This window comes from Rana temporaria, chromosome 2 (genome assembly GCF_905171775.1).
Source record: "Rana temporaria chromosome 2, aRanTem1.1, whole genome shotgun sequence".
NCBI lineage: Eukaryota > Metazoa > Chordata > Amphibia > Anura > Ranidae > Rana > Rana temporaria.
This window is the reverse complement of record NC_053490.1, coordinates 182,524,029-182,648,030: the sequence shown is the minus strand read 5'-3', so window position 1 is coordinate 182,648,030 and position 124,002 is coordinate 182,524,029. Positions and strand designations below refer to the sequence as shown.

At 44.5% G+C, this 124,002-nt stretch overlaps 1 protein-coding gene and 1 non-coding gene across 3 annotated transcripts; one reads left to right on the top strand and one right to left on the bottom strand.

The window, feature by feature from the left end:
- Nucleotides 1-35,148: 35,148 nt before the first annotated feature.
- Nucleotides 35,149-121,010, top strand: DZIP1 (DAZ interacting zinc finger protein 1). Of its 2 annotated transcripts, none has more exons than XM_040336102.1 (17): nt 35,149-35,316; nt 40,678-41,238; nt 46,618-46,702; nt 56,096-56,229; nt 61,605-61,772; nt 74,147-74,290; nt 77,917-78,123; nt 79,530-79,578; nt 90,521-90,589; nt 101,843-101,982; nt 102,326-102,521; nt 107,138-107,279; nt 110,789-110,842; nt 113,668-113,882; nt 115,285-115,394; nt 116,183-116,348; nt 120,306-121,010. In XM_040336102.1, exons 1-17 carry the CDS (start codon nt 35,314-35,316, stop codon nt 120,383-120,385), a joined length of 2,523 nt encoding a protein of 840 aa, XP_040192036.1. In that variant the 5' UTR covers nt 35,149-35,313; the 3' UTR covers nt 120,386-121,010. The 2 variants fall into 2 exon arrangements, with proteins under 2 accessions (XP_040192036.1, XP_040192035.1); XM_040336101.1 differs by having other exon boundaries at nt 107,135-107,279.
- TRNAG-UCC lies at nt 71,742-71,814 on the bottom strand. Its single transcript has one exon. It is a non-coding gene; the product is annotated as a tRNA-Gly (tRNA).
- Nucleotides 121,011-124,002: the final 2,992 nt, after the last annotated feature.

The following is a 124,002-nucleotide window of genomic DNA, read 5'->3' as shown; positions in this document are numbered from 1 at the left end:
CTCCCAATAGTCCCAAATCCCTAACCCTAACACCGCTCCCAATAGTCCCGATTCACTAACCCTAATCCAGCTCCCAATAGTCCCAACTTCCTAACTCTAACCCTAGCCCTGGGAGCAGGATTGGGGTTAGAGTTAGGGATTTTAGACTATTAGGAGCGAGGTTAGGGTTAGGGATTTGGGACTATTGAGAGTGAGGTTAGGGTTAGGGATTTGGGACAAGTGGAAGTGGGATTAGGGAATTGGGACAATTGGAAGCAGGGTTAGGGATTTGGGACTATTTGGAGCAAGGTTAGGGTTTTGGGACTATTGGGAGCGGGATTAGGGTTAGGGATTTGTGACTATTGGGAGCAAGGTTAGGGTTAGGGATTTGGGACAATTGGAAGCGGGGTTAGGGAATTGGGACAATTGGAAGCAGGGTTAGGGATTTGGGACTATTTGGAGTGGGATTAGGGTTAGGGATTTGTGACTATTAGGAGCAAGGTTAGGGTTAGGGATTTGAGACAATTAGGAGCAAGGTTAGGGTTAGGGATTTGGGACTATTGGGAGGGGGATTAGGGTTAGGGATTTGGGACTATTGGGAGCGAGGTTAGGGATTTGGGACTATTGGGAGCGAGGTTAGGGATTTGGGACTAGTGGAAGCAGCATTAGGGTTAGGGTTAGAAATTTGGGACTATTGGGAACGAGGTTAGGCATTTGGAACTAGTGGAAGCAGGATTAGGGTTAGGGTTAGGGATTTGGGACTATTGGGAGTGGTATTAGGGTTAGGGTTAAGGATTTGAGACTATTAGGAGCAAGGTTAGGGTTAGGAATTTGGGACTATTGGGAGCGGGATTAGGATATAGATACTTAGGTTGCAATGCTCATCCGAGTGTAATTTCTGAACTTGTCTGGGTGCACTCTCAAGTCCTCATATAGCACTGCAAATTGTCCAATTGAGGTGTGTGCTTGGAGGATGAGATGAACCCAATAGCGACGTTTCTGCCTCTGTTGGTGGATATTCTCCCAATAGAGGAGCTCCATAAACTCCATCTTCTTTCTGTACCTTCTTCTCACCTCCACGAGATACCAGGAAGTAAACAGGAATTGATGTAGAGAGGTGGGGTTGTCCTTTGACGCCCATGCTTCAATAACGCTTGTAAAACGATATTAAAACGCCCGCAGCGTCGCGGTAATTTTACCGCGAATGCTGTAAAAATGTGGTAAAAACGCGGTAAAATAGCAGTGTTTTACCGCTATTTTAACGCTCCGCTATAGGTGTTTCCAGTGTGAAAGGGCTCTAAAGCATGGAGGTGGTAATATCCTGTTATGGGGGTGTTTCTCTACAGCAGGGACTGGATCACTTGTCAGGATAGAAGGGAAAAAAACAGGTACCCGCTATCACTTCTGGGTCCCAGAAGACTGTGGAACCATTCACAGAGTGAACTGGTGCATTGGTCAGCCAGCTGTGAGGCTGCAAGCTGTCACAGCCAGGTGCCCCCAGTTGAGATGCCAGCAACTGCACCCGCAGGCGATTAAAGAATTGGCTCAGGTAAGGACATGGCTGGATCCCTGGACAGGTAAGTGTCCTTATTTTAAAAGTCAGCAGATACAGTGTTTTGGAGGAGCCTGGAGCTTCTCTTTGCGACTCTCAGCTGGTAGGGTCAGCCGCCAGGCCCGTTGACTATAATGACAGGTAATAAAAGTGCGTCCAACTATGATCACCCGTGAATAGGTGATGTAACGGCGAAACTGACGTTGCCGTGAACAGCAGCTGTACCTACTCACTGAGAGCCACAGGAAGAACTTCCACTACGTTTCGCACTGGCCCTAATCTCCGGGGTGAATGTAGCCTATTTATGTGCTGCGTGGGCAGGTGGGGGGGGTGCTCCCATAATTCCAGCCATGAAGCATGTATTTACCTGGTGCCCCTGCATTCCCTGCTGCCAGTGCTATAGCAAACATGGAAGCCCCAGCATCCCTCCAAACGTGCATTTGTCTGGCTTGTCAATATAGGCTGCTGTGTTTGCACAACATCCCCGGCATCTCTACATACATGCATGGGCCGGTGTTTTATCGAATAGCGCCTTCCGTCAAAAAAGGTCTCAGCCTTCTCCCTCGGCACTTAGCAGGTCGTTGAATACTGCCTCAGATGATCTCCGAGTTGATGTCATGCCTGCTGATCAACATATCAGCTTGAGTGATGTTGGTTACTGTGTATGCGCAGACCCATCTGAGGCATTTTCCGACGGGGGCATTTCTCGATAAAACACCGACCTTGTGTTTTTTACTCAGGATCTTTCTGACAGCAAGATCCTGCATATAAACATCAGAAAAGTATTACACATGAATGTAACTGTGCCATGTACTGTGTGTGCTGTGTGTGTGTAACTGTGTTATGTACTTATGTACTGCGTGTGTGTGTGCTATGTTATACACTGTGTGCAACCCAACATTCGGATATAATAGGGTTTCACCTGCAATGTTTGTAACACTTGCATCAGTGCTAACAATGTGGAAACATGATAGTGTGTTTATCTGGACTGTGCTGGACTATGGAATCTTGATAGAAGCCCTTAAATCAGCAGAGGTCAACTTAGTAACTATAGGGTGACTATAGGGTGACCTCAAGTGCCACACATGGCTAGAGATGTAAAAATTCTGGAAATTCATAAGCCATGAGGAAATTTTTTTTTAAAAAAATTCGGAAAATTTAAATGTTTGGTAACTCCTCTCCCTTTCCCTCGTAATAATTAGAAGTGGAACTTCAGTCATTTTTCATCTATTAAAAGCCCTTTCACACTGATAGCGTGGCTACGTTAACGGTAAAGCACCGCTAGTTTTAGCAGCAATTTACCGTTGTTTTAGAGGCGATTTTCAGACGAATAAAGGGTTAAAAGCGCCTGCAAAGCACCTCTGTATTAATTTAAGTGGGCAGGGGTGCTTTAGGAGCGGTGTATACACCGCTCCTAAAGCGCCCTAAAAATGCTCCTTGCAGAACTTTTTTAGCGTCCTACCAGTGTGAAAACACTCGGGCTTTCCTACTGGGACTGCAGTTGAGGCATTTTTCAGGCACTTTACAGGTGCTATTTTTAGTGCTAGAGCGCATGAAAAATGCCTCCAGTGTGAAAGGGGTCTTAATCTTCTGCCCTTGTGGTTTTAATTTTGAATAGTAAAACATTTTTTTTCTGCCTGTAAATACCTGATACAGCCCAGTTCCTGTTTCTTGTCTGGTAAAAAGCCTAGGCTTATGACATCATGCACAACCCTCTCTCTCTCCATCTCATGAGAGTTTGCCAGGAAGGGAGGGGGGGTGAGTCATAAGAGGGCCAATGAGAGCTGGAGGTGTGTCTGTGTAAATCCAGGAAGTGAACAGGCAGCAGCTTCAGCTGCCCAAAGTAAAAATGTTTGCAGACAGACTTTGTGGAGGGAGATTTCTGCAGCATATTTGACAAGTACAGAATCACAGTATATATAAAGATTATGCAAAGTGGTTGGAGGGAAGCTTCCGAATGGCAAAGATGTTTTATTACAAATTATGTGAGCAGACTGCAGTTCCTCTTTAACAGCTTCCTGCCAATATGCATTTTTAGTTATTGAAAATGCTTATCCAGAAGCATACAGTTGCAATGAAATTGATGACTGTTCTCCAGATTTTCAGATGTTGTTTTATCTATAAATGAAGGTATAGTAAGGCTCCATGCACACTGGAAGCTAAAAAAAAGCTATAAAAAACGCCAGTAGCTTTGCAGGGAGCCTTTTAATGTTTTTTATTGTTTTTGCAATAGCGTTTATTAGCGTTTTCAGTGTAGCTATTTTTTTTCCACCACTTTTGAGCGCTTATTTGCGTTTTTTGGCGTTTTGCGCTTTTTATCGTTTTTCCCCGCCAAAAAAAGGCACTTTGAACGCAAATTTCTGGCGTTCAGAAAAAAGCCCATAAACTCCACTGCTCATTAACACTAAAAAACATCCATGTGTGCATGGACACATAGGCTAACATAAAGTGCAGTTTATGGGCTTTAAAAAAAAAAGCCAAAACGCCAATAAACTACAGTTTATCAGCTTCAGTGTGCATGGAGCCTAAAACCTTGGTTTGAGAGTAACTTGGTTTAAGAGTGTTTTGCAAGACAAGCAAAATGTTTTAATAAATTTTGCCTTGATATGCAAGCGATATCTTGATATAAGAGTAGTGTCATGTCACAACTGAGTATAAAAAAGAAGTGTAGCAATATGGTTACACTTAATGAAGGTACAACATTTAGCAACTTATAGCTACACTTAGACCCCTTTCACACTGAAGCGTTTTTACAGCGTATTAGCGTTAAAAATAGCGCTATTAAAACTATCATAAAACCGCCCTCCATGCATCTCAATGGACCCTTTCACACTGAGTCCTGCAAGCAGCATCTTTGGAGCAGCTTTTGGGCGCTGAGAAAAAAACGCTCCAAAAACGCCCCTCTCCGTTGAAATTAATTAAAAGCGCTGTAAAAACGCCTTGCCCTTTCACACTGAGGTGTTGCACTGGCGGGGTGTTGAGAAAAGTCCTGAAAGCAGCATCTTTGGAGCAGCTTTTGGGTGCTGAAAAAAAGCTCCAGAAACGCCCCTCTCCATTGAAATGAATTGAAAGCGCTGTAAAAACGCCTTGCCCTTTCACACTGAGGCACTGCAAAAACGCCCTAAAACGTTAGGATCTTAGCGGTGCTTTACCAGCGTTTTTCGGGCGCTGGCAGTGTGAAAGGGCTCTGAAACCACTCAGGCTTTCACATTGGGATTGCAGATGAGGCTTCTTTCAGGCGCTTTACAGGCTTTTTTTTAACGCCAAAGCGCCTGAAAAACGCTCAAATAACGCCCGAAAAACACCCCAATGTGAAAGGGGCCTTAGAGGTGCCCCTCTATACAAGTGCTTTGGATTACAAGCATGTTTCTTGAACGAATTTACTGTATTGTGTATTTTTGGGAGAGCTTAGTCTGTAACACTTCCTCACTTAACCACTTAAGGACCGCCTCTTGCACATTTACATCGGCAGAATGGCACGGCTGGGCACATGCACGTATAGGTACGTCCTGTGCTAGTACCCAGCCGTGGGTCGCGGGTGCGCGCCTGCGACCCGGTCCGAAGCTACGGGACCCACGGACCTGATCGCCGCTGGAGTCCCGCGATCGGTCCCCGGAGCTGAAGAACAGGGAGAGCTGTGTGTAAACCCAGCTTCCCCGTTCTTCACTGTGGCGGCGTCATCGATCGTGTGATCCCTTTTATAGGGATACACAATCAATGACGTCACAACTACAGCCACACCCCCCTACGGTTGTAAACACACATGAGGTCACACATAACCCCATCAGCGCCCCCTTGTGGTTAACTCCCAAACTGCAATTGTCATTTTCACAGTAAACAATGCATTTTAAATGGTCCCATAAATGTGTCAAAATTGTCTGAAGTGTCTGCCATAATGTCGCAGTCACGAAAAAAATCGCTGATCGCCACCATTAGTAGTAAAAAAAAAAAAATTATAAAAATGCAATAAAACTATCCCCTATTTTGTAAATGCTATAAATTTTGCACAAACCAACCGATAAACGCTTATTGAGATTTTTTTTTACCAAAAATAGGTAGAAGAATACGTATCGGCCTAAACTGAGGAAAAAAAATGTTTTTTTATATATTTTTGAGGGATATTTATTATAGCAAAAATTAAAAAATATTGCATTTTTTTCAAAATTGTCGCTCTATTTTCGTTTATAGCGCAAAAAAAAAAAAGCAGAGGTGATCAAATACCACCAAAAGAAAGCTCTATTTGTGGGGAAAAAAAGGACGCCAATTTTGTTTGGGAGCCACGTCGCACGACCGCGCAATTGTCTATTAAAGCGACACAGTGCCGAATAGCAAAACCTGGCCGGGTCCTTTAGCTGCCTAAAGGTCCGGGTCTTAAAGCGGGGGTTCACCCTAAAAACAATTTTCTAACATTACATTGAGCTCAGTCTCGACATTGACAGTATGTCGATTTTTTTTTTTTTTGTTTTGCCGTACATACCTCGTAAAGCTATTTTAATGTCTTTAGGGCACCTCTGACATGCCAGGATATGTTTTGTCATCCTTGTAGCATTTAGAAAATATTATTTCTTCTCACAATATTTGCAAATTTGCTTCCAGCTAAAATTGTGTTGTTAAAGTGTTTCCAAACTCTAGATGTTCATCTCACCATTTTAGTGAGAGGAGGAAAAAAAAAAAAAACTATTTTCTGACCAGCACCGGCCCTACCCAATCATTAATCACCCCTTGTCACAGCAGCCCTCCCACCATCAAGCACAGCAGCCCTATTTGCCAATTGGTAATGCTACTTGAGTTGCAGTCCTCTGTTAGCAATGATCATTGTAGTGTCTCCTGGTGAGGTACAAATCCCTTTAAAGATGGAGGGCCAAATTCTCAAAAGAGATACGCTGGCGGAACTGCTGTTCAGCCTGCGTATCTCTGTGCCTAACTTTGGAAACGATCCTCAAAAGGCTTTTTCCAAAGTTAGGCAGAAGATCTGACATGTGTAAGACACTTACACTGTCAGATCTTAGGATGCAGTACCGCATCCGCCGCTGGGGGCATTTCTCATTGAAATGCCGCTTTGAGTATGCAAATGAGGACTTAAGCAGATCCACAAAGCTTTTAAGCATTGTGATTTCTGCGTAAGTTCCGATTTGCTTGCGCAAAACTAGGGCTGGTTTTACAATGTGTAAAGTTAGTAACACCATGTAAAAGCCCATTCAAGCGACGGCATTTGGTATGCATTCCTGAGGGAGAACTCCACGGCAATTTGTAAAATCAAAACCGGCATGGGTTCCCCCCCAGGAGCATACCAGGCCCTTAGGTCTGGTATGGGTTGTAAGGAGACCCCCCCTACGCCGAAAAATCGACGTAGGGGGTCCCACTACAATCCATACCAGACCCGTATCCAAAGCACGCTACCCGGCCGGCCAGGAATGGGAGTGGGGACGAGCGAGCGCCCCCCCCCTCCTGAGCCGTACCAGGCCGCATGCCCTCAACATGGGGGGGTTGGGTGCTCTGGGGCAGGGGGGCGCACTGCGGGCCCCCCCACCCCAGAGCACCCTGTCCCCATGTTGATGAGGACAGGACCTCTTCCCGACAACCCTGGCCGTTGGTTGTCGGGGTCTGCGGGCGGGGGCTTATCGGAATCTGGGAGTCCCCTCAAATAAGGGGGCCCCCAGATACCGGCCCCCCACCCTAAGTGAATGGATATGGGGTACATCGTACCCCTACCCATTCACCTGGAGGCAAAGTGATAGTTATTAAACACACAACACAAGGGTTTTTAAAATCATTTATTAGTCTGCTCCGGAGGCCCCCCCTGTCTTCTTTAGCTCTAATACCAGGGGGGCTTCTTCTTCCACTCTCCGGGGGTCTTCTCCGCTCTCCGGGGGGGTCTTCTCCGCTCTCCGGGGGGTCTTCTCCGATCTCCGGGGGTCTTCTTCTATCTTCGCCGCTCTCCGCTGTTGACTCGGCACACCCCGGTTCTTCTCCAGCTGTCCGGTGCCTTCTCCTTCAGCGCTGGCTGCCTGCTATCTTCGTGTGTTAGCTCAATTACTAGCAGGCAGCCAGCGCGGTCTTCTGTGACGTCATCTTCTTCTCTTCTCTTCGTCTCCCTTCTTCCGATGTTGACACGACGCCTCTTGTCACTGCAATGATGGAAGCGCGCCTTGCATCCCATTTATATAGGCCTCACCGTCCCATCATGCTCCGGTAGGTACCCACGTAGTGGGTGCCTACATACGTGGGTACCTACCGGAGCATGATGGGACGGTGAGGCCTATATAAATGGGATGCAAGGCGCGCTTCCATCATTGCAGTGACAAGAGGCGTCGTGTCAACATCGGAAGAAGGGAGACGAAGAGAAGAGAAGAAGATGACGTCACAGAAGACCGCGCTGGCTGCCTGCTAGTAATTGAGCTAACACACGAAGATAGCAGGCAGCCAGCGCTGAAGGAGAAGGCACCGGACAGCTGGAGAAGAACCGGGGTGCGCCGAGTCAACAGTGGAGAGCAGCGAAGATAGAAGAAGACCCCCGGAGAGCGGAGAAGACCCCCCCGGAGAGCGGAGAAGACCCCCGGAGAGCGGAGAAGACCCCCGGAGAGTGGAAGAAGAAGCCCCCCCTGGTATTAGAGCTAAAGAAGACAGGGGGGGCCTCCGGAGCAGACTAATAAATGATTTTAAAAACCCTTGTGTTGTGTGTTTAATAACTATCACTTTGCCTCCAGGTGAATGGGTAGGGGTACGATGTACCCCATATCCATTCACTTAGGGTGGGGGGCCGGTATTTGGGGGCCCCCTTATTTGAGGGGACTCCCAGATTCCGATAAGCCCCTGCCCGCAGACCCCGACAACCAACGGCCAGGGTTGTCGGGAAGAGGTCCTGTCCTCATCAACATGGGGACAGGGTGCTCTGGGGTGGGGGGGCCCGCAGTGCGCCCCCCTGCCCCAGAGCACCCAACCCCCCCCATGTTGAGGGCATGCGGCCTGGCACGGCTCAGGAGGGGGGGGGGTGCTCGCTCGTCCCCACTCCCATTCCTGGCCGGGTAGCGTGCTTTGGATACGGGTCTGGTATGGATTGTAGGGGGACCCCCTACGTCGATTTTTTGGCGTAGGGGGGTCTCCTTACAACCCATACCAGACCTAAGGGCCTGGTATGCTCCTGGGGGGGGAACCCATGCCGGTTTTTTATTTGAAAATTGGCATGGAGTTCTCCCTCAGGAATGCATGCCGAGCGACGCTGTCAATTTTTATTTTTTTTATTTGTTTTCCCGGCGCGTATTTTTTTTTTCATCCGTCGCAACTTTATTGTCCCGTCGCAATCCACAAAGCCCGGCGTAAATTACGTTCGCACGCTGCACGTCGGGAAAATTACGTCACACGCATGCGCAGTACGGCCGGCGCGGGAGCGCGCCTCATTTAAATTGGCAACAATATGGCACAGCCAGAAATCACAGGATGGAAATGTGGTGCAAGAATGAGGGGTAAGTCCAGTGGTAAAAATTGTAGTGCTTACCCCTGAAGGAGACACTGTTTTCTCTGGTCCCTTGTTCACAGAGCCCATGATTTTGTAAGCAGTGCCATGCTCTCTGACACCACGGGCTGAAGAGGTGATATTTATTGCAACAATATATATATAACACTACAATAAAAAAAGAAATGGAAAATGACAATAAACATGTCAAGTATGTGAAACAAAAAGTTACAATGAACAGCGCTATGGAAGAAAATTGATGTCCCCCTGTGAAAGGGTTGAATAATCAGTTGCCACCGAACGTAAATATGCAGGCTCTCGACAGCTGGGCCTTGGCGCAAAGCGGCCACATATTTGTGTGCCATAGCACCAACAGTGTTGTGCTGAGAGCATGAGCCTTGCGTGCTCCCACCATAGTGACTGACGGCTCATGGAAAGTTTTCCGATCATGTGATCGTGATTGGCCATAAGCCCTGCCCTGCCTCTCGGCATAGTCAACCCCCTAAAGGGCCAGCTGGAGCCAGCGCCAAGGGGTAAATTAAACACATGGATACAAATTGCAGTAAAACATATAGCAGTTCATAACAAGTGCAGAACATATTCATGTCACCCTTAGACTCACATGGTGGGTGGCCAACGCAATCTTTCCCAGCAGGGTGGAGAAAAAATTACCCCACATTGGCAGAGGACAGACCTGATGGCTTCCTGTTGTTCCATGTTGTTTAGTTGTGGCACCAGTAGGACTTTCTTCTTGCTGGTTCAGCTGTGGCATGCTCTTTTTTAGAAAGTCAGCTATGGCATCCTCTTCTTTCTTCCACTTTTTTGTCACCTCCCTTGGTCATCCAATGCTAGAATTTAGGAATGGTGGATACAGGTAAATGACGCATTGCTAAAGGAATGGCAGGTGTATAAGAAAAGAGGTTTAGCAATAAATTCAGGCAAATGTGGAAACCATGGCTGACGCTACCAGGTTTGACACCACTTATTTTGGTGATGAGATGGAAGCATAAGGGTTAACATACTATTTAGTAGTTACAGAGTAGCTGATAGCTCAAGAAGGAAAAATTGGTGTGGGGGGCTCATGGAGGGGAGGGGTGGAGGAAAGTTGCTGTCTTTTGTTGTATAGAATGTAATATGTTTTTGTATGTATTCAGGGAATCTTTCTTTTTATGTATGTTTCACAATGTGATTGTAATAGAGGAAAACATTAATAAACAGATATAAAAAAAAAAAAAAAGAATATTGTCGATGTCAGTTTCTTAGGGATTCCAAATAGCCCATCTGAGGCAGAATGCAGTTTGTTATATAGGTTTGGCACAATTGTTAGTACATGTTAGTATTTATGAGCTCTTAATCTCAGGCCTTGCGGTCCTACCAAATCTTTTGAAATGTTTGAGTGGTTTTGAGGTGATAGTCAAGTCAGCCAGTCTGTTTATCTCTTCACTAAGTTCCAATATGTGGGGCACCACAGGGACCCCAGTTTCCAACATTTGACCCTCACGCTAAGCAAAGAGTACATGGTGTAAATATCATCCCCAGTCTCGCTCTGTGTCCTCGAAGGCACTCATAGCTTTCAAAGTACTGTTGAAGCATTCACAAGTCCACTTGTTTTGGGGATAGTAGGAAGTAGTTTTGCTCGCCTACAGGAGTTGACTGGGATGCTTACTTTTGTAAAGAACAGTGACCATGGCTTCAGCAACTTTGAGTGCTGTATGAGGTCGCCCAACATTACGGAGCAGCAGTAGGGTGGGACTTCCAGGCTCATCAGCTGAAGTCAGAAGGGAGGTCAGTTCCTCTGTCATGTGTTCCCACACCTTTTAACTGGATAAGGCAATTTTATTTAAGTGGCCCGGGATGGTGAACTTGTGGGCCTCCCACAAGGAGACTCCAGAGGAAACAGAAATGACATTATCAGTGAAAAAAGATTAGATGCACGATTACATTTCAAGGCAAGTCTCTTGAGTTGTAAGGAGGGACTCCATTAGAACATTAGAACATCGGGAGGTTCAGGCCCAAGATCATAGCAAGAAGGATAATGGTGTCACTATTTGAATAAGGGGAAGCAAGGATAGATTTTCTGTCTACCAACGGTAAAAAATGTAAAGGCATGAAGAGATGGTCAATCCTACAAAAACTGTTATGAATCGTTATTGGAACAATAGTCATATGAATGGCAGTTATTGGTCTCTATCCTAAATATTCATCAAATCACTCACATTTGCCCAAAGAATAAACTACACTGTGTATGTATTGTGATATTGGGGGTCGTTAGCTCTCGTGGTAGTTGCCTTTTCGTGTAGTGAGTCGACACCAAACAGGCATGTATCGTTAAGGGCTTGGTAGCCCACGTTTATTAAATGAGAAAAACAAAAGTCCACTCAGGAATCCCACGCAGCGGTTTAAACGATGATCAGAAATAACTGAAAATACTAGCTCACCTGGCTACTCTTCGACAGCTCTGCTGCCATAGGTACTGGTCCCTTAAACCAGCAGCTCCTCCAGACCCCCAGTCTTGGGTGCACACGACTTTGAAGCCCTTCAACGCCCACAGCGTCTGTCCCAACACAGAGACACCAGCAGCCACTGCTCCAACTTCACCTTCCTCTCCCTTCTGCTCTCCCCAACCCTTCATTATATGAGCTGTGTGCACCTAGGCATACAGCATGCAGGCTGTCTTTAAACCCATATCTCTGAAGGATCTCCAAGCCACAGAGCCCCATGTAGAGATAGAAAAATCTGAGAAAACTGCCAGAGCAGTTTTCTCTGTTTTTAAATTTAAGCTCTGCAGCTCTGCACTCAGCCGATATGCAGACTCTGTGTCCACTTCAACACCATTTTCATTGGGACAGAGCCTCGCTCTGCCATATACCCCCCCTCTTGTTTTGATCCAGAGGGAGAAACACCTGCACCCACCATAGCAGTTGGGACACCGCTGTGCTGGCCATCAGCCACGTAGGCCCAACCCTTTTTTCAGGTGCGTTTCCAGGTACGTGCCTGCTTGGATCTTAACAGGGTCCTATAATTCCGTATACTCTGCCTTCCCACTCTTCTCTTGGGGTCCCTGAGCATACTCTCCTCTCTTGGGGGAACTCTGCCTTCCCTGATCCTACCTTTAAGCTTAAGTGAGCTTTTATCTTTCACCACAGGTCTTTCAGGTTCAAAAACCTCTCTCTAGTTACCCACGGCAACCACATCACTTTTGACAGCACTAATCATTAGCAGATCATACATTTCAACGTCACCCAGTCCAACACAATCAGGGCCATCCATCTCAGTGCTTGTTAGAATGAGACCCGAGGAGGGACCACACACAGGTAAGTGACTACTCCCCACGGGACCATAGCACAGCTCCACCTCACCTGTTGTCCGACACTCCATAGGTAACTGATCTAACAAATGACACTGATCCACGCAACTACTTCTTTTTGATGTACACACTACATTGTTGCAGAAACCAACATTAGTACTTTCTCTCACAGCGTCTCTGGGTACTTTAAGTTGTACCTCTTTCTGAGTGATAGAAAGCATCTCTGCTAGTGCTGTGTCTATTCTGGGCCCTTCCTTCTCATGAGGTTTAGCTGGTGAGACAGTATCTGCGCCCTCTACTGACCACTGCTCAGCTGCACCTCAGACCACACCAGCAGGGATGTTTCTAGTCACTACATGAGCCGGAGAGACCTTTAATGTCTCCAACAGTTCTGAGCGCCTTCCATACCAATCAGTAACTGGGAGCACCCTCTTAGAGAACCTCAGGACTATTTTCCACATTGTTTAGGGACCATCTCAGACAACTCCAAAGTAGTACTTGGAAAGAGAAGCTTAATGGCAGAAATATCCTTCTTCATTTCACAAAGCAGTTCCCAAGTTCTAACTTTGCCGATGTCGTTAGCTCCCAAATGAATAACTAAAACCATAGGTGAGGGCCAAATGGAAGATAAATGAATTAAATGGTCTCTAAGATTACGCCATCTTAGGCCCCGAATACCCGACCATAAAACTTTAAAGTCATTAAAGTCCAGACCAAAATTGCTGTAGTAAATCCTGAACGCAGCCAGCTTTTCAGCCCAGAAAACATAGGAGTGGCCTACTATCCAGATTATGTATTTAGATGGATCTGTAAATAGAAAATCAGATGATTAACAATTCAGGGCGAACATAAAGCTTATACCTACTACTAGCCCACCTGCCAACCCTTTTTTGACCTTCTGGGGGGATCCCAACAGAATAGCAGTGGTGGCAGCCCCAATTCTAAAGGAATGTGATGAACATTTAAGACCAGAGAGGTTAAGGCGCTTAAGGCAGGAAGATAGCACAGCAGACAACTGGTATCTGGTCAAAGGAGACAAGTCCTGATGGATAAAAAAGAAACCTTCAAAAGGAGGATCTGACCGATTTGAAATTGGTAACATGGAAAACTGGGCAAACCAACGGGTTGGGAGATTTAGCCAGAGATATCCACTGACCTTTACCTAAATCAAAAGTTTTGGACCTACAAAGAAATAGATGTAAACCGTCAGGCTCAAGGGACACATGGGAGAACAAAAGAAAGGAAGAAAATTATTTGTTTTGAGCTGTAAACTCTCCAACTCTCAGAGCACAAAAAGGGTAACTGAAAAGGCCGCCCTGAAGAGCAATAGAATAACAAACCTCTTCCAATATCAGCATCAGTCTAATCATTAAAGTAACTGAAATAGGGCGTCTGGCATCCTTCCTATGGGAGGACATCCGAAAACCTTTGATGCTTTGTACACACGAGCGGAATTTCCGACAGAATAAGTCAGACGGAAGCTTTTCATCGGATATTCCGTCTATGTGTATGCCCCATCGGACCTTTTCCGTCAGAAATTCAGATGGAATTAGATAGAGAACATGTTCTCAATTTTTCCAATGAAAAAAATTGCATCCAGACGAATGGAAATCTGAATTTACGTTCATCTGGATGCCATTCCAACGGACTAAAAACCATGCATGCTCAGAATCAAGTCGACGCATGCTTGGAAGCATTGAACTACGCGTTCTTGACGGTCGGTGTAAGAGAACTGTCAGAGCTGTCCCCGCTAGTGCGCGGCGACGCGCGCGCGCGAACTCGCGGCAGTGTGCGTGCACGCGCACGTGCACGGGAGCGCGCCCTTGGCGCCAAACGGCCTATTTAAAGGGTGCACTGACCCCAGCCTAGTGCTGACGGATCTCAGCTATTCTGGTCCCTGTTTCCTGTGCCTGTTCCTGCGTTCCTGACTTCCTGTTACTGAACCTCGGCTTCCTTGACCTCGCTTTGGATTTGCTTCTTCTCTGATTCCTGGTTTCTGATCTCGGCTTCCCACGTGACCCTGCTTCCTGCCCGATGACTTTGTGCCTTGCTGCCCGCTCGTTGCTGAACCCGGCTTCCCATGTGACTACGCACCTGTCTCCTGTTTTGTTCCGCTGCACTTCCCGGGTACCTGCGACTTGGTCTCTGCAACCTGCTGCGACTGTCTACTTCCCAAGATTCGCATCACCTGCTGTAGGCTTCTGGAATTACATCTGCGGGCACTCGTGTCTCCCCTGGCCCTTGGTTTCCCCTGTCTCCACTCTCAGTGGGACCAGGGCCGGAGATTCAAGAGAGGCTGACCTCGTCACTTCAGACTTCACCCAGGTACGTGAAAGTATCTGTCAGCCATCAATGGAGTCTGAAAGGGAGGCCTTCTTTCAAAGACATTTGCCAATCCCTCTCGGCACTTGCCCACACAGTACAGAATCTTCAGACACGTCACAGAAGACCGCGCTGGCTGCCTGCTAGTAATTGAGCTAACACACGAAGATAGCAGGCAGCCAGCGCTGAAGGAGAAGGCACCGGACAGCTGGAGAAGAACCGGGGTGCGCCGAGTCAACAGTGGAGAGCAGCGAAGATAGAAGAAGACCCCCGGAGAGCGGAGAAGACCCCCCCGGAGAGCGGAGAAGACCCCCGGAGAGCGGAGAAGACCCCCGGAGAGTGGAAGAAGAAGCCCCCCCTGGTATTAGAGCTAAAGAAGACAGGGGGGGCCTCCGGAGCAGACTAATAAATGATTTTAAAAACCCTTGTGTTGTGTGTTTAATAACTATCACTTTGCCTCCAGGTGAATGGGTAGGGGTACGATGTACCCCATATCCATTCACTTAGGGTGGGGGGCCGGTATTTGGGGGCCCCCTTATTTGAGGGGACTCCCAGATTCCGATAAGCCCCTGCCCGCAGACCCCGACAACCAACGGCCAGGGTTGTCGGGAAGAGGTCCTGTCCTCATCAACATGGGGACAGGGTGCTCTGGGGTGGGGGGGCCCGCAGTGCGCCCCCCTGCCCCAGAGCACCCAACCCCCCCCATGTTGAGGGCATGCGGCCTGGCACGGCTCAGGAGGGGGGGGGTGCTCGCTCGTCCCCACTCCCATTCCTGGCCGGGTAGCGTGCTTTGGATACGGGTCTGGTATGGATTGTAGGGGGACCCCCTACGTCGATTTTTCGGCGTAGGGGGGTCTCCTTACAACCCATACCAGACCTAAGGGCCTGGTATGCTCCTGGGGGGGGAACCCATGCCGGTTTTTTATTTGAAAATTGGCATGGAGTTCTCCCTCAGGAATGCATGCCGAGCGACGCTGTCAATTTTTATTTTTTTTATTTGTTTTCCCGGCGCGTATTTTTTTTTTCATCCGTCGCAACTTTATTGTCCCGTCGCAATCCACAAAGCCCGGCGTAAATTACGTTCGCACGCTGCACGTCGGGAAAATTACGTCACACGCATGCGCAGTACGGCCGGCGCGGGAGCGCGCCTCATTTAAATTGTAATCGCCCCCCGGAGAGGAGGACCGCCTTTGCGACGGAGGCACTTAAGTTACACGGCCTGAAATTTCTAGGTAAGTGCTTTGTGGATCGGGCACTTAGGTAGAAATTTTAAGGCCGTGTAACTTAACTGCTGAAAGTTAAGTTAGGCTACGTTTTTGGGAATTTGGCCCCCAGTGTCCTATTCCAACCACCACACAGTGCATCCACATTTCATACTTACTTCAGGGAACTAGGAGCACAGACAACAAGCACACAGGTGAATCATATGGAACCTGACCTGCAGGAGTTTATTAGAGTATTTTGGAACATAGAAGTGGGGCAGGACAACAATATGGCACAGCCAGAAATCACAGGATGGAAATGTGGTGCAAGAATGAGGGGTAAGTCCAGTGGTAAAAATTGTAGTGCTTACCCCTGAAGGAGACACTGTTTTCTCTGGTCCCTTGTTCACAGAGCCCATGATTTTGTAAGCAGTGCCATGCTCTCTGACACCCCGGGCTGAAGAGGTGATATTTATTGCAACAATATATATATAACACTACAATAAAAAAAGAAATGGAAAATGACAATAAACATGTCAAGTATGTGAAACAAAAAGTTACAATGAACAGCGCTATGGAAGAAAATTGATGTCCCCCTGTGAAAGGGTTGAATAATCAGTTGCCACCGAACGTAAATATGCAGGCTCTCGACAGCTGGGCCTTGGCGCAAAGCGGCCACATATTTGTGTGCCATAGCACCAACAGTGTTGTGCTGAGAGCATGAGCCTTGCGTGCTCCCACCATAGTGACTGGCGGCTCATGGAAAGTTTTCCGATCATGTGATCGTGATTGGCCATAAGCCCTGCCCTGCCTCTCGGCATAGTCAACCCCCTAAAGGGCCAGCTGGAGCCAGCGCCAAGGGGTAAATTAAACACATGGATACAAATTGCAGTAAAACATATAGCAGTTCATAACAAGTGCAGAACATATTCATGTCACCCTTAGACTCACATGGTGGGTGGCCAACGCAATCTTTCCCAGCAGGGTGGAGAAAAAATTACCCCACATTGGCAGAGGACAGACCTGATGGCTTCCTGTTGTTCCATGTTGTTTAGTTGTGGCACCAGTAGGACTTTCTTCTTGCTGGTTCAGCTGTGGCATGCTCTTTTTTAGAAAGTCAGCTATGGCATCCTCTTCTTTCTTCCACTTTTTTGTCACCTCCCTTGGTCATCCAATGCTAGAATTTAGGAATGGTGGATACAGGTAAATGACGCATTGCTAAAGGAATGGCAGGTGTATAAGAAAAGAGGTTTAGCAATAAATTCAGGCAAATGTGGAAACCATGGCTGACGCTACCAGGTTTGACACCACTTATTTTGGTGATGAGATGGAAGCATAAGGGTTAACATACTATTTAGTAGTTACAGAGTAGCTGATAGCTCAAGAAGGAAAAATTGGTGTGGGGGGCTCATGGAGGGGAGGGGTGGAGGAAAGTTGCTGTCTTTTGTTGTATAGAATGTAATATGTTTTTGTATGTATTCAGGGAATCTTTCTTTTTATGTATGTTTCACAATGTGATTGTAATAGAGGAAAACATTAATAAACAGATATAAAAAAAAAAAAAAAAGAATATTGTCGATGTCAGTTTCTTAGGGATTCCAAATAGCCCATCTGAGGCAGAATGCAGTTTGTTATATAGGTTTGGCACAATTGTTAGTACATGTTAGTATTTATGAGCTCTTAATCTCAGGCCTTGCGGTCCTACCAAATCTTTTGAAATGTTTGAGTGGTTTTGAGGTGATAGTCAAGTCAGCCAGTCTGTTTATCTCTTCACTAAGTTCCAATATGTGGGGCACCACAGGGACCCCAGTTTCCAACATTTGACCCTCACGCTAAGCAAAGAGTACATGGTGTAAATATCATCCCCAGTCTCGCTCTGTGTCCTCGAAGGCACTCATAGCTTTCAAAGTACTGTTGAAGCATTCACAAGTCCACTTGTTTTGGGGATAGTAGGAAGTAGTTTTGCTCGCCTACAGGAGTTGACTGGGATGCTTACTTTTGTAAAGAACAGTGACCATGGCTTCAGCAACTTTGAGTGCTGTATGAGGTCGCCCAACATTACGGAGCAGCAGTAGGGTGGGACTTCCAGGCTCATCAGCTGAAGTCAGAAGGGAGGTCAGTTCCTCTGTCATGTGTTCCCACACCTTTTAACTGGATAAGGCAATTTTATTTAAGTGGCCCGGGATGGTGAACTTGTGGGCCTCCCACAAGGAGACTCCAGAGGAAACAGAAATGACATTATCAGTGAAAAAAGATTAGATGCATGATTACATTTCAAGGCAAGTCTCTTGAGTTGTAAGGAGGGACTCCATTAGAACATTAGAACATCGGGAGGTTCAGGCCCAAGATCATAGCAAGAAGGATAATGGTGTCACTATTTAAATAAGGGGAAGCAAGGATAGATTTTCTGTCTACCAACGGTAAAAAATGTAAAGGCATGAAGAGATGGTCAATCCTACAAAAACTGTTATGAATCGTTATTGGAACAATAGTCATATGAATGGCAGTTATTGGTCTCTATCCTAAATATTCATCAAATCACTCACATTTGCCCAAAGAATAAACTACACTGTGTATGTATTGTGATATTGGGGGTCGTTAGCTCTCGTGGTAGTTGCCTTTTCGTGTAGTGAGTCGACACCAAACAGGCATGTATCGTTAAGGGCTTGGTAGCCCACGTTTATTAAATGAGAAAAACAAAAGTCCACTCAGGAATCCCACGCAGCGGTTTAAACGATGATCAGAAATAACTGAAAATACTAGCTTACCTGGCTACTCTTCGACAGCTCTGCTGCCATAGGTACTGGTCCCTTAAACCAGCAGCTCCTCCAGACCCCCAGTCTTGGGTGCACACGACTTTGAAGCCCTTCAACGCCCACAGCGTCTGTCCCAACACAGAGACACCAGCAGCCACTGCTCCAACTTCACCTTCCTCTCCCTTCTGCTCTCCCCAACCCTTCATTATATGAGCTGTGTGCACCTAGGCATACAGCATGCAGGCTGTCTTTAAACCCATATCTCTGAAGGATCTCCAAGCCACAGAGCCCCATGTAGAGATAGAAAAATCTGAGAAAACTGCCAGAGCAGTTTTCTCTGTTTTTAAATTTAAGCTCTGCAGCTCTGCACTCAGCCGATATGCAGACTCTGTGTCCACTTCAACACCATTTTCATTGGGACAGAGCCTCGCTCTGCCATATACCCCCCCTCTTGTTTTGATCCAGAGGGAGAAACACCTGCACCCACCATAGCAGTTGGGACACCGCTGTGCTGGCCATCAGCCACGTAGGCCCAACCCTTTTTTCAGGTGCGTTTCCAGGTACGTGCCTGCTTGGATCTTAACAGGGTCCTATAATTCCGTATACTCTGCCTTCCCACTCTTCTCTTGGGGTCCCTGAGCATACTCTCCTCTCTTGGGGGAACTCTGCCTTCCCTGATCCTACCTTTAAGCTTAAGTAAGCTTTTATCTTTCACCACAGGTCTTTCAGGTTCAAAAACCTCTCTCTAGTTACCCACGGCAACCACATCACTTTTGACAGCACTAATCATTAGCAGATCATACATTTCAACGTCACCCAGTCCAACACAATCAGGGCCATCCATCTCAGTGCTTGTTAGAATGAGACCCGAGGAGGGACCACACACAGGTAAGTGACTACTCCCCACGGGACCATAGCACAGCTCCACCTCACCTGTTGTCCGACACTCCATAGGTAACTGATCTAACAAATGACACTGATCCACGCAACTACTTCTTTTTGATGTACACACTACATTGTTGCAGAAACCAACATTAGTACTTTCTCTCACAGCGTCTCTGGGTACTTTAAGTTGTACCTCTTTCTGAGTGATAGAAAGCATCTCTGCTAGTGCTGTGTCTATTCTGGGCCCTTCCTTCTCATGAGGTTTAGCTGGTGAGACAGTATCTGCGCCCTCTACTGACCACTGCTCAGCTGCACCTCAGACCACACCAGCAGGGATGTTTCTAGTCACTACATGAGCCGGAGAGACCTTTAATGTCTCCAACAGTTCTGAGCGCCTTCCATACCAATCAGTAACTGGGAGCACCCTCTTAGAGAACCTCAGGACTATTTTCCACATTGTTTAGGGACCATCTCAGACAACTCCAAAGTAGTACTTGGAAAGAGAAGCTTAATGGCAGAAATATCCTTCTTCATTTCACAAAGCAGTTCCCAAGTTCTAACTTTGCCGATGTCGTTAGCTCCCAAATGAATAACTAAAACCATAGGTGAGGGCCAAATGGAAGATAAATGAATTAAATGGTCTCTAAGATTACGCCATCTTAGGCCCCGAATACCCGACCATAAAACTTTAAAGTCATTAAAGTCCAGACCAAAATTGCTGTAGTAAATCCTGAACGCAGCCAGCTTTTCAGCCCAGAAAACATAGGAGTGGCCTACTATCCAGATTATGTATTTAGATGGATCTGTAAATAGAAAATCAGATGATTAACAATTCAGGGCGAACATAAAGCTTATACCTACTACTAGCCCACCTGCCAACCCTTTTTTGACCTTCTGGGGGGATCCCAACAGAATAGCAGTGGTGGCAGCCCCAATTCTAAAGGAATGTGATGAACATTTAAGACCAGAGAGGTTAAGGCGCTTAAGGCAGGAAGATAGCACAGCAGACAACTGGTATCTGGTCAAAGGAGACAAGTCCTGATGGATAAAAAAGAAACCTTCAAAAGGAGGATCTGACCGATTTGAAATTGGTAACATGGAAAACTGGGCAAACCAACGGGTTGGGAGATTTAGCCAGAGATATCCACTGACCTTTACCTAAATCAAAAGTTTTGGACCTACAAAGAAATAGATGTAAACCGTCAGGCTCAAGGGACACATGGGAGAACAAAAGAAAGGAAGAAAATTATTTGTTTTGAGCTGTAAACTCTCCAACTCTCAGAGCACAAAAAGGGTAACTGAAAAGGCCGCCCTGAAGAGCAATAGAATAACAAACCTCTTCCAATATCAGCATCAGTCTAATCATTAAAGTAACTGAAATAGGGCGTCTGGCATCCTTCCTATGGGAGGACATCCGAAAACCTTTGATGCTTTGTACACACGAGCGGAATTTCCGACAGAATAAGTCAGACGGAAGCTTTTCATCGGATATTCCGTCTATGTGTATGCCCCATCGGACCTTTTCCGTCAGAAATTCAGATGGAATTAGATAGAGAACATGTTCTCAATTTTTCCAATGAAAAAAATTGCATCCAGACGAATGGAAATCTGAATTTACGTTCATCTGGATGCCATTCCAACGGACTAAAAACCATGCATGCTCAGAATCAAGTCGACGCATGCTTGGAAGCATTGAACTACGCGTTCTTGACGGTCGGTGTAAGAGAACTGTCAGAGCTGTCCCCGCTAGTGCGCGGCGACGCGCGCGCGAACTCGCGGCAGTGTGCGTGCACGCGCACGTGCACGGGAGCGCGCCCTTGGCGCCAAACGGCCTATTTAAAGGGTGCACTGACCCCAGCCTAGTGCTGACGGATCTCAGCTATTCTGGTCCCTGTTTCCTGTGCCTGTTCCTGCGTTCCTGACTTCCTGTTACTGAACCTCGGCTTCCTTGACCTCGCTTTGGATTTGCTTCTTCTCTGATTCCTGGTTTCTGATCTCGGCTTCCCACGTGACCCTGCTTCCTGCCCGATGACTTTGTGCCTTGCTGCCCGCTCGTTGCTGAACCCGGCTTCCCATGTGACTACGCACCTGTCTCCTGTTTTGTTCCGCTGCACTTCCCGGGTACCTGCGACTTGGTCTCTGCAACCTGCTGCGACTGTCTACTTCCCAAGATTCGCATCACCTGCTGTAGGCTTCTGGAATTACATCTGCGGGCACTCGTGTCTCCCCTGGCCCTTGGTTTCCCCTGTCTCCACTCTCAGTGGGACCAGGGCCGGAGATTCAAGAGAGGCTGACCTCGTCACTTCAGACTTCACCCAGGTACGTGAAAGTATCTGTCAGCCATCAATGGAGTCTGAAAGGGAGGCCTTCTTTCAAAGACATTTGCCAATCCCTCTCGGCACTTGCCCACACAGTACAGAATCTTCAGACAGATCTGAATCGGATGGAAGGTCAGCTTTGGGATCAGCCTGTTTTCTCTCCTGCTGTTGCGAACTCTTCAGTTCAAACGGACTTCAGTCTGTGCTGTGTGACCGCCACGCCTCCTGAGCCCAGAGTGCCATTGCCTGAGCGTTTTTCTGGAAATCGCAAACAGTTTCGTACCTTCCGAAATGCCTGTGAACTGTATTTTTCCGTGCTACCCCAAACCTTCTCTTCCGAAGACACCAAGGTGGGGTTCATCATCACCTTGCTACTTGGAGAGCCTCTTTCCTGGGCCCATCACCTTCGGGAGCAACAAGACCCGGCCCTGGCAACCACGGACTCTTTCTTCTCCGCCATGTCCCAGCTGTATGAATGAATGAATGAATGAAAAACTTATAAAGCGCGGAGCATGCGAACTGAATCGCTTCTGGGCGCTAGTTGTTCGTGTCTCATGACATCAAAAGAGCAGAGTTTTGATCCGTCTTCTGAAAGTCAGGTGGTTTTCCTCCAACCGAATGCTGGTTGGTAAAGCGTTCCATAGTCTAGGACCCTGAAAAGCAAACCTTCTTTCTCCTTTGGACTTGTATTTGGTTTTTGGTACCCTGACCAGATTTTGGTCGGTGGATCGCAGAACGCGATTCCAATTGTGAGGTTCTATCTTGTCGCAAAGATATTGTGGAGCCTTCCCATGGATGCACTTATGTGTCAGGCAGAGTGCTTTAAATGCAATTCTGTCTTTTACTGGCAGCCAGTGAAGGGTTCTCAACGAAGGTGAGATTGATTCCCATTTTTTTTTCCCAGTCACCAGTCTGGCGGCCGCATTCTGAACGACTTGCAGACGGGAGATTTGGTACTTTGGGAGTCCGAGGTACAGGGCGTTAGCATAGTCCAGTCTGGAATTCACGATTGTTCCCACCACGACTGCTACGTCTTCTTTGGGGATAAATGGAATAAGTCTGCGTAGTAGGCGCAACAGATGGTGCGCTCCGCTGACTACTGACCCTATTTGTGCGTCCATTGTCATGAAGGTGTCGAAGATGACCCCGAGACTTTTGACTTTGGAGCTAGGGGTGATGATTTGGCCCAGAATGGGCGGGGGTGTCCAGGTTGTTGCCAGTTGACTCTTTCGGCTGGCGTGAAACATAAGGAGTTCTGTTTTTGAACTGTTGAGTTTAAGATAACTCTTAGTCATCCAGTTTTCTATCAAAGAGAGACATTTCTCTAAACTGAGATGATGATCCTTTTTGTTGCAGATGCGAAAATACAGTTGCGTATCGTCTGCATAAGAGTGATAGAGTAGTTCTTGGCTACTGATAATATCAAAGAGAGGGCGAAGATAGATGTTGAAAAGCACCGGTGACAGGGGGGATCCTTGGGGGACTCCACATGACACCGTGCGCTTTTCCGACGTGAAACAACCCAATTTAACTGTTTGTGATCGGTTTTCAAGAAAGGAAGAAAACCATGGTAAATCACCTTCTGCGACTTCTGCTACCTTGGCTAGTCGCATCAGTAACAGTTTGTGGTCTACCGTGTCAAAGGCTGCGCTCAGGTCCAGCAGAACCAGGAGACAAGATTCTCCTTCGTCTGCGGCCTCGAGGGCATCGTCCCATATTTTGAGTAAGGCCGTTTCTGTCCCGTGTCCGGGACGGAAGCCTGATTGTAATGGATCCAGTAGATTGTGGGTATCTAGATGCTGTTGCAGCTGTTGTACCACTACTTTCTCCATTATCTTGGAGAGAACATTTAGGCCTGTTATGGGACGGCGGTGAGTTGGGTCCTTGGGATCCAGGTTAGGTTTTTTCAAGATGGGCTGGATTGTGCCCTCTTTCAACAGAGATGGTACTGTGCCTTCCTTAAATGACTGGTTTATAAGCTGTGTGATGGGTGGTGCCAGGATGTCGGCACATTCCTTCAGCAGTTTGGTGGGGATGATATCATTGGGCGATGTGCTGTTCCGCAAAGCACCAATGATATTTTTTGTGGTATCGATGGAGATCGGTTCCAGAGTGAACTTTGTTGATTGTAGAGCGTTTCTGTGGGTGTTTTGTGGTTGATTGACGGTGGGGTTGAGGGGGGTATTGTTTTGCATGATGCTTTCCCGGATTCTTTCAATTTTGTTGATGAAGAAATCCGATAGTTCATTGCAGAACTCTTGGGTGTCTGAGTTGGGGACTTCAAGACATCCTGGATTCATGGTCTGGGTGACCATCTTGAAGAGTTCGCGGGGGCGGTTTAGGGCGCTGTTAATCGCCATAGAAAAATGATGTTTCTTGGCTTTGAAGATTTCTTTATGATATCGTGTTGTTATTGCCTTGTAGATGATGAGGTTATCCTCTGCAGGACTTCTTTTCCAGGCGGCTTCCGCCCTTCTGCGCTCTTGCTTCAGAAGCGACAGCTGGTTGTTGAACCAGCCGGACTTTCTTTTTCGGATGCAGGCTTTGCGTTTCGGTACTACTAAATCGGCTGACTGTAGCAGGGCTGCGTTTATGGCATCCAGTGTATCTGCGGCTGTTTGATGTGGATGGATTGTTTTGATTCTGTTTCCCAAGGTAGATTTGAAGAGTTCCGAATGGAGCTTCTTCTGAGATCTAGCCCAGTGTATTGTCACTGGCTTGGGTGCTTTTATCACTGGGGGAATTTTGGAGATTATGAAATTAATTGCATGGTGGTCTGTCCATGGCAATGGTTCATTTTCTAAAATGCTTATTTTCAGATTTTGTCTGAAAATTAGGTCGAGTGTGTGACCTGAAGCATGTGTTGGCCCGCATATAAGTTGCTGTATGTGTCAGACTTTGTTTTCTGAGTATGGATACTCGGTGGAATAGACCTGCTCTCCACCATCAATTTCGTCGTGGACTTTCTGATCCATTAAAAGATGAATTAGCACGCGTGGGAATACCCACCTCCCTGGAAGATTTGATTAATCTTGTCATTCAGATTGACCGTCGGTTACGAAAAAGGGAATCAGAGAGGACCAAGACCAAGCCTTCTGCATTTCTCAGCCCCGATTCTTCAATGTCCATCAAGAATAAGGAGCTCCATGAACCCTCACGTGAAAGTTACCCGAGACCAGCTCTGTCTTCTTCAGAACGCCTCCGGCGACTACGAAACAGACTATGCTTGTACTGTGGGGGGACTGGTCACCTTATTCAGACTTGTCCCGTGAAACCTCCCAAGTCTGCCTCCCTGTCGCCCCACATGATGCATCTCCCTGAGGGGCCCGAGCCACCTCTCCTTACCACTTCAGCTACAGTTACCAGAAAAGACTGTTCTTGTATCTGCTATTATAGACTCAGGGGCTTGCAGTTGCTTTGTGGATGTTGCGTTCGCTACCTTACACCAATTACCCCTATGCTCCAAGAGGCAGGGGTTTATCGTCCATTTAGCAGATGGTTCTGGGCTAAAGTCTGGACCAGTAACTCAAGAGACTATACCTATTCCCTGCCGTGCTGCCTCTGGTCATCTGGAACTCCTTCGTTTAGATGTGATTGCTTCTCCAATGTTCCCTATAATCCTGGGGCTACCCTGGCTAAAAGCCCACAACCCCCATATAGACTGGGCCTCTGGACATGTCTCCTTCACATCCGATTATTGTCAGGTACAATGTTTTCCAGAAAGGATCTGTAACTCTACTCCCCTTCTCAGTATCTGTCCGGACCCTGAAACTGTAAAATTAGTACCTGTTGCCTACCATGAATTCTTGGATGTGTTCAATAAGAAAAGTGCAGATACCTTGCCCCCACACAGGACTTATGACTGCCCTATCAAACTTTTACCCGGATCCGAGATTCCTTTCGGTCGAATCTACCCGCTTTCAGAATCTGAACTAGAAGCCCTGCGCAAATATATAGACGAAAGTCTGGAAAAGGGGTTCATTCGACATTCTTCCTCACCTGCAGGAGCTGGTATTTTCTTTGTCGAAAAGAAGGACCACTCTCTAAGACCCTGTATTGATTATCGGGACCTTAATAAAATCACTGTCAAGAACCGGTACCCACTTCCGCTGATTCCTGAATTGTTTCAGAGGCTGCGGGGAGCACAGATATTTTCCAAACTCGATCTTAGGGGTGCTTACAATTTAGTCCGGATCAAAGAAGGACATGAATGCAAAACAGCTTCGGGCATTTTGAGTATCTGGTTATGCCCTTCGGGCTCTGCAATGCCCCGGCCACCTTCCAACACTTGGTAAATGATGTATTTCGGGACTTTCTTGATCTGTTTATCATAGTCTATCTCGATGACATTCTCATATTCTCTGAAACGATTGAACTACACCGTTCCCATGTGAAGAAGGTCTTGAGTAGACTCCGTGAACATCACCTCTATGCCAAGGCTGAGAAGTGCGACTTCGAAAAACGGACCATACAGTTTCTTGGACTCGTCATCTCTGCTGACGGCATTTCCATGGATCCCCAGAAGGTTGCTGCAGTTCTAGAATGGCCAGCTCCTACTGACAGGAAGGCAGTGCAGAGGTTTGTGGGTTTTGCTAATTTTTATAGAAAATTTATTAAGAATTTTTCTGGCATAATCTCGCCTATTACCCAACTAACGAAACAGCATGTTTCTTTCCGATGGACTCCTGAAGCACAAGTATCATTTGAACAATTAAAGACTCTGTTCACTTCGGCTCCCATCCTGAAGCATCCTGATCCGTCCCTGGCCTATGTTTTGGAGGTGGACGCTTCCGAAAGTGCCGTTGGGGCCATTCTGTCGCAGCGACAAGGTCCTAAATCCTTATTACATCCTGTAGCGTTTTTCTCAAAAAAGTTGAATCCTTCTGAGAGGAACTACGATGTTGGGGATCGGGAACTATTAGCCATTAAAGCTGCACTTGAGGAGTGGCGTTATTTGTTGGAAGGAGCCGCCCACCCTATTCTCATATTCACTGACCATAAGAACTTGGAATATTTGAGGACAGCCAAGAGACTAAGACCCCGGCAGGCAAGATGGGCATTATTCTTCTCCCGTTTCATATTACACATTACCTTCCGTCCTGGTTCTAAAAATGGCAAACCAGATGCGCTTTCGCGCATGTTCCATGAGTCAATTCAACTTTCAGAGCCAGACACCATTCTGCCAGCCAAGAACTTTCTTCTTCTTCAGTCAGACCTGATGTCCCAAATAAAGACGGATGTGGCAGAGCATTCCCCATCTCCAGATTTATCTCTCCAGTTTAAAGATGGGCTCTACTATCACAAGGAACAAATCTTTGTCCCGGAACAGCTCAGAGTCTCTGTTCTCAAACGGTGTCACGATCATCTCCTGGCAGGCCATTTTGGTATCCACAAGACTATAGACTTAATTTCCTGTTCTTTTTGGTGGCCCGACCTGATACAGGACTGTAACAAATATGTAAGATCCTGTGCGACATGTCTGCGCTGCAAGACCAGCCGTGCCAAAACTTGGGGTCTACTGGAAAGCCTTCCAGTGCCTAAGAAACCCTGGAGCATGATCTCTATGGATTTTATTGTAGAACTTCCCCCGTCTGAGAACTTCACCTCTATTTTTGTTGTGGTAGACCGTCTGACCAAGATGGCGCACTTTGTCCCTTTACAGGGCACCCCTTCTGCCGCCGAGACGGCTTCCACATTCATCAAAGAAATAGTGAGATTGCATGGGATCCCTGACAACATTGTCTCTGACCGTGGGGTGCAGTTCACCTCCAGATTTTGGAGGTCCCTGTGTAAAGCATTAAACATTGAGCTCCGTATGTCCAGTGCTTACCACCCCCAGACTAATGGACAGACGGAGAGAACTAATCAAACCCTGGAGCAGTACCTGCGGTGCTTTTCCTCCTTCTCTCAGGATGACTGGTCTTCCCTTCTCCCACTGGCGGAGTTCGCATATAACAACTCTATCCACTCTGCCACCAAGCAATCACCCTTTTTCGCCAATTATGGCTATCATCCCTCCTTTTTGCCTGAACTGCCTGTTGAGTCCTCCGTACCTGCTGTACAAGACAGACTGGACTTTTTTAACACTAACAATAAATTACTCCAGGATACTATCTCTAAAGCTCAAGCGAGTAACAAAAAGTTCTTTGACAAGAAGAAGAGAGGTAACTTAAATCTGGAACCAGGAGACAAGGTCTGGTTGTCTACTGCAAATTTAAAGCTGAGATGTCCCTCCAGGAAACTTGGACCAAAGTTTTTAGGGCCTTTCCCAGTTAAAAGGAGAATTAACCCTGTGGCTTTTGAGCTAACTCTACCTAGGAACCTGAAAATTCATCCGGTATTTCACATCTCCCTACTAAAACCAACAGTGCCTAACCCATTTTCCAATCGGGATCCGGAAAGCCCTCCTCCCTTGTCGAAGGCAACGAGGAGTATGAAGTCGAAGCTGTTCTGGATTGCAAGACCAAGAGGGGTCAAACTCAATTCTTAATTAAATGGAAGGGTTATGGTCCGGAAGAGAACTCTTGGGAACCAGCTTCCAATGTGCATGCCCCACAAAAGATTTGTGCCTTTTTCCAGCGCCATCCAGAAAAGAAACCCCTGAGGGGCATGCGGAGGCTGCCCGTAGGGAGGGGGCAATGTAAGAGAACTGTCAGAGCTGTCCCCGCGATTGCGCGGCGACGCGCGCGAACTCGCGGCAGTGTGCGCAAGCGTGCACGCGCACAGGAGCGCGCCCTTGGCGCCAAAAGGCCTATTTAAAGGGTGCACTGACCCCAGCCTAGTGCTGACGGATCTCAGCTATTCTGGTCCCTGTTTCCTGTGCCTGCGTTCCTGACTTCCTGTTACTGAACCTCGGCTTCCTTGACCTCGCTTTGGATTTGCTTCTTCTCTGATTCCTGGTTTCTGATCTCGGCTTCCCACGTGACCCTGCTTCCTGCCCGATGACTTTGTGCCTTGCTGCCCGCTCGTTGCTGAACCCGGCTTCCCATGTGACTACGCACCTGTCTCCTGTTTTGTTCCGCTGCACTTCCCGGGTACCTGCGACTTGGTCTCTGCAACCTGCTGCGACTGTCTACTTCCCAAGATTCGCATCACCTGCTGTGGGCTTCTGGAATTACATCTGCGGGCACTTGTGTCTCCCCTGGCCCTTGGTTTCCCATGTCTCCACTCTCAGTGGGACCAGGGCCGGAGATTCAAGAGAGGCTGACCTCGTCACTTCAGACTTCACCCAGGTACGTGACAGTCGGAATTTGGTGTGACCGTGTGTATGCAAGACAGCTTGAGCGAAATTCTGTCGGAATTCCGACGGGAAAACCAGTCGTGTGTACAGGGCATTAGGATCTGACTGACCTAAAGGAATAAGGTCAAAACAGGCTTGCCTCAGAATTTGAGAAAAAATGAAACCCCGGCCAAAATGTTACTAACTGAGGCAGGACTTAGTTGAGCCTGAATCAGGGAGGACACAAAAGCTAATGATACATATGCATTCACATCCATGACATCTACAAGCATGCTAGAACAAAAGGAACACCTTTTGCACCAGGCTAGGCTATAATCTTGCCATGTCTTCTGTGCTATCGAATTCTGAAGATGAGCAGATATCAGTCCCAAATCAAGCCTCAGGCCCCGTACACACGAGAGGATCTATCCGCTGGAATTGATCTGCGGATCAGTTTCAGCGGATAGATTCTATGGTGTGTACAACCCAGCGGATCTGTTTCCGCTGATTTTTTTCCCCTGGGATGGATTTCAAGCGGATAAAAATTTGAAGACATGCTTTCAAATCTATCCGCTTGAATCCATCCCAACGGATTGATCCGCTGGTCTGTACAGACTCACCGGATCAATCCGTCCGAATGGATCCCCCGTATGCGTCGTAATGATTCGACGCATGCGTGTAATTCCTTATATGACCGCGTCGCGCACGTCACCGCGTCATCATCGCGGCGACGGCGCGACACGTCATCGCGATGGGATTTCGGCGCGGATTTCGATCCTATGGTGAGTACACTCCATCGGATCCAAATCCGCGGAAATCCTCGAGAGGATTTATCCGCGGAAACGGTCCGTTGGACCGTATCCGCGGATAAATCCTCTCGTGTGTACTAGGCCTCAGAGGAAATCTGGGCAAGGGGTGTCGTGTCGATTCGCTGATGGAACTAACTAACAGAATCTCTAAAAAAAATGCAAATGAGATAAAGGGTCAGCTATGGTATTATCAATCACAGATATGTGACGTGCTTTCAACCATATATTGAAACGAATACAGTGCAATACTAAGAAACGTAAAACTTTATTAACTAGTTCCGATTTGGATGACAGCATGTTGATAGCAAAAAGTATGCCTTTATAATATGATTCATAAATTGCTCTTTCCATATTACAATGGAAACTATCACCGGAAACAATTTAAGTAGGACTATGTTAAGCAGAATATCTTGATGCCGCCAACTGGAGTGCCATTCAGAAGCACACCAATGGCCATCCAAAAAGGCTCCAAAGCCTGATGAACCCGCGGCATGCGTAAAGAAATTCAGCTGAAAATCATTCGCAAAAGGATGCTGCCAGACAGTGGATCCATTAAAATTACAAAGAAAAGAATCTTAGATCTTAAATCTTCCTTGACGCTTGCAGAGATGCAAACATGAGAGTAAAGCCCTGTATACATGATCGGAAATTCCGACAGCAAAAGTCCGATGTGAGCTTTTCAACGGAAATTCCGACCGTGTGTATGCTACATCAGACTTTTGCTGTCGGAATTTCTGCCAGCAAAAGTTTGAGAGCTGGTTCTCAAATTTTCAGACAGAAAAAATTCCTATCAGAAATTCCGATCGTCTGTAGCAATTCCGATTCTCGGAAACAAGTCGACGCATGCTCGGAAGCATTGAACTTAATTTTCTCGGCTTATCGTAGTGTTGTACGTCACCGTGTTCTTGACGGTCAAAAGTCCAGAGAACTTTTGTGTGACCGTGTGTATGCAAGCCAAGCTTGAGCGGAATTCAGTCGGAAAAAACATCCAAGGTTTACACACACAGATCCACGTCCTTGTCTCTGTAACCGCTGATCGCGGGTGCCTGGCGAACATTGCGGCCGCCAGGCACGCGCATCGGCATCTCAGTGATGCGGCGGGCACGCAGAGTGAATACACTAAGGTTAAGGGGGGGGGGGGGTTACTGATATAAGGGTTAACCTTTATTTCAGTGCCCCCTTACATTATTGTGTTCATGCCCCCCTTACATCAGTGACCCCCCTCAGACTGACCTCCTCTCAGGTGCACCATGCAGGGCTTAGTCAGGCAACTCCAGCCTGGCGGATCTGGTTTTATTCTATAGTCTACGCTACACAGTCCACACACATCTGACTTCTCTTGTGATCCCCAATTTGGCGGCGCTCCCACTCTTGACTCCTTTCCAGGCTCCCCCTCAGAGACTGCAGAAATGATAAAAGATGAGATATTCAGAGATTGCAGACATGGTACAGGAGATGGTCAGATATTGCAGACATGGTACAAGAGATGGTCAGAGATTGCAGACATGGTACAAGAGATGCTCAGAGATTGCAGACATGGTACAAGAGATGCTCAGAGATTGCAGACATGGTACAGGAGATGGTCAGAGATTGCAGACATGGTACAGTAGATGGTCAGAGATTGCAGACATGGTACAGGAGATGGTCAGAAATTGCAGACATGGTACATTAGGTGGTCAGAGATTGCAGAAATGGTACAAGAGATGGTCAGAGATTGCAGACATGGTACAGGAGATGGTCATAGATTGCAGACAGGGTACAGGAGATGGTCAGAGATTGCAGACATGGTACAAGAGATGGTCAGAGATTGCAGATATGGTACAAGAGATGGCCAGAGATTACAGACATGGTACAGGAGATGGTCAGAGTTTGCAGACATGGTACAAGAGATGGTCAGAGATTGCAGACATGGTACAAGAGATGGTCAGAGATTGCAGACATGGCACAGGTGGTCAGAGATTGCAGACATGGCACAGGTGGTCAGAAATTGCAGACATGGCACAGGTGGTCAGAGGATATGGACAGGGCACAGGTGGTCAGAGGATATGGATGGGGCACAGGTGGTCAGAGGATATGGACAGGGCACAGGTGGTCAGAGGATATGGACAGGGCACAGGTTGTCAGAGGATATGGACATGGCACAGGTGGTCAGAGGATATGGACAGGGCACAGGTGGTCAGAGGATATGGACATGGCACAGGTGGTCAGAGGATATGGACAGGGCACAGGTGGTCAGAGGATATGGACAGGGCACAGGTGGTGGTTAGAGGCTGCGGACAGGATACAGGAGATGCTCATTTGGACAGGATACAGGAGATTGCATAGTGTATACAATGATTTTATGAAATCTCACTACTGCCATTTTTGTCTGGAAACTGCTGCCTGTGCCAGTCTGTGGCAGCCAGTCAAGCGAAGCAATGGATGGATGTTCTAGCCAGGCCAGGGGACAGGGTCCAGTGGTGGGAGTTCAAAAGAAGTAACTAATAGCTATGCATGCACAGCTGCACTCCACTCACTAACCAGGGGGTTGCAGCCAGGGCAAGGTCAGGTGTAGCGCTCAGTGCTGGCCAGGGGCCTTACGTGTCCATCCAGGGGGTCAGCCCGGCCGGGTCCACAGCACCCTGCGCTGACCATCTCTCCCGGTGCTGCTGGTGCCCTTGCCTCAATTGCACGCCTGTGTCCACTCTATCTGCCTGCGTGGCTTGCGGTATGACATCATCAGCAGGCGCAGGGGGCAGAGCGAGCCAGGCGGCGTGGGGCAGGCTCATGCTCGGATTATCTCTGGGATTTCTGGACTACGAGTTGGCGCTGTGCATGCACAGTTCTCACCTGAGCCCGTCGTGGCCATTTTTACTGGCACCATTCGGCTCCCACAGACAATTACTGACACCGGAAAACTGCCCTGTTTTTACGAACTGTCCGTTAATCTACGGATGGTTGGCAACACTGTGCGATATCCAATGACATGTATACAGTGGCAAGAAATTAGAACCCCTGTCAGTTTTTATTGCTAATAAAGAGGTAAAATGGTTTAAACTGTAGAATTATGCCAACTCCCATAGTTTGTGCACTCTCCCTGCAGCATATGTATATTACAAAAGAAAAAAGGTGACTAGAATACCAGTCACAGGAAAGCTGCTTTCACAGGACACATGTATCAAAAACAACTAAGTTCAATTTAAGTAAATACAAAATATCTTTATAAATGTCAAATATTAAGTGAAAATAGTAACAAATATCACTCACATATATAAATATTGTTCTTCTACACAACATTGTCTTTTTTATTGGTGAAAGAAAGGTATTTATATACAGTGGGATATACAGTGATCTTGCGGCGAATCCGCCGCAGAGACCACCATAATCGTAAACCGTACCGCCGCCTGAAGACGAGAATATCTGGGTTTTGGCAGCTAGCTGCTGCCATAACAGAGATATCCTGCTTCAAAGTACCGACATATATAGTCGTGCGACGGTCCGGAAGTGATTAACAGACACTCCCAGCAGTTCGCAAAGGGCAGTGTGAACTGCCGCCGGGAGACATGCGATGCAGTTGATTCACAGGGTTCCCCTATCGCAGCATTGAACTGGCCCTTAAAGCCTATGAATATAAAATCCACACTGCACCATAGAAATTCACATCGCACCAAATTTGCAATGCATAGATGTGAACCAAAGCCATGGAATGCTATGCTTTTTAAAGGACCTGCAAATCTGTGTGTTCCTAAAAGCATCAAACCCACTGTAAATTTGTATCAATATGAACCCAGGCTCATGCGTTTTGCTTCAGGCGACAGAACGCTCATATGTGAAGAGGGGATATTGATATGAATGGGATTTTGAGCATTTTAGAGCTACAAGCTTCAAGCAGAAAATCGCTCAGGTGTGAACGGGGCCTTAGATTTAGCAGGGATATAGTAAGCTTTGTTGTGTTTATATCTGCTAATAATGATGTCATTGTAAATACAGATTTTAAATCATTTTTTTGGCCACTTGGAGTATCTTTGCATGCGGTGGAAGTGGCAAGTTGCAGTGGGGGGTCCCAGATCAGTTTTTACATTGGGGCCCATAAGCTTCAAGCTATGCCTGATGCGCTTGGGGCTCATAAGAAGTTTAGGGAACGCTGCGCTCAGGTGTGAACAAGCACAACTGAAAATTCTGGGATTGAGGGATGTTTAGTGATAGAATGGAACTATAACACGACACATGTTAGCGCACTTTAGCGTGTTTTGTGTTTATGAACCACAAAGGTGTGATGAACGTTGTATGACTTCATTTATTGCATTGTACATAGGGCTCAACACACGCTGAGAGCTCTTCTTATTTGCGGGTTAAGCCCTGTACACACGATCAGAATATCGGAAGTAAAATGTTGTCCGATTGAACGATCTGACGATTTTCGGATTGCTAGTATGATGTTTTCGACAGCTGACTACAAATTTTCAGATGATGAAAGCTGGATGTGCAGGCTCTAAAATTTTCATAAAATTAGTACAGCTTTCGGCCGAACATAAATCGTAAGAGCAAGACTACACATGCTCAGAAACAAAAGAACACAAAAAAACAATTCAACACATGACATCACTTCTGAAGTTGAATTAGGTCGTACGAGAATTTTCGTATGGTGAGTAACCGCTTCACTTTCGATATGAGACTAGCAGCATAAAAATAAAAAAATATATAAAATAAATGGACGACAATTCGTCCTATAATGTGATGGTGTGTACCTGGCTTTACAATTTCAATAAACATTTGCTCATAAGAAGAAAGGAATGTGCAGACGACGAGGTGTTTGGGATTTTCTCATAGAGAATGAAGGAGGATTCCAGGGAGCGCTCTGTACAAAAGCTCCAGCCTTGTGTGGCCCCTGTGTGAGGAAGAAGCTCCAGCCTTGTGGGGCCCCTGTGTGAGGAAGAAGCCCCAGCCCTCTATGGCCCCTATGTGAGGAAGAAGCTCCAGCCTTGTGGGGCCCCTGTGTGAGGAAGAAGCCCCAGCCCTCTATGGCCCCTATGTGAGAAAGAAGCTCCAGCCTTGTGTGGCCCCTGTGTGAGGAAGAAGCTCCAGCCTTGTGTGGCCCCTGTGTGAGGAAGAAGCCCCAGCCCTCTATGGCTCCTATGTGAGGAAGAAGCTCCAGCCTTGTGTGGCCCCTGTGTGAGGAAGAAGCCCCAGCCCTCTATGGCTCCTATGTGAGGAAGAAGCTCCAGCCTTGTGTGGCCCCTGTGCTCTATGTAGGGAGAATATCACAGAGCTCCTCAGCTCCCCGCGTCTCCTCAGCTCTGCCACGTGACCTCCTTGTATTCAATCTCTCCAGCTCCGTCTGCCGCTACTCATCCCACCACACAGCAGGGGGCGGGGCCGCCATCTACATCTCAATCCGTGCAGAGTGTTGAGCGGAGATTAGGGGCGGAGATTCTCCGGTTGTCTTGGTAACAGTGCAGCCCACCCATGTCTCCCCCCAGCCTGATGCCTAGCGATGTGCGAGTCCCCGGATGAAGAATTGGAGGAGGGGACATGGTGAGTATATGGGGGCTGGCGGAGGAGTTGAGGGGCGCATTATTCTGGTACGGGGGGTCCAAAGTTATGTATGTCCCGGGGGACGGCGGCCGGGTGTCTGTGTTGCTCCCCGGATGTTCTCGGTAGTGGGAGAATTTCTGTGTATTGTGTATGACCCGGGGGTATGGATTTCTCCTAGACTAAGGAGGAGACACGCAGGATTGTCACTCTTATTCCTCACACAGGGGCCACACAAGGCTGGAGCTTTTTACATCGGGGCCACACAGGACCGGGACTTTTACTTCTCACATAGGGCCACACAAGGCTGGAGTTTTTACTCGCATAGGGGCCACACAGAGCTGGGACTTATTTCACACATAGGGGCCACACAAGGCTGGAGCTTTTTACATGGGGGCCACACAGGGCTGGGACTTATTCTTCACTTAGGGGCCACACAGGACTGGTACTATTACTCCTCACATAGGGGCCACACAGGACTGGTACTATTACTCTTTACATAGGGGCCACACAGGACTGGTACTATTACTCCTCACATAGGGGCCACACAGGACTGGTACTATTACTCCTCACATAGGGGCCACACAGGACTGGTACTATTACTGTTCACATAGGGGCCACACAGAGCTGGGACTTATTTCACACATAGGGGCCACACAGAGCTGGGACTTATTTCACACATAGGGGCCACACACGGCTGGAGCTTTTTACATGGGGGCCACACAGGGCTGGGACTTATTCTTCACATAGGGGCCACACAGGGCTGGGACTTATTCTTCACATAGGGGCCACACAGGACTGGTACTATTACTCCTCACATAAGGGCCCACACAGGACTGGTACTATTACTCCTCACATAGGGGCCACACAGGACTGGTACTATTACTCCTCACATAGGGGCCACACAGGACTGGTACTATTACTCCTCACATAGGGGCCACACAGGACTGGTACTATTACTCCTCAGATAGGGGCCACACAGGACTGGTACTATTACTCCTCAGATAGGGGCCACACAGGACTGGTACTATTACTCCTCACATAGGGGCCCACACAGGACTGGTACTTTTACTCCTCACATAGGGGCCACACAGGACTGGTACTATTACTCCTCACATAGGGCCCACACAGGACTGGTACTATTACTCCTCACATAGGGGCCACACAGGACTGGTACTATTACTCCTCACATAGGGGCCACACAGGACTGGTACTATTACTCCTCACATAGGGGCCACACAGGACTGGTACTATTACTGTTCACATAGGCCACACAAGACTGGTACTATTACTCTTCACATAGGGGCCACACAGGACTGGTACTATTACTCTTTACATAGGGGCCACACAGGACTGGTACTATTACTCCTCACATAGGGGCCACACAGGACTGGTACTATTACTCCTCACATAGGGCCACACAGGACTGGTACTATTACTCCTCACATAGGGCCACACAAGACTGGTACTATTACTCCTCACATAGGGCCCACACAGGACTGGTACTATTACTACTCACATAGGGGCCACACAGGACTGGTACTATTACTCCTCACATAGGGGCCACACAGGACTGGTACTATTACTGTTCACATAGGCCACACAAGACTGGTACTATTACTCTTCACATAGGGGCCACACAGGACTGGTACTATTACTCTTTACATAGGGGCCACACAGGACTGGTACTATTACTCCTCACATAGGGGCCACACAGGACTGGTACTTTTACTCCTCACATAGGGCCACACAGGACTGGTACTATTACTCCTCACATAGGGGCCACACAGGACTGGTACTATTACTCCTCACATAGGGGCCACACGGGACTGGTACTATTACTCCTCACATAGGGGCCACACAGGACTGGTACTATTACTCCTCACATAGGGGCCACACAGGACTGGTACTATTACTCCTCACATAGGGGCCACACAAGACTGGTACTATTACTCCTCACATAGGGGCCACACAGGACTGGTACTATTACTCCTCACACAGGGGCCACACAGGATTGGCACTATTACTCCTCACATAGGGGCCACACAAGACTGGTACTATTACTCCTCACATAGGGGCCACACGGGACTGGTACTATTACTCCTCACATAGGGGCCACACAGAGATGGGACTTATTTCACACATAGGGGCCACACAAGGCTGGAGCTTTATACTCAGACAGGGGCCACACGCAGGGCTGGGACTTTTTCCTCACACAGGGGCCACACACAGGACTGGTACTAGTACTCCTCACATAGGGGCCACACAAGAGCTTCTTCCTCACATTCCAGTCACACCAGGCTTTTTCCTCACATAGGGGCCACACAGAGATGGGACTTATTTCACACATAGGGGCCACACAAGGCTGGAGCTTTATACTCAGACAGGGGCCACACGCAGGGCTGGGACTTTTTCCTCACACAGGGGCCACACACAGGGCTGGGACTGTTACTCCTCACATATACAAGCCTGGCTAGTAGGCGAGGAGTGTGCAGCTTGTGGGAACTTGTCTGGGGATCACACGCATCTTCTCAGGCTGCAGCTTGTCCCTGGCTGTCAGTGTGTGTGAGGCACTAGAAGTAAAGAATGGTGTGTCAGATGTGTGCTCTTCTTCCCTGGCTGTACAGGATCACACATAGGTAATCAGCAGCTCACTCTTCCACTTTGGGAGCTGTGTTTTGGGGGATTTACTCATTGTGCCTCACATCTCCAACAGAGCCTACTTCAGAGCGCACAGGGATGGGCTGTTTGTCTTTATGTTGGGGGCCCAGGTTATACGGAAGGCTGGTAGTACCAGAAGAGGCCTTTTATTCTTTCTACAGCCTGTTACTCCAAGGTCTCATGCACACAGAAGATGAGAGGCATGTGCTGGTAAATGCCATTGCACAAAAGCATTGGTATTTACTTGAGTACAGCTGTGTACAACCATTCACTGGTTTGGCAGGCTGGACACTGCGAATGCGGCTCCCCAGGCACAGGAAAATGCCTTGTGTTTTACACTGGATTTATTTTCAGCCACTTGCTGTCTATGTGCACGAGGCCTTAGGTTAACCCTTACACTGTTAGATTTCTCTAGTGATTCCCCCATCCATGCTAACAGCTTTGTATTCTGACACACTGGCTGCTTTTGATTGAATGCAGACTCTGTGCGGCCAACAAATTTTCTGGGCATTGGAAGGACCACCCATGGCTTATATTTTATCCAGCTATTCAGGTAGCTGCTTAAAGTGGAGGTTCAACCGAAAAGTTAATTTTTAACATTAGATTGATGCTCATTTTGTCAAAGGGAATCGGGTAGTTTTTTTAAAATCGAAGCAGTACTTACCGTTTTAGAGAGCGATCTTCTCCGCCGCTTCCGGGTATGGGCTGCGGGACTGGGCGTTCCTATTTGATTGACAGGCTTCCGATGGTCGCATACATCGCGTCACGATTTTCCGAAAGTAGCCGAATGTCGGTGCGCAGGCGCCGTATAGAGCCGCACCGACGTTCGGTTTCCTTTGGCTACTCGTGACGCGATGTATGCTACCGTCGGAAGCCTGTCAATCAAATAGGAACGCCCAGTCCCGAAGACCATACCCGGGAAGCGGCGGAGAAGATCGCTCTCTAAAACGGTAAGTACTGCTTCGATTTAAAAAAAACCACCCGATTCCCCTTGACAAAATGAGCCTCAATCTAATGTTAAAATTTTTTTTTCGGGTGAACTCCTGCTTTAAATTCACTCTGTGCATGGCCAAATTAAAGCATTTGTCACCCCATCACTTCATATTCCTGATATGTGGCTGCTGTACCATGTACTTGTATGAGAAAGTATCCTGTTCTCTTTGTATTTCTACCTTTGTGTGAAATCCCTGGTGAGTCCCTCTGTTTTCCTAAGTAAAAACTGACCACACCAAGCAGGAAAACACATTGTGGTCAGTTCTCTAGCTATGCTGGGAACTCATTGTACTCTCCTCCAGTGATCAGACTTGCCCTGACATGCCCTGCTGCACAGCCATTCACTGGGAAGCCCGGTGTACTGCTGCTTCTCCTCCCCCCAGCTTTTATGCAGCCAAGAACAGAGGGAATGTGATCGCTTATAATTAAAAAAAGGGAAAAAAGGTGTATATATATATATATATATATATATATATATATATATATATATATATATATATATATATATATATATATATATATAATATATATATATGCCCTAATATATATATATATATATATATATATATATATATATATATATATATGCGCGGGTGATGTCATTGAAGACTGCATTGGGCAATTTTTCCTAAAGGGTGGTTCCACCCCTGTTTCTTCTCTTGCCCTCCAACCCCCCCCCCCTTTTTTTTCCCTTATATTTTTATTTTTTTCTTCTTATTTATTTTTTTCTCTTTTTTTGTATCCATTCTGTTGTTTCTAAACTTTGTCTTATACATGATGGATCTCTCACAGCTTATACAGAGCAAATGTTCCCTTTTCTCTCTCATGCTCCGTCCTTCACTATACTGTATAGGCCTGTATTAACAGTGGCTAAATGGCTGATGGACACTTTCACGCGACTACTAGAAACAAGGTTGCATGCCTTATTTCTTTTGTTCATTCACTTGTACCTTCAAACTAATTTGTGATGGATTTTTTGGTACATGTATACCAGCACTTGTATTTACAAGTGCCAATATTTGTTCTTTATAATAGGGAGCTCCTGTACAAGCAACAGATGTATTGTACTGTAAATCCACACACTGTGTTGACTTTGAATGTAACACTTTCTTTATTTGATTAATAAAATACATTTTGGTACTATAAAAACAAATGCCACTACAACATGTTGACACATACAACATGTGCTGTGGTAATATATGTGTTACTAAGTCGTCCTGAGGACGACTTCAGAGGCGATTTGCAAAACGACTTCTGTATAGAAGTCAATGCTGGTCGCCCCAAAGTCGTACAGGAACCTTTTTCGAAGTCGGAGCGACCTGCGTCGCACCTATTAGAACGGTTCCATTGCATTGAATGGGAGGCGACACGTCAGGCGGCTGAGCCGCCTGTCGTGTCGCCCCAGTGTGAACCGGGTTGTTGTTTGACCTGGAAGATTGCAGATAGCTGCGACTCGCAGTGAGAGCTGCCTTTTCCTATTATAGGCACAGGGCATGTAATTAAAAAAATATTCTGGTGATGGAATTAATCTGTGTTTTAGCAACTTGTGGGAAACCAATCTTCAACAATTTTTCAGAAGGGCATTATCTAATAAAAACTAAACTCAAAATTTGCACAAATCACAATGGTTGAATAAGTTTAATGTATATGTAATTTGTTTAAAAATTATTGGTTTAATTTCGCACAATTTCCTTTTTGTTTTTGTTTTAGCCTTTTCATGACAATGTTTACTACCCATTTGGGAAGGATGTGGCTCAAGTCCCTACTATGTTAAATGCACCTTGGATGCCCAATCCTTTCCTTTCTTCTGGCAGGATGCCTTCCTCTACTCACGGTACACTTTTTAAGTTTCGGTCACGCCATGAAAGTCTGGACTGGAGAAGAATTGGAAGTATTGATGTGGACAAAGTAGCAAATGAGTTGGATTTTCGAACCCTTCAAGATAATATTATGGGCGTTACTTTTTGCAATGTAGAAAATGAGAAGTGTCCGCACTGTCACAGCAGTCTGGATCCTGTATTGATCAAACTGATTAGACTTGCTCAGTACACCGTTGAATATTTGCTGCATTCCCAGGAGTACCTAACTTCTAACCTACAGACATTGGAGGAAAAGGCTCGTGCAGGCATTAATGAGTCTGAACAGCTACAGGTAAAGATAACCAAGCAGACTGCAGAAATAAAGTCACTCAAAGATGAGTGCAAATTGAGGAGGAAGATGATTGCTGCACAGCAAATGATGATCAATGCTGCCACAGGACCTTGCCACAAGGTAAACTGAGAAGAAACTTACGGGGAATATTTTTATGAAAGATAATCCAGTGCATTATCTTCAATTTAATGTACACCTGCTTGCACATAGGGGTAAACCTATATGTGTGTCTATGGGAATGTTTTATCCATTCTCCCAAAAGCGCATTTGTGAGGTCAGGCACTATTGTTGGATGGGAATGCCTGGCTCGCAGTCTCCACTCTTATTTATCCCAAAGGTGTTCTATCGGGTTGAGGCCAGTCAAGTTCCTCCACCTCAAATTCGCTCATCCATCTCTTTATGGACCTTGTTTGTGCACTGGTCCAAATCATTGGTGGAGGGGGATTATGGTGTGGGGTTGTTTTTCAGGTTTTTTTTCAGGGGTTGGAGGTAGGACACAAGTCGGTTTATATCTGCCACTCCTTAGGCCTCGTACACACGGCCGAGGAACTCGACGTGCCAAACACATCGAGTTCCTCGGCCAGTTCAGCACTGAAGCCGCCGAGGAGCTCGGCGGGACGAGAGCTCCCATAGAACAACGAGGAAATAGAGAACATGTTCTCTATTTCCTCGTCGAGCTCCTCGTCGGCTTCCTCGGCCGAAAGTGTACACACGACCAGTTTCCTCGGCAGAATTCAGCCAGAAACTCGGTCGGAAGCTGAATTCTGCCGAGGAAACTGGTCGTGTGTACGGGGCCTCAGAGGTAAATGGAGGGTTCAATTGGGTCGGACTGACCGTGTGAAAGGGGCCCATGGCTGCTTTCACACTGATGTGCTGGCCCCTTAGTTCCAGCGAAGGGAACTCTTAAAGCAGAGTTCCAGGCTATTCTCAGTTTTTTAAGTCAGCAGCTACAAAAAGTAGCCACTTACTTGTTCCATGGTCCAGCGATGTGGGCGGAGGCCCGCTCCTCTCCCCCTCCTCTCTGCGATGCTGTCATTGGAACTGTGGGCACCCGGCTGTGACAGCTTGTGGCTTCACGGGTGGATGCACACTGTGCATGCATCAATCACGCTGCGCTCTCGCAGTTGACAGGTGATCTCCTGGGACCTGTAACGTGTCCCAGAGAATCGCCTAGAGGGAGGGGGATAGGAGGAGTCGCCTAGGCGGCCCGTAGGCGGAGGGAGGAAGTGGGACAGGAAGTCCCCTTCAAAACGAAGAACCCACTCCCCCCCCCCAAAAAAAAATGACATGCTAAATGTGGCATGTAAGGGGACGAGGAGTACTTAAAGCAGGAGTTCCTCTTTTGGGTGGAACTCTGCTTTAAGGTGTCAGCATACCAAGACATTTTGGACCATTTCATGCTCCCAACTTTGTGGGAACAGTTTTGGGATGGTCCCTTCCTGTTCCAACATGACTGCGCACCATGGATGATCAATTTTGGAGTGGAGGGACTTGACTGGCCTGCACAGAGTCCTGAACTCAACCCAATAGAACACCTTTGGGATGAATAGGTTACCTGCTTTGAGCCATAGACTTCTGTTATTACGTGCAAGTTTGGTAAGCTTTCTGAAAGTGCACCAAACCTGCAGAATATAATAGCAAAGTACAGAAAAGCCAAGGGTACACTGCGTTGCACCTGCAGTGCGGGTAAACCACAGCACATCAGTGTGAAAGCAGCCATGGGCCCCTTTCACACGGTCAGTCTGACCCAATTGAACCCTTCATTTACCTTTAAGGAGTGGCAGATATAAACCGACTTGTCTCCTACCTCCAAGCCAATCTGGAAAAAAACAAAAAAAGAGTATAGTGGGCTGTGTTGAATGGGACTGTTGGTGATTTTTTGTTTGATCATCGCTGTAGCCAATGAGCTTCAGCATTGATAATGGAGGAGTCCCAGCTATCGGAATACAATGGTGCCACGGGAAGGATTCCCACATCCACCTCTGTTGTGTGGATGGAGGAGTCTGTTCAGTTTTTTCAATCAGCAAAAAAAGTAATCTGTGCCCAGATTAAGTGTATTTGGGTGATTCATGAAGTGGAGCATAAAAGCCATAGCACCTAATCAGTTTTCAATTTATAGACACATTAAGCAAATTCTGATTTCTTAGATTTTGTGCTGATTTTCTTTGATCCAGTTCTCACAGATCACCTGTATTTATACAGTATAAACTGAAAGTGCATACATACATGTCATGTTTTTCAGGCCTGCAGTCACTTAATGAACAGCAGATTTAATATTTTCATTGAATTAATCATATTGTATGAGCTAATGTTGCCATGGCACACTTTCTTTATCAGTTTCTTTGTTTTTTCTTATTAATGAGGTACCATTTAACCACTTCAGCCCCGTCCATTTTGCTGGTCAATGACCAGGCCACTTTTTGCAATTCGGCACTGCGTCACTTTAACTGACAATTGCGCGGTCGTGCGACGTGGCTCCCAAACAAAATTGACGTCCTTTTTTTCCCCACAAATAGAGCTTTCTTTTGGTGGTATTTGATCACCTTTGCGCTATAAACAAAAACAGAGCGACAATTTGGAAAAAAAGGAATATGTTTTACTTTTTGCTATAATAAATATCCCCCAAAAATATATAAAAAAACTTTTATTTTCCTCAGTTTAGGCCAATTCTACATATTTTTTGTTAAAAAAAAAATCGCAATAAGCGTTTATTGATCGGTTTGCGCAAAAGTTATAGCTTCTACAAAATAGGGCATCGTTTTATGGCATTTTTATTAATAATTATTTTTTACTAGTAATGGCGGCGATCTGCAATTTTTATCAGTACTGCGACCTTATATCGGACACTTTTGACAGATTTTAGGGGCCATTGGCATTTTTACAGCGATCAGTGCTATAAAAATGCATTGATTATTGTAAAAATGTCACTGGCAGGTAAGGGGTTAACACTAGGGGGGACGATCAAGGGGTTAATTATGTTCCCTAGGTGTGTTCTAACTGAAGGGGGTTGTTGGACTGACTAGGGGAAATGACAGATCGCTGTTCATACATTGTATGAACATACGATCAGTCATTTCTCCCCCTGAAAGAACCCGGGAGCTGTGTGTTTACACACACAGCTCCCGATTCTCGTTCTGTCAAAGAATTGTTTTTCCTTCAATACAATGTTAGTGTAACATGTACAATCATGGGCAAAAGTTTTGAAAATGACACAATTATTAATTTTCACAAGATCTGCTGCGCCAGTTTTTATGATGGCAATTTTCATATACACCAGAATGTTATGAAGAGTGATCAGATGAATTGCAGTTACTTGCAAAGTCCTTCTTTGCCATGAAAATGAACTTAAAGGGTCACTAAAGGAAAAAATGTTTTTTGCTGAAATGACTGTTTACAGGGTATAGAGACATAAAAGTTAACTGATTCCTTTTAAAAATGATGACAAATAGATTAAATTCTATCATATAATGTGCATTTAGTTTCACTTTCGCTTTTAAACTGATTTCATGTTTATGTGAAGTAAAGAGACACACAGAACAAAAACAAACAAATCCAGGGCAGTGTTTTGTTTTTAAAATGAGTCTGATTGGTTCTGAGGAGTTTTAGACACACAGCTTAGACCACAGTGAGAAGCTCCCATGAGAAATTTACTATGGAGCCAGAGAACCAGGAAGTGTGGATTTGAGCAAAGGATTACAGCTGCTTCAAAGCAAAAACGGACAATGAGGACATGAAATCAAGACTGCTATAAGGTAAAGCAAGCTATTTAGCCCAAAAAATGTTTTTGTTTAGTGATCCTTTAAAGGAGAAGTATAGCCAAAGCTTGTTTGGCTGTACTTCTATAGATTACAGGAGTTTACTTCTGTGACCTGTTTTCAGCAGCGAGCCTGAGACGGCCACCACCACCCACTCCACAGCCAAGCGCTCCAATGAGCGGACAGAGCAGAGAGCTGCTGATTGACACTCAGCAGCTCTTTGCTCGGGGAGCTGTCAGACATGAGTGATCAGATGTTTTTGATCACTTGGTTTTCAGTGTAGAGACGCCAGGGGACAGATGCAGCATCAGACCGATGCTGCATCCACCTAGGTAAGTATTATTCTGGAAAAAAATGCAAACCCATACTTCTCTTTTAATTCCAAAAAAAACATGTCCACTGAATTTGTGAAGAAGGCTTCAGGGAGCACAAAAAAGTCCAGTAAGTGCCAGGACTGTCTCCTACAGTTGATTCAGCTGTGTGATCGGGGCACCACCAGTGCAGAGCTTTCTCAGGAATGGCAGAAGGCAGGTGGGAGTGCATCTGCACACACATTGAGAAAAAGACTTTTGGAGGATGGTCTGGTGTCAAGAAGGGCAGCGAAGAAGCCACGTCTCTCCAGGAAAAACTGATTGATTTTCTGCAAAAGGTAAAGGGATTGGACTGCTGAGGACTGGGGTAAAGTAATTTTCTCTGAGGAATCCCCTTTCTGACTGTTTGGGGCATCGGAAAAAAACCTTGTCTGGAGAAGAAAAGGTGAGCGCTACCATCAGTCCTGTTTAATGCTAACGGTAACAGTCGTTTTTCGGCATTAAAAAAAATAAATTTTTTAAAATGTCATTTAAAATGATCGTGTGTGGGCCTCACATCGTTTTTCGGCTTCTGATTCTGCATTTTTTTATGTCGTTTTTCAAAATGTCGTTTTTCGTGATGTAAAAAATGATCGTGTGTGGGCAAAAACTATGTTTTAAACCCGCGCATGCCCAGAAGCAAGTTTGACGGGAGTGCTCGTTCAGGTAAAACTACCATTCAAAATGGAGTAAGCACATTTATCACGCTGTAACAGACAAAAAAGCGAGAATCGTCTTTTACTAACAAGGAATCAGCTAAAAGCAGGCCAAAGGCGAATAGAACTTTCCCTTTAGAGTTCCGTCGTACGTGTTGTACGTCACCGTGCTTTGTTCATCATTTTTCCAAAACGATGGTGTGTGGGCAACGTCGTTTCTAATGATGAAGTTGGAAAAACTTTGTTTTTTTCATGATGAAAAAATTACATTTTTTTTTCATGCCAAAAAACGACCGTGTGTACGTGGCATTAAGCATCCTCAGACCATTCATGTGTGGGGTTTCTTCTCAGCCAAGGGAGTAGGATCACTCACAATTTTGCCTAAGAACACAGCCATGAATAAAGAATGGTACAAAAACATCCTCCGAGAGAAACTTCTCCCAACCATCCAAGAACAGTTTGGTGGGGAACAGTCAACACTGCAAATATTGATTCTGCATAAAATTGTCAATAAAAGCGTTTTGACACTTATAAAATGCTTGTAATTATACTTCAGTACCATAGTAACATCTCACAAAAAGATCCAGAAATATTAAAGCAGCAAACTTTGTGAAAATTAATATTTGTGTCATTCTCAAAACTTTTGGCCATGACTGTAAAAAGTAATTGTGATACTTGATATTAGACTTGCTATAAACACAAATATATAAGTGTGTATACATGTTTTTTTCTTTTCAGTGCCAACATTGTGAGAAGTCTTTTGTAAACACTTCGTATTTAGAAAGTCACCTAAAGAGGAGGCATGCTGAAGACCCTTCTTTTGGTAATTAATATCTTTGTAAGAACAGTATACTGTAGGCTAATATATTTGTACACAAGTGTGGCCTGACTTTCATTCTGGTCATGTCCCATATGTTAGGGCCCATTTGCACTTATGCACTTAAGCCCTGGTTCACATTGGTGCGATTTGGCATGTGATTTGACATGTCAAATCGCATGCCAAATCAACGGCAATTGTCGGCAATGGTACCATCCTAATCGATGTGACTCTGCATTTGAAGTGACGCACCTATTTCCAAAAATAGTTTATGTACTACTTTTGGCAATTTCGGGGTGCGATTCCATTGACATCTGTGCAGAAACCCACACAGATGTCTGAAATTGTTCCAGAAATCGTGCAGTTTCACTTAACTCGCACAATTTCATTATCACACTCAGTGTGAACCTAGGCTTAGACATGCAATTTCGAAGCACTTTTTTTCAAGTGTTTGCACAAGAGTGAAAAGTATGCTGTTGGGTCATGTTTTTAGCACTGCCCGACTACCTATCAATGGCACTTAAAATTATTAAAATAGAGAGTACATGGAGGTGTACACACGATAGCATTAGTGTTGCCTCATGTTGCTGCGAGCCAAAAATAACAATGCCTGCTGATTTCGGCAGGCTTTGATATTTAGCAATGGCCTCCATTGACTTATGGTGTATAAAAGCATATTACCGCGCTATCTGGTATGTGAAGCAGCCGGCACAAACAAATAGAAAATTGTGTGAAGAAAAAAGTGTAAAAATGTGCAGCGCTAATAGTAAACAATATGTTTGAAAATATCAAAAAATGTCAAACAACATACACATGAATAAATAGTGTGAATCAATTACACTGAAACAGTTGTGTCTCAGTCACAGGTGAAGGAACATCAGAGAAGTCTAAAGACTTCAGAACCATGAACCCCCCCCCCCCCTCCCCAGATTAAGAGTGATGAATAAAGTGCAAATGTATAAATAATACTGATCACACATAAAATAAAAGTCCCATAAAATGAAAGTGTCTCTAAATCGCTAATATGCGATCTCCAAAGTGAAAAGGTGCAGACGAAGAGGGAGGACATCCATCATGGTATCACACGGGTGAAAGCATCAGATACAAAGGTAGTGATCCCGCCACCATAAAGTAAGGGTCGGTACTCTTACCGTAATTGGTGGACTCACACACTGGTCAGTGGCAAGTCAGAATCGCAAAACGGCAAGAGTATCGGGATCTTCTTTTCTTCAGATGCTAATCAGAGTAGATGACCGGTGAGGTTCCTGATGGCTGTCAGATCAGACACGCACCCTGCGTGAGAGATTGGAAAGGATCCCGCTTTCAACAACCATCCCCTTCATGGGGAGATGGAGATGGTAAATGGATACCTCAGATGAACAAAAATGAAATGGAAGCCTCCACATGGCATAGATCAAAAATGACCAAAGAATTTAATGATAAAAAAAGGATAAAATACAGACATCTGGTAAATGAATGTAGCATAAGTGATCACAAAAATGGTTGTAGGCGCAGTAAATAGCAACAGATGTAAAGCACCCTATGCATTTCGTCCCATAGGACCCCACTAAAAATAGCAGCGCTATACCGCCGGGCTTGCTTGTGGGCGGTAATGACGCGGTTTCCCATTGTTTTCAATGGGAAGGAGCGGTAAGGGAGCATTATACATGCCGCTCCTCTCACCGCTCCAAAGATGCCGCTGACAGGAGATTTTTTTCTCTCCCGCCAGCACATCGCCTCAGTGGGAAAGCCCTTGGGCTTTCACATTGAGTAGGCAGTGAAGGAGTTTTTAAGGCGGTATAGCAGCGTTATTTTTTTTAGCGCTGTACCGCCTGAAAAACTCCTCAGTGTGAAAGGGGTCTTAACGTAGGACTTATTCTTGATGGTAGTTATAATATTTAATATTTGCAAACAAAATGAAGGTTTCCTATATAGAATAATAAGCTGTCAGGTTAGTAAAAATCAGAACCGATGGGAAAGATCTTTTGTTTATTGGCTCTGCCACAAGATAATTGCTTACTCAGTTCTCTTTCACTGTGCCAGCAGGGAGATCAATGTGTCGGGCCATAAATATGTAGAAACACACACATGCATGTGTGTTTGAGCTTTGGGGTGCACACCCTAATGCAAGACACTGCACACACCTATGGATTCATTGAATGAATTTACCAAAAATGTAAATATTGCAGAATAAACTGCCTGTTGCTACATAACTAAGCTCCAATTCATGCTGAATAAACTAAATTATTAATGTATCTTGCTCCAGAAGCATTTTATTAAAATAAATTTGATAAAAATCAAAACAAATCAGATTTTTTTTTTTTAATAATAATCATTGATTTATATCCACCCTGGGCTCAGGTAAGTATTAGGGGGTGTTGGGATGGCTGCTGCAAACAGAAGGCTTTTTATCTTAATGCATAGAATGCATTAAGATAAAAAACCTGACTTTACAACTCCTTTAAGACAGCTCTCATAGGGAATCATTAATTTTGACATGTCATGCGACTTGTACTATGGCAGTCGAAGTGCATTATGAACCAGCCCTTACAGTGCTTTTGTTCTTTTGCATTTTTATACCGGTATGTGTTTTCAAGGGGGAAGGTGCTGCAGCTGTGTCTATTCAAGTGCTTGTTTATATGTTGTTGTATGTTATGCTAATCAATTGTGTGAAGCTGAAGATTCCATCTGACCTACATCAAGTAGTATTTTGTTAACAAAAGCACTGCAGTTTTAAGGATAGGTGCAATCTAAATAACTGGAAGCAGTTTTTCAGAATTTGACATGTGATTTAACTCTTTAATTGCCTTAGGCCTGGTTTATACTGTTGCGATTTCAGACGTCGGGAAACTTGCGAACGGAGCATGCGCAGTACGTCCGGCGCGGGAGCGCGCCTAATTTAAATGGTACCCGCCCCATTTGAATTGGGCCGCCTTGCGCCGGACGTGTTTACGATACACCGCTGCAAGTTTCCAGGTAAGTGCTTTGTGGATCGGGCACTTAGACTGAAAACTTGCGGCGGTGTAACGTAAACGGGTTACGTTACGCTGCGCCGCAGGTACGAGAATCTGGCCCCTTGTATCTAATTTTGACAAAGCTGACACATATGGGTCTTATAAAGTACTATCTTTACAAACAACATCACAAATCACGTCAACCTAGCGGTGTATAAGGTATGGGCCACATTTAAAGTATTTTGCCTACCCTATACCACAGTAATATCATTAGTTCCAGATAAACTAATATTCCACTATCTAGGAACATTTGCTCAGGTCACACAAGGTGTCATGGTATAAGTATTTGGGTAAGAACAGTCTGGGTTTCTCTGCTGGCAACCAAACAATATCATTCTTGCATATTTTAAAATGCCCTAGCAGTTTCCAGGTGTGAAATAAGGAAAGCTCTACAGTCAGACACTTTATACATCAGACCCAGTATGGCATGTTATGTATGTGATTGTGATAACAGGTTAGGGGAAAGGGAGTTTGCAGGAAATATTTTACATCTATACAGAGAGATTTGCATTACATATCACAAGTACGATATATTTTAATAATAACAAATTTGTTAGTAAATAACGATACACAGAATGTCTACGGTGATGAATTTTCTCTAAGGGCAAGCTCACACCACAATTTCTGCGTTTCTGCGTGTGCGTTTTTTATGCATTTTTGATGTGTTCAAGTGCTTCCACCCCCCCCCCCCCACTTTTGTTTTCTTCATCTCAATTGAGAACATGCTTTCTGGTGCATTTGCTGTCTTCCAGATGCATTTCATACAGAAAACAAAAAAAGCAACATGTACTTTTGTTCACTGCACTGGTGTAAAGTAGGGACATTGGAATACGTGTTAAACACTATCCATGCATTTTTGATGCAGAATAAAAATGCACTGGACAGGATCGGGTGTAGACCAGCCCTTAAAGGGTCACTAAAGGAATTTTTTTTTCCGCTAAATAGCTTCCTTTACCTTACTGCAGTCCTGGTTTCATGTCCTCATTGTTCGTTTTTGCTTTGATGTTGCTGTAATTCCTCTCTGTTCTGGACACTTCCTGGTTGTCTGTTTCCTGATCACCACAGTACTGGGGGATTTCTCTCTGCGGTGACTAATCAAGGAGGTGTGATTACTGTGTGTAAAACGAAACTGGATTGGTGCTGAGGAGTTTTAGACAAAGTATCACTGCCATCTATTGGCTGACTGCCCTCTATTGGCTCTCTGTACATCAGAGAACCAGCAAACAACAGCAAAAACGAAACTAAACTGCAGGCACATTATATGATTGTTTTTTTATCTATTTTTAATCATTTTTAAAAGGAATCAATTAACTATTATGTCTCTATACCCTGTAAACAGTCATTTCAGCTAAAAAATGTTTTTCCTTTAGTGACCCTTTAAGCTTTGATATTTTAAATGTGTTGTCCTTTGTTGCAAACAAGGTAGTGTGTCAGTCAAATGAAGTGAAGAATGTTTCATTAAAAAGGAAGTATGGCAAAATCTCAGTATAGTGGTGTAGTAATTTCATAGTGTAGTAATGCTCTGCTGGCCCTCTGCCTCATGTCAGACCTGAATACCCTTGTTGATAAAGCAGAATATTTTTAGCTGAAAGGTCATTATACAATTTGGTAGCACAAAAGACATGAAAAATGTGCTGCGAGAAGGTAGATTTGGTTGTACAGGTAGCAGAGAGGATAGAAAATGCATCCTTCACCAGGTATCCTTCATTGTGACACTGACAGTGTGTTTTCTTTGAAACTTCTTTTATATTGAGTTGTCAAAAGCTTGTACAAAAACCGCATGCCCAAGCCCTCCCAGCAGCAAACACTGTTAACAAAATCATCAAATGTTAGAACAAAGTAAACCAAGTTAAATTGCAGAGCTGGTGCGTGGCTCACGTAAGCTAGGTAGGAGATATGAAAGCAATAGACTTATGCCGCATACAGACGGTCGTTTTTTGTGATGAAAAAAAAACGACGTTTTGAATCATGAAATAAAACGACGTTTTTGAAACTTCATTTTCAAAAACGACGTTGCCTACACACCATCGTTTTTTCAAAATGCTCTAGTAAAGCGCGGTTACGTTCAGCACTCTTTTACATCGAAGCTAGCTTCATAACTTGCTTCTGAGCATGCGCGGGTTTAAAAACGTCATTTTGAAACGTTGTTTTGCCCACACACTATCATTTTCATTGACACAAAAAACGACGTTTTGAAAAACGACACAAAAAATTCGAGCATGTTCGAATTTTTTTTTTGTCGTTTTTCAGAAGACATAAAACAACGTTTTCCCCACACACGGTCATTTTAAATGACGTTTTCAAAAACGTCGTTTTTTTTCATCATAAAAAACGACCGTCTGTACGCGGCATTACAATGCACATCCATTACACACATGAAAGGGGGAAGATAGGCAAATTGTATCAAAGGTTAAAAAAATAGTCATGAACATTAGGGGGTGTAGCTGTAGAGGGGTCCCAAAGCCAGCCTGTCCATACTTTTGTGAATTTTTGTGGAAACCTCTGTTGCTGTAAGTGGCTTGATAGTAAGGTAGAGCAGAGTTCACTAGGTGCTTCCAGAACTGAATAGAGGGGAGAGAGCTTTATGCAATGTAATATGATAGCTGTCCTAGCGTAAAACAATAGTAGTCTGAGCAGTGTCTGTTCCGTGTGTAGCGACCAGGTCTTCAACTAAGCCCAGCAGACACGTTTTGGTTGAGAGAGAAAAGGTGGTGTGAGCAACAGAGCAGGTAAGTATAGATATGTTTGTTATTTTTATTTAAAAAAAACTGAGGGTTTACAACCCCTTTAAAGGCATGTGCAATCTGCAGCTATCTGAAGCAGTAGTGGGAAAGGAGCACATACACCTCCCTCCATGATATCAGTAATGGATTTTATTCTGTGTTGTGTCCAAACTCAGACACACTGGGGGGGATCAGTAACTGAATATAAATTTGTCAGTGATAGATTATTCCATAGGGGTGTGTTCGGGGACACGGAGGTTTGGGCACAGATTCTAGCCGAAGCCCCAAGATCAAGGCTTTGAGCATGGTATGCATGGAGGATGTTAGAGGATGTGGGGCCTTTTCCCCCCCGAAACAGAAGCAGTTGAAGGGCTTCCAGTGAATGAAGAATAGCTACCTCCAGTATAGTAGTAACATTTTTGGTGTCAGGGTATAGCCACCAGCAATCCGTGACTAGCTGTGTAGCCAAAAAATATTTGTGGTGGTCCGGCATATCTAAACCCCCTTGAAGAGGGGGTCTAGTTAGCATTGTGAGTTTATAGATTGAGGTCCCCAGAAGGAGGAAAGCATTTTGGTTGGGTAAAAAAGGATTTGGGAATCCACTGAGGAATTTAGGTAAGAATTTCATTTTGAGTAGATTTATACAGCCCAGGAGAGATAACGGCAGGTTGGGCCATGCCTTCAGCTTGAGCTTAAGGTCATACAAAACAGGCATTTCATTCAAAGACATCTACCATATATACTCGAGTATAAGCCGAGTTTTTCTGCACATTGCTTTTGTGCTGAAAATGCCCCCCTCAGCTTATACTCAAATCTGTGTCCATCTGCAGCTTTGTGCGCCTGATCTCTCGGCGCTGTGACTTCAGTCTAGTCGACGGCCATGCAGTGTAACAAAGCCCCTTCGCCTCCTCCGTCCTCGTCTGTGATAGGCTGAACATTGACTCACTGCTGGGAAACCGAGTAAGTGTTCTGTCACGGACGAGGAGGCAGCATTTTGTTACACTGCATGGCCGTCGACTAGACTGAATATATCACAGTGCCGGGAGATCGTAAGGCTGCAGATGGACACAGTGCCGGTAGATCAGGTAGGGAGATTAGGCAAAAAATATGGGCAAAGTGAGGCAAGAAATATGGGCAAAATGAGACATGCTGCAGATAGACACAGTGAGGCAAAGTGAGGCATGCTGCAGATGGACACAGTAAGGCAAAGTGGGGCATGCTGCAGATGGACACAGTAAGGCAACGTGGGGCATGCTGCAGATGGACACAGTAAGACAACGTGGGGCATGCTGCAGATGGACGCAGTAAGACAAAGTGGGGCATGCTGCAGATGGACACAGTGAGGCAATGTGGGGCATGCTGCAGATGGACACAGTGAGGCAAAATGAGGCATGCTGCAGATGGACACAGTGAGGCATGCTGCAGATGGACACAGTAAGGCAAAATGAGGCATGCTGCAGATGGACACAGAGAGGCAAAATGAGGCATGCTGCAGATGGACACAGTGAGGCAAAATGAGATATTCTGCAGATGGGCACAGAGAGGCAAAGTGAGGCATGCTGCAGATGGACACAGTGAGGCAAAATGAGGCATGCTGCAGATAGACACAGTGAGGCAAAATGAGGCATGCTGCAGATCGACACAGTGAGGCAAAATTAGGCATGCTGTAGATGGACACAGTGAGGCAAAGTGGAGCATGCTGCAGATGACACAGTGAGGCAAAATGAGGCATGCTGCAGATGGACACAGTGAGGCATGCTGCAGATGACACAGTGAGGCAAAATGAGGCATGCTGCAGATGGACACAGTGAGGCAAAATGAGGCATGCTGCAGATGGACACAGTGAGGCAAAATGAGGCATGCTGCAGATGGACACAGTGGGGCATGCAGATGGACACAGTGAGGCATGCTGCAGATGACACAGTGAGGCAAAATGAGGCATGCTGCAGATGGACACAATGAGGCATGCTGCAGATGGACACAGTGGGGCATGCAGATGGACACAGTGGGGCATGCAGATGGACACAGTGAGGCATGCAGATGGACACAGTCAGGCCCCGTACACACGACCAGTTTCCTCGGCAGAATTCAGCTTCCGACCGAGTTTCTGGCTGAATTCTGCCGAGAAACCCGGCCGTGTGTACACTTTCGGCCGAGGAAGCCGACGAGGAGCTCGGCGAGGAAATAGAGAACATGTTCTCTATTTCCTCGTTGTTCTATGGGAGCTCTCGCCCCGCCGAGCTCCTCGGCGGCTTCAGGGCTGAACTGGCCGAGGAACTCGATGTGTTTGGCACGTCGAGTTCCTCGGCCGTGTGTACGAGGCCTGAGGCAAAGTGAGGCATGCTGCAGATGGACACAGTGAGGCAAAGTGAGGCATGCTGCAGATAGACACAGTGAGGCAAGGTGAGGCATGCAGATGGACACAGTGAGGTAAAGTGAGGCATGCAGATGGGCACAGTGAGGCATGCAGATGGACACAGTGAGGCTGCAGATGGGCATTGTTGGCCCTCTTTTACACTTACAGTAGCTGCTGCATTTCTCACCCTAGGCTTATACTCGAGTCAATACGTTTTCCCATTTTTTGGTGATATTCGGGTCGACTTATACTTGAGTATATACGATAACTAGAGACAATTACGCCCAGGTATGTGAACTCATCAACCCAGCTGGAGGTTAGATGGGGCTTGGGTGATAGCTTGAGTATCTTTTGTGAAGAGGTGGGGGACTTATGCCAATTCACACAGAGTTCAGTTACCCTGGCAAAACTTTTTAGGACCTGTAGTTTTGCTTGTAGAGAGCTGTCAGCGTCGTTTAGAAACAACAAAAGGTTGTTGGCATAGAACAACCCTTTCCTCCAACCAGCCCACTCTAAGCCCTCTAATGTCTGGAGAGGCTTTAAGAGCCTCTGCAGTGGGCTCTTTGGCCAGGGCAAACAGGGTTGGAGAGAGAGGGCATGCTTGCAGGCTAGTAGGATGTCTTTCTGATTGGGTTTCACACTTTAAATGATAGAATCTCTGTTACATAGACTGGGATAAATACTTCTATGTAAACGTGGCAGATTTACAACTTTGGTTATGTGTCTTATTAGTTAAAATGTTTTCATATGCTGGGATCTTTATGCTTTCTCCATAGTTGTTAGAAGTGTCTAGCAGTCCAGCAGCATGGGAACCATGTGTTTGATTTAAACCTGAGGCTCTATCTGCATATAGTTTGAATGTTCTCACAGTGTTCTTTGGCTTTCTCACAAGAAATAAACAATTAAGTATTGTCCGTGATACTTTTTTTTTTATTTGCACTAACATCCAATTTTCAGGATGTTAGTGCAAATAAAAAAAGTATTACGGACAGTACTTAATTGTTTCTGTTGCAAGTGTACATCTTTAATCACCTCTTAGAAGACATGCTCATAGGTTGTTGACCTCTTCTTGAAAAGTGGACCTGTGTGTGCATATGATTTTGGAAGGGACATTAGATTGCAAGCTTCTGAACAGATAGTTATTAAGGTGAATGGCTTTGTGCTTCCTATAAACTACACCTGAATCATTTATAACTATGGAAAGAAAATGAATAAGCATTGAACTTAGCTGTCCTAATTGTTTTTTCAAGCCTATCAGTACTCCAGACAATCTTTCTATCTTTGTCTTTTTTTTCCCTTTTTTAAGGTGGAAAACAAAGGCAGAGTCCACAGCAATTTGATAACTTGTACTATGAAATAAAATGTCTTAAAGAAGAACTTCATTCTACCAAAAAGCAGTTAGAGACTGAAAAAGAAACTCATCTGGAGAAACTCTCTCAGGTAAGATGATTATGGACAGATACAGTCAATTATGTATAATAAGATACTTTTTGTTTTCTTTTGGAAATTGCATACTTTTCTATTGTGTTATATGAATTCAGGTATTAGCTAGGTAAATAACTAAATTGTTGCTCTTTTGTAGATTCATAGGACAACCATAATACAACAGAACCCATGGACTTGGCTGTCTGTATACATTCAGAATGTCAAGAGACATTAAGCTGCCAAGATTAAAATGTGTCTGTACCAAAGATATTTTTAGTTTTGGCAAGGGTCAGGATTATTATAACCCTGACAGATTATTTTTGTGCTGCCTGTTTCCTGTTGAAGATATTTAATTTAATTCCCTGTCCCAGAGACCCAACCGGAAGTGAGAGGACATTTCTACAAAATGAGGAGATATTGTTTGCCATTGGAATAGCTGTCTTGAATGAAAGATTTCCCCTCATCTCCTGTTCCATTGATGGCTGTAAACATTAGAATTTTCCAAAACTTTCTGTCCCAGTAGTAATAGTCTCTAGGACAGGGGTGCCCAACCTTTTGAAGAGCGAGGGCCACTTCAGCGACTTAGTAACCAGTCGCGGGCCACAATGAGCGGAGTGGGCAGATGACAGGTCTGTGTCCACTTTGCATATACAGAGTGGACACAGGCATAGCCCACTCTGCTTTACGGGCCCTTTGATCCGATAAGATGGAAGGGGACAGATCCACTTCTGTTTTTTTAGCAGATCAGATTGGAGATAGACAGGTGTAAACGGACACAAGTCTGTTTACATCTGCTGCTCCATAGAGGTGAATGCAGGGTCCAATTGGGTCAGACCGATCATGTGAAAGGGGCCTAAGGCTACTTTTACACTGATGATCTGTGGTTTACCCACGCCGCAGGTCCAGTGCAGTGCACCCGTGGCTTTTATGTAGGTGTGGTGCACTTTCTGAAAGCAGACCAACCCACAGGTAAAACCAGAAGTCTATGGATCAGTGCAAGTAACCCACAGGTGCACCTGTGAAAGCAGCCCAGTAACCACTGCAGAACAGATATGCCCATATATACACTGTGATTTTAGTTATAAACTTACCATTGATAACAGTTTTCCATTCAGGTATCACCAGCTGTTGCTGTCTCCTCAGGCAGAGCTCATTTAGTATCACTCTGCCTATTACAGGAGCTGGTGCTATATAGGAAGCATTGGGTCTGCAGCCGCTTGCTACCTTTACGGTCGGCTTCATTCACAACACTGAGTCGGCAACGTGCAATCTGGGCTTGCCAACCCGCCATACCAGGGCAGGAGGTCGTGGGCCACATCAGAGGCCTCTGCGGGCCACATGTGGCCCGGGCCACTGGTTGGGCACCCCTGCTCTTGGACAAATAGAGAGAGTGATTCTCCCTAGCAGGAACAGAGCAATAAAAAAACAACCCATTGTCATTCAGCTGTCAGAACCTTCCACTTTTACTTTATTTCTTGTATCCGCTTGTATATGTATCTGTTTGACTAACACAGGTACTTATAGTGTCTGAACTGATAAACCAGGTCAGATTCACATTAAGTTCACATTAGTTAGAGCTAATTCGAATTTGGTTTACTCAAGTCAGACCTGTACAAGATAAATTTAGATTGGTTGCTTTGAATTAGAATTCAAACATGGAAAAGGACACGTAAGGAGATGTATGTGTGCATATATGTGTGTGTGCATTAATACATGTATATCTCTCTGTCTATATATATATATATTTAGAAAAAGAGAAAATGTGAGAGATAAATAGAATTAGTAGCTTGTCTGTAAGACTAACAGAGGTAACTTTGTTATGGAGTGGGCTGCCACCCCATCCTTAAAGTGTTACTAAACCCAGAACAGTAAAATCACTCTGTATATGCAGTAAAGCATGCTTGATATACTCACTGTGGAACCTAATGGGTTAATTTTTTGCATTTTGTAAAAAGGCTGTTTAATCATGGCTTCTCTGATCCTCTGAGGCCGGGTACACATGAACAAACATGTACGGTGAAAGCGGTCCGTCGGACCGTTTTCACCGTACATGTCTGCCAGAGGGCTTCTGTACGATGGTTGTACACACCATCGTACAGAAGTCCGCGCGTAAACATTACGCGGGGCGTGTCCGCGTTGTCGCCGCGACGATGACGCGGAGACGTGGGCGGGCCTGCCATTTAAAGGCTTCCACGCATGCGTCAAAGTCATTCGACGCATGCGAGGGACGGCGGGCGCCTGGACATGTACGGTAGGTCTGTACTGACGACCGTACATGTCCGAGCGGGCAGGATTCCAGCGGACGGTTTTAAAACACGTCCAGGAATATTTGTCCGCTGGGAAAAGGCCCGGCGGGCAAATGTTTGCTGGAATTCGGCCCGCTCGCGCCCACACACGACCAAACATGTCTGCTGAAACTGGCCCGCGGACCAGTTTCAGCATACATGTTTGGTCGTGTGTATGGGGCCTGATCCTCCCCTCCTTCCACTGTCCCCTGATAATTTCCTGATAACACAGAGCCTATGGAGTCAGGCTGCACATGCTCAGTTTGGTGTGTATTGCTAGAGAGGTTTTTTCTTGGGCGAGTGAATGTGTTCAGCACTGTCCAGAGAGAGAGTTAGTTGTCCTGCAGTCTCATAGGACAGTCGAAAAACTCATCCTACAAGCTTTAACCAGTGCTTGGCTGGACACTGATAGAAGTCACAAGACTGCTATATACTGCTGATGATAAAAGGTATTTATCAGTTTATATTTACTAAAATAATTGCATTTCCATGTTCTGTGTGCTGTGGCAAACCAGTTATACCTAATGCAGGGTCCTGGGTTTAGTAACACTTTAACAACCATGACTCATCTGCTGACAGCAGAATGCAAACAAAATTTCCGCCATTAAAAAATATTTTAAAAAAAACAGCGTTGGGTTCTCCTCCCAATCCATACCAGGCTCTTCTAGTCTTGTATGGATTTTGAAGGGAACCGCACACCAAAATTAGGGGGGAAAAAATTGCTTAGAATTCCCCTCAAAATCCAGACCTTTATCATGCAGCCCGGCAGGCCAGGAAAGGGGGGGAGGCGAGTGAGCAATCCCGTCCTCCTGACTCTTAGCAGTCCACATGCCCTCCCGTAAAGCACCTTAACCCCATGTTGATGAGGACAGAGCCTCGTCCCCACAACCCTGGCCCCGTGGTTGTGGGGGAGAGGGGGGTGAATTATCATAATCTGAAAAAAAATGACCCGCACTGACACTTGGCTCCTGCTGCTAATTAAACTAAGGGGGAGGTGGGCACCTAATGATGTCACCGGGATGTCACCCAACCTCTTATGACATCCTTGAATGGGGCATGCTGTGTCAATTAGGGCTGTCGAATATAATCGATGCAGCGATGCATCGCGATTCGACCCCCGGCGATTCTGCATCGATGCGGTTGCTTTAAATAATCGATGCATGTTGATGACGTCATCGTCGCGTCCTGCCGCGCGGAGCCGAAGTTTTGCCGCCTTCCCCTGTATCACACTCGGAGTCCTGAGGAGAGGAGATGGACACGTGCAGCGCCAGCACAGTGTAGCCCTCCCCCCGAAGCCCCCCCCCCCCCAGAGCGCTCAGACACTTAGCTTTCCTCCGAGTCCCCAGCCGAAGTAAGCGCCGTCTTTTTCCACCTTCCGCCGACGTCATCCACAGCCGCCCTGTGTCACTTGCTTCACTGGCAGACACGTGAGAGGAGACAGAGTGACACCTGTTGTGAGTTCCGGTCCCAGTTCCCAGAGCTGTCCTCCTCGGCTTACTATTACTATGCAGCGTGCACTGCAGGCTGCCTGGTACAGGGGGAGAACGTTGCCGACTCACAACTGGCTGCTGTGGGCAGCAGCTGCAGGAATGTGGGAGAGAGACCCCGAGCGAGACAGGCTGCACTTGTCCTCTGTCCTCCTCACAGGCAACAGGAGAGGAGACCTCCAGCAGTGAGTAGCTGAGTGCAGAACTGACTCGTCATCATCATCATCAGGTACACAACAGAGACACTGACTGTCACAGTAGTACTACTAGTACACTTATAACTGTAACCAAGGTATATAATATAATATATTATCATATCTTTGATGCACCATGTGGAGTGGACTGCAAAATTCAAATATGCCAAATGTATGACTGTAATAATAATTGTAAATAATAAATATTAATGATGGTGATTGGGTAAACTGAATTATTCTGTATTTCTAAACATTAAACTGAGTTTGTGACCATACCATTGCCATTTAATTAATTATGGTTTATGTAGGTCTAGCTCTAATCTATTGTCCAATGTCTTACTGATTGATCAAAACTTCATTACTTACCTTGTTTGTATGATTTAGCTCATCACTGCCCCACACATGCAATGCAGTGCATGTGTGGGGCAGTGATGAGCAAAACCATAAATCATACAAACAAGCTAAGTAATGAAGTTATGTGAATCAATCACTAAGAGAATGAATACATAAAACCATAATTAATTAAATGGCATATGTTGTTGTAGCTGTTTGTTCAATGCCAGTGTGCCACGAAGATTGGAGAAGGAGAGACAGAGATCACTTTACCAACCGTTTCACTTTCACTGAGTGACCACGGTGGCTAGCAGTACCACAGATCACAGATAAGATGAGGGTGCATTGTTTTAACACGTAGTGACGGTGCATGGGGTAGAATAATCATCTCCTGAATCATGTCTGCAGTCTCTGACCATCTCCTGTAGCAGGTCTGCAGTCTCTGACCATCTCCTGTAGCAGGTCTGCAGTCTCTGACCATCTCCTGTAGCATGTCTGCAGTCTCTGACCATCTCCTGTAGCATGTCTGCAGTCTCTGACCATCTCCTGTAGCATGTCTGCAGTCTCTGACCATCTCCTGTAGCATGTCTGCAGTCTCTGACCATCTCCTGTAGCATGTCTGCAGTCTCTGACCATCTCCTGTAGCATGTCTGCAGTCTCTGACCATCTCCTGTAGCATGTCTGCAGTCTCTGACCATCTCCTGTAGCATGTCTGCAGTCTCTGACCATCTCCTGTAGCATGTCTGCAGTCTCTGACCATCTCCTGTAGCATGTCTGCTGTGTTTAGACTGTGCTACATGCAGGAAGTGTTATTGTGTGTTTTTTTTTTTTTTTTTTAAGAACAGATAGAAAAAAAAATGGAGTACTTAATTTTTTTTTGATGAAAGCCATGCGCACTTGCGCTGCAATCGTGATGCATCGTGATGCATCGCGGAATCGAATCGAATCGAATCGTGGACTTGATAATCGTAATCGCATCGAATCGTGAGATCGGTGAAGATGCGCAGCCCTAGTGTCAATGATGCCATAAGTGATGCCATAAGTCTTAAAACATTTGTTTGACTATCTTTCATATCACTATATTTATACAGGTACAGGAAAGTGAACAAAAGAAAACAATGGAGCTGGAAGTTTTGAAAAAGTTTGACAAGTGGAAAGCAGAAGAAAAAGAAACGTTTGAAGAAGAAATGAAAAAAGTGAAGGAAATGTTTATGAAAGAGCTTAAAGAACTGACTGATAAGAACTCCTCTTTGGATAATGTAAGTAACAACTGTAATATGATATTTCAAGTGTTTTGTAATGAAAATAAATAAAAAGCAAATACCCAAAGATGCTTGCACATACATTTTGTTATCATACAGAGTAAGGCCTCATTTACAGGAGGCGGATGCGCTCAGCGGAGTCCGGCAGCTTAGCAGGAGATCACTCCTTTGATCTCCGCTGAGTTGGTGGATGACAGGTTCATCTATGCTCACTGAGCGGGAAGGGGCCTGTCAGAGTGTCACTGATCCCTTTGGAGAGATATGATGAAAACGGACAGCATGTCTGTTTTCATCAGATCTCATCCGATCCGTCAAGACGGATGGCGAACGTATCGCCATATCTCTGATTTTAGCGAATCGGATGGTAGACGGGTGTTAGTGGACACATCTCCGCTGACATCCATCTCCCCATAGGAGCCAATGGATGGCCTGCTTGGATCTGCCTGAAAAACAGACAGGTGGATCCAAGCGGGCTTGCCGTGCGAAAGGGGCCTAACTTGTAATTTAAAGCACACTATGCAAATCGCAACTTCAAGCTCCAAAGTCAGAGCTGCATCACAATAGGGTTGATTTACTAAAACTGGAGAGTGCAAAAACTGGTGCGGCTGTGCATGGTAGCCAATCAGCTTCTAACTTCAGCTTGTTCAAGTAAGCTTTGACAAGAAACCTGGAAGCAGATTGGTTTATATGCAGAGCTGCACAGATTTTCCATTCTCCAGTTTTAGTAAATCAATCCCAATGTATTGCAAATTTCACTTTCAACTTGAGAGGCTCAGCACATTACTTAGAGACAAGGGCAACGGGTGCTTTTGAGGCTCTGAAGTCTTTACATGAAAATAATACTAGTATGGAAATATGCAGTATGGAAATATGAAGTACTGTATAGACTTCAATAAGGCTCCAGAGAGAGAGAGAGAAAGATAATTTGTTTGCCCCTGTTCAAGACTTTTCTGATCTGCATAGTTGTTCTAGGTCAGTGACTTATTTTCAGAAGGAGATCACCTGTGGCAGCTTCTGCATTTCTTCTAATACACTTTTTTAAGAGAAAAATAGAAAAACAACTGCAAGTATAAAGTGAAGGCGCCTAGGGTTTCAAAATCCATGCAGATTAGGCTAAATACTTTGCTGTTCTGACAAGCAGAGATTTTTTCACTTTTGTAAAATGCCCAAGCTTGCAGGTAGGTTCTTGGAGAATGTAGAAAAGGGCAAGCAAGCTCCTGAACATTGAGAAAGTATCTGAGCTTTGCCTCTCAAAATGGCCCAGTATTCAGCCATATCTGCAGGGATTGATATAATTAGTGGGAATGCTCAATAGCATTTCCAGTATTGTTATTCGTTTTTTATTATTCTTAATTTTAATTTTATTATTCCGTAAGTTTTTTTGGCTCTGCGTAACTTCTTCATACTTTCCGCTATTAAGACCATTCAACTTTTAAAATGTGCATCTCTTTCAGCTAATAATGGGACTTCTTCAACTGTTTTTCTACTATTTCTACTTTTTAAAATATTAAGCTTTTAGACACTTTTTTTTTTAACATTGAAGTCAATGAGAGCATCCTTTTTACCCCTTAAAATCTTCTCTGCTACCAAAAGTTTCAGCTCCTTCATACTTTCACCTACAGACACCAAACGTTAAAATGTTCACAAAATATTCAGCTATCCGGCTATATCTTTTCAGTTTGATATCTTTTACAGTTTTTGTGAAAAAGCAGTTTGAGTTTAGTGAGTTTTTCAGAAAAAAAGGATTTTTGTACTCACCGTAAAATCCATTTCTCTGAGTTCATAGACGGACACAGCCTTCATTGACCTTAGGGTTATGCTTCTTCCTACCAGGAGATTTAGGCAGAATTCTACAGCACTTAAGGTGTTAAAAACTTTCCTTCATGCTGCTCCTCCCAGGGGGCGTGGCTCCCCCAGGCATAACCCACACCCTGCTTTAGCAGCCTCAGTTCGTAACAAGCAGTACAAACAAAGGAGGGGTGGGTGCTGTGTCCGTCTATGAACTCAGAGAAATGGATTTTACGGTGAGTACAAAAATCCTTTTTTCTCTTTCGTTCATAGACGGACACAGCCTTAATTGACCTTAGGGACGTCCCCAAGCAGTGTCAAAAAAATTCGAGGGGTGGGAAAAATAACACAGCAAAAACAGGTTACACCCCAAACAAAAACCGGAGTTACTCAACGGAGGAACTCCAACCTTAAACTGCCGCCTGTAACACCCTGCGGCCAATGGAGGCATCCGAAGATGCACTCACATCCACCATATAAAACTTTGAAAAAGCGTGGACCGACGACCAGGTCGCAGCCTTACACACCAGTAACACAGAGGCTTGGTGTCGGAAGCCCAAGAGGCCCCGATCGCCCTGGTCGAATGCGCCGTGACCCGAAAGGGAGGCGCCTGCCCCTTCAGGGCGTAGGCCTGAAGCACAATCCGTCGGATCCACCTGGAAATGGTGGCCGACGAAACTGCCAGGCCCTTACTGGGACCGGACACAGACACGAACAGCGAGTCCGACATCCGGAACGGAGCTGTCGCCGACAAGTAAACTCGAAGGGCCCGAACCACATCCAAAGAATGTAAAGTGGCCTCCTTCGGGTTCTTCGGGTGAGGACACAAGGATGGAAGAACAATGTCCACATCCAAGTGAAAAGCCGAAACGACCTTAGGGAGAAAAACGGCTGCGGCCGCAGCACCACCTCGTCCTTACGGATGACCAAGCAGGGAGCCTTGCAAGACAAGGCCACCAGAACAGACAGACACCCGTCTGATCGAGGTAATTGCTACCAGAAATAAAATCACCTTTTGTGACAATAAAACAAAAAACCTCCCGAATGTCCTCAAAGGGAGCATCCCGAAGCACTGAAAGGACTAAATTCAAGTCCCATGGGGGTAATGGAGGGCGCACCGGAGGGGCCACCTGCCAGACCCCCTGACCCAACGCACGCACCCAGGAGTGCTATGTCAAGGGTCGCTGCAAGTAAAAAACAGCCAGAGCAGAAATCTGGCTCCTAACCGTACGTAAGGCGAGAGCCTGAACCACTCCCTGCTGCAAAGACAGCAGAATCCTGTACACAACGCATGTACGAGAGTGCCAGTTCATCTCCCCACACACAGAGAAGTAGGCCTTCCATGTATGAGGAAAAAACCTACGTGAGGTAGACCTCCGTGCAGGCAGCACGGTAGAGACCACCGAGCCCAATAGGCCTCGGTCCTTAAGCCCCTGGCTCTCAACAGCCACGCCGCTAAGGCCGGTGGCTGTGAAACAGGGTGGAAGATTGGACCCTGTAACAGAAAATCAATTCCCAGGGGAAGACGCTAGGGGGCGTCTGCCAGCAGACGCACCTGGTCCGCGTACCAGAAGCGACGCGGCCAATCTGGGGCAATCAGGACCGATAGAATCCCTACAGCTTCTACTCTGCGCAGCAGGCGAGGAAGAAGCTTCCGAGGAGGGAAGGTGTAAAGTAGGCGACAGCGACCCCAAGGAGCCACCAACGCGCCTGACGCGTCCGCCCACGGGTCCTTAAACCTGGCCACGAACCGTGGCACCTACCGATATAGAGACGGGACGCTAGAAGGTCCACGTCCGGAGTGCCCCACTTTAGGCACAGACCCCGAAACACCTGCGGGTGGAGAGACCACTCTCCTTGGCCCAGTGCAGTGCGACTTAGGTAGTCGGCTAGCCAATTCCGTATTCCCGGAATGTACCCGGCCGATAGAGCCGGAACGGACCCTTCGGCCCACCGAAAGGATGCGCGCGACCCCCGTCGCTGCAACAGAACTCCGTGTGCCTCCCTGATGATCAACCTACGCCACGGACGTGGTGTTATCGGACAGGATCCTGACCGGTCGGCCCTGTAGATCCAGGGACCACCTGGTAAGGCAAAGCTTGATTGCTCGGAGCTCCAGAACGTTGATCAGTAGGCAGGACTCCACCTGAGTCCAGTGCCCCTGGGCTGACTGGGTGCCCCAAGCGCCCCTCCCCAACCGGAGAGGCTGGCATCCGTCGTGACCACTGTCCAGTGGCCTGCAGAAAAATGACTTTCCGGCCCGAAGCACCGGAAACGCCAGCCACCATACCAGGGGAGACATGATCAGATGACTCAACTGAATCTGGTAATCCAGAGATGACGGAAGCTAGTCCCATCGTGACAGCAGTTCCCTCCGTAGTACCCTGGCGTGGAATTGGGCATACGGAACCGCCTCGAAAGAGGCTACCAACTGACCCAGAACCTTCCTGCAGAATCGCAGAGATGACCGCTTCTGGGTCGGCAACTGCTGCACAGCAGATAGCAGAGTCTGAAGTTTTTCCGCTAGGAGAAAAACACTTCCGCCCCGGAGGAATCCAGGACCAGTCTCAGGTATCCCTGAGACGGAATCAACCCTGATTTCAGGACAATCCAGAAACCAGCCGAACACTCAGAGAGCCCGACACGTGATAGACACGGCTCCACCAATGCAGAGCTCGAAGAAGCTCGTAGGAGAATGTCGTCCAGACATCCCATGATAACAAACCCCCGCTGTCACAGCCGGGCCAGTATCGGTACGAGCACCTTGGCGAAAACCCGCCGAATGGGAAGGACACCATTGAAAATTGTCCCCCCCGACCGCAAAGCACAGAATCTCTGGTGGTTTGAGGATATGCAGGTACACGTTCATGACATCCAAGGATGCCAGAAAAACCTGACAAAAACAAAACGAGGGACTTGAGGCCCAGGATCGACCGGGCCCCATCCTCCATGGGGACACAAACAGAATGGAGTAAAACCCCGAGACCGTTCCAACGAGGGAACTGGCACAATCACTCCCCTGACCAGAAGATCCTGGACAGCCCCTGACGGAGTCAACCGGCGAACCGGAGGAGGCCAGAAGCCGGAGGGAAAAAACCTGTTTGGCAGACAAGAGAGAAACTCAATCTTGTACCCCAAGGAAAACACTTCGCAATGCGAAGCCAGTCTCCCACCCGAGACACGGGCGGGAGCAGACCTTCAGGCGGAAGCAGGTATGTCCGCAGACTTGTTAGGCATGCGGTATCCGGTGCGCTGCTACCCCGCAGCGGGGATTCAAGCACCATGTAGACCTACCCCCACCGCACAGGGCGAGCGAAAAAACGCTCGGAGGTAGGCAAGGAGGGTCCTTGCACAGGGCGAGGTCCCTAGCCCTTCCCAAACCGTGGGAACAGCATGCGCTTACCACCTGTGGCATCCTCAATGATGCCAGTCAGGGAAGACCCAAAAGGACCGTTCACCCTTAACGGTGATCACCAAGGCCACCTTAGAGGTCCTTCTTCCAGCTCCTGCAGCAGGAGCTTCGCCCTTTTAGTCGGGGCCTGCCAGGGCCCCGGCCAGAGCCGGCCTCACCGCCGAACCCACCACCGTGAATAGGGAGCGGGCCACGGCCTCCACTCTCCTATCAGCGGGATCCTGAAATGCAGGAGCCCCTTCCACAGGCAATGTGGTGGCCTTGCGCAGTCTGGACACAGGGGGGTCCACTGGCGGAGGAGAGACCTACTTTTTTTTTTTTTTTTTTTTTTTTTTTTTAAAGCCCCCCTCAAGGGGGTAACGGGTTGCAAAGTTTTTTGACAAACTTTTTGCGGTGCATCCCATTCCTTGTATAACATATAGTCCAAATAAGGAACACAAGGAAACACTTCAGCGATGCGTGGTAGTCTGCTGGTACTGACACGGAGGTGTCTCCGCCACATCCTCAATTTTTAGAGCCTCACGCACCGCAGAAACAAGAGCTCCAACAAATTCTTGCCAGCAACTGACTGCAGCAGAGTCATCCTCACTATCCATAAGGGTTAAAACCCGCAGCCTCTGACATAACAGAACCAGAAAAAAACCGATTCTGTGTCATCCCCAGAAGCAGGCTTCAGGGAGGGGGCGCTTTTTTACCCCCCATCCGGGCACTAGCTGCTTCAAACCTGGCAAGAAACCCAGGACAGCCAACATAACAGATGTGGCAGGGGGAGGGGCGGTAAGGGTTAACTCAGGCATAGCTTGAGTTCCATAGTGTCAGCGCTGAGTCACCCACCCTGCAAGGCAGGACAAAAAAAAACCCACTGGTCACCTCCTTGCTGCTATTGCAGAGCATGGGGGGCCCCCGGTATTCACCACCCCACCCAGCTGCAGAGGGAGCTGAAAAACCTCGGGTGTGCTCTGATGTGCTGACTGTGTATTCACCTCATGGAAGATTCACAGCACTAAAACTGTAACAGCACTAAAACTGACCAGAGGCTGTGCCGAGTCATCTCAGGGAAGAATCACATCGTTACCAAGGAGATTTCCAAGACGGCCGCTGTCTGAGGTAAAAATTACCTCATAGAACACAGCAGCACTGACTGCTTTGTTACCTCAGAAAAGAATCACAGCGTTACCAAGGAGATTTCCAAGACGGCCGCTGTCTGAGGTAAAAATTACCTCATAGAACACAGCAGCCCTGACTGCTTTGTCTGTTACCTCAGAAAAGAATCACAGCGTTACCAAGGAGATTTCCAAGACGGTCGCTGTCTGAGGTAAAAATTACCTCATAGAACACAGCAGCCCTGACTGCTTTGTCTGTTACCTCAGAAAAGAATCACAGCGTTACCAAGGAGATTTCCAAGACGGCCGCTGTCTGAGGTAAAAATTACCTCATAGAACACAGCAGCACACAGCAGCACCCCCCAGAGTAACAACACACGGGCCCCGGTGGTAACAAAGAAAACCCAGGAGGCCCCCCTTCACAGCCACTACCCAGTCAGGGGAAGGAGGGAGAGGAAGGGGAGAGAGGAAAGCAGGGCGGACCCTCAGTCGACCTCCCCAGGGAAACCACCAGCCAGACCACTTACCTGAGTAAGGGGCCACTACTTACCTGTCCTGCGACTACCCGGCTGGAGGTATCCCAGACAGAACCAACGTCCGTAAACGGCATGGCTGTCGGCCAGACACACTGTGACAAAGCCATAGAGACCGGTCATATGTGTGCCCTAGAACCGAAGTTCCCCGGCCGCCCCTGGAGCAATGGGGCCTGTCGTGGACGTCCCAAAGCTGAGCTGAGGGCCGGCACACGCTCGAAGGCCGAACATGGGGGGACTACAAGAGTCGAGGACCCAGCCTGTCACCCAGTCGGCTGTTGATAGAAGAATCGCAGGATTCAAAAATGCAGGAACAAAATAATAAAAAAAAAAAAAAGCGAGAAAAATCGCCAGAAAAAAACTCCAGAGTCCAGGAACTCCAGAGATAGCCTTGACCTCCTGTCGTTAGGCAGAAAACAAACTGAGGCTGCTAAAGCAGGGTGTGGGTTATGCCTGGGGGAGCCACGCCCCCTGGGAGGAGCAGCATGAAGGAAAGTTTTTAACACCTTAAGTGCTGTAGAATTCTGCCTAAATCTCCTGGTAGGAAGAAGCATAACCCTAAGGTCAATGAAGGCTGTGTCCGTCTATGAACGAAAGAGAAATGTTATCGATTATACAGTGTTTCTATCGATTATACAGTGTTTCTATGCGGCTTGCTAGAGTGGATGATGTCATCGCTAGAGCACGGAGCTTTAAAAAAAATATCTTTATAGAGAAGGAACAAATTGCTCTCATGCCCACAAGATCTACTTGTCATACACAATTTATACATCAAAACGTAGGTATTTGTGTCTAGTTTCAGGCAATGTGCTCAGTTTTGTGATACGCCTTTTACTTTTGGCTGGATGAGCTTCCAAATGACAAGAGTTCCAAATTTTTTTCCATTGACTGTAAAAAAATCTTCAAATTTCCCAGCGAAACACACAGAGAACCTCTTTTTTAAATCGCTGACATGCCCAAATTTTTAAGTTTATCAACATAAATGTCATACCGATACGTTCACAAAGGCCGTGTATCTCTAAAGGTGAAGTCGCTGTTTCGATAGCATGTACTGTTGTGGATTTATTAAGGTTTGTTTGAAGGGTTCTCTCACTCATTAGGTGTGGGGATTAAAGGGGCTGTAAAGGTAAAACAATTTCCCCTAAATAGCTTCCTTTACCTCAGTGCAGTCCTCCTTCACTTACCTGGTGTGGAGAAAGCCTCTTAAGGGGGGAGGGGCGACCAGGCAAGTCAGGACACTCTCTACTTTGCAGATAGAGAAAGGAGCTGTGTGTTAGTGGGCATCCTGCTCGCCCTCCTCCCCCTCAAGAGGCTTTCTCCACACCAGGGAAAAAGCCTTGCATTACTGTGTGTAGTTACAGACAGGAGAACAGGAAGTGAGGATTTCTCAGAAGAAATAAGGACATTTAAAAGCAAAATCAAAGGATGAGGTAAGTGAAAGAGGACTGCACTAAGGTAAAGGAAGCTATTTAGGGAAAAATTGTTTTACCTTTACAACCCCTTTAATGATCAAAGAGAGGCTTTATAAGTACTGAAGGAACACTGCTTGTATGTCCTAAAGATAGTGTAGTGGTTATGGTGAATGGCTTTGGTGTGGGCTTAGCAATTTAGCATTCCCACGCATTTTCTGCAGGAAATGCATTTTCTAGTTAATTTAAATTTTATTATTCCGTACGTTTTTTGACTCTGCGTAAGTTCTGCACACTTTTAGCTATTAAGACCATTCAACTTTTAAAATGTTCAGCTCTTTAAGCTAATGATGGGACTTCTTCAACTTTTTTTCTATTTATATTTTTTTAAATATTAAGCTTTTTAACACTTTTTTTAACATTGAAGTCAATGAGAGCATGCTTCAAATCCTTAAAATCTTCTTCCGCTACCAAAAGTTTCAGCTCCTTCATACTTTTATCTACAGACGCCAAACAAACTTTAAAATGTTCACAAAATATTCAGCTATCCGGCTATATATTTTCAGTTTGATATCTTTTACAGTTTTTGTGAAAAATCTGTTTAAGTTTAGTGATCATTTCAGGAAACTTTATCGATTTAAACAGAGTGTCTAGAGGGCTGGTTAGGGTGGATGATCGCTACAGCACAGAGCTTTAAAAAAATGATCTTTGTTCCTTCTCTATATAAATTGCTCTCACGCCCACAAGATCTACTTGTCATAGACAATTTATACATCAACGTTGGTATTTTTGTCTAGTTTCAGGCAATGTGCTCAGTTTTGTGATACGCCTTTTACTTTTGGCTGGTTGAGCTTCCAAATTACAAGAGTTCTACACTTTCTTTCATTGACTGTTCTGTAAAAAAATCCTTAAGATTTAGACATTAATGGCTGTGTGTTGAGTTATTTTGAGGGGACGGCAAATTTACACTGTTATACAAGCTGTACACTCACTACTTTACATTGCAGCAAAGTGTAATTTTTTCAGTGTTGTCACATGAAAAGATAGAAAAAAGATTTACTCAAATGCGAGGATTATACTTACTTTTGTGACATACTGTATGTGATCTCCCGCACACAGAGGGGTGTACTTACTTTTGTGAGATGCTGTATATATTTATTGTGGTCTATAAATGGTTACATCACACATGGCGTGTGCTGAGGTCTGAAGCAATGAAGGATTTATGTATTTAAAACTTTAATGTAAATCTATACAGTTGAGGGGGTGTAATATTCCCGCTGGGTGGAGTATGCCATTCCCCTTACTTTCAATATCGCCCCAATTGAGGCATGATTTTGCCGTGATTGTCACCTGACAAATCGCAGGACTGCTTTTGGGAAACAAGCGTCCCGTCATTTTGTTTGTGTGATTTGTCAGGTGACAATATTGTCCCATGATTGGGGTGCCATTGAAAGTAAAGGGATCACAAACATGTCACACGTTTTGCGTCAATTCGGGAAATTGCAGTAATTCCGCCCACGATCCAGAACGCCTAGGTGTGATCGCAGCCAAAGCGAAGCGTCTTCTATCAGTTGCTGGGTTCTCCTTCTATAGATTCTGGGGGAACGTTTTCTTCCTCAAACATTCCACACATTCTCTTCATTCTTTATTCCACCGCTAATATATACTCCGCATTGACCTTGTATATCGCTTTTCTCTCTGAGGACTCCAAGTATTGGAGATGGCGTTGGCCGGGAATCGATCCCGGGTCAGCTGCTTGGAAGGCAGCTATGCTTACCACTGCACCACCAACCCAAAAGTAGCATATAGTGTGGGAGGAAACCGGAGTACCTGGAGGAAACCCACGCAAACACAGGGAGAACATGCAAATTCCATGCAGATAGTGTCCTGGTCAGAATCTGAAACAAGGACCCCAGTGCTGCATGGCTAACCCCTAAGCCTCTGTGCTGCCCATATGCAGCCTCTGTTCTCTAAGGCCCGCCCCCACTGAGCGGGGTAAATCACTTCTCCTATAATAAAACACACCCAAATAACAATAAAGAGTGTTCCCCAAATTAGCAACACAATGGAGCTAAATATTCCATTTACCCTTAGGCCTCATTCACACGGGGGTATTAATCTGTACCCCATGGGAGAGCCATGTTTACCGGAACAGGGATGCACAGGTGTTCCCAGCATCCTGTGTAGGCAGTCCCATTGCTGTCAACTGGGATGCAGTGACTGTAACCAATGTGACATCTGTGTGGGTGCCGGTGCACGGCCCCGAACGCACCCAGGGTGCGTCCGTGCAACTGCACCAACATGGATGTCCTTTTTGGGGTTAACGCAGCCCCCACACCGGGTACAGATTCATACATCCCGTGTGAGTGAGACCTTGGACTTCTTCATGAAGGACCTCACTGGCGGGAAAAGTTCTCATTTCTCTTTCGTTCATGGACGGACACAGCAGCCTTTGACCTTAGGGGTTATATTCGCTTCCTTCAGGAGAGTTTAGGCAGAAAAAAAGCACTTTAAGTGTTAACAACACTTTTCTTAGTGCAGATCCTCCCAGGGGGCGTGGCCCTCCGGGTATAACCCACACCCTGCTCTAGCAGCCTCAGTTCATAACAAGCAGTACAAACATAGGAGGGGTGGGTGCTGTGTCCGTCCATGAACTCAGAGAAATGGATTTTACGGTGAGTAAAAAAATCCTATTTTCTCTTCCGTTCATGGACAGACACAGCAGCCTTTGACCTTAGGGACGTCCCCAAGCAGTGTCAAAAATTTCAAGGGGTGGAAAGAACAACACAGCAATCAAGCTTACACCCCAAACAAAAACTGGAGTTACTTAACGGAGGAACTCCAACCTTAAACTGCCGCCTGTAACACCTTGCGGCCGAAGAAGGCATCAGAAGATGCACTCACGTCCACCTTGTAAAACTTTGAAAAGCGTGGATCGGCGACCAGGTCGCCACCTTACACACCTGTAACACAGAGGCTTGATGTCGGAAAGCCCAAGAGGCACCGATCGCCCTGGTCGAACGCGCCGTAACCTGAAAGGGAGGCGCCCGCCCTTAAAGGGCATAGGCCTTAAGCACAACCTGACGGATCCACCTAGAAATGGTGGCCGACGAGACCGCCAGACTCTTTTCAGGACCAGACACTGACGCAAACAGTGAATCCGACTTCCGGAAGGGAGCCGTAGCAGATAAACACACACGAAGAGCCCGAACCACATCCAGGGAATGTAAAGTGGTCTTCTTCCTTTTTGTTCGGCTGAGGACGTAAGGATGGAAGAACGTCCACATTAATGTGAAAGGCCGAAACGACATTTGGGAGAAAAGAAGGCTGCGGTCGCAGCACCACCTCATCCTCATGAATGACTAATTAGGGAGCCTTGCGGGACAAGGCCGCCAGTTCAGACACCCGTCTGATCTATGTAATAGCAACCAGAAAAAAACACCTTTTGTGACAGAGTCAACAAAGGGATCTTCCGAACGTCCTCAAAAGGGAGCATCTTGAAGCACCAAGAGGACCAAATCCAAGTACCATGGGAGCAATGGAGTGCGCACAGGAGGGGCCACATGCCGGACCCCCTGCACCAACGAGCGCACCAAGGGGTGCGCTGGCAATGGTCGCTGAAAGTAAACAGCCAGAGCTGAAATCTGACTCATAACCGCACTCAAGGTGAGAGCCTGATCCACTCCCCACTGTAAAAACAGCTGAATCCGGGACAACCCGTACGTATGGGGGTGCCACTTCATCTCTTTACACATAGAGACGCAGGTCTTCCACGTAAGATGGGACATCCTACGTGAAGTAGACTTCCGTGCACACAGCATGGTAGAAACCACCGAGCCTGACAGGCCCCGGTCCTACAACACCTGGCTCACAACAGCCACGCCGTTAAAGCCAGCGCCTGTAAAACAGGATGGAAGATCGGACCCTGCGACAGAAGATCTTCTCTCACATATTTTAATCTATTTATGCTATGTGTAATGTTCTCAATATCTGTGCTATAAGCTTATATGATTACTTGCATAGGGTTGGTTTAAACATCATATATACAGTATATATTTAGTTTTGTAGGAGGCATAGCATTGTACCATATGTTTGTGTTCTTTTTATGGTGTTTTGTTATTTGCAGGAGCTGACTGAAATGAAGAGACAGAGCCACCAAAGGATGTCTGGATTAGGTACTCTGGAGGAAGCCTTTCAAAATGACCAAGGTCAAGGAAAGTCAAAATATCACCGTGACACTGAAAATTATATGGAACGCCTAAAAAAGCAGGTATGATTATTAACCACTTGACCACCAGGCCTTTTTTTGACACTTTTGTTTACATGTAAAAATCTGTATTTTTTTGCTAGAAAATTTGAATCCCAAAACATTATATATATTTTTTTGAAACGGAGGCCATAGAAAATAAAATGGTGGGATTTGCAATTTTTTATGTCACATGGTATTGCGCAGCAGTTTTCAAACATAATTTTATTGGAAAAAATACACTTTTTTGGATTTTTGTATGCAAAAAAACACAATGCATTTTTTTGGTAAAATATAAATATACATGTCAGGCCTTGTACACACGATAGGTTAAACAGAGGACAACGTGTGTGGCCCCATAGGTTATTTAACCATCGGTTAAAAAAAAGCCAACTTGCTTTAAATTTAACCGATGGATTCCTAACCGATGGGGAAAAAAACGATCATTAGTAAGCACAACCATCGGTTAAAAATCCACGCATGCTCAGAATCAAGTCGACGCATGCTTGGAAGCATTGAACTTCGTTTTTTTCAGCACATCGTGTTTTACGTCACCGCGTTCTGACACAATCCGTTTTTTAACCGATGGTGTGTAGGCGCGACGGACCATCAGTCAGCTTCATCGGTTAACTGATGAAAACGGTCCATCGGTCCGTTCTCATCAGATGGACCGATCGTGTGTACACGGCATCATGCTTTAAAATTGCGCCATGGCAACAAACAACATACATTTTACTATGTATAGGTGTAGCTTTACAGCAGTGGTCATCAACCCTGTCCTCAGGGCCCACTAACAGGACAGGTTTGCAAGATAACTGAAATACATCACATTTGATATAATTTGCTGCTCAGTGATTGCAGTATTCTAGTCTGCATCCCCCCAAGGTAATACATAAAATCTGGCCTGTTAGTGGGCCCTGAGGACAGAGTTGATGACCACTGCTTTACAGGTTACCACTTTATATTTATGGAGGATGTCTGGTGCTATAATTACTGGTCATGATCTGATGTTTGCGGTGATACCTTACATGTGTGAGGTGATGGCTGTTTATGTGCACCGACGTGTGCATTCACCTACGTGTGCAAGCACAGGGGGATGGAGGCACTTAATTTTTTTTTTTTAATTCATTATTTACTTAGATTTTTACACTGTCGCTTTAAAAAAATGTATCACTTTTATTGCTGTCACAAGGTATGTAAACATCCATTGTGGCAGATACTCTTTATGGAGAGATCTGGGGTCTATAAGACCCTAAACCCCTCCAAAGCTCTTAAAAGCATTTGATTACACCAAGATTGGTGTTTGAATGCCGTTTGGTTTTTGAAAATGGCGCCAATGACATCAAGTTAAACCGGAAGTGATGTCAGGTTATCTCTTCCAGGTTACCATAGCTGAGAGCCAAACAACGCTGATCCATTTTTTGTTCAGCTCTCCGATCAGCCTGTGGAAGTGCCGGCTAGTCAATCTGGACTCTTGGTGGGACACTAGATCCCGATAAAGCCGCAGAAGGCATTGGGGGGGGACAGGGGGACATTCCCCCCCACTTATAAAAACAATTTAAGGACTGGTTAGCCACTAAGATTGCTTTCACAAGAGAGCCGACCTAAAGCTGCAGGCATCATCCCAGTATAACCACTTGAAGTCTAGCAACGTACTGGTATATTGCTGGTCGTCAAATGGTTAATGCACTTTAAATTTACTATTGTAATTATGCTTACTTTTGGTATGTTTTCAAAGGATTGACAAGAAATATATTATAGATTTAAAGTTTGCTGCCAGAGGAATTCATAAAGATACTTTTAAGCACATACAAAGTAATATTGTACATATTACATGATCCAGCCTCCACACAATACTTTTTATGAAGGCTCAATCTAAAAATATGCATTTATGCATTTGAGTGTTGGCATACAGTATATTACCGGTATATACCAATAGAGTATGGTCTGGGGGTTAGAGGGCTTTCAGACAAGAGGTTTTATAAACTGATCAATTTGTGATTTGATCAAAACAATCGAATCCTCAAGCAATTAAAAAAAAAAAAAGCCCTAGCTTCCCTTGTAATCAATTTAGACTACATTTCGATCACACTGAGTTGATAGGCCTGGGTGGAATAATGTTGATTTGTTTGCATCAATTGGTATTTTGAGATTAATTGGTGGAAACAGAGGTGTGATAGCTAACCTTCAAAACCCTTTTCCACGCATGTGGCATATCGATTGAATAGGTTCTAGATTAGAGATAGATTATTCCTATTGGATTTATAATTTCGGAAAGGAAATTTAGCACTTATCGATGCTTGTGTGACCACCATAGATTGGACTACCTAGCAAAGCCGCAATAAAAATGTGGTGACGGTCTGAAGAATACTTATAATAATACAAATGTGACTGTAAAAATACAAACCTATCCTACTTTTTCAGTTTCACTGAGAAACTTGGGGCTAGATTCATGTACCTGCGCTTCTTCTTACGGCGGCGCAGCGTATCGTATTTACGCTACGCCACCGTAACTTACAGGAGCAAGTGCAGTATTCACAAAGCACTTGCTCCGTAAGTTGCGGTGGCGTAGCGTAAATGTGGCCGGCGTAAGCCTGCGTAATTCAAATGTGGAAGGGGGGCGTGTTTTATGCTAATGTTTGATGACCTGACGTGATTGATGTGTTTTACGAACGGCGCATGCGCCGTCCGTGTACATATCCCAGTGTGCATTGCTCCCAAGTACGCCGCAATGACGTATTGGTTTTGACGTGAACGTAAATTACGTCCAGCCCTATTCGCGAACGACTTACGCAAACGACGTAAAAAAAAAAAAATTTAGAAGCGGGAACGACGTCCATACTTAACATTGGCTGCGCCTCCTAATAGCAGGAGCAACCTTACGCCGAAAAAGCCTAACGTAAACAACGTAAATAAATTGCGCCGGCTGTACGTACATTTGTGAATCGGCGTATCTAGGTAATTTGCATATTCTACGCCGAAAACAACGGAAGCGCCCCTAGCGGCCAACGTAATATTGCACACAATTCTACGCCGCCGCATTCAAGTTATGCCGGCGGAGGAAGCCTATTTTTTTAGCATATCTGCCTTTGAGAATCGGCGTAACGATACGCCGGCGCAGATTTGAAATTAGGGCGCGTATCTGGAGATAGGCCGCCGTAAAAGCTACCTGAATCTACCCCTTGGTATTCACTTTTGTTGCCAATTTTTTCACCCCACGGCTGATGCTGGAGTCCAGTCATGTTTCTTATTTTATTTGTTTCGGCTGGCTGGCTGGCTGGCTAGCTGTTTGGTTTGAGTTCTGGCCAATTTGGCTGGGCTGGGCTGGGCTGGGCTACGGGTTAGGAGTAAGTAATGCAGAGTGCAGGGGTGATCAGTAGTATGTAATGCAGAGTGCAGGGGTCAGAAAGTAGAGAACTGAGGGACACTTTACCACATCTATAGGAAAGTAAAATATGTATTGAATAGACTGACCCTAAATTTAACAGAAAAGGTGCATAAACAGTTTAGAACGTATACATTGTTGGCCTACATTGGGTTTGTAGTGCATGCATGGGAGTTAAATGCACTACATTTTGTCAAATTAGTTCAGTACTGTAAAATGGGCTGAAGAATGGTATAAATATTTCAACCAATTCATTTATTTAAAGGAAGAAAAGTGGAGAAATCACAACCAGGAACTTAAGAAAGAATATGAGCGGGATAAGAATCAGGCCATTCAGCTACTTCGGCAGGAACATGATCTGGAAAAGAACAGAGTTATACAGTTGCTTCAGCAAGACTTTGATCGGGAAAAGAACCAGATTGTACATCAGCTTCAAAATGAGCGCGACAGGGAAAAGAATGAGAAGAACCAGGTCATACTTCAGCTTCATCAAAAACATAATTGTGATAAGAGCAAGCTGGGCATTCTTGTTTTTTTTTTTATTTAAATGAGAGCCACACTCAAATTTTTTGGTTGGTGACCATTTGGATAGGGCAGGTTTTTAAACATCTTTGTATCATCTTCAAGTAAATAATACCTTTTTAGCATATTTTTCCAATCCTCTAACACATGTACATGATATATGTATTATGACCTACATTGTGGTGTGTGTGTGCATCCCCTTGAAATTGCCTTACTGAAACTATACTTATACTCACTTGAAATATTGCACATTAGGGTGCATGTGGTAACGCAGCACAATGCAGCAAAAATTACTGAATCCAGTCTAAGGGCCAGTTCACATTATAGAAACGCAGTCCAGATGCCTTTCTGCATGCATGCTTTTGACACGTTTTTGATGTTCCAATGGGTTTTTGATACAGTCCAGTACTCCCCCCCCCCCTTTTTTTTCCTAACCTTAAAGGGGTTGTAAAGGAAAACATTTTTTTTTCATAATAAGCATCCTTTACCTGCAGGCATTCCTCATTTTACTTCCTCATTGTTAATTTTTGCTCAGAAGTTGCTCTATTTCTTCTCTGTTCTGTTCACTTCCTGCTTGTCCGATTTTACTGACCACCGTGACGGGAGGGTTTACTGGGGTGGTCAGTGACGTGCTCGCCCCCACCTGGGAACTACATTTGTGCGGCAGGACGCTCTCTACGTGTTAGAGACTTCAAGAAGGTGACTTCAGAGGCGATTCAGTTCGCATGCGTTGCGCTATACAAGTCATTCATTCATTCATTCAATTACTGGGCGTGCCGCAATGCATACTGGGAAATGTAGTTCTTACATGAACGAGCGCCGCAAACCAGGAAGTGAATGAGAGAACAGAAACTAGAACGCCAGAGGTGATATAGATGAAGGAATTTAATAGGTATTTACTTGTTTTTTAACAGAATCATTACACTATTCTGTCTGTCTACCTTGCAGACATTAATTTTAGGCAAATTTTTTTTTTTCCTTTACAACTCCTTTAGATAAGGACATGTGTGTTCCAGTGCATTTTTGATGCGTTTTCCAGCATTCCATGTTCTACTTTTTTTCTGGAGCTGCAAGCACTGGTGTGAATTATGCCATTGAAAACCATATGCGTTTTTGATGCAGAAAATGCACTGGACTGCATGTAGTGTGAACTGGCCATAAAAGTACAAAATCAGATTGACAGATTTTATTTTATCTCTTTATCGAGATGTTTGTTTATCCTAGCTGTATATAGAGGAAAAATAAGTTGTACTACTGAGTTTCCCTCCTGAAGTTCAGGAGAATATTCAGTGAATGCAGAACAACCCCAAGTAATGATTTGCCTAATTGTTGCTTATCTTCTTTATCTTCCTTCAGATCAAAGAAATATTGACCAAACCACCCCCGGCTGTTAAAAAAAATCCTGGTAAGATATGTTTGTCAATCTGCTTGTAAATGTTGAAAGTGATATGATACTTATTGATGTCATCAGGTTCATGAACATGTTACAGGATACTTCAGCTAAACCAATATGTATAACAACTCAAACAACACCATATTCCTAAGATTTGAAGTCATCTTTATCCAAATCTGTTTTGGGGTTTTTTTTGTGGATAGCGTGGCGAATGGCTAAAACCCCTGTCACTTTTTTTTTTTTGTTTCCTATTGGGGAGATTTCTGTTTACTTTCTGTTCTGGGAACACATGTTTTACCAATGTCATGTAGCACTGTACACATACTGTAGACTCACATATTCTTGGACATTTAAAGCTAAATTCCGGGCACAAAAATGTTCCATTAACTATTTTGCTCACCAAGTGTTCTTACAAACCCAATTATTACATAGTAAAATTAGCAGTGACATCACCATTGTGCTATACATGACCTGTTGAAATGGCAGATCTGTGGGAGGGACCCAGTAGGCTCCACCCACTTCAGGCTGCCTGCACAAAACTACAGGAGGGGGTAGAAACAATTTCAGTCACCCTGCACAAGGAGGGAGAGCAGCAGTAACCAGTCCTTTTTTAAAGGAAGCTCTTACACAGAGGCAATGTTTCACAGGATCATTGCAGAGATCTGAAATACACAAAGCACACAGACAGGAAATTACAGCTTAAAAAAAACTCACCACGCCATGCCAATACCACGTGTGTATTTGTACTGTCCTGGCATTTTAGGGCCTCAAGAAATGGCAGTCAGTACATCAGAATTGAACATTTTTCAAATACCATAGTTTTTAGGCTATATAAATTTCATGCAAAATAAATAATGTACACTGATTTAGGCTATTCCTACCAAAGAAATGTAACAGGATACATTTTGGCCTTAACTTATGTTAAAACGATTACAGTAAACCCTTGAATTGTGAGCATAATTTGTTCCAGAAACATGCTTGTAATTCAATGCACTTGTATATGAAAGCACATTTCCCCATAAGAAATAATGGAAACTCAAATGATTAAGTCCACAACCATTTATTCATAAGTCCTTCAATTTATAGTCCATATAAAAAGATTATAGCAATGTGATAGGTTGTGTAACCATAAAATGTCCATCCACAAATGGAAGCCTCCACAAGGGGATTAGAAGCAAAAGTCAGCAGGAGCTACAGAGCATAACAGAGAAGAGATGTGCCTCTAATTGTAGCAATATGTTGCTAAATGTTGTACCTTCAATAAATGTAACCATATTGCTACACTTAGAGACACCTCTCTTCTCTTTTATACTCGGTTGTGACATGACGCTACTTGTATATCAAGACATCGCTTGTATATCATGTCAAAATGTATTAAAAACATTTGCTTGTCTTGCAAAATGCTCTTAAACCAAGTTTCTCTCAAACCAAGGTTTTATACCAAGGTTTTATTGTATTTATTTGCAGATATGTATAACAAACATTAAGGAAATCACAGGGGAAAGAGTACCCTTTTACTTCAGAAAAAGCACAGAACTCCTGAAGATAAACCTTCTGTCCCAGAGACCAAGAAGAGTTTCTTTTTCCTTTCTCCCAGGCCTTTAGGTCCAAGTCAGGAACCCAATTATGCCATAAGACTTGGACTTCTAAACCCACTAGGTCCAGAAACAAGCTCTGCTTTCTATGAGGGGGCACACCCACTCATCAGTTGTCATTCTTTACGTCCATCTGGTCCCAGGACATTTCAGACATCTTGGTCCAGAACATTGTGTCCATGTCAGGAGTCTGTGATAGTGAGCCCTTGTAGATCACCAACTCAGGGTTTCCCAGGGCGCAGAGTCTATGCACCAGTCTGCTTCTTTACCACGGCCCCTGATAGTGGGGATAGACTTGCAGCAAGTGGAACCAGGTCGTGGCCCCCAGGTGCATTCATATGATGATGCAGAGACCACTAGCGTGTGCAAAGTACAGTGTCAGGAGACAGAAGGAAATGCAGGAAACAAGCCGAGGTCAGGGCGGGTGACAGGCAAGCACAGACAGTACATGAAGCTGGGGTCGGTACACAGGAAGTCAGTCACAGAATACATGTATTATACATCACCAGAAAGTGATGGGATGGAAAGGAAATATAAACCCACAGAATAGCAGGTGACACTCATAGGTTAGCGCAGAAACCAAACGACACATGTAAAAGGAGGACTAGGAGAAGCACTGCAGCAAAGAGGTAAGAATTTACACAGGCAGGAAAACTGCAGGCTAAATCGTGACAGTCCAGAGGCTAAAATCTCAAGTTTCAGTTTCTGCTTCCACCCCATTTCACATTGTTAAATTTGCCAGCCTCTTCACAAAGGCAGATGGATCCCTAATCCTCTCTCAGCGGGTCAAAGTTCCTGTTCCAAAGTGGGGAAAGGTTCCAGGGTTTCTACTCAAATCTATTGACCAAGGCAAATGGAGTAATTTGCCCCATTCTGGATCTGAAAGTTTTTAAAAGGTTCCGTCGTGTGCAAATCATGGATCAGGCTTTGCTTCCCTTCAGCCAGGGCATCATTTGACCTCAGTGGACATCCTATTTTCCCACCACATCAATGCTACATATGTTGTACCGTGGTTGTAACAACATTATCAACCTGCTTTTGGTCTGTCTACGGCACCTCAGGTTTTCCCCAAGATGTTATCACCTGTCCTAGCTTTGCTTTGAGGACATACACTTGTGAATTCACTTGCGGATTATCCAAACCATTTCCTGCTAAAAGAACAATCAGTCCAGACTCTGCCAGCCAATGTCCAATGGACAATGCAGACCCTTCTATCCAGAAGCTACCTAACCATTTGCTTTTGCAGTAGCCATTGCTCAACATTTTGGCAGAATGGAGCCAGCAGACCTAGTCTTTTGGATCACCTCATGGACCTGATCGGCAAAAACAAGATTTGCGCCGCAACGGTAGATCTTTGATCCAGTACTAGACCTGGGAAGATCCTTTCTCCTGATTACCTGCATACCAGCCTTTCTGGCTGGGTTGGTGTACTGAATATCCTTAGGGTATATAGCACTTGGTTGTTGAAGAAAGCTCATTATCGTGGAACTCGGGACAACCAGGTTGTCCCTTCTTCACTGGACCTACTTAAAGTATTGCAGGGTCACCCTAACAGAATATATTTGGACAATCAATCTCTCGAATACAGTAGTATGGTCTCCTTACCAATATTCAGTTGGATGATGACATAGCAGTGGTCTACATCAGCTATACATTAACTATAGGGAGGCACCAGAAGTGGCACAGTTCAAAGAGAAGCAGAGCTGATTCTGGCTTGGGCAGAACTGCATGTCCCATACCTGACCACTCTGCACATTACAGGCATGAAAACTGACAGCACAGACTTTCTCTGTCATCAACATTTAGATCCCCAAGATTGTTCTGTTCAGCAGGAAGTGTTTTGAGTGAGTGAGTGTGAGTGAATAACTTGTATAGCTCTACAATTGCGAACTAAATCGCCTCAAGGCGCATTGCATCCAGTGTCGTCCTGATCCTTCAGAAGAGGTGGGTCTTTAGTTTTTTCCTAAAAGCCCAATGGTTTTCTTCCATGCGGATGCTCGTGGGTAGAGCGTTCCAGAGCCGAGGTCCTTGGACTGCAAATCTTCGTTCTTCCCTAGATTTGTAGCTCGATTTGGAGGATGTTTTGATTGGTTGACCGGAGCATGGAGAGTTGTAAACTCTCTGTCACAAGTTAGGGTCTCCGGAAGTGGATCTCCTGGAATCCAGGCTCAACAACAAACTGGACAGGATTGTAGCCCGCACCAGGGTTTCTCAAGCCTTCAAAGGTGATGCTCAGTTCACCATCCTGCTTTTCAGTCACTGGCTTGGCTGTTGAAGCCCAGGTAAGGAAGGACAGAAGCCTAGTGGATTCACTCATCCCAGTGCTCTTGAAAGCCAGGAAGTTGACTTCTTGCAAAGACTATCATCCCACCCGGGAGGCCTATCTGGTTTAGTGCGAGGCTAGGGATCGCTATCCCAGGAAGTACTCTTGGACAAATCCTGTCTTCTCCAATCCAGTCTGGATTAGACCTGGAGTACCATCAATGGTCAGATCTCAGCCCTAGCTATGCTTTTTCCAAAGTCCACTTAGTAAAAGCCTTTTGTGCAGGATGTTGCTCACATTATCCCCATGTATGTGCCGCAGTGACTTGTGGGATTGCAGCCTGGTTTGGTTGCCCTTTTAGAAGCTGCTCTTTGGACCCATCAGGGATAGTCCACTGTCTACCTTTTACTCTTCAGGTTGTTTTTATTTTGTTGTTATTACTACTGCGAGATGTGTCTCTGAGTTTGCAGCCTTATCTGGCAATGAGCTTTTTTTATTTTTATATATATATATATATATATATATATATATATATATATATATATATATATATATATTATATGGGTATAAGGTACTCTTGTAGCAACAGGCCTCTCTTTCTTCCCAAGGTGGTTTCATCCTACCACCTTAACCAGGACATAGTGCTTCTGTCCTAATGCCCTTCTTCAAAAGGAGTTTTCTCTCCACTGTCTGGATGTGCTATGCGATGTGTAAGCCTACAGCTACAGATTTTTTTAGACTGTTCAATTTACTTTTTGTCATTCTGGAGGATCCCCATAGGGAACATTCAGCCTCTCATTCCACTATTGTCAAGTGAATTAGACAAGTCATCATTCAAGCCTACAGTGTAACAGAAAAAGTTTCTCACTTTCTGGTTAAGTCACATTCTACCAGATCAGTCAGTCCTTCATGGAATTTTTAACACCAATCATCTGTTCCCCAGGTTTACAAGGTAACCACCTTGTATTCTCCTTGCATGTTTTGAAGTTTTCCAGTTGGATGTTTTAGCCTCTTCTGATGTCAGTTTTGGGTATAAGGTCCTTCACGCAGCTCTTTGCGTTTTAAAGCCCTGTGTTTGCCTAATTTGGTCTTGAGCCTGTTGGCATTTGTTTTCTGTGTTGCCCACCCCTCAGTTGCATTGCTTTTGGACATTTCAATTGTCTAAATATAAGATCATGTGTTCTGTAATATATGAGTAAGAAAATTGAATTGTTTACCTACCTGTGAAATCCTTTTTTGGAGAACATTTCCGGACACAAGTGCCTCTTCTATGTTCTCGTGATTCTTATGATTCACTCTCTAATCTTCTACTAAACTGAGGCTTGCTAGGAGCAGGAGGGTATATGTTAGGGCTGTCTTAACAGTTTTTTTTGCCAGTGTCCAGTCACCTAAAGGTAGCTGCATAACCCAATAAAGATCCTGTACTCTGTAGCATACCCCAAGAAAAGCATTTTACAGATAACTAGAAAAATTTTACTTTTCGGTGTATGTAGTCTGTTGCAAATTCCACCAATACAGCACAATTTAACTTCTACTTCTCTAGTGTTTCCCACTGTGTTTTTGCTAGTATCACCAGCAGCACAGACACTAATGCCACGTACACACGGTCGGAATTTCCAACAAGAAAAGTTTGATGTGAGCTTTTGGTCGGAAATTCCTGCCATGTGTAAGCCTCATCGGACTTTTTCTGTCGGAATTTCCGACAGCAAAAATTTGAGAGCTGGTTCTCAAATTTTTCGACAGGAAAAGTTCTTGTCAGAAATTCCGATCGTCTGTATGCAATTCCGACGCGCAAAAAAACACGCATGCTCGGAATCAATTTGACATATGCTAGGATTTATTGAACTTCATTTTTCTCAGCTTGTTTGTAGTGTTGCAAGTCACTTCGTTCTTGACGGTCGGAATTTTGTATGACCGTGTATATGTAACCAAATTTTGAGCCAAAATTCAGTCTGAAAAAAAATCCTTGGTTAAGTCATGTGTGATTATCTTTTTTGATAGCATCAGTCCCATGCTGCACTCCTAAAATAAACATCACTATAGTGGTCTGGTCCTTCTATTGGTTTCCTCTATTCTGACCACCAGAACTCTGTTCCTATAACCCCCAAGTCAGAATTTTTTTCCATTTGGGCCCCTATGCAGCAGTATGTTTTAAAGAAGGAGTAATCCCTATTCATCTACAATTCTCATAAGGAACAAATAGACATTTGTATTGTTGATGCATACATTTTTTCCTTAGACTTCATGTGCCACATATTACTAGAACTGTAGACTAGATCAGCCTTTCTCAACCTTTTTACAGCTGGGGAACCCTAAAAATAATTTTCAGGTCTCGGGGAACCCCTGATAAAACCCATTTATTTGGGGTCAGTGGGAACAATGCCCCTTACTTTGGTAGCCAGTGAGAAGAATGCCCTTTTTTACAGTAGTGGTAAGAATGCCCCCCTTACAAAGAACTATGAAAATCATTGGTGTAATACCACTGGCTTCTCCAAGTGGAATTGGCTCAGAACTATGTAGGCACCATTAAACAGGAGGTAAATCAGCCACAGCTCAAGGAACCCCTAGCCACCTCTGGAGGAACCCTAGTTGAGAATGGCTGGACTAGATTCTCTTAACTGATTGTTTTGCACTTCGGGGTGGCACTGCAGATGGGCTTTGACATTACAACACCTGATCTCATTAGAACAGTGATCTCCAGTGGCGGCTGGTGCTCAAAATTTTTGGGGGGGCGCAAACGAAAAAAAAAAAAAATTGCAGCCTCACTGTGCCCATCACATGCAGCCACTGTGCCATCAAACGCAGCCACTGTGCCATGCCACCAAATGCAGCCACTGTGCCATGCCATCAAACGCAGCCACTGTGCCATCAATTGTCACCACTGTGCCATGCCATCAAACGCAACCACTGTGCCATCAATTGTCACCACTGTGCCATGCCATCAAACGCAGCCACTGTGCCATCAATTGTCACCACTGTGCCATCAATTGTCACCACTGTGCCATGCCATCAAACGCAGTCACTGTGCCATCAATTGTCACCACTGTGCCATACCATCAAACGCAGTCACTGTGCCATCAATTGTCACCACTGTGCCATGCCATCAAACGCAGCCACTGTGCCCCTCAACTGTTGCCACTGTGCCAATTGTCACCACTGTACCCTTTAATTGTCACCACTGTGCCCCATGATGCCACTGTGCCCATTGTCACCACTGTGCCCCATGATGCCACTGTGCCCTTTGTCACCACTGTGCCCCATGATGCCACTGTGCCAATTGTCACCTCTGTGCCCTTTGTCACCACTGTGCCCCATGATGTCACTGTGCCCCTTTCCCTGTAAAAAGCACTTACCTGAGGATTCCATGTGCTCCCTCGATGTCTTCTGCCGCTGTGGTGAAGCTTCAGCCAATCAGGTTCCTGATAATCAGAATCCGGGAACCTGATTGGCTGAAACGGCCGTTTGTCTTATACAATGAGCGCAGATTGCCTGCGCTCAGAGTATAGACAGCTGAGAGCCGGAGAAAAGCCTATCAGAGCCGCTGGCTTTGATAGGCAGTTCCCCTCAGCCAACCAGCTGCCGCTATTCGGGTAACCGGCGTCCCGCATCCGGTTATCTGAATAGACCAGGCAGCGCTGGCAACCAACAATAACATACATTTGTGCATTTATGCACGAATGTGTGTTATTTGCGAGAGGGGGTGGCGCTGCAGCGCCCTCTATAGACGGCCGCCAGAACTGCGGCTAAAATGTCAAAATGACATTTTAGCCGAATAAAAGTTCTTAAAGGGCCCGTTTTTTTTATTTTTTTTATTTTTTTTGTGACTGTGGGAGGGGGGGGGCGTCACCCGTGCGTCCCTATGGACGGGCCGCCACTGGTGATCTCCAAACTGCGGCCCTTTGCTTGCTTTTATCTGGCCCTTGGGGCACTATTTCATCCACTGATAACAACAATGGGGCATAAAACAAGGGGGGAACTAATGCGCAAACCAGCCTAACCCGGGAAAAAAATATAGTGGTACAAATAAATTAAAAGTTACAATCAAGCAGCAGCCACAACTAATAGTGCTCACGCACTGACAGCATATGATAGACAGGGGGATGTAGTGGCGCTTGCAAATACTAAAAACCAACAATAATTTAAAACAATAAAATATTCTAAACAATGATTCCTAAAGTATGAGAGTGAGTCCGTCCTCTACTGGGGTAAAAATGTGTTCCACTCGAGGTCTATGCCCAAAGAATACCATCCAGCATCAATAATTAGATGTGGAAGGAACTGCGAGTGAATAAATAATGAAATCCAATGGATAAAAGTGCCTAACTGGCCGCACAGTGTACATGGGATAATAATCCTTTTTTTAAAAATATGTGTCATAAATCCTTAAAGTGCTTGATAAAAAACAAGTGCAAAGTGCTAATAAATAAAACAATAATAGCAGTGAATGAAAGCTCCAGCTCTCCTGGAAAGTGGTTAATTACTAATTAGCAAACACATGCAGGAAAAAGCAACAACTGAAAAGAAGTCCAAAAATGCAAGTGTCCTAAAAACCTAAACGGTTCAATCATAAAACTGTTGTTTTTCTGTGTGATGAAAAAAATATAATAATAAATAAAAAATAAAAAAATCATAAATAATAGTCCAAAAACAGATAGTACAATATCACTGCAGGATTAGTGATAGTGAATAAAACTATATCCAGTGCACAATCAAGTGATAATGATAATATTAAAAATAAAGTCCAAAGTGCAAAATGCATCTGTGCTCCATTCAACAATTCAGATGATCAGTGGTTAATTCAGTGAAGACTTGTTACATTGTGCTCATTCAGTGAAGACTTGTTGCATTGTGCTCATATGTCTGTGAATCAAACCAGCCCGATTTTCCTCAGTGTGGGGATTATTTTTACCAGCCTCTTACCTTCCTGAGGCTTTTACCAAGCCTGTAACAGGAGCTGCTCTGCAGTCACATAGATAAAATCCAGGATCCAAAGACAGCTCACACTCCTCCCCATTCAGGCTCTCAAAAAGAAACACAGGAATGCCTCCATAGCATAAAACCACAGGATATCAGGATCCCATGATTAAGCGACGTAGGGCTGTCGCGATACGCGTGAGGAGGACACAGAGGGCTTGCTGGTGAAGTCACCTGCTTTGCGGCCGCAGAGCGGTGACACTCGATTGTACACACGCTGTTTAACACAGCAATGTTTGTGAGTGTATTCGTTTTTCTTTATTAAACTGATATCCTGTGGTTTTATGCTATGGAGGCATTCCTGTGTTTCTTTTTGAGAGCCTGAATGGGGAGGAGTGTGAGCCGTCTTTGGATCCTGGATTTTATCTATGTGACTGCAGAGCAGCTCCTGTTACAGGCTTGGTAAAAGCCTCAGGAAGGTAAGAGGCTGGTAAAAATAATCCCCACACTGAGGAAAATCGGGCTGGTTTGATTCACAGACATATGAGCACAATGCAACAAGTCTTCACTGAATGAGCACAATGTAACAAGTCTTCACTGAATTAACCACTGATCATCTGAATTGTTGAATGGAGCACAGATGCATTTTGCACTTTGGACTTTATTTTTAATATTATCATTATCACTTGATTGTGCACTGGATATAGTTTTATTCACTATCACTAATCCTGCAGTGATATTGTACTATCTGTTTTTGGACTATTATTTATGATTTTTTTTTTTTTATTTATTATTATATTTTTTTCATCACACAGAAAAACAACAGTTTTATGATTGAACCGTTTAGGTTTTTAGGACACTTGCATTTTTGGACTTCTTTTCAGTTGTTGCTTTTTCCTGCATGTGTTTGCTAATTAGTAATTAACCACTTTCCAGGAGAGCTGGAGCTTTCATTCACTGCTATTATTGTTTTATTTATTAGCACTTTGCACTTGTTTTTTATCAAGCACTTTAAGGATTTATGACACATATTTTAAAAAAAAGGATTATTATCCCATGTACACTGTGCGGCCAGTTAGGCACTTTTATCCATTGGATTTCATTATTTATTCACTCGCAGTTCCTTCCACATCTAATTATTGATGTTGGATGGTATTCTTTGGGCATAGACCTCGAGTGGAACACATTTTTACCCCAGTAGAGGACGGACTCACTCTCATACTTTAGGAATCATTGTTTAGAATATTTTATTGTTTTAAATTATTGTCGGTTTTTAGTATTTGCAAGCGCCACTACATCCCCCTGTCTAACAATGGGGCATAGTTTCTCCTACCTACACTAACAAAGGGGCCCAATGACATCAACAATGGGTCACAATTCTTCCCAATGACATCAATGATGGGACACAATTCCTCACAGTGACACCAAGGATTAGGAACAATTCCTCACAATGGGGCACAGTTTTTCTCAATGATACCGACAATGGGGCAAAGTTTTTCCTCAATGACACCAACAATGGGACCCAATGATGGGGCACAATTACTCCCACTGAAACAATGGGACGTTACTTTTTCCCCACTGATGTCAGGACCTTTTCGACTCCCACTGACCACTGTCCGGTCCTCGTAAACTCTGAAGGACAGTAAACTGGTCCTTTGCTTAGAAAGTATAGATATCCCTGCATTAGAAGAAGGGGGGGGGAGCACAAGTCACACCTTTTAGTTATTTAGCATGGTTTAGTCAAACTTTCCAGTAAAATAATCTTTTAGGTATGTAAGCTTGATAACTGGAACTCAGTTTTATTTGCTTATTTATGATCGGGAGGGGGCATTCTTAAGAAAGGTTTTATTGTTTTACTCAAAAGGCCCATAAAAATAAGGGAGGCGTTTATATATATATATATATATATATATATATATATATATATATATATACCCTCTTTTGCATTATTAAACATGTACATATTCACTGGGCCAGTGCAAATGTGTAAACTCTTAACATGCTCTTGTGTAATAGGTCGTTGAACCCATGATATTGGTGTTGTAAGGCAAGTAAAGCAGCTGCCCCATGAATGATAGTGATGTTCCTGCCTGTCCCATCAGATTTGCCAGTCAATTTCTGTTTAAAATGTAATTTTGTTGCAAAAAACCCTATAAAATGTTTTTTACAAATTTTTCTGTAGAGCCAACAACCGTGCAATCATTACACAGCGTTGAAGGAAAACATTCTGCAACTGCCTTTTCCACTAAAGGTGAGAGAAATATTTGTGTGACATTGTGTTAACAAGCTTTGCTTTGGAAAGATTCCTTTGGTCAAACACTTGCCAATTTGGCCAGGTTGCCAGATCTTTATAATGTGGAGCTCTTCAGTACTAATTTTGAATTCAGATGGGGTAATTATGCAACTGGATTTACCTCTCTGTCTAACTGATTATCTAGCACAGCTTTTCTCTTGAGTTTGCTAGGGGTTCCTTGACTAACCACAAATGTAACAATTTTTCCCCCATCATTCTTCATCCAACAGTCCAACAGTTTACATGGTCCACTGACCATAAATGTAATGCCGCGTACACACCATCACTTTATGTGATGAAAAAAAATGACGTTTTTAAAAACGTCACTTTAATTGACTGTGTGTGGGGGAAAACGTCGTTTTTTAAAAGTGCACTTTTTACTTCACAAAAATTGACCGTGTGTAGCAAAAAACGTCGTTTTCTAAGACGTTTTTTCATCCACGCATGCCCAGAAGCTACTTATGAAGCAAGCTTCAATGGTAAAACGTGGTGGAACGTAACCTCACTTTGCAAGAACATTGTGAGAAAACGATGGTGTGTAGGCAACTTCGTCTTTGAAAATTGAAGTTTCAAAAACGTCATTTTTTACTTCACAGAAAGTGTCGTTTTTTTCCATCACATAAAGTGATGGTGTGTATGCGGCATAAGAGACCCTTCTCTCAGTCCATCAGTATAGATTTAGAAGATACCAATGTAAAGGCCGATATCTATACATTCCATGGTAATTGCATTTAAATAATTGGTGCTGTGTGGATATAAATGCTGGGGCATTTTCCTGACACTCATCAAAACTGAAGAGGTTGTCATCATTGCAGAACAAGTCCAGTTGAATGTGATCAACTAAAACCAGCTATACCAATGTAAGGAGCAGTTTTCTAATGACCTGACCACAATTGTCATACACATTTTTTATTGTCTGCTTTTCTTTTCTTGTCATTATTATTATTTCATTTTTATTTCACAATTATTTAGAATATAGGGGTGTTAGAATTGATCCATGTTTGTTGTCAGCTATCCTAGGTACAGCAAATTCATTATTTAATAATTTATGATAATATTTACAACTTAGGCCTCGTACACACCAGCGGACAGTCCGATGAAAACGGTCCGCCGGACCGTTTTCATCGGACATGTCCGCTGGGAGATTTCGGTCTGATGGTTGTACACACCGTCAAACCGAAATCTGCGCGGACAGACAGCGTGGTGACGTGTCCGCGCCGTCGCCGCGACGTGCGCGACGCTGGAAGGTCAAAGCTTCCACGCATGTGTCGAATGACCTTGACGCATGCGACGGATGGGGGCCGATCGGACATGTACGGTGAGTCTATACAGACAACCGAACATGTCCGACGGACAGGCTTCCAGCGGACATGTTTCTTAGCATGTTAAGAAACATTTGTCTGCTCGAAAACGGTCAGGTGGACAAATGTCCACTGGAAACCTGTCCGGTCGGCCGTACACACGACCGAACATGTCTGTTGAAACTGGTCAGCGGACCAGTTTCAGCAGACATGTTCGGTCGTCTGTACGAGGCCTTACTGATTATGCTCCCATGAACCGTAGATCTATGCATGTTTAGGAAGGGTTCCCCAAGATCTAAAAAACTTTCAAAGATTCCCCCTGTAAAAATGGGAAGGGTAAGTGGGACTTTGAATGAAGCACACATGACCATGTGTCTCCATCCCTAATCAAATATTGTAGGGGGGGGGGGAAAGTGATTGGGACTTTATATGAGGCAAATGACGATGTGGATAAAATCATGACATGTTTGTATGTGAAGCTTTATTTAACCACTTGCCGCCCACCAATGACAAATTGACGTCGACAATGTGGTTGTAGAAACCTGAGTGGACGTCATATGACGTCCTCAGGATTTTAAACCGCTGCGCGCCCCCAGGGGCGCGCATCGCGGCGATCGTTGTTGCAGGGTGTCAGTCTGCCACCCCGCAACACCAATCAAGGTAAAGAGTCTCTCACGGAGACTCTTTACCACATGATCAGCAGTGTCCAATCACGGCTGATCACGATGTAAACAGGAAAAGCCGGTAATCGGCTTTTCCTCACTCGCGTCTGTCAGACGCGAGTAGAGAAGAGCCGATCGGCTGCTCCTGTGACAGGGGGGGTTTGTGCTGATCGATTATCAGCACAGCCCCCCCCGAGGATGCCCACTGGACCACCAGGGATGCCCACTGGACCACCAGGGATGAAAAAAAAAAAGGTATGCCACCCTAGACCACCAGGGATGACAATGACACAAAAAATGGATGCCTATCAGTGCCGCAATGGATGCCAATCAGTGCCCACAATGGGCATCACTGATTGGCAGGCATTGTTTGGCACTGATTGGCATCCATTAGTACAATGCATACGATAGTGCCCATCTATGCCCATCAATGCCACCTATCAGTGCCGATCCGTGCCACCTATCAGTGCCCATCTGTGCCGCCTATCTGTGCCCCTCCGTGCCGCCTATCTGTGCCCATCCGTGCCGCCTATCCAAGCCCATCCATGCCGCCTATCCGTGCTGCCTATCAGTTCCCATCCGTGCCGCATATTAGTGCCCATCAATGCCACCAAATCAGTGCCACCTCATCGGTGCCGCCTTATCAGTGCCCGTCAGTGCAGTACCATCAGTGCCCATCAGTGAAGGAGAAAACATACTTATTTACAATGTTTTATAACAGAAACAACATTTTTTTTAATCGGTACTTTTTTAATTTTTTTTGCAGAAAATAAATATCCCAGAGGTTATCAAATACCACCAAAAGAAAGCTCTATTTGTGGGTACAAAATGATAAAAATTTTGTTTGGGTACAGTGTAGCATGACCGCGCAATTGTCATTCAAAGTGCAACAGCGCTGAAAGATAATTGGTCTGGGCGAGAAGGTGTTATAAGTGCCCTGTATGGAAGTGGTTAAGCATAAGAGTGTACTTTTCTGCTGACTTTTAGCAAGTTAGATTTCCTTTTTGAGTTTGGTTCCCCTGAATAAGACAAACTCCATATTGTACATGCTGAATTCTTATCAATTTATCCATTAGTTACCCATCCACACTGAAATTCCAAGTTACAGTACACCTGACTAATGTAGCTATTCTAAAAATAAATATCACTCTGCAGAGGGATTCTCCTTAGTATTAAATTAACTTAATTGGGACAAGAAACAGCAAATGGGTGGCATATTCAATGGTATTCTTTATAAGAGGGCTGTATCCTAAGACCTCTTGCACACTTGAAAGTTCTCCCATCTCTCCTAGGTGCTTTTCCTCCTGGCAGCGTCTTGGGCGAAAAACCACTTGACGCTTGTAAATGCATTTAGCCACGCTTGGGTGTTAGATTATTTCATTGGCCAGAATGATAATTTATTCTAGCTATTGAAATTTACTAACGCTCAAGTGCTAAACATGCCTAGCAATAACTACTTGCCCTTCAAAATATTTGCCCCCCCCCCCCCCCCTTCTTCATGACCCTTCTTCATTACCAATTATCAGGCCAAAGCTGTATATCTGCAGTGTAAACTCTAAAGGCCCCATACACACGATAGAATCCATCCGCTGAAAAATCCCAGCGAATGGGTTTCAGCGTATAGATCCAGCGGATAAATATTTGATGACATGCTATCAAATCTATCCGCTGGAATCCATCCCAACGGATGGATCCGCTGGTCTGTACAGACTCACCGTCATAATCGCGGCGACGGCGCGACACGTCATCGCCAGAGGATTTCGGCGCGGATTTCGATTCGATGGTGAGTACACTCCATCGCATGGAAATCCACGCAAATCCTCGAGAGGATTTATCCGCGGATACGGTCCGCTGGACCGTATCTGCGGATAAATCCTCTCGTGTGTATGGGGCCTAAGACACCGCTGCCCTTGTCCTAGCAGATCTGGGTTATACAGTATTTGGTGGTGTCACTACTGTGCTGCTTAATATTTTACTTGTCCTGCCTCTACCAAGTTGATCACCTCCACACAGAGACACGGTGCAGAACAAGGCATGGTAGGTCAATATTGGGGAAAGATTGGCTGCAGGGGGACCGCAGGCATTAGTAGTGACTGTTTGCCTTTTCTTGGGCTAAGCTTTCAGGGTTCCTTAAAGCGGTTCTCCACCCTAAAGTGAAGTCCCGCTGATCGGAACCCTCCCCCCCTCCGGTGTCACATTTGACACCTTTCAGGGGGAGGGGGGTGCAGATACCTGTCTAAAGACAGGTATTTGCACCCACTTCCGGCCCGGCATTCACGGCAAAAGACGGGCATTGTGTCACATCCCGTCGCCCCCCCCGTTGTGTGCTGGGAACACTCGGCTCCCAGCACACAGCGGGAGCCAATCGGCGGGAACCGGGCAGTGAAGCCGCAGCACTTCACTTCCTGGTTCCCTCAGCGTGAATGGAGGGGGGAGCAGCAGGGTGACGAGCGATCGCTCGTGCTCTGCTGCGGACGGCGCTGGACTCCAGGACAGGTAAGTGTCCTTATATTAAAAGTCAGCAGCTGCAGTATTTGTAGCTGCTGGCTTTTAATATATTTTTGGGGTGGAACATCCGCTTTAATAAAAGGAATTTGTGATTGAAATATTAAGGTCATAATAGTAATGTATTTTTGAAGACGTTTCAGGGCTGTAATGCTTTTCTTCACCAATTTCCTGAGACATGCTTTATTTTGATAGGTGCATGCTTCTTTCAGGTCAATAACTCACTTATGCCGCGTACACATGATGGGAATTACCAATAGAAAAACTCAGACAGACTTTTTCCATCGGATATTCCGATCGTGTGTAGTGCCATCTAAGTTTTTTCATTGGAAATTCCGATGAATTCCATCGGAGTTTAGATAGAGAACATGCTCTATTTTTCTTCGGAATTCCAATGTGATTTGGCAGGGCAAAAGCCCGATCATGTGTACGCGGCATTAGTAGTGAGGAAAATCAAAAGAATTCAGCAATGACAATTCCCATATTAGTATTATTATGCATTAATTTTGGGCACCCTTCAGTTCCAGTCTGAGATATAGTCTGTATAAAGGTCTTAATGGGAATGCTGGCTGTAGCGTTAAACACATAGGGCCAGATTCACAGTCAGCTTACGCCGACGTATCTGTTGATACGCCGTGTAAGTTCTGTGATGCGCCGTCGTATCTATGCGCCGTATTCAGGGAACATGATACGCCTGAATTTTGCCAAGATACGACCGACGTAAGTCTCCTACGCCGTCGTATCTTGGGTGCATATTTACGCTGGCTGCAAGGGGCGCTTCCGTAGATTTACGCGTCAAATATGCAAATGACCTAGATACGCCGATTTATGAACGTACTTGCGTCCGTCGGATTTAGCTACGCCGTTTATGTAAGGCTTACGTCCGGCGTAAAGTTACCCCTGCTATATGAGGCACAGGTAATGCAAAGTATGGACGTCGGAACAAGCGTATATTTTTACGTCGTTTACGCAAGTCGTACGTGAATGGGGCTGGGCGTAGGTTACGTTCACGTCGTTGCCATTGAGCCGTCGTATCTTAGGGCGTAAATTTGACGTGATTTTGAGCATGCGTGCGCATGCGCCGTTCGTTCGGCACTTTATTTACATGGGGTCACGATTCATTTCAATACAACACGCCCACTACCAGCCTACTTTGAATTAGGCGGGCTTACGCCGGCCCATTTATGCTACGCCACCGTAACTTAGGGAGCAAGTGCTTTGTGAATACTGTACTTGCCTCTCTATGTTACGTTGGCGTAGCGCATATGAGATGCGCTACGCCCGCACAGAGATACTCCGATCTCTGTGAATCTGGCCCATATTTGGCAGGCATTTACCGTGTTTCCCCGAAAATAAGACACACTAGGGCTTATTTTCAGGGGATATCTTATTTATTTATGGTATGTACAAAAAAGTTTCTCCCCCTGTCAGCTCTGGAGTCAGCATTGTGAAATTCTGTAATCCCAAAAATAAACCTTTGTTTAAAGACCTTATAAAATTATGTAATCTGTTCTGTAAAAAGATAATATCATGTGCAGTGTCTCCTTGTGTAACTTTATTGTGGAAAATACCTTATTTGCAGTGCCGCTTGCCGCTCACGTGACCCGCTGGAGCTCTTTTTCCCTACTCCAAATACTGCAGAGGGAGGGGCCAAGATCCCCAATGACGTCAGCCCCACTCTGAGTACTGCAGTGGGTAGGGGCTTAATAAAGTTTTATTGAAAAAAAAAACAGCTGACATCAGCCGAGAGGAGAAGAGCTCCAGCGGGTCACGTGAGCGCATAGCAGTGCTGTAAATAAGGTATTTTCCACAATAAAGTTACAAAAGGGAGACACACTGCACATTATATAATCTTTTTACAGAACGGATTACATGTTTTTACAAGGACTTTAACCAGGGCTTATTTTTGGGGTAGGGCTTAAATTGCAGCCATCCCAGAAACTCACGCTAGGTCTTATTTTCGGGGTAGGGCTTATTTTCGGAGAAACAGGGTAGCAAGCTTTGAAGTTTACTAACTGTCTTCACAAAACCTGCTGAATGTTTATTTAAATCTAAACCTACACTCCCACCTACAGTATATGTTAGAAGCCAGACTGCACCTGAAGGACACTTCTTTAATCCTTTCAAAGGCTCGTTAGGTAGGATTCGGATAAGTGTAAGATAATAAGGACTGCAGGTTGTTTTTAGAACCTAATCATAATACTTGCTGCTCTATGGCTCTCTTTTTAAACATTGTTCCCTGGCTGTTAATGTTCCCTTGTGATCAGTGTCAGAGCAGGCACATATATTGGAGACTATTCAGGAGCTTGCAGAAGATAAAGGTAAACACATTACCCATGATAGTGTACTTCATCTTTCACTAATTTCATGCTGTGCTTTCATACCCACTTTTGGTTTACACGCTATATATATATTTTTTTTAGCTGTTTTGCATAAATCTATTTTCTATATAATGATACTCAGGTATATACTGTATATATTAAGGATGTTTTTACTGAGAGAAATACAGAGGCTACCATTGCTGACCTTCTGAGGATACCAAATGGCTGGCTGTCTCTGGCCTCAGGGCTAGTCGCCGGCTCTGACAAAGCATTCAGATCATGAAATTGATGTTTGTCCTGTAGATGGCAGCAAAATCAAAGCATTCTACAAATTAGTCCATCTACAAAGCCAAACAACACTGATGCTCCAGATTGCTTCAGCAGTGTTTATGAGAGTTGACATTTGTTTAATAAACATTTATAGGGCAACAGCTGTAATGCTTACTTTTTGTATTTTGTTCTTTGTCAGCTGCATTCGCATTTATGTACAACTTGCTGCACACTTTGGGGTTGATTTACTTAAAGAATAGAGACTCTCCATTTTGCATAGTATAAATGATTACAAAAAGTAAATAGGGTTAAGCCATGTTCAATTTAAATGCTCAGTCATCTTGAAGGGAATAAAAAAAAAAATAGGATTTTTTTTCTTGTGCATGAATGGCTGATTTAAAGTAGTTGTAAAGGCAGAAGAGTTTTTATGTTACTGAATTCTATGTTGTAAGGTAAAAAAAAAAAAAACCCTGCATGCATCCAGCGTTGTGTACGAGAGCTGAGGATCTCTTGGCTCTCTCGCTCCGAATTGGCTCAGATACAACAGCAGGAGCCATTGGCTGTTGGCCATTGGCTGTTGTCAGTCAGAGTCAGTGATAAAGAGCACTTTAAGGTAACATACGTAGCTTTTCTCTATTAACCATTGCTTATGAGCAGTCTTTATTTGTTTAAATCAACCTCACTATACTGGGAATGTATGCAGCTTGGTCATTGGATAGTGTTTGAAACAACTTTTTGGCCCCTAAACACACCAACCTGGCATGCAATGACACCCCAACACACACCTGAAAAAAAAAATGCAGTATCAATTTTTTTAATTTGCCCCACACCAGTATAAATATATTCTTATTTCACCAGTCAGCTGAAGTTACTTTTATCTTAATATTTAATGTAAGTGGTTTGATTTTGTATTGTACCTATATACTCGAGTATAAGCCGAGTTTTTCAGATCATTTTTTAGGCTGAAAAACGACCCCCTCGGCTTATACTCGGGTCAGCAGTAAAACAGCGGGTCTGCTGTTTTACTGCTGACCCGAGTATAAGCCGAGGGGGTCGTTTTTCAGCCTAAAAAATGATCTGAAAAAGAGTTTTTATGTTACTGTGTAATCCATTTGCAGCCCTACCTTTTTCATTAGTAAAACAGCGTTTGTCTGCTGCTGTATAATCCAGTCTGTTTGGCCATCCATTGTAAGACAGCCCCGCCTCCTCCTCGTCTGTGATAGGTGGAACACTGATACAGTTTCCCAGCATCGTATCAGTGTTCCTCTATCACGGACGGATGAGGAGGGGCTTTCTTACAATGGACGGGAACAGACTGGATTATACAGCAGCAGACACATGGGGCTAGATTCAGATAGATCAGCGGATCTTTAGATCCGCGTAATCTATCTTATTTACGATCCGCCAGCGCAATTTTTTGAGGCAAGTGCTGTATTCAGAAAGCACTTACCTCGAAACTTGCGCTGGCGGATCGTTACTCCTCCGGCGGAATTCAAATTCCGCGGCTAGGGGGAGTGTATTATTTAAATCAGGCGCGTCCCCGCACCGATCGTACTGCGCATGCGCCGGCCACGATTTTCCCAGTGCGCATGCTCCAAATTACGTTGCTAGAACGTCATTGGTTTCGGCGTGAACGTAAATTACGTTCATCCGTATTTGCAACCGACTTACGCAAACAACGTAAAAATTCAAAACTCGGCGCGGGAAGGACGGCCATACTTAACATTGGATACGCCACATATAGCAGGGGTAAGTATACGCCGGAAAAAGCCGAACACAAATGACGTAAAAAAAAAGTGACGGGCGGGCGTTCGTTTCTGAATCGGCGGAAATCGGAATTTGCATATTCGTCGCCTAAAAAAACGAAGCGTCACCTAGCGGCCGGCGGGAGATTGCAGCCTAAGATCCGACGGTGTAAGTCACTTACACCTGTCGGATCTAAGGGAGATCTATGCGTAACTGATTCTTATGAATCAGTCGCATAGATCCGACCGTCGGATCTCAGAGATACGACGGCGTATCAGGAGATACGCCGTCGTATCTCTTTCTGAATCTCCCCCACGCTGTTTTACTGATAAAAAGGTACGGCTGCATATGGATTACACAGCGGCAGACACGCTGTTTTACTGCTGACTGAGAGACTGCATATGTGGGCACAGTGAGAGACTGCATATGTGGGTACAGTGAGAGACTGCATATGTGGGCACAGTGAGAGACTGCATATGTGGGCACAGTGAGAGACTGCATATGTGGGAACAGTGAGAGACTGCAACTGGGCACAGTGAGGCTGCAACTGGGCACAATTAGACTGCAAATGGGCACAATTAGACTGCAAATGGGCACAGTTAGGCTGCAGATGGGCATTGTTTACCCAGTAGCTGCTGCATTTTCCCACCCTAGGCTTATACTCGAGTCAATATGTTTTCCCAGTTTTTTGTGGTAAAATAAGGTGCCTCGGCTTATATTCGGGTCGGCTTATACTCGAGTATATACGGTAGTTTAAAATTTCTTCATCAGTGGGTTCATACTTGGAAGTACTAGTCTGGTTCCTTCTCCTGACTTTTTGTCAAGCTGGTTAGTAGTTTCATAGTTTTGGGACATCTATACAGGTAGAGGGTAGAAGCAAGTTCTCAGTTCCTGAGCAGAAAAGGCCCCTATGATTTCAAAGATCTGGTCTAAATTTTATGTAATTACAGTACACATTAAGTAGCATGAAATACTTTTTAATACGTAAACTTTGCACTGCACGAGTAGAAGCATAATTTGTCTTACTATGTCTTGTTATATGCATGCATTCAGTATATTTATGGTGGTCTGTTGTGTATACTTTAGTCATTAAGTATTCGCCTGGTGATGTTTCTATTGTGATATTATTTTGGCTAAAAATAAATATAATGGTTGGTTTTACTTTCTACTTTATTAAAAGTGTAATAAAAACGAACCGATGGATTTTTTCATCAGATATCGGATGAAGCTGACTTTCATCAGTCTTGCCTACACACCATCTGTTAAAAATCCAATCATGTCTAACGCAGTGACGTAAACACAACGATGTGCAGAGAAAAGTGAAGTTCAATGCTTCCGAGCATGCGTCAACTTGATTCTGAGCGTGCGTGGATTTTTGACCAATGAATTTTACCACAGGCGATTGTTTTTTTCACCATCCGAAAATTTTAAAACAGGTTCTATTTTTTTTTCACCGATGTGAAAAAACTGATGGGGCCCACACACGAGCGGTTCGTCCGATGAAAACGGTCCATTGGTCTGTTTTCATCAGACGAACCGATCGTGTGTACAGGGCATTACGGTGAGCAAAATGAAAAATGACTTGTAGAAATCTGTTTACAAGGGTTCCGCCTTTACTCACCCTGTGACTGACTGAACAGTGAAAGGATGAGCAGTACATTAATGCACCGATCTATCTGTCACCTCTCATTTATATACTTACACTGCTTGCATAAAAAAAAAAATATATTAAAAACAATTTAATGATATATTAAAGTGGTTGTAAAGACTAAAGTTTTTTTTTTTACTGTAATGCATTCTCTGCATTAGGGTAAAAAAAAACTTTTAGGTGCAGCTCCCCCAAGCCCCCCTAAATACTAACCTGAGCCCCATCTCGGTCTTGTGCTGTGCATGAGAGCAGCAGCACTGCGCTCTCTTCCTTCTCACAGAGCAGGTTGATCCAGTCAAATCCAGTGACAACGGAGCGGGAGGTAAAGCCAAGCCAATACTGTGTGTGTTAAAACACAGTGGGGCTTGGGAGCGAGCCTGCATGAGTGTCCGCCCCCCCCCCCCCCCCCCCAGCAATCTGTTAGCTGGGGGAGTACTCTAAGGCAGGAGGAGCACCGGCAGGCTTTGCTATGCAGTGACATTCATACAGTAATCAGTGGCTATTTATAGCACTGATCGTTGTATAAATGTCAGTGGTCCCAAAAAGTGTTCAATCTGAAATGACATGTCCATCTAGGAATACCCTGTACCACGGGGTGAAAATGCCAGTGGGACAGGGTATGAACAGCATTGTCACCAAATGACAGGAAGGGGAACATAACAAATCTACTGGCAGGACCAACAAGTAATAAAGCTGTGTTTTACGGGGAACTTGTTTAGTACAGTACAGGAAAACTTTATTTTCTCAAATGATTACAGACTGGGGAAATGAAGAACAAGGCACCATCAAGTATCATGTGAGGCATGAGGTGAAGAATGACCAATCGTTAAAGAAGACAATCAGGAATGTCATTGAACAAGACCTAGAAGAGAGGTTGGAAGTCCTAGGATTTAAAGCGGTAAGCTTGCATCACAGAATTAATAATTGGCAGTTTCTACAGCCAATCTATTGATTTAAAATGAATGTTTCACATATGAGATTGAATGCTGGTATTATAAATCGGATACAAAATCGATTTTTTTACTATTTTAATGCATTTTTTCATTGCTGAGTAATCAACTGTAGAAAAATCTATTATGTATGCAACAAAGTTGACATTGGCAGACTCAGTGGAAACGTTACTTCATCTAATGAGCAGACTGCTTCATTTCCAAGAGCCTTTTTGTTTGTGACAGGTTCACTTTAATTCTACTTATACTTGTATAGTTGTAGAGATGAATAACACATGTTGTTCTTTTTAGGGTTTGCGTGGGATCCCCAGTGACAAGTTCCAAAAATTAATGGATGCAAGGCAAAATAACCGACACATGAGGGAGAAAACTTTTCCAGGGATCCAGAAAATGTATGAAAAGCTTGCAAAGCACGTAACTCAAAAAGCAGAGGAGCAATTATCAACATCTTTTAAATGTGTTTCAACAAGTCAACATTTTACAGATGGTACGATATGGAGTGTATTTTATCTCAACACGGGGGTGTGAAACCGTTGATGTATTTTCTGTGTTAACACAGCTTATTGACCAAACTATTTGAAAATAACACAGCAGAATAAGCTTAAAGTGTAATTTTAGTCAAATTCTAACTAAGGCAAAATCTACTCCAACCCCCATTCTGAGGCCCCGTACACACGACCGAGTTTCTCGGCAGAATTCAGCCAGGAACTCGATCGGAGCTGAATTCTGCCGAGAAACCCGGCCGTGTGTACACTTTCGCCGAGGAAGCCGACGAGTTCCTCGTCGAGCCAAATAGAGAACATGTTCTCTATTTCCTCGTTGTTCAATGAGGAAAGTTGGCTCGCCGAGATCCTCGGCGGCTTCACACAGAACTCGACAAGCAAAACGATGAGTTTTGCCCGTCGAGTTCCTCAGACATGTGTGCGGGGCCTAAGACTTTATCTACCCTGTAAAAGGAAAGATGTCTATAGATGTCACATGACTGGCTTACAGCTCCAGCTTCAGTGTAGTGAGGAGACAGCCGACATACTAAGCCTATGGGTGCCATCATTGCCTACACTTTGCAGCTGTTGCTGGTTTTCCTCTACACATAAGCCTGCCCTGGGACCTGATCATGTGACCGGACTGGAGCAGATTCAGAATAGGTATGTATAGCCATGTTTTTCTTTACAGGGTAGATAGAATAAGTCGTAAGCCTCGTACACACGATCACATTTTCTGCGGACAAAGCGTAGGACTTTTGTCCAAAGGGCATTGGCCATGAACTTGTCTTGCATACAAATGGCAAAGAATTGTTGGCCAACAAACGCAAAACAACGTGGTTTTTCAGCTCTTTAGCGCCACCCTTTGGGCAACTTCTTATAATGTGTTATGGTGAGCATTAATTCCGAGCATGCGTGTTTGGACATTGGACTTTTGTCCGATAGACTTATGTACACGCGATCGGAAAATCCGACAACACACAATTGTTGTCGGAAAATTTTAAAGCATTCTATCCCACATTTGTCTGCTGAAAATCTGACAACAATTGTCCGATGGAGCATACAAACAGTCGGATTTTCCGACAACAGCCTGTCATCACACGATTCCCGCCGGAAAATCCGATCTTGTGGCTTGAGGCTTAGGGGTGGGGGTGGATTTAGACTTAGTTAGAATTTGAATGGAATTCCACTTCAAAGTGACCATATCAGCACAGGGTCATTTGTATATAAAAACATACATGCTAAAAGAAGCAGCAAAATACCTACTGGAGGCAAAAACGAATTGAAAAAAAATAATCTCATGGAAATTTTTGGACATTTCTTTATTTTACTCCAATGTCAGTACACTGACAGCATTTATTATGCTTATACTGTAGATCAGGCATGTCCAAAGTCAGGCTCAGGAGCCAATTGCGGCCCATATTTCGGTTTAATGTGGCCCCACTGGTAATTTATATATATATATCTCTTTTATAGCCCCCAACAAAACCCTGAGCGCCGTGCATTCAGAGGCTGCATTCATGTCAATAGTGGGGCTGCATTAATTGCAATGGTGAGGCTTTATTCATGGTACTTGTGAGGCTGCATTCATGGCAATGGTGAGGCTGCATTTATGGCAATAGTGAGGCTGCATTCAGAGGCTGCATTCATGGCACTGGTGAGGCTGCATTCATGGCACTGGTGAGGCTGCATTCATGGCACTGGTGAGGCTGCATTCATGGCACTGGTGAGTCTGCATTCATGGTAATGGTGAGGTTGTATTAATGGCAATGGTAAGGCTGCATTCATGTCAATGGCGAGGCTGCATTCATGGCAATGGTGAGGTTGCATTCAGAGGCTGCATTCATGTCAATGGTGAGGCTGCATTCATGGCAATAATGAGGCTGCATTCATGGCAATGGTGAGGCTGCAGGTGGGCACTGATTAGGCTGCATTGATGGGCACTGACCCTTATTTTGTTTCACAGTTCTTTATTTAAAAAACATTTTTTTTCCTGAAACTTCCCTCTGAGGCCCCGTACACACGACCGAACATGTTTGCTGAAACTGGTCCACGGACCAGTTTCAGCAGTCATGTTCGGTCGTCTGTGCAGCCGAGCGGACAGGATTCCAGCGTACATTTGCCCGCCAGACCGTTTTCGAGCGGGCAAATGTTTCTAAACTTGCTTAGAAACATGCCCGCTGGAATCCTGTCCGTCGGACATGTTCGGTCGTCTGTACAGACCTACCGTACATGTCCGAGCGGCCGCCATCCCTCGCATGCGTCGAATGACTTTGACGCATGCGTGGAAGCATTGAACTGCCAGGGCCGCGCACGTCGCCGCGTCATCATCGCGGCGACGGCGCGGCCTCGTCGCCGAGTATCGTGTACGCGCGGATTTCTGTATGATGGTGTGTACAGCCATCATACAGAAATCTCCGGGCGGGCATGTACGCTGAAAACTGTCCGGCGGACCGTTTTCATCGTACATGTTTGCCCATCTGTACGAGGCCTTAAAGTGAAGGTGGGTGTTATAAGCCTGTGCATGTTATACGCTGATAAATATGGTATATCCAAATAAAATGCCCAAACTCATCCTTAGACTCTTCAACACATACAGCCACAAAGGCAGGGGAATTCTTGTTGGGCAGTGTATTAGTTAATTTGCATTTATTTTAATGGTTCAAAAAAATGTCAGGCAAAATGGTCGGCCCTCACGCATGTTCACTTCATCAAATCTGGCCCTCTTTGAAAAAAGTTTGTACACCCCTGATGTAGATGATGAAAGTGCATTCGTTGATTAAAAAACATTTAGGATGAGGTTAAATGTTTAGAGACAGGTTATGGGTTACATTTGAGGAAAGTTAAAAGTTAGGGCATTGTATTTGGAGTTAGGTGAGGTGTTACAAGTTCAGGTAGATGAGGGTTACATTTTAGGGGTGGCTTGGGTTTTTTAGGACATCATTTTTATTACAGTTTTTCTACAATCTGTAGATTAATGTTCCTCAGCACGATGCCTATACTAGGAGATGATTTATCTACATTCACTTTCACAGCTATGAGAGCACAGTTGTGCATTCCTTTCTGATGCCACACTCTCACTAACGGCTTTCAGATTCCAGTAAGGTTAGGTTTACACTATTGCGAGTGTGAGAATCAAGCTGGTTCCTGCAACCACACACAGCCAAAATGCGCTGTTCTTTAAAACGTGCAGGGCTGCCATTCTTTTTTAAAGTTGTTGTAAGGGCAGAAGTTCTTTTTATCTTAATGCATTTTATGCATTAAGATAAAAAGCCTTCTGTGTGCAGCAGCCCCTTTAATACTTACCTGAGCCCCCTCTCTATCCAGCAATGTCCACAGGTGCCTCGTCCATCTGGGACTCTGCCTCCTGATTGACTGAGACACAGCAGCAGCGCCATTGGCTCCCACTGCTGTCAATCAAACTCAGTTAGCCAATCAGGAGAGAGAGGGGCGGGCCTAACCATAGCTTGGTATCGGAATGGATACACAGAGCTGCAGCTCAGGTGCCCCCATAGCAAGCTGCTTGCTGTGGCTGCACTCAAAAAGAGGGAGGGGCCAGGAGTTCCTGCCAAGGACCCAGAGAAGAGGAGGACCCAGGCTGCCCTATGCAAAACCAACTGCACAGAGCAGGTAAGTATGAAATGTTTGTTGTTTTAATAGGGAAGAAAAGACTAGAGTTTAATGGCACCCCCACACATCTAAAACAAAGCGTGTTTGCAGGTGCAGGAACCACAGGAAAATAGCGTGATGCAAAAGCACCATGCGTTTTCCCAACCACTGCTGTGCAGGCACAGCAGCCCATTCATGCAAAACCGCAATAGTGTAAACCTAGCCTAATGGTCGGAAACCAATCGGCATTGTCAACTATGAAGCTTTGAAGTTTGTTAGTAAACAAAACTTGCAGACTGCAGCTGTCACTGTATTTCTTCCTAAATGCACTCTGCATAGAAAAAGAATTTCAATTAAGACCCGGTTCACACTTGCCAGACATCGCATGTAATTCGCAGCGCACTGCTGTTCACATTACATGCGATGTATGTGCGGTGCAATATCAGCCATACAGATAGTATGGCTGATATTGCACCGAATTTGGTCCAGACACGCACAGGACCCTTTTTTCTGTTCAGACCAGAATTGGATCACATGTGTGTTCACACATATGCGATCCGATTCATGTCTGAACTGTCAGTTTGTAGTGCAATACGCGAGCTGAAATGGGGGTGTCGTTAACATATAATGACACTCCCCAGCAGTTCGCATATGGCAGTGTGAACTACCGTGCATGTCGGGTGCAATGCAGGAACCCGCAGTGTATTCGCAGTGTTCCCGCATCGCATCGCACCCGCCTGTGAACCGGGCCTTAAAGTGAAAACATGTTTGATAAACATTGTACCAATTAAAAGTTTTATTTGTCTTTTTAATTTTTTTTTTTTATAATTTAGGTAGGCAGATCAGTCATATAGATCAAGTTAAGATATGTAGTTTGGCTTATAACTCTTAGGAGAATTGTAGATTTTGAACTTGTTCTCAAACCGCAAACTTTATAATAATATAACATATACTGAAATTTTGGAACCCAAAAACTTGATTACAAGATTTTTTTTTTAATTTGTCTTAGCAGCTAAATCTTTAACTTGGGGAAGCACATCATCTTTTTCACCACCAAGACAAAGGAAACCAAAAACATCAGTAGTAAAATCTTCTCAAGAAGAATTAAAAGCTGAACCAAGATATCCGGTGCCTAAAACTAGTTCTACCCCAAAGTAAGTTACATTGTTTGAAGGAGAAAAATTGGATGGTTTAGAATCAACAGGTTACAACATGAAAAGGTTTCTGTAGAAATTAGAAAAATGTACTGTATTACCTTTAGTCTGGTGTAGGATGAAAGGAGATCATGCTAACCATCTTTTTTTTTTTAACAAGAAAAGAAAAGAAAATGCTAACAATCCTTATTTATGACAGTCATTGGACATATGACAGATTTAATACCTTTGAATTTCGACTGTGAGTGTTATAACCAATAGGATCTTTCTAGGTGTTTTGTAGTAGTGATGTCATTTTGTCTTTTGGTAGGGCACCTATTAGCTTTAGAACAGTATATAAAACTGAAGGTCATCATAATTAATCGTAACACAACTAGAACATAAGTGTATACATAGAAAAGTCTTAGCTTTAAGACACTTAGCCCTGGATCACACCAGTGCGGCTTTGAACTCATGCTACTTCAGCATGAGTTCAAAGCCGCCGAATAGTGCGATTTTGATGTGCCTTTTCATTGCGGCTTGCAACTTCATTTAACAGACGTCAATGCAAGTCGCAATAAAATCGCAAAATGGTAGTGCTTGAACCTTTTTCAAAAGTTGCTTCTATTTGAGTCGCAACAATTTCAACAGTACCATTGCCAGCAATGGGGTGCAACTTGTACTGTCAAATTGCATGACAAATCACACTGGTGTAAACCAGGGCTTAAGCTGAAAATGGAGCCGTAAGTTCTCCCCCCACCTCCCTGCCAGCAACCTGACTGAAGAACCGCTTTAAAGACTCTATAGAGAAAATATTGCATAAATCTAATGTACCTAATAATAGCTGAAAGTACATAAACCATAGACATAGGTTCACATTACAGTTTGTCTGTTAAAAGCTCTTCTTTCAGCTTGTAAAACTTTTTCATGTAACCTACATAAGTGAAATGTACAATATTATTGGTTATCTCCACTCTTAGTTCAATGTTATCCCACTGGCACTGTTGGACCCAGGACAAACTTCCATTACTTTAGTGTCAGAAAAGTTTAAGAATTCCTTATTTCGTTATATTCTCTTATGTCCTGTACACACGATCGGTCCATCCGATGAAAACGGTCTGATGGATTTTTCCATCAGTTATCCGATGAAGCTGACTGATGATCAGTCGTGCCTACACACCATCGGTTAAAAAAACGATCGCGTCAGAACGCGGTCACGTAAACCACGTACGACGGCACTATAAAGGGGAAGTTCAAATCCAATGGTGCCACCCTTGGGCCTACTTTAGCTGATTTCGTGTTAGTAAAAGACGATTTGCGCTTTTCTGTCTGTTACAGCGTGATGAATGTGCTATCTCCATAACGAACGCTAGTTTTACCAGAACGAGCGATCCTGTCCCCTAATTTAGTCTGAGCATGCATGTATTTTTAACCGATGGACGTGCCTACAGACGATCGGTTAGTTAACCATCAGATAATTTTAAAACAAGTTCCTATTTTTTTAACCGATGGTTAAAAAAACGATGGGGCCCACACACGATCGGTTAGTCTGATGAAAACAGTCCATCAGACCGTTTTTCATCAGACAAGCCAATCGTATGTACGCGGCATAAGTCATGGATTCTGAATGTATTAAAGAAAAGGCATGATAAATGGTGTACCAGCATTTTCAGAAAGAATGGTCAGCAGTGACGGCTTACATATTTCTCTCATGACAGGTGTACTCAAATCAAACATCGCCTGCAAATCAGAGTATTAGTTATAATAGAGTTCTGATGCCCGATGTCTGCACATAAGTATTACCACAGCTGAGATTATTGTTTTGATGTTGGGTTTTTCTGGGTCATGCCAGCAGCTGCAGTCCATTATTTGCTGGTTTACACTGCAGCGATGTCCGACATCAGATGCGATTTTAGCCATACAGGTAATATGGCTGAATTTGCATTGCATTTGGACCAAAACTCTTTTTTTGGTCCGCAGCAGGGGAATTGGCTGTTGTGACGAAGCAGCTTCTGGGAGATAAAAGATCTCTTCTGCAGATATGCTGTCACTATATCCTGTGTCCACGCAGGTCGGGAAAAGCTGGTTGTAAGTCCGAGCGGTTGGTAAACAGGTAAGTCGGTTAACGAGGAGTATCTGTAATAAAATATTTACAAAAATGTGAGGGGTGTACTCACTTTTGTGAGATACTGTATCGTTTTATTTCAGAGGCATTTCTTTATGTTATCTCTATATTTACCTGTAGATCAAGTTCTCCAGAAAAAGTGATAATTACAGGGGTTGGGAAAAAACATATAACACTGACAGGGTGCTTTCAACGTTTCCTATGGGTTGAACCTGTTGCTGTATCTGCCTAAAAGAGGTTAGCTGGAGTTGGACTGTAATTTGTAGTTTACTACATGTCCATCTAAGAATACTCTGTCTACAGGGTGACAACGCTGCTGCGCAATTTCACTGTGTTGTCATCCTGGTGAATTAAGTAAAAAACTATTCAATCTACTAGCATAATCAACGAATAATAAAAATTTGTTACTATTTTTTTGTAGAAAAACAAAAATTGCTGTTAAAACAAAGAGTATTCTACACAGTTTTTCTATTTTTTGAGTTTCATTTTAAATACAGAATCAAGATTATGAAAATAATGATATTGTATATGAATAGAAAGAAGTATGTGAAGGAAAAAAAGACGTAAATGTAATTTATTAAATGACTATGCACTATGTGGAACCAGCAGTCTGTAAAGATATAGGGGCAGATCCACATACATCTGCGCTGGGCGCAGCGTATCTAAGATACGCTACGCCGCTGTAACTTACTTTGCTTTGGTTTGAATCCTCAACGAATCCACACCATAAGTTACGGCGGCGTAGCGTATCTCTCGCGGCGTAAGGGCGCGGAATTCAAATTCGGCGGGAAGGGGGCGCATGCGCCGTCCGTAAAAACTCCCAGGGTGCATTGCTCCAAATGACGTTGCAAGGACGTCATTGGTTTCGACGTGAACGTAAATGGCGTCCAGCCCCATTCGCGGACGACTTACGCAAACAACATTACATTTTCAAAATTATACGCGGAAACGACGGCCATACTTGACATTGAGTAAGCCACCATATAGCAGCTTTAACTATACGCCGGAAAAAGCCGAACGGAAAACGTCGTAAAAAAATGCCACGGCCGCTCCTACGTTCGTGGATCGTCGGAAATAGCTAATTTGCATACTCGACGCGGATTACGACGGGAACGCAACCTAGTGGACGCCGAAAAATTGCATCTTAGATCCGACGGTGTACGAAGACGTACGCCTGTCGGATCTAGCCGAGATGCCATCGTATCTTGTTTTGAGGATTCAAAACAAAGATACGACGCGGGAATTTTGAAATTACGCCGGGGTATCAGTAGATACGCAGGCGTAATTTCTTTGTGGATCTACCCCATACTGTATTAAGGCTTTAAATGCTGCTAGCTGAACTGAACACAGTTACATTAGTGTATTGGTTCATTGGTTGAATCCTTTTTACTTTTTGTTCTTTTAGGTTTAAGTTGGTATCCTCAAAAGACATTTCTGTTACCAAATCATCAAGCATTACGTAAGGAACTATTTTGTCTATTTCAGTATTTGTGTTTTTTACCCTGTGTTTTACTGGGCCTAGAGAAATAACATGCAACTGGATGACAATAAAACTGTCATCTTGCAAGTATTTATTAATAATGGTGAGCGTTCTTGGACATGAGAATAGCCTATTTACTAGTCACAGTCTAAAGATCCTGCTTAAAGGCCCAGTTCCTTATCACCTGATTGCTGTGATAGCCTCATAGCCTGTCTTTCCTCTAACTAACAAACTGTACTTTTACCTTCTCCATCAGCTTATCCCTAGCAAATTACCCTTTGTATCACGTAACCCTTTCATTTAGATTGGAAGCCCTAATGAACAGGGCCCTCTGATCCCTCTTGTACTGAATTTTATTGTAACTATACCATCTCCCTCAATTTCTTAAGCGCTGCACAAACTGTTGGTGCTATAAAAATTCTTGTATAATTTTAATGGCATAAAAATAATCAAACCTGGAGTATCTCACTAGCTCATGGAGGATTTTACAAGAAGCTTACATTTTTATTATTGGTTAATCATTTTTGCTGCTCAACACAGCTGCTACTGTGTTAATCTGTTTGTTTTAATGTTTTAATGTGTATTTACCTCATTGTTGGTCCAATAACCCTGCTGGGCGTTGTATCAATAAACGTATTCATATTTTTATAATTGGTGCCTATAAAGTCCATTTTTGTCCATTCCCAACATTTACTTTAATAATTTGTTTAGCACCAAGGAAAAGGTAAAAAATAATATACATTTCAAAAATAAAGGCACTTCAAGAGCATAAAGGAATGTGAGTTTACCATGGCGCAGAAGATTCTGTCTACAATAATATCCATACAATAGTACAGCCCTCAAAATTTACACTCGCCTGCTCGCATTTTGCGAGTAAATTTTGAAGGCTGGTGAGTGTGGGCTGCCTGGGAGCAGGGGGCGAGCAAGGAGAGGAGAGTCGCCGCCGCCACCGTCTGGTTGTTCTGAGCGCGGGGAACATAACGGCTTTCAATTCAATAGCTGTGTTCCCCGCCGCGCGCCATCATATACAACCCCTCCCCCTTGTCCGGGCACTTTGATAGACAGATCACCCATCCCAGGATTGGACAGGTGATCTGTCTATCAAAGTTTCCCGGACAAGGGGGGAGGGGCTGTATATGACGGCTCGCGGTGGGGAACACAGCTATAGAATTGAAAGCTGTTATGTTCCCCGCGCTTTGAACAACCAGGAGGCGGCGGCTCCGGCTCCTCTCCTCTCTCTTACCCAGCACAGATAGGCTGCAATGGGGACACTGGCTGCAATGGGGACGCTGGCTGCAATGGGGACGCTGGCTGCAATGGGGACGCTGGCTGCAATGGGGATACAGGCTCCACTGGGAACATTTTGTTGCAATGGGGACACAGGCTCCACTGTGGACATTTTGCTGCATTGGGGACACTGGCTGCAATTGGGACACTGGCTGCAATGGGGACACTGGCTGCAATGGGGACATTTTGCTGCATTGGGGACCCGTGGCTGCATTGGGGACCCGTGGCTGCACTAGTGACTCGTGGCTGCACTGGGGACACATGCTGCATTGTTAGACATAGGCAGGCTGCATTTTTGGGCACGGATAAAGTTGTTGTTAATACTTATTTTTATAACTTAATTCTGCATAAAACATTTAAGTGTCATTTCATGAGATAATTTATGAGGGCGTGTCTAGGGGCGGGATTAGGGGGAAGGACATAGGGGCTGGGCGGGGCAATTGGTGGCGAGTACGCCTTGAGACCTGAATAGTAGCTCAGGACTTGAAATTTTGAGCCCTGCAATAGTATAACCAGTAAATATAACCAAAGAATGGGTCCAGAACACTGGGGAAACAAAGGTAGATTGGGATAAAAAAGTGTTAAGGGGAATGGATCAGCATGTTCTTTTATACGTGTGCAAGGGAGAGTCATGTGGTTTCATATTATCGGTGTGGGCATATGTTGTAAAAAGCGAATTCCAATGATTAAAGCTTGGGTGGGTCCCCTCTCAGAAGGTTGGCTGGGGGAGTGGGGGGAAGATAGAGAGAAAAACCTGGTCTTCTCTTCACATGTGTACTAAGTTCTACAAAGTAGATGTTTATGCCTCGGTGGATGGCAGTTTTGGGTGAAAGGTCTTGCAGGCGGCTTTGCAGTGGAGTTCTTTCTGTTTGACATGTTGGTTATGTTATTGCGTTGCCCACCCCTCATCGGTCTAATGCAGCATCTGTCCCCCAGAACCTTTAACACTAAGAACCGAGCAATCCAACATAGCCGATCACCCGGTTCTCACAGCTCTGTGAACACAAAGCTGCAGTGGCTCTCTGCTCTGTACCACCGCGCTCACTAGGTCACTGGGCTGTGGAGGGGGTGGGAGTGGCCAGCTCAGGCTCTCAGCGGCTCGCTGAAAGGCTGAGCAGGGTGTTGGGCAGATGCCAAATCCATGGTCGTAATGATGCCCGAACCTGGACCGACTCTGTGATGTAAACAGAGAGCGGACTTTAGCCCTCTCTCGGCTTAAAACGGGTCACAGGAGTGCCAAATGAACTGCATTCCTGTGATCCATAGGAGAAGTACAGCCAAACAAGATTTTTTTTGCCAGTGTCCAATCCACCTGTAGGTGGCAATATAATCCGAAGGTGAATACTTCCTGAAAAGGATTTTATGGTGAGTACAAAAATCCCCCTTTTTTTTTTTTATGCATCTACAATACATTTAGCTGAAAGTTCATTTAGAAGCAATTTGGAAAAATCTTTTTACTTTTACATATTCTAACATATTCATCGATTTTAACAATATCCTTTAATATGTAATTTCAGAACATCTCCATTCAGTTCCAACGATGAGTCTGAATCTAACGACATACCTTTGTCATCTTACAAAAATCCTGACTCTTTGAGAACTAATAGTAAAAACAATATTGGGTTTGTGGCCAATGAAAGTGAATCAGATGGGAGTTTGTTGGAAGAAGTTAAGCCTCAGCCAGCCTGTAGAAGCAATGGCCTATTCCAAGCTCCACCCAAACCAGTTAGAGGTAAGAAATACTAATACCATCAGTAGTAGGTAATCCAGCTGACACTATACTTCAGCACTAGCTGCACAATGTTATTAATACCTTGAATTAATAACCAGTAGCTGTCCAAACCAATTCTGACACTTTTCTCACATGAAAAAAATCTGCATTATTTTTTATTAGATAATTAGTTAGAACCCTGAAACATATATTTCATTCAATGCTGTAGACAAATTATATTTATGTATTTTTATTCCCACAAATAAAGATTTCTTTTGGTGGTATTTGATCACCAAAACAAACAGTAAAAAGGATAGAAAAATGAAACTTTTGATAGTCCCAAAGTTCGATGTGTTACTGTAGCAGCGCTACTTTCAAACCACCGCTTGAAAGACTTCTATATGACACATATAGGAAAGCAATAATGGTGCAGGCGGACAGAAGGTCAGAAAAGTTCCTTATATAGTGCTCCTTTCACCAAGGGGGGACAATCACCACGTGTGGGGATTTTACTACCCTTTTGGGGATGCACTCACCACAATGTAAACAAAGAGAAGCCTGGAATATTTATCCACCTTTGTCCTGAAAACTGCACTCTCCACCGGTTGGTAAACTTGCTTGCTTATAAGTCTCATTTCAGTCAGGTGACATTTCTTTCTGTACCCAACCGGCCACAAGAGCACTTCAAGTTCCAGCATGGACTTACACAATGTGGGCGGACTCTCCGCCTGTCAGCGCCGTTTTATCACCTCCTCTGTCACCTGACTGAAATGAGACTTATAAGCGAGCAAGTTTACCAACCGGTGGAGAGTGCAGTTTTCAGGACAAAGGTGGATAAATATTCCAGGCTTCTCTTTGTTTACATTGTGGTGAGTGCATCCCCAAAAGGGGAGTAAAATCCCCCCACGTGGTGATCGTCCCCCCTTGGCGAAAGGCGCACTATATAAGGAACTTTTCTGACCTTCTGTCCGCCTGCACCATTATTGCTTTCCTATATGTGTCATATAGAAGTCTTTTTAAGCTGTGGTTTGAAAGTAGCGCTGCTACAGTAACACATCGAACTTTGGGACTATCAAAAGTTTCATTTTTCTATCCTTTTAATTGTTTTTTTGTAGTTATTTTTGTATTTTAAGCAGCTGCTCTTTGTTTAGAATTTTATCTTTTAGTCTGTGGTAATTATCTCAATTGCAATTTCCTGAGCGCTGAGTTGTGCTTCCATTGGAGGTAGGGCGACACTAGCACTTTATTTTGGGTATTTGATCACCACTGGAGTTTTTATTTTTTGCGCTATAAACAAAAAAAAGACTACATTTTTATTTATTTTTTTACTTTCTGCTTTAAAATATATCCAATGAATATTTTTAATATCTGTATTTTTTAATAAGCTTCACTTAACCTTAAAAGTATTTCTAATCTCTTTTAGCAACACAAGTAAAAGAACTAGGCCTGCATTCAACAGGTTCTGCTGATCTTAAACCACGTGGTGATGTACCCCAAGCATTTGTGAAAAAAGACCCAGTTATGGATCTAAAGGTAGGCAATTAAGAATAAACAAAAAAATCTGACTTTTCTCAAAAATCAGACTTTTTACTCATTGGGCATTTAGCCACTTAATTCCTACCAAAATATACTTCTTGAAAAAATATCTATACCTGTTATAAAAATGCATTATATTTTGGTGCAATTTTTGGTGTCATTAAACAGCTCAGATCTTGCCGCTATGGCCTATCTGCCTTGTTCTTGGTCATGTGATAACTGCTGTACCCTCACACAGATAGCAGTGAAAATGAGATATGTGCTTTTTTTTTTGGTTAGCAGGAATATAAAATATAAAATGTATTCTGCTCTGTAAGAGTATTTTGTGTGTATTACATTTATCTAGCAAGCATACATTTTGTTTATTTGGTCAAATAATTCCTAAATATAACATCTGAAAGTTCTAAAAAGTATGGGTTATACAGTGGTGTCTTTTATTTTTTATTGTCTTATACGCCGGCAAATACGGTACTAGTAATTTTCTGGAGTGGAGTAATATTGCAGAGAACAACATATTATACTTGTATGGTGAGGTACAACTATTGACACAGATATAATAGTGTTGGTTGAACCATTGAACTCTATGGGGGATATATAAAAAAGGAATAAATGTGACTTTCATCAAAAATTTACTGCAGTTGGATTCACTGTCATTTAAAATGTGTGCAGTGTTTTACCTGCAGTAAATATTTGGTGAAAGTCACGTTATCTGTTTTCTAAACATATCCCTGTGATTTAGGTCTCAAAGTGATTTTGTTTTTTAAATTAATATCTTTTCTTGTTAGCTTACTGACCTTGATGACACTGAATTTGACAGTTCGTCTTTGGAGGAGGAACCTTATGAAGTGCCACGTTCTGTACAAAAACGTCAGGAGGCCACAGTTCACAGAAAAGAGGTTCCAACAGCTTCTGCTAAAAATGCTGCTGGTGTTACAAAACTTTACAAAGCAGGTATTTACTGAAATAAATATTCTCAGTCATTCTCATATTTTAGTTTACTCATAAAGATGGTCACATTATATTTTATGTGTACTTTGATTCTTCAGAGAAATTTCCTTCGCTAATTCAACATATTTAAACTCTGTTTTCACATGGTTTCAAATCAGTTACCCGTAGATTCAACCCCCATAAGAACTTCAGTGACCAGTACTCTGTATTTTGATAATCTTGCTATACTCTGCTCTAAAGACATTATGCCGCAGTTTTAGTAAAGTCACAATTAGGAGTAGTAGAGACAGCTTCAGAAGGATTCCTCTCCACCTCCCAAGACTTACAGAGAATCTGTGACTGTGGCAGTGCTTCTTCTAAACACTCAGGCCCCGTACACACGTCCGAGGAACTCGACGGGCAAAACACATCGTTTTGCCCGTCGAGTTCCTTATGAAGCCGCCGAGGATCTCGGCGAGCCGAAATTTCCCATTGAACAACGAGGAAATAGAGAACATGTTCTCTATTTCCTCCCCGAGGTCCTCGTCGGCTTCCTCGGCCGAAAGTGTACACACGGCCGGGTTTCTCGGCAGAATTCAGCTCCGACCGAGTTTCTGGCTGAATTCTGCCGAGAAACTCGGTCGTGTGTACGGGGCCTTATGTGATTGAAGCCTAAATGTCATAGAAGCTTGCTTAACTTGTTGAGGATACCGGATGTGCTGCACAGGCCCAAAAAAACATAATCAAAGTACGCATGATGTGCATAGCACATCCAGACTATCTGCCCTTTTGCTGCACACCTTCCTCTTACTCGTCAGCAATTCTTGGTTCTTAAAAATGGAGCTAAACTTACTTTCTATCAAAGGCCCCTGTCCCTCACCGGTGCCGGCATCTTCAGCTGGGGGGCAGTCTTTGCCCATCTTCATTGATCGGTATGAGATTACATCACTCCTGCACATTCACAGCTCAGTTTACATGCCGGAGAACACATTGAGCAAAGGGGTAGGTGTATATTGCATGTCTCTTCTGCAACAAAGAACCTGCCTGCTTGGAGTTTGTTACAGTGGAACTTTAGCCCTGCTTTAAGATAAAACAGGGAGTTGCTGTGTAAATATAGCAGCAGGTCTAAAGCCGGCCATAGACAGTTCGAATCTCAGCTGATTCAGCAGTGTGAGCAGGCTGAATGTACCAAGTTGACAAAACCCCTGTTAGCATGCAGTCTTTGATTTGCTTCAGCATCTGAAGCTCACATAAACAAATTCTAATTAATAATAGAAACAAATAGTACTTTAGAAACTGATTGTCAATAAAAACTTTGGGCATATATGTGAGATTTTAAAGACCGAAAATAAGCAATAGAAGTATACATCCTAACAGGTTCTTTAACCACTTCAGCCCTGGAAGATTTGGCTGCTCAATGACCAGGGCATTTTTTGCGATACAGCAGTGCGTCGTTTTAACTGACACTGTAACGCGACACTGTACCCAACCCAAAAAAAAATTACATTCTTTTTTTCCCACAAATGGAGCTTTCTTTTGGTGGTATTTGATCACCTCTGCTTTTTTTATTTTTTGCGCTATAAACAAAAGAAGGTCGACAATTTTGAAAAAAATACAATGGGGTTTATTTACTAAAGGAAAATCTACTTTGCACTACAAGTGCACTGCAAATGTAGTCGCTGTAGATCTGAGGGGAAGCTCTGCTGATTTCTATCATCGAATCATGTACAAAAGAAAATGCTGTTTTTTATTTTCCTTGCATGTCACCCTCAGATCCACAGTGACTCCACTTCTAAGTGCACTTGGAGTGCAAAGTAGATTTGCCTGTAGTAAATAAACCCCAATATATTTTATATTTTGTTATAATAAATATCCCAATTGATTAGGCCGATATGTATTCTACATATTTTTGGTAAAAACTTTGGCAGCTGGTCAGGAAGGGGTTAAGCAGTTTTGCTAATACCTTCATTGAAGCATTTTATTGGGTTAAATATCAAAGTGAAAGTATCTTTTTTTTTTTTTTTTTTTAACACAAAGATTCTGAAACACTCTTGTATTTTGTATTATCCAGACTTCATATTATCCATATACCACCTTGACTAGTTTGTTCATCGGCATTAGTGGGAGGCGATAAAAACTTGCAACCATCTTAGGGAAGTGATGCAGTCATTCCTAAGGCCCCTTTCACATGTCCGTTCCGCCTGTCCGTTCATTACAAGTCCGTTAACGGACTTGTAATGAATCCCTATGGGAACGCGTCCGTTAGCGGATGGAGCATCCGCTAGCGTCCGCGTCCGTCGGGATACGGTTTTCGGACGGAAGAAAACCCTATTTTTCTTCCGTCCGGCGGAACGGAACTGATGCAGACGGACAGACGGTCCGTCTGCATCCGGTTCCCCATAGGGCAGAGCAAAGCTGAGACAGGGCGGTCCCTGCACTGTGTGCGGGGACCGCCCTATCCGCCGAGAGCTCAGCAGGGATCCCCGCTGAGCCGACGGAGCGGACAAAAGAAACTGACAGGACGTGTGAAAGAGCCCTTAATGGGAAGTTCTCTGTAGAAACCTTTTTTGTTTTTATTCTTTGCCCAAAACCAGGTGTGTAATAGAGAACTTCTAATCCACTCTTATCCTTCCTCTCCTGCTGCATGATCAGACACTGGTTACTTGGTTTAAAAAATGCAGCTATCAACAAATGGGAAGAGAGAACAGGACAGGATCATAAATAGCCACACTGTTGTGTGCAATGATTATGTCTGCCTCTTGTGCAAGCCGGAGAGGAGAAACAGGAAGTGAGAAATTCAGACAAAGAAAAAAAAAAACATTTAGAACGGAAATCGAAGGAAAAGGGAAGTGAACCAACAATGCACTAGCTTAAAGGAACCTATTTAGAAAATAAAAAACAAACCTTTACAACCCCTTCAAAGGTAGATTTGAATTATGCCTGCCATTTGAAATACCTTAAAGAGGAACTGCAGCCTGCTCACATAGTCAAATAAAAACATCTTTGCCATTCTGAAGCTTCCCTCCAACCACTTTGCATATTATTTTATATATACTGTGATTCTGTACTTGCCAAGTATGCTGCAGAATTCTCCCTCCACTGCTGAGTCTGGCTGCAACTATTTTAACTGTGGGCAGCTGAAGCTGCTGCCTGATTACACAGACACTCTGCAGTTCTCATTGACCCTCTTATGACTCCCCCCCTCTATTTCTGGCAAACTCTCATGAGAGTGAGAGAGAGAGCTGGTCATGATGTCATAAGCCTACGCTAATGACCAGACAATAAACAGGAAGTGGGCTGTACAAGGTATTTACTGGCAGGGAAAAAAAAATGTTTTACTATCCAAAGTTAAAACAACAAGGGCAGAAGATTTAATAGATGGAAAGTTGAAAAAATGACTGAAGTTTCACTATAATCGCCTGACATGACCATACTCTGCTTCAGTGTTTCAGTGGAGCTTGTATACCCAAGCCTAAACGTTTGTGTCCATATCCAGGTCTGCAATCCATCCAATTAATGTAAGGTTTCAAAACTGATTGCTTCATATGTTGGTGGTATAATTTTAGTCCAGGATGTGTCTTATCTGAATATTGAAGTTATTCTGGATTTGTGTACATCCAGTGAAATGCCAATCACAGTATTCACATTACATTTGAACACATCTTTTTGACCCCATGAGGTCTGAGCAGAATATGAAAGTAACCAGAAATATTAGACAATCTGGATCTTTGTCTGTAGGTTACAACAAACTTCAAGGTTACATTTTCTAAGTTAGTATCTTCCTATATGAATATGTATATACTCTTTGTGCAAGAGGGGTACTATTTTTATTTTTTTCCAAACATCCATCTTCTGTCTATGGCACATTGCTGTAACAGCTGGGCCTGTTTTTTTGTCAATCACGTATGTTAAACATTAATATTACGCTTAGTTTTGTCTGATCAGTAACATTAATTGCTGTAACTTCCTTCTCTTCTCCAGATGCCCGTGAAGCCGATACATCCAGCACTGCTATCAGTTTAGTGACAGTGAGCGACATCAGTGACACCTCTGATATCTAGTAATGTCTTACTTGTCAGTATGTTATAATAATTCTCAAGTGCCTTGAGAGTTTGCACTGCCTCAAAAATCTTCCAGGTTTACATTTGTATTATTTCTATGTTTGTATGTTATTTTATACATCAAAGATTCTGAGTACCATTGGCCTAAACAGTGGGAGCAGATGGAGTGTTACGCAATGTCTTATGTATTTTCTATGAATTTTTCTATGATGTTTAAAATTATTTTTTTCTACGGTACAATGTTTTCCTACAAGCACTTAATCTCTTATTATCAGCTGCAATTACTTTAATATGTACTTCAGAGAAAGTTATTTAAATTAAACCTGTCACTGGAATACCACAACATGAGCCAGCGCAGAGCAGATATTCTAAAATAGATTCTATTCTGAAATTAGTGTACCTTTACACTGTTGTATAGTTTTTATAATAACTGCAGTTTTCAGGCCTTCAAAGTTAAAAACCACCTAGTATTTTAATTCTACTGTTTATGATTATTGTAGCAAACCTTAACTGCAGTCTCCACCACCGGGTCCACCATGATCATATTCTTTGCAATGTGCTGTATTCATTTTAAGTCATGTCGGTATATTTGTTTTTCGTGTTTTCTTAACGTTGAAAAATTGTCCCTGAGGCCTCGTACACACGGCCGAGGAACTCGACGTGCCAAACACGTCGAGTTCCTCGGCGAGTTCAGCCCGGAAGCCGCCGAGGAGCTCGGCGGGCCGAGAGCTCCCATAGAACAACGAGAAAATAGAGAACATGTTCTCTATTTTCTCGACGAGTTCCTCGGCGGCTCCATCGGGCCGAAAGTGTACACACGACAGAGTTTCTCGGCAGAATCCGGCTCTGACCGAGTTTCTCGCTGAATTCTGCCGAGAAACTCTGTCGTGTGTACGAGGCCTGACTGTCACGTCATTTAGGTTTACTGAAACGTGCATGTTGTACGGCAGATCAGCAAACCAGTGTATGGCTTAAAAACTTAATTAGATTAGTTATGTTTGGTTTGAAAATAAAAAACATCCATACTGTTACAAAATCTGAATCTCTTTGCAAACATGGCCAATAGTAGCAATGCACACTGTGTTTGAAACGGGTAGGTCCAGAAGCACTTAATCTTCACTCACAAAGCTGATTAGGGCCACAGAACACCAAGAATCAACGTAAATCTGTGGCAGGGATTGCAAGTGTGTGCAACCAGCCAGGAAGCCTGTGCAAATCAATGACTGGTGCTGCAGCTGTCTGTGGCTGTTCACATGTAACCAGACATCAAAAGGTTACAAGCGGTTAACGATAGATTATCAGCTCTGGAAGAAAACTGCCTGTGAGCAGGACCACTAATCTGTCCTTAAATCCCCGTTCACACCGGTGCGGCTTTGAAATTGCGCTACTTCAGCTCGATTTAAAAGCTGCACATCAGTGCGATTTGCACTGATGATTTCATTGCAGCTTTCGACTTTATTTAACTGAAGTTTATGCAATAGACGCAATTAAATCAAAAAGTAGCGCAGGAACCTTTTTCATAAGGCGATATGAACGGTTCCATTGCTGGCAATGTAGTGCAACTTGTCATGCAATTTGGCACTGTCAAATCGCATGACAAGCCGCACTGGGGTGAACTGGGGGTGATAGCTGTTCTGTTCAGGGTGCGGTTACATGCAAACAGCCCCAGAGCCTGTTATTGATTTGAACAGGCTTCTTTACTACAGCTGATTGTACACACATGTGATTCCCTCTGCAGATTGATGCTGATTCTTTACTGTGTACAACTGTAATTGGCTGTGTTAATGAGGTCTTCTTAGTGATGTTTTTTTTATTTTATTTATGACAGTGAAAGTTATCATAGCTGCTAGTTGTTGCGTTGCATATGGGCAGTGTTTTACAAGAGTACACTAGCATATGCTTATTGCAATGTAAAATGAACGTGAAAAGTTTTCACAAAACAATATTTAAACATCTAACCATTTTAAATTAATCTCATGAAATTTGACCTGGGCGCATTTATCTGTAGTGTTTACTTATCTCTCTTCAAAGCCCTAAGTCCCATGTCTTTCTGCTGTGCCGTTCCTCTGTTATCAGCATGATAACTTCTGACAAGCTCTCTGACGCAGGAGATGAAAGCAGCTGAAAATTTGTGTCAGGGAGGTTGCTATAAATAGATTAGCAGAGAGCTTATCTATTCACCCCACAGCTCTGCATGTTTCTTCCTCTGCCTATGTGGAGGGGTTGTGTGTTCCTTTCCTCCAATCAGCTGTCATAGTGTATGCCAATACTCCTCTCACACTGCTGAAAGGGGAAGTAATCTCTAACACAATATTCACTTTCTAAAGAATATGGAAAGCTGAAGACAGCAGATATTAATGTAAAACTTATGTATGGAGATTTGTTTAATCTCTGTGTATCATCTGAGGCTATTCACTTCACTGGGTATAGGAGAGGGTTTACATCCACTTTAAGAATGTGACTCATGAATTGTTGCTTCTTGCACTCTATTTTGAATAACCAAACATGTAAGTGTTCTTTTTTCTTTGTCCATAGTAACTTAGCAGGTCATGTAATTGCAGTCACAGTAAGCTTGCTGTATTCTCCTTCATTGCACTTTACTTCTCACCAATCTACTACCCAAGCCTCCAGAATCTCCTGTGTACTGAGCAACATACTGCATGCTCCCACCCCCACTCCTGACAGTTCTTATGCCGCGTACACACAACCATTTTTCGGGTTGTAAAAAATTACTTTTTTTTTTTTTTAAACGATCGTGTGTGGGCTCCAGAGCATTTTTCATGATGTAAAAAATGGACATTAAAAATTTAGAACATGCTCTAATTTTTCACAACGTTTTTAGTGTTGTCATTATTAACGTCGTAAAAAATGGTTGTGTGTGTGGGCTTTAACGACGTGAAAAAAAACGTGCATGCTCAGAAGCAAGTTATGAGACGGGAGCGCTCGTTCTGGTAAAACTAGCGTTCGTAATGGAGATAGCACATTCATCACACTGTAACAGACTGAAAAGCGCGAATCGTCTTTTACTAACACAAAATCAGCAAAAGCAGCCCCAAGGGTGGCGCCATCCAAATGGAACTTCCCCTTTATAGTGCGGTCATACGTGTTGTACGTCACCACGCTTTGCTAGAGCATTTTTTTTTTCACGTTCGTTTGTAGGCAAGGCTGTTTTAACGATCGGGTTGAAAAAATAGGTGTTTTTTCTAGACCATTAAAAATGTCACTTTTTACAACCCAAAAAACTTTGTGTGTACGCGGCATTAGAGTTAGTGACTGGCTATTTGGATATCAAACACTATATGTGAGAAGAAAGGAAGGGGGGTGCTAGGTTTTTGCCATACCTGCAAGCACTAGGCATGTCTCTGGACTGCAGCAGGTGTGCAAAGGGTGCAGGCAATGCAAGTACAGAATGCCTAAAGAGGAATTTCAGCTAACCCTTGTTTTCTTGTGGGCCTGTTGGCAGTTCTGTTGCCCCCTCCCCCCCAGTTTATTGCTTAGGTACATCCCATGGTCTATGAATACAAGTCCTGTGTCTTGCACTGTACGATAAAGATATTAGGAATTTTGATTTGCCTGTACATTCCTTATCTTGGTGTACAGTACAGGATGCTGGTCCC

Excerpts from the sequence above, each read along its gene's own strand:
- DZIP1 (XM_040336101.1), top strand. Across the intron at positions 41,239-46,617 it reads CCACAGGACCTTGCCACAAG|TGCCAACATTGTGAGAAGTC; the intron begins GTAAACTGAGAA and ends TTTTCTTTTCAG. Across the intron at positions 116,349-120,305 it reads TACAAAACTTTACAAAGCAG|ATGCCCGTGAAGCCGATACA; the intron begins GTATTTACTGAA and ends TCTCTTCTCCAG.